General features: G+C 47.4%; 3 protein-coding genes across 7 annotated transcripts; all 3 read left to right on the top strand.

Moving 5' to 3' along the window:
• Positions 1-20973: 20973 nt before the first annotated feature.
• Positions 20974-65471, top strand: DDI2 (DNA damage inducible 1 homolog 2). Of its 2 annotated transcripts, XM_023193489.2 has the most exons (10): positions 20974-21314; positions 30178-30307; positions 34092-34328; positions 37198-37324; positions 42422-42549; positions 48150-48278; positions 54517-54620; positions 56182-56371; positions 60067-60129; positions 63282-65471. In XM_023193489.2, exons 1-9 carry the CDS (start codon positions 21177-21179, stop codon positions 60081-60083), a joined length of 1200 nt encoding a protein of 399 aa, XP_023049257.1. In that variant the 5' UTR covers positions 20974-21176; the 3' UTR covers positions 60084-60129; positions 63282-65471. The 2 variants fall into 2 exon arrangements, with proteins under 2 accessions (XP_023049257.1, XP_023049256.1); XM_023193488.2 differs by lacking the exons at positions 60067-60129; positions 63282-65471 and adding an exon at positions 58664-59145.
• On the top strand, positions 63282-72466 carry RSC1A1 (regulator of solute carriers 1). The gene has a single exon (XM_023193487.1). The coding sequence runs from the start codon at positions 63314-63316 to the stop codon at positions 65168-65170; it is 1857 nt and encodes a 618-aa protein (XP_023049255.1). The 5' UTR covers positions 63282-63313; the 3' UTR covers positions 65171-72466.
• A 17254-nt stretch (positions 72467-89720) lies between these two features.
• On the top strand, positions 89721-140221 carry PLEKHM2 (pleckstrin homology and RUN domain containing M2). Of its 4 annotated transcripts, none has more exons than XR_002726614.1 (20): positions 89721-90012; positions 121269-121375; positions 121739-121848; positions 122927-123026; positions 123560-123647; positions 125106-125292; positions 126696-126755; positions 130797-131025; positions 132472-133290; positions 133537-133606; positions 133725-133815; positions 134124-134188; positions 134550-134638; positions 135241-135373; positions 135993-136183; positions 136653-136718; positions 137411-137509; positions 137792-137971; positions 138053-138169; positions 139253-140221. XR_002726614.1 is itself a non-coding variant. In XM_023193490.1 (20 exons), exons 1-20 carry the CDS (start codon positions 89953-89955, stop codon positions 139388-139390), a joined length of 3060 nt encoding a protein of 1019 aa, XP_023049258.1. In that variant the 5' UTR covers positions 89721-89952; the 3' UTR covers positions 139391-140221. The 4 variants fall into 4 exon arrangements, 3 of the variants coding, with proteins under 3 accessions (XP_023049258.1, XP_023049259.1, XP_023049260.1); XM_023193490.1 differs by having other exon boundaries at positions 137350-137509; XM_023193491.1 differs by lacking the exon at positions 126696-126755 and having other exon boundaries at positions 137350-137509.
• Positions 140222-140535: the final 314 nt, after the last annotated feature.

Genomic DNA, 140535 nt, shown 5'->3' with positions numbered 1-140535 from the left:
GAGACTGGATCTTTCTAGGTCACCTAGACCGGAGGGCTAGAGTGCAATGGCTATTCACAGGCACAATCATGGCACACTGCAATCTGGAAATCCTGGACTCAAGTGAGCCTCCTGCCTCAGCCTCCCGAATAACTGGGACTACAGGCACACGCCAACTTGTCCTTTTTTTTTTTTTTTTTTTGAGACAGAGTTTCCCTCTTGTTGCCCAGGCTGGAGTGCAATGGCGCAATCTTGGCTCATGGCAACCTCTGCCTCCTGGGTTCAAGCGATTCTCCTGCCTCAGCCTCCCTGGTAGCTGGGATTACAGGCATGAGCCACCACGCCCAGCTAATTTTGTATTTTTAATAGAGATGGGGTTTCTCCATGTTGGTCACGCTGGTCTCGAACTCCCGACCTCAGGTGATCCACCCATCTTGGCCTCTCAATGTGCTGGGATTACAGGCATGAGCCACCGCGCCCAACCAACTTGTTCTCTTTTATTATGACTTGCGTTTGCATCCCAATTTCTTTATGAATTCAATACTTGACATGTTTTATCTCATTTGGCCTTCCAATTATCCTATAAAATAATATTTTTTTTTTAGCTACAAGGTCTCATTCTGTTATCCATGATGGGAGTGCAGTGGCCTGATCATAGCTACAGCCTCATACTCAGGCTCAAGCCATTCTCCTACCTCCCAAGTAGCTGGGACTACAGGTGAATGCCACCATGTCCTGTTAACTTTTTAAAAAAATTTTTGACTGGGCATGGTGGCTCACACCTGTAATCCCAGCACTTTGGGAGGCCAAGGCCAGCGGATCACGAGACCATCCTGGCCAACACGGTGAAACCCAGTCTCTACTAAACATACAAAAAATTAACCAGGCGTGATGGCGGCCACCTGTAGTCCCAGCTACCCGGGTGAATTGCTTGAACCCAGGAGGGCAGAGGTCGCAGTGAACTGAGATCACGCCACTGCACTCCAGCCTGGGCGACAGAGCGAGACTCCATCCCAAAAAAAAAAAAAAAAAAATTGTAGAGACAATGTCTCAAAACTTTGCCCTGGCCGGGCGCGGTGGCTCAAGCCTGTAATCCCAGCACTTTGGGAGGCCGAGACGGGCGGATCACGAGGTCAGGAGATCAAGACCATCCTGGCTAACCCGGTGAAACCCCGTCTCTACTAAAAACACACAAAAAAACTAGCCGGGCGAGGTGGCGGGCGCCTGTAGTCCCAGCTACTCCGGAGGCTGAGGCAGGAGAATGGCTGAACCCGGGAGGCGGAGCTTGCAGTGAGCTGAGATCCGGCCACTGCACTCCAGCCCGGGCGACAGAGCGAGACTCCGTCTCAAAAAAAAAAAAAAAAAAAAAAAAAAACTTTGCCCAGACTGCTCTCAAATTCCTGGGCTCAAATGATCCTTCCACCTTGGCAAAATTTTGCCCAGGCTGGTTTCAAACTCCTGGGCTCAAACAATCCTTCCACTTTGGCCACCCGAAGTACTGGGGTTTTTTTTTTTTTTTTTTTCCTGAGGCAGGATCTTGCTCTGTTGCCTAGGCTGGAATGCAGTGATACAATCACCACTCGCTGCAGCCTCAATCTCCTGGGGTGATTCTCCCACCTTAGCCTCCTCAGTAGCTAGGACTGGGTGCACCACTACACCCAGATAGTTTTTTATATTTTTAGTAGAGATGAGGGTCTCCCTATGTTGCTCAAGGTGGTCTTGAACTCCTGAATTCAAGCAATTCTCCTATCTTGGCCTCCCGAAGTGCTGGGATTACAGGTGTGAGCCATTGCGCCCAGCTCAGTGATCAATCATTTCATTAATCATGCTTATGTAATTAAACCTTCATCAAATCCTGATAGAAAGGGGTTCAACGAGCTTCCAGGTTGGTGAACATACGGAGGTGCGGGGAGGATGGCGTGCCTGAGGAGGGCATGGAAGCTCCAGATCCCTTCCCATATTCCTTGTCCTATGCAGGTCTTCCACTCGCTGTTCCTATGTTATATTCTTTCATAATAAATGGCAAGCTAGTTAGTAGACCGTTCTGAGTTCTGTGAGCTGTCCTAGCAGATGATCAAACCCGGGGAGGAGGGAGTGGTGGGAACTTCTAATTTATAGTGAGTCTGCAAGAAGTACAGATGACAACCTGGGACTGGCACCCAGTGTCTGAAGTGGGGGCAGTCTTAAGAGACTAAGCCTGTAACCTGTGGAACCTGACGCTATTTCCAGGTAGATAGTGTCAGAATTGAGACAAATTGTACAAGACACTGCTAAAGTTTGGATGTTTATTCCCTACAAATCTCATGTTGAATGTATATCCCCTAATGGCAGGTGTGTGGGTCATGGGGGTAGATCCCTCATGAATAACCAATGCCCTGTGGCAGGGAAGGGGTCAGTGAGTTCTCACTGTTTTCCTTCCCAAGAGCTGGTTGTTAAAAATAGCTTAGCACCTCCCGTCTCTCTCTCTTGCTGCGTGATCTCTGCACACACTGGCTCCATTTCACCTTTTGCCATGAGTGGAAGCAGCCTGAAGCTTTCACCACATTCTCAGTCTTCCAGCCAGCAGAATTGTCAGCCAAGTTAACTTCATTTTGTTGTTGTTTGTTTTTTGTTTGTTTGTTTTGAGACGGAGTCTAGCTCTGTCCCCAGGCTGGAGTGCAGTGGCACGATCTCGGCTCACTACAACCTCCGCCTCCCAGGTTCAGGCGATTCTCCTGCCTCAGCCTCCTGAGTAGCTGGGATTACAGGTGCATGTCACCACACCCAGCTAATTTTTTTGTATTTTTAGTAGAGATGGGTTTTCACCATGTTGGCCAGACTGGTCTCAAATTCCTGATGTCAGGTGATCCACGTGCCTCAGCCTCCCAAAGTGCTGGGACTACAGGCATGAGCCACTGCGCCCAGCCCTTAACTTCATTTTTTTTTTTTGAGACGGAGTCTCGCTCTGTCGCCCGGGCTGGAGTGCAGTGGCCGATTCTCAGCTCACTGCAACCTCCGCCTCCCGGGTTTATGCCATTCTCCTGCCTCAGCCTCCGGAGCAACTGGGACTACAGGCGCCCGCCACCTCGCCCGGCTAGTTTTTTGTATTTTTTTAGTAGAGACGGGGTTTCACAGTGTTAGCCAGGATGATCTCGATCTCCTGACCTCGTGATCCGCCCGTCTCGGCCTCCCAAAGTGCTGGGATTACAGGCTTGAGCCACCGCGCCCGGCCTAACTTCATTTTTTGATAAATTACCCAGTCTCAGGTATTCCATTATAGCAAGAGACTGACAGACACCCTCTTAAGGTCTGCAGAGAATTGTAGAATTGTTTGGTGTGAACCCCCACGCCCCACCACCACCACATTAGAAGCCAGTGGAGAAAGAAATGGAATCTTCCCTTTCCATCAAATAAGCCTTTTTTCTCTTGGCATTGCCCTTTGATTTTTCTCAATGTTAGTCTTTGTTTTAAAATCTTTAGTATTTTCCTGATTGCACCCAATACATATGTATTGTACAAAGTATAAGTTGACCATAGTCTGCTCCTACTCCTGCTCAAGGTTGTTGTTTTGTTTTGTTTGAGATGGAGTCTTGCTCTGTTTCCCTGCCTGGAGGGCAGTGGTGTAATCTTGGCTCACTGCAACCTTCACCTCCTGGATTCAAGCAATTCTCCTGCCTCAACCTTCTGAGTAATTGGGATTACAGGCACCCACCACCACACCCAACTAATTTTTGTATTTTTAGTAGAGAAGGAGTTTTGCCATGTTGGCCAGGCTGGTCTCGAACTCCTGGCCTCGAGTGATCCGCCCACCTCAGCATCCAAAAGCGCTGGGAAAAAAGTGCGGGGATTACAGGCACCTGGCCTCAAGGTTGTACTTTAATTCATATGAGACTTTGGAAAAAGTACAGAGTTTCTCCTATACAAATTGGTTGGCAATGTGTCCTTTTTTCACCTTAAAATGCCTGAAAATCTTTCAGATAAGCTTTTTAAAAAAGCTTTTTGTCGGTGTAATTTACATACCACAAAATTCACCCATTTTTAAGTGTAAAGTTAATGATTTTTAGTACCCTTGTGCAACCATCACAACTCAGTTTTAGAACATTTCTATCACCCCCAAAAGTTCCCTCATGCCTATCAAAGCTTTTCAAAGGGTGCATTTTTGTGGATAATTACAATCATAAGCAACAAGTCCCAGAAATGTCCATTTTGCCTGGCTCCCTTTTGCTACCGGCAGGCAAAAAGAAAATTGCAAAAGCCCATCAACAAATGTTGGAAGAAAACACCATAAGCTGATCAACAGCTGTTTGCTCAAAATAGTTTATTCATGCTCTCCAGCTTTTAGTGAATGTCAGCCAAGTGCCAGGCATTGGTTAAGTCTGTCAGGGATATCAAGACAGGATAATAGCTTTGCCCTGAAGTAACTGAATGTGAGTTCAATAGTATACAACCTCACTTAAAACAGTTTCCACATTCAATGGTCGGGGGGGGGGGTGGTGGTAAAAGTGTATCAGGTGGGTGTGATATTTGGACTTCCACTTCCAGAATTGAAGATAAACAGGCTGGATTTACTTTCCCATCTAAACAACCAAAATATGGACGCCCAAAATGTAAGAAATGGTTTTCGCCAGGTGCGGTGGCTCACACCTGTAAATCCCAGCACTTTGGGAGGCCGAGGCGGGTGGATCATGAGGTCAGGAGATTGAGACCATCCTGGCTAACACAGTGAAACCCCATCTCTACTAAAAATACAAAAAATTAGCCGGGCGTGGTGGCAGGTGCCTGTAGTCCCAGCTATTTGGGAGGCTGAGGCTGGAGAAAGGCATGAACCCAGAAGGCAGAGCCTGCAGTGAGCCAAGATCACACCACTGCACTCCAGCCTGGGCAACAGTGCCAAACTCCGTCTCAAAAAAAAAAAAAAAAAAGTACAACAAATGAGGTGAGCCCTATTATTGCTCCAGCTTACTGCCTTGAGAGTTTCCAGGCTCCACTGCAAGAAGAGCAAAGTGAGGGAGGGCCTGGTGGAATCCCTGAGCTGAGGAGACAGAGTTGAGTCCAGGGAGACCAAGGTAGCCAGATGGAAAGGACAGAGTACCAGAGAAAGGGAGCTGTTCAGACGGAACCCGAGATCTGTAAAAGGTCCCCCACCTCTAGCATTCAGCAGAGTACTGTCCAGGATACATATGTAAGAAAACTATACGTGGCTTGGGAAAGAACCATGTAAAAGGATTACAGCAGTGATTCCTAACCTTTTTGGAATTTCGGGATGAAACTCTTCCACTTCAGTTCATTAGACGTTCGTTAGATTCTCATAAGGAGTGGGCAGCCTAGATCCCTCACGTGCACAATTCACAGTAGGGTTTGTGCTCCTATGAGAACCGAATGCTGCCGCTGATCTGACCGGAGACAGAGCTCAGGCAGTAATGGTCGCTCGCCCGCCACTCACCTCCTGCTGTGCCGCCCAGCTCCTAATAGACCACCAACTGGTACTAGTCTGCGGCCTGGAGACTGGGACGCTGGGATTAGAGGGAATAGTGTCTACTCTTATGATCCAGATTGGAAAAACTCGTAATGTATGGGCATTGAAAAGAGTACTTACGAAGGTCTTGCCCCAGGGGAATAATTAGCCCTAGAGTAGCTCTGGTCCATTTTTTTTTTTTTTTTTTTTTTTTGAGACACAGTCTCACTCTGTTGCCCAGGCTGGAGTGCAGTGGCATGATCTCAGCTCACTGCAACCTCCACCTCCCAAGTAGCTAGGATTACAGGCGCCTACCACTGTGCCTAGCTAATTTTTGTAATTTTTAGTACAGATGGGGTTTCACCATCTTGGCCAGGCTGTTCTTGAACTCCTGACCTTGTGATCCACCTGCCTTGGCCTCCCAAATTGCTGGGATTACAGGTGTGAGCCACCGTGTCTGGCCAGATACCTTTTTTTTTTTTTGAGGTGGAGTTTTGCTCTTGTCACCCAGGCTGGAGTGCATTGGTGCCATCTTGGCTCACTGCAACCTCTGCCTCCTTGGTTCAAGCGATTCTCCTGCCTCAGCCTACAGGTACCCGCCACCATGCCCAGCTAATTTTTGTATTTTTAGTAGAGATTGGGTTTCACCGTGTTGGCCAGGCTGGTCTCAAACCTGACCTCAGGTGATCCATCCGCCTTGGCCTGGGATTACAAATGCTGGGATTACAGGCACGAGCTACCACATCTGGCCAGCTTGATACTTTTAAGCCCATTATTTCCAATATTGTGAATTTTCAGACTGTCAAGTAATAAAATAAGCAAAATGAATCCTTAATAAAAATTATATCTTGGCAACGCTATTTGTCATTTCCATCCTATGACTTTCTCTTCATATGGAACTGAAATTTCATAAATATTAAGAAATTGTTGCCGGGCGCGGTGGCTCAAGCCTGTAATCCCAGCACTTTGGGAGGCCGAGACGGGCGGATCACGAGGTCAGGAGATAGAGACCATCCTGGCTAACACGGTGACACCCCATCTCTACTAAAAATACAAAAACTAGCCGGGCAAGGTGGCGGGCGCCTGTAGTCCCAGCTACTCGGGAGGCTGAGGCAGGAGAATGGCGTAAACCCGGGAGGCGGAGCTTGCAGTGAGCTGAGATCCGGCCACTGCACTCCAGTCCGGGCGACAGAGCGAGACTCTGCCTCAAAAAAAAAAAAAAAAAAATTGTTGTTTGGGCATAAGAATCAGATATGGAAAGGAGGCAATTGTGCTATTAACTGTGTCACTTAGGGCTACTGCTATTTGGCGCGTGCATCACACCAGCAGAATCATCTACACCTGGGAGCTTGTCAGAACTGAAGAAATTCTCAGGACCTGCTCCAGACCTAATGAATCAGAATATGCAGTTTAAAAGATTCCTGGCCGGGTGCAGTGGCTCACACCTGTAATCCCAGTACTTTGGGAGGCCGAGGGTTGGATTATGAGGTCAGGAGTTCAAGACCAGCCTGGCCAAGATGGTGAACCCCCGTCTCTACTAAAAATACAAAAATTAGCCAGGTGTGGTGGTGTGCGGCTGAAATCCCAGCTACTCAGGAGGCTGAGGCGGAGAATTGCTCGAATCCGGGGGGCAGAGGTTGCAGTGAGCCAAGATTGCACCACTGCACTCCAGCCTGGGCGACAGAGTGAGACTCCGTCTTAAAAAAAAAAAAAATTCCTAAGTGATTATTACACAGGTTTGAGAAGCACTGGTCCTTTCCATGCAATACACTGAACAAATACAGTCACATGTCACATAATCTTTAGTCAACAACAGACTGCATATAAGACAGTGGTCCCATCAGATTACAGTATTGTATTTTTATTGTACCTTTTTTATGTTTAGATACAAAAATACCAACCATTGTGTTACAATTGCCTACAGTATACAGTACAGTAACATGCTGTAGAGATTTGTAGCTTAGAAGCAATAGGCTGTATCCTACAGCCTAGATGTGTAGTAGGCCATATTAATATAGGTTTGCATAAGTACACTCTATGGGCAGGGCTCAGTGGCTCATGCCTGTAATTCCAGCACTTTAGAAGGCCAAGGCAGGAAGATTGCTTGAGCCCAGGAGTTGGAGACCAGACTGGGCAGAGGGAGAAACCCTGTTTATACAAAAAAAATTTAAAAATTAGCCAGGTGTGGTCTAGATGTGGTAGCTCATGCCCGTAATTCCAGCACTTTGGGGGACTGAGGCAGGTGGATTGCTTGAGACCAGGAGTTTGAGAACAGCCTGAGCAACATAGCAAGATCCTTTCTCTATAAAAAGAAAATTAAAATATACAAAAATATATAATTTAATTTTAAAAAATTAGCCTGGCATGGTGATGCATACCTGCAGTCCCAGCTACTCAGGAGGCTGAGACAGAAGGATCACAGCAGATAAAGGCTGTAGCAAGCTGTGATGGCACTACTGCACTGCAGCCTGAGCGACACAGTAAGACCCTGTCTCAAAAAACAACAACAACAACTCTATGATATTCCAGTGATAGAATCACCTAAGATGCATTTCTCCTATCTCTGTTAAACAATGCATGACTGTAATTTCTCTGGTTATGTTTCCTTATGTCTGAAAATGAAGGGCACTGAAACCTGTTTGTTCACTTTAGTTTACAGGCTGATTAGAAAAGTAAGTAAAATCCAATCCAAATATAAATGAAGTACAAGTGAAATACCAAACCCTCTAATAAACAGTGAGCTACATACAAGTCCCAGACGCTCCACAACTGTTTCTAGATTGAAAATCCTAGGCCAGGCGCAGTGACTCATACCTGTAATTCCAGCACTTTGGGAAGCCGAGGCGGGTGGCTCACGAGGTCAGGAGTTCAAGACCAGCCTGGCCAAGATGGTGACACCCCCATCTCTACTAAAATATATATATACACACACACACACACACACACACAAATTAGCTAGGCATGATGGTGGGTGCCTGTAATCCCAGCTACTGGGGAGACTGAGGCAGAGAACCCCGGGGGCGGAGGTTGCAGTGAGCCGAGATCGCGGCACTACACTCCAACCTGGGCGACACAGCGAGACTCCGTTGCAAAAAAAAAAAAAATATTTAAGTTTTTTCACTTCTGGGAATACACACACACACATATATATACACACACACATATATATTTAATCGAAATACGTTACCTTTCACTCAACAACTATTCAAGACAGAAACCATTTCTGGGAAGCAGCCTGCTACAGAGTCCCTACTGCACATTTCTCCTCCGTGGCCAAAGCAACAAAACCTGAACTAAGCCACAAGGTAGCTGCAGGAAGCCCTATGCCTGGGACTAGTACCAGGCAGACACTAGTTTCCCTGCCCACCACTGCCCGAAAGGGAGTCGGGCCCGGTTCTCCTGAGCTGAGCAGGCCAAAGCAGGGAGCCCGTGAGGGGACAGGGCATAGCCAGAGAGACCCCGCAGCACCCCAGCCGCAGGGTCAGCCCCGGAAGCAGCAGGGCCCGCTTGACCGCGGATGCCAGGACGCCCTCGTGCAAGCCTCGAAGGGGGCTGCCACCCCGGAGAAGCCCTGGCAGGTACTGGAAGGATCGAAGCGCTTAAGCCGAGTCCGAAGCTCGCACAGCAACCTCGGGAGAATATACTCCAGCAACTAGAATTGGGTTGGGGTCGCCTAGCAACCAGGAGACAAACGCGCGGACGCCAGGCATTGGCCTGCCAGTGTCACGTGAGCAAGCACCGCTGTCCAGTGGGAGATTACGCAGCAGGCACGTGACGAAGCGCAAGCGCGCTTTGGCTGAGGTTTCCGCGAAGGCAGCTGCCGCGCTGGTCGCGGAGGAGAGGCCTTCGTGGGGTTTCCGCCCTATCATTTTACAAAGTCCTGGCTTTGGCTGATGCGACCAAAGAAAAGAAACCGGCGCTTGAGACCTGTCTGGACTGGCTATGGTGAAGCAGTGAAACGGTGCAAAATTGTGTCAGTGAGACTAGTTAAGTCGTGCAAGAGCATTTCCTCAGAGTAAGACAGCTTTTAGTTACGTCAACACCTGCAAATGTTAGGCTGGCCAGAAATTTCCTGACAAATAATGGGTGAAGGTCGGGCGCGTGGTCGCTCATGCCTGTAATCTCAGTGCTTTGGGATCACTTGAGGTCAGGAGTTCGAGACCAGCCTGGCCAACATGGCGAAACCCCGTCTCTACTGAAAGTACAAAAATTAGCCGGGTGTGGTGGCGCGCACCTGTAATCCCAGCTACTCTGGAGGCTGAGGCAGGACAATCGCTTGAACCCGGGAGGCGGAGGTTGCAGTGAGCCTAGATCACACCACTCAAAAAAAAAAAAGTAACTTTGCTGGTGTTGACCATGTGTTGATGAAAGCGTTTTGGAGCACGGCAAGGTGACTCCCCATGTAGTTAGTACAGGCAGAGAGTTTGTGCTCTAAAAGTTAGAAATAAATATTTTCGGAGTGTTGGCTCATACCTGTAATCCCAGCACTTTGAGAGGCCGAGCCAGGCGGATCACCTGAGGTCCGGAGCTTGAAACCAGCCTGGCCAACATGGTGAAACCCGTCCCTACTAAAGATACAAAAATTAGCCAGGTATGGTGGTGCACACCTGTAATCCCAGCTGCTAGGAGGCCGAGGCAGGAGAATCGCTTGAACCTGGGAGGCAGAGGTTGCAGTGAGCCAAGATCGCACCACTGCACTCCAGCCTGGGCAACAGAGTGACCCTCCGTCTCAAAAGTAAATAAATAAATAATAAATATTTTCATTCCACAACTGTCTTCCAATTTGGAGAGTCTGCCATTTACTAGCTATGTGAACTCAGGTACATTCATTAAAATCCCCATGCCTCAGTTTCTTTGTCCATGAAATGGGAATGATTACTAACAGTTCCTATCTCTGAAGACTTCTAAAGGATGAAATGAGGTCTTACATGTAGCAGTATAAACTGGTGAGGACTGAACTTGAGTCAGATTGCCTGCTTTGAATCCTTGTGCCCCCATGTACTACTTGTGTATCCTTAGGCAAGTAAGGATCTTCCTCTATTCTTCAATTTCATCTGTAAAATGGAGATAATACCTCCTAGGATTTCTGTGAAAATTAAATGACTCAATAACAAAGTGCTTAGAAGAGTGTCTGGCACAAAGTGAACATTCAGGAAATGTTAGCAATCATTTGGAAGGTGCTTATCACACAGCAGTGATCAATAAATGGGACCTATTCTTGGTAGCACTGCTGGTCTAGAGCAGGATTCTGGGTTCTGAGCTCTCCCTCCTCTCAACCTCCACTCCACCCCATCCTGATTTAAAATTAAGGACTGGAAATGTCTCTAGCCATTTATGGTCACAGGTAATGGAGGTTCAAATTGTAGAGTGATGAGAAAAGTAGGAGTCTACACTCTGAGCCAGATCCCAAGAGGCTATTGAGCAGAGTCCAAAAGGGGTGAGGCCCAAGAGGAAAGCAGCTGAGTGGCAAAGAGCTGTGGGAACTCTGCTACAGAAGTGGTTCTCTTAAGAGAGGCAGGGGGTGGTGGGGAGAGTTCAGTGAGCAGAACTGTGAGGAGGTGGGTCTGCCACATAAGCTTGTTGGATCTAGGTGGGAGGGTGTTGTAAAATATCCTAAATCCAACCCTAACCCATTCCAAGGAGTAGAATCTTGGATCTGAATCCTAGTACAACACAGAGTATGTTGTGGATACTGGGATTTATTGATTGTGTATCATTTCTTGGGTTTACTTTCCCTCAACTCAGAAGTCATTCCTCCCTCTCCCTCGTTCTCCAGGTTCAACCCATTGGCAAGTCCGGTTGACTTTTCTAAGTATCTCTCTAATCCACCTGCTTCTCCCTCTTTCGTCGCCGCCACCTCTCTAGCCCCATAAACATTTTTGTGTTTCTCCTTTTGTCCAGTACAACCGATTCTCCACTCAGCAGCCAGTGTGAACCTTTCAAAACTAATTTTTAACAACTTTATTGAGATTAAATCACACATCACAAAATCACCCATTTAAAATGTACAATTCAGCTGGGTGCGGTGGCTCATGCCTTTAATCCCAGCACTTTGGGAGGCCAAGGCGGGTGGATCACCTGAGGTCGGGAGTTTGAGACCAGCCGAACCAACACGGAGAAACCCTCTCTCTACTAAAACATACAAAATTCGCCAATTGTGGTGGCGTGTGCCTGTAATCCCAGCTACTAGGGAGGCTAAGGCAGGAGAATCGCTTGAACCTGGGAGGCGGAGGTTGCAGTGAGCCGAGATTGGGCCACTGCACTCTAGCCTGGACAACAGAGTGAGACTCCATCTCAAAAAATAAATAAAATATACAATTCAATGGTTTTAGGTATATTCACAGGGGTGTATAACGATCACCACAAATCAATTTTAGAACATTTTCATCACTCCAAAAAGATATTCTATACCCATTAGCAGTCACTTCCCATGTGCTGCCATCCCCCATTCTCCACAAACCCTAGGCAACCACTAATAAACTGTCTGCCAGGTGTGTTGGCTCACACCAGTAATCCCAGCACTTTGGGAGGCCAAAGTGGGTGGATCACCTGAGGTCAGGAGTTCAAGACTAACCTGGCCAACATGGTGAAACCCCTTCTCTACTAAAGGTACAAAAATTATCTGGGTGTGGTGGCGGGTGCCTGTAATCCCAGCTACTTGGGAGGCTGAGGCAGGAGAATCACTTGAACCTAGGAGGCAGAGGTTGCAGTGAGCCGAGATCACGCCATTGCACTCCAGCCTGGGCAACAAAGCAAGACTCTCAAAAAAAAATTTTTAAAAAATAAACTTTGTCTCTTATGGATTGCCTTTTCTGGATATTTCATATAATTAGACTCATACAGTATATATCATTTTTGACTGGTTCCTTTAATTTAGCATAACATTTTCATGGTTAATCTACTTTATAGTATATATCAATACTTATTTTAAAAAAATTTTTTTTTTTGACACGGAGTTTTGCTCTTGTTGCCCAGGCTGGAGTGTACAATGGCATGATCCCGGCTCACCACAACCTCCGCCTCCTGGGTTCTAGTGATTCTCCTGCCTCAGCCTCCAGAATAGCTGGAGTTATAGGCGTATGTCACCACAGCCAGCTCATTTTAATTTTAATTTTTTTTTTTTTGAGATGGAGACTCGCTCTGTCGCCCAGGCTGGAGTGCAACGGCGTGATCTCGGTTCACTGCAACATCCACCTTCCGGGTTCAAGCGATTCTCCTGCCTCAGCCTCCCAAATAGCTGGGATTACAGGCAAACACCACCATGCCCAACTAATTTTTATATTTTTAGTAGAGACAGGGTTTCACCATGTTAGACTGGTCTCGAACTCCTGACTTCAGGATCTGCCCGCCTCAGCCTCCCAAAGTGCTGGGATTATAAGCATGAGCCACCATGCCTAGCCTAATTTTTTTTATTTTTCGTAGAAACAGGGTTTCACCATGTTGGCCAGGCTGCTTTCAAAATCCTGGTTTCAAGTGATTTGCCCAGCTTGGCCTGCCAAAGTGCTGGGATTACAGGTATGAGTCACCACGCCCAACCCTGTTTTTTTTTATTATAGCCATCCTAGTGAGCATAAAGTGGTATCTCATTTTGGTTTTACTTTGTATTTTTATTTTATTATGCTTGTAGATTTCTGTAGGTCAGAAATTCAAAGGGAGTACAGTGGAGATGGCTCCGTGATGTCAAGCCTCGTCTGGATAGACTCATAAGTTGGAGATGATTCAACATCTGGGGGTTGAAGTCATCTGAAAGTTTGGTGGGTTTTCCCACTCATCAGCTTTCCCCTCAGCTGAGCAGCTTTCTGGAACAACCACACATATTTTCTCCATGTAGTCTCACCGTGTGGTGTAGTTTGGGCTTCCTCCCAGCATGGCTGCTGGGTTCCAAGAGCAAGCATTCCAGGAGAATCCCAGAGAAGCTGTATTGACTATTTTTCCAACCATTGATTTTATTTATTTATTTATTTATTTATTTTGAGACGGAGGTTCGCTCTTGTTGCCCAGGCTGGAGTGCAATGGCACGATCTCAGCTCACCACAACCTCCGCCTCCCGGTTCAAGCGATTCTCCTGCCTCAGCCTGCCAGGTAGCTGGGATTACAGGCACCTGCCACCACACCCAGCTAATTTTTGTATTTTTAGTAGAGATAGTGTCTCGCCATGTTGGCCAGGCTGGTCTTGAACTCCTGACCTCGGGTCATCCATCAAAGTGCTCGTGATTACAGGCATGAGCCACCGCGCCCAACCTGATTTATTTTTGTTTGCAGTTTGTATTCAATACAAATCAATTTCATAACAAGTTACTATGAATCAAAGCATAAACACACAAATATACAATCCAAAATAAATGTACAGCATTTTGGCATGAAGCAAAAAGGAGTGTTCATTCACACACACAGTGGCTTCAGGTCTGTTCCATCTGCTGTTCTGCTGTTCCCGTGTAGGTCTTTTGTTTGTTTGTTTTTGTTTTTGTTTTTGAGACAGAGTCTCACTCTGTCGCCCAGGCTGGAGTGCAGTGGCACAGTCTTGGCTTACTGCAAGCTCTGCCTCCCGGGTTCACACCATTCTCCTGCCTCAGCCCCCTGAGTAGCTGGGACTACAGGTGCCCACCACTAAGCCTGGCTAATTTTTTGTATTTTTAGTAGAGATGGGGTTTCACCGTGTTAGCCAGGATGGTCTCGATCTCCTGACCTCGTGATCCACCTGCCTCGGCCTCCCAAAGATGCTGGGATTACAGGCATGAGCCACTGCGCCTAGCTGTTCCCGTGTAGGTTTCTAAAGATGTTTCAAGACTACTGTGGCCATATTAGATACTGGAACGCCTAAGCATCAGTGTGTGACCTTGTGAACAAAGGACTTCAGGGAGTGTCTATTTTTAAAAAGGTTTCTGTGTGTCGAGACAGTTGTAAAAAATTTTATTACAGAATCAAGCCTACCTTACGGTTTAGGACTAGGTTCTACCTATCTAAAAATACTGACATAACAAAATGTGTTTCAAACAGGGCATGATGGCTCATGTCTGTAATCCCAGCACGTTAGGAGATGAGGTAAGAGGATTGCTTGAGCCTAGAAATTCAAGAACAGCTTGAGAACATAGAAAGACCCCTATTTCTACAAAAAGATAAAAATTTGCTGGGAATGGTGGCACACACATGTAGTGCCAGCTACTTGAGAGGCTGAGGCAGGAGGATTGCTTTAGTCCAGGAGGTCAAGGCTGTAGTGAACTCTAGCCTGGGTAACAGGGTGAGACCATGTCTCTTTTAAAAAAGGCCCTGGCCGGGCGCGGTGGCTCAAGCCTGTAATCCCAGCACTTTGGGAGGCCGAGACGGGCGGATCACAAGGTCAGGAAATCGAGACCATCCTGGCTAACACGATGAAACCCCGTCTCTACTAAAAAATACAAAAACAAAACTAGCCGGGCGACATGGCGGACGCCTGTAGTCCCAGCTACTCGGGAGGCTGAGGCAGGAGAATGGCGTAAACCCGGGAGGTGGAGCTTGCAGTGAGCTGAGATCCGGCCACTGCACTCCAGCCTGGGCGGCAGAGCGAGACTCCGTCTCAAAAAAAAAATAAAAATAAAAAAGGCCCAAGCCAGGTGCAGTGGCTCACGCCTGTAATCCCAGCACTTTGGGAGGCTGAAGTGGGCGAATCATGAGGTCAGAAGTTCAAGACCATCCTGGCCAACATGGTGAAACGCCGTCTCTACTAAAAATACAAAAATTAGCTGGGCGTGGTGTTGCGCACCTGTAATCCCAGCTACTCGGGAGGCTGAGGCAGGAGAATCACTTGAACCTGGGAGGCGGAGGTTGCAGTAAGCCGAGATTGCACCATTGTACTCCAGCTTGGGAATCAGAGTAAGACTCTGTCTAAAAAAAAAGCCCCAAAATGTGTTTTAAATGTGGCTACTCTGATCCATAGTTGTTGTTTGCAAAAAGCATTTACAGAAAACAGTATAGCTTGGGCACGGTGGCTCAGGCCTGTAATCCCAGCACTTTGAGAGGCTAAGGCGGGTGGATCACCTGAGATCGGGAGTTTAAGACCAGTCTGACCAACATGGAAGAACTCCATCTCTACTAAAACTACAAAATAAGCCGGGTGTGGTGGCGCATGCCTGTAATCCCAGCTACTTGGGAGGCTGAGGCAGGAGAATCGCTTGAACCTGGAAGGCGGAGGTTGTGGTGAGTCAAGATCACGCCATTCCACTGAAGCCTGGGCGACAAGAGTGAAACTCTGTCTCGAAATAGAAAAGAGTATGAAAGTTTTTGTGAGTTTAATGCAGGTTAACTTTCCAAATAATTGATATACAGTTTTGGCTCCTTTACATTTTTGCCCTTTTAATTTCAACGTTTATAATTTTACCTTCAAAACAGATCTTTTTTGTTTTTTGAGATGGAGTCTCACTCTGTCTCCCAGGCTGGACAGCAGTAGTGTGATCTCGGCTCACTGCAACCTCTGGCTCCCAGGTTCAAGCAATTCTCGTATCTCAGCCTCTGAGTAGCCGGGATTACAGACATGCGCCACCATGCCCAGTTAATTTTTGTATTTTTAGTAGGGACAGGGTTTCACCTTGTTGGTCAGGCTGGTCTCGAACTCCTAACCTCAAGTGATCCGCCCGCCTCAGCCTCCCAAAGTGCTGGGATTACAGGGGTGAGCCACCGCGCCCGGCCCCTTCATGAATCTGGTGTCCTTGTTGAACGGAAATAGGTGAAATGAAATGCCTACCATTTGACTCTCTAAGGATAAAGAAGAGTTACTGATGATGCTTGGACTTGGGGTAGATTGCAGTCTATCATTGCCCTGGCACATGTCAATTACTACATAAAAGGTCAAATGCAATGTCAAATCCAAATCCTCAGAGGAAAGAGTTCAGTTACCAAAAGAACAGTGATAGCCTAACAATGTAAAACTTCACATATTGGCATTAAATTAGTACTGCTGAAACAGTACATTGAGGATGTATGGTATGATGGAAGCTGTTTTTTTGTTTTTTGTTTTTTTTGAGATCTCAGCTCACTGCAACCTCGGCCCTCTGAGTTCAAGTGATTCTCCTGCCTCAGCCTCCCAAGTAGCTGGGATTACAGGCATGCGCCACCACACCCGGCATATTTTGTAGTTTTAGTAGAGATGGAGTTCTTCCATGTTGGTCAGACTGGTCTTAAACTCCTGATCTCAGGTGATCCACCCGCCTTAGCCTCTCAAAGAGCTGGGATTACAGGTGTGAGCCACTGCACCCGGCCGATGGAAGCTTTTTTAAACTTTAAGACAGGATCTTGCTCTGTCACCCAGGCTGGAGTGCTATGATAATGATTTACTGCAGCCTTAACCTCCAGGGCTCAAGTGATCATCCCACCTCAGCCTCTTGAGTAGCTGGGACCACAAGTGTGTGAAACGATGCCCGTCTCTTTTTTAAAAAATATTTTTGGGCCAGGTGCGGTGGCTCACACCTGTAATCCCAGCACTTTGGGAGGACGAGGCAGCTGGATCACTGGAGGTCAGGAGTTCGAGACCAGCCTGGCCAACATGGTGAAACCCCATCTCTACTAAAATACAAAAATTAGCTGGGCATGGTGGCATGCTCCTGTAGTCCCAGCTACTCAGGAGGCTGAGGCAAGAGAATGGCTTGAACCCGGGAGGTGGAAATTGCAGTGAGCTGAGATCGTGCCATTGCACTCCAGCCTGGGGGACAAGAGTGAAACTCTGTCTCAAAAAAAAAAAAAAGGAGATTATGGTCAGGCGCAGTGGCTCACGCCTGTAATCCCAGCACTTTGGGAGGCCCAGGTGGGTAGATCACCTGAAGTCAGGAGTTTGAGACCCGCCTGGTCAATATGGTGAAACCCCGTCTCCACCAAAAACACAAAAATGAGCCAGGTGTGGTGGTGGGTGCCTGTAATCCCAGCTACTCGGAAGGCTGAGGTATGAGAATCACTTGAACCTGGGAGGCAGAGGTTACAGTGAGCTGAGATCGTGCCACTGCACTCCCGCCTGGATGGCAGAGCGAGACTGCGTCTCAGAAAAGAAAATCAAAAAATGAAAATTAGCGGGGCATGGTGGTGCAGGCCTGTAATCCTGGCAACTTGGGAGGCTGAGGCAGGAGAATCACTTGAACCAGGGAAGTGGAGGTTGCAGCGAGCTGAGCACGTGCCGCTACACTCCAGCCTGGGTGACAGAACAAGACTCATCTCAAAAAATAAATAAATAAATAAAATAAAATTTTTTTGTAGAGATGAGGTCTCACCCTGTTGCCCAGGGTGGTCTCGAACTCCTGGGCTCAATCGATCCTCCTGCTGTGGCCTCCCAAAGTGCTAGGATTACAGGTATGAGCCACCCCCATCCCCTGCCAATTTTACTGGTTTTACTGCCTTATACATCCCTTTTATTTTACTGGTTTTACTGCCTTATAGACTTAATGAACCAAATGAAAACAATCTCCACTCCACATTACAGTCTTTATTTCTAGACAAGATAAAATCTATTCTTTTTTATTATTATTATCTTTTATTACCCAAGTTTTGTCTCAGGATCTACTATTCTTATTTTTTCAAGGTAGTTTTAAGTGTCCACATTTCTTAAGCCACATTCAAGGAAATAATGTCTTCAATTTTGGATGTTGCCTCTTTTCATCTTGTGCATGACATTTAAGCAGATTTAATATTGGCATCCATCATCTAGTCAAACCCTTCATGTGTTCTTCAAACCAATTAAATTTGAGGTTCTCAACTCTTTCTTTCTCTTTTCTCTTTCCCCTCCCCTCCCCCCATCCTCTCCCCTCCCCCACCTCCCCTCCCCTCCCTTCCTCTCTCTTTTCTTTCACAGAGTTTTGCTTGTTACCCAGGCTGGAGTGCAGTGGAGCAATCTCAGCTCACTGCAACCTCCGCCTCCCAGGTTCAAGTGATTCTCCTGCCTCAGCCTCCCAAGTAGCTGGGGGACTACAGGCACCCGCCACCATGCCCGGCTAAAGCTTTTTTTTTATTTTTAGTAGAGACGGTTTCACCATGTTAGCCAGGATGGTCTTGATCTCCGCCCTCCTTGGCCTCCCAAAGTGCTGGGATTACAGGTGTGAGCCACCGCGCCCAGCAGATGTTTCTTAACAGTAGAAATATAGAAGAGAAAGCAAGACCATGAGGAGACTGGCAGTTGACTGCAGGGCACTGCCAACTGCCTTGGTGGTGGCATTAGCTGGGTTTGGGGCAGACAAGGTACCCTGGGAGGAGTTACTTGAAAGCGTTACAATAGTTTGATTTGAATAAATCTGCATGAGTAGGAGCAGTGCCAGAAGCAGCAGCCCCACCCTGAGCCTATCCACCATTGCTCTGTCCCCTCCATTGGTGTCTGGCATGTATTTCTGGATGCTGGGTGAGAACCGCTGACTCCAGGTGGACACAGGCAAGACCTAGCCTTAGAAATCACACAAAGTGGCTGGGTGCGATGGCTCACATCTCTAATCCTAGCAGTTGGGAAGGCCAAGGTGGGATGATCACTTGAGGCTAGGATTTGAAGATTAGCCTGGTCAACATAGCAAGGCCTCATCTCTATTTTTTTTAATTAAAAATAATCTAAAATTATAATAAAAAGGAAATCAAGCCTGGGCAACATAGCAAGACCTCATCTCTACTAAAAAGAAATTAGCTGTGTGTGGTGGTGCACACCTGTAGTTCCAGCTGCTAGGGAGGTTGAGCTGGAGGGATCGCTTGAACCTCCAGCCCTGGAGGTTGAGGCTGCAGTGAGCCATGATCGTGCCACTGCACTCCAGCCTGGGTGACAGAGCAAGACTCTGCCTTGGAAAATAAAAGGAAATAACATGCCAGAGTTAGTCTGCGGAGCCATAATTCAAAGGGAGGGACATACACCCCACTTCTTAATGGGAGGGTTGTCACAATCACATTGTAGGAAGAGCACATAGGATGGGAGACACTGTCATGATCATCTTTGGAGAACAAAATCTGCCAGACCTGGGAACCTGAGCACCACTAGACCAAATATAACAATTAACCAATGAGTCCAGCCACATCTGATTCCTTGATACCCCCACTGGGCAATCATAGAACATTTCTTGGCTAAACTTGCTTCAATTTGCAATGGTTATTTCAAACATTCACTGTAGAAGGCACTGTGTATGTCTTTCCTAATACCCATTCCCAGCCTCCCTTTCCCCTATTTATGTCCTTTAGGCAAAGCTAAATACTTGCTTTCCTAGCCTCTACGCATCTATGTGACACAATTCTGTCCAGTGAGATGTAAGCAAAAATGTGCACAGCGACTTCTGGGCAACCTTTTTCCTTGAATAGGAAAATGATGCATGGCGTGGAGGCAGCCAGCCATATATTGCAACCCTCAGGAAAGGGTCAAAACAATTACAGAGGTATTGACCCTAATTTCAGTGAGCCACTCAACCAATGCTGTTGCTACCTCCAGGCCTTCTCTCCTGTGAGAAAATAAACCCTTGTTTGTTTAAGCCACTGATAGTCAAGCTTTCCGTTGCTCGTAGGGGATATAAGCATTCTCACTACCCTGTTCCTCTACTTTCTCTTTGTAAAAGCCTTCAGCTGCTAATTCTCCCTTTCCTGCACCAACAGCCTACTTACTACCTACTTACCTGCACCCACAGCCATCTTATTTGCTCCTTCTCTCCTGTTAAAATGGAAAAGGGCTCCCTACATGGACGGGGGAGTGGGAGTAAATGGAAAGATGCTAATCTGGCATCCATTACAAATTCATCTTTCAATTTTGGTTTTCTTACTCATCCGCACGTTAGTTCTGGGTCTCTATCACTCATCAGCTATGTGCCTTAAACAGGCCATTAAAGTAGCAAATATTTATTGAGTAGATTCTAAGCTGTGCCCAAAAAGGTACTGCGCTAGGTGGTAGGAGTTGCTAGGGCTAGGAAACAGACAGTCCAAGTAGAGAGAAAACTATTTACAAGACAGGGGAATGGAGCCTTGTAGGAACTGAGCTATGTGGCTGGAAGGGCAGAGAATGTGGGAAGAGCTCGGGAGATCAGGCTGGGGAGGTAGGCGTGGGCCACAGCCAACTGGCTTCTAGAGACTAGGGAGGGTAATGATTTTGGTTTTAATCCTAAATCACTGAGACAGGAAGTGAATTACTCTCTCGGAGCTTCAATTTCTACCACGAAAAATACGCTTTTATTACTAACTCCTGTACTAGATTGAGAGTTACGGAGAAGGATTTATCTTTTTATTCATTTCTGCATCGCCGGCGCCCGACACATGGTAGGCACTTAATGCCTGTTCGGTGAACAAATAAGACTGGGGACTCCTCCACAGACCTCAGTCATTAAGTCAACCAGTCAGCAGAGATTTCCTTCTCCGCGTTCCTTTCCTTCCCTCCCCTTTTCTCGCCCTTCCTCCCTCTCCCCTCCCACGTCCCCTTCCCACTCCTCCCGCTCCTATCTTCTCCAGGCTGCCTCATCCCCTTCCAGTCCCCGCCCCCCGCTGCGTCGCGAAGGCGGGGAAGGCGAGGCGGGCTTTACGGCAGCCGAGTTGCGGCGGGGCGGGGCGCCGGGCGGGCGGCGCGCTTGGCGGCAGCCGTGGGAGGCAGGCGGGCAGGCAGACGGACTCGCAGGCGGGTGGCGGCGGCCGTGCTTGCTAGTGAGGGCGGGCGGGAGTGACTCACTGAGCGTGTGTGAGGGAGGGAGCGAGCGAGCGAGCGAGCAGCCCGCGCCGTCCTTCCGCAGCACCAGCCAGGCCACGCCGCCGCCTCTTCCCCTGCGCCCCGCGCCCAGGCTGGGCCGAGCCGGGTCGGGCCCGGGCCATGCTGCTCACCGTGTACTGTGTGCGGAGGGACCTCTCCGAGGTGACCTTTTCCCTCCAGGTCGACGCCGACTTCGAGCTGCACAACTTCCGCGCGCTGTGCGAGCTCGAGTCTGGCATCCCCGCAGCCGAGAGCCAGGTACGCCGGGCAGCGAGCGGGGCCTGCCCCGGAGCTAAGCCCTCCCCGCCTCGGGGCCGCACTCCCTTTGCTACTGGTGAAGAATTGGGGGCTGGGGTGAGCAGGGATAGCCATTCTCAGGTCACCCCCGCATCCAGGAAGGAGCTGGGGAGCTGGCTTCGGTAGCTGCCCTCACCCACCCCGAGCATGGGGTGGGGTACGAGGAGAGGGAGCGGAGAACCTGACCGCAGACGTACTCACTGCAGCGTGAGGGGCGCGTGGACTGTAGAGCAGCGCTAACCCTCCTCACCTTTGGCTCTTTGGCCCTTTTTCTGATCCTGAGTGTAGGATATCGTTGTGGACCTCAGAAGCAGCCCTGGCTTTGCTAGGATTCATAGGTCCTGCAAACCAGAAATACCAGTTTGGATCACTGTGGTAGATAGATGTTCCTCTGCTTCTGTCTCTCTCTCTCTTTTTTTTTTGGAGAGGGTTTCTGCTTAAATATACGCAGTTTAAATGCACAGATTTACACTTCGGGTGAAAGAAAAAGTTTAAGATTTGCACTACCTCGTTTTGGGGTCTTTGGAAGTGCTCTTTACCCACCACATGCGTTTCTGGTTAAATTCTTTTGAAAAACAGTACCTGTTGGTTCAACTCAAGCTGTTTGTTTCTTTCGGTTCTACCCTGGTAGTAAGCCAGCGGGCCCTTTTTCTTTCAGGCCACAGTTCAGAGTTTGGGTCAGTTCAAAGCTCAATGCTTTAAAAGGATATTTGCTTGGAAACGGCCTAATATCTGCTGTTTGGTGATTTCATTTCCCTACTCAGCTTGCTGGAAAGAAGTTCAACCTCTCATATTTTAACTAAGAAAAATAATTCTCAAAATGCTTTGGGGCTGCCCCTAGTCTTTATCAAACAGAATCGGTGACAATAACCCTGTAAACTTTACACTAAAACACTTAGATCATGACTTAATAAATTTAGCCTGGAGGACGTAGTCTAAACATTAAGAAAATTACAGAAGTCTCCCAAGGCTCCATCATGTAAATCATGATTTTCTACTGCAGTTATGAAATAGTTTACAAAACGATTGCCCAACTACAGCTTGTTCTGCTGTCTTATGGTAAACACATGTGTCAATATTTTGTTCAGAAGTATGATTCCTTTACACAATGTGAACTTTAGAACCTTGGCATAAAGCTGTTCAGAAAGAATTTCAAAAGTTAACCCACAAAAGCTCAGGAACCAGTTCCTGTCAGTGAATGCCTCATGTGGAGAACTGGGAAAGGACTGCTTAAATAGAGAAAATCAACTCTTCAGGTTTTTTTTTTCCCTTCTTTTTCATTTTTGTTGAGACAGAGTCTCGCTCTGTCGTCCATGCTGGAGTGCAGTGGTGCGGTCTTAGCTCTCTGCAACCTCTGCCTCCCGAGTTCAAGCGATTCTCCTGCCTCAGCCTCCTGAGTAGCTGGGATTGCAGGTGCGCGCCACCACGCCCAGCTAATTTTTGTATTTTTTTTTTTTTTAGTAGAGACGGGGTTTCACCATGTTGGCCAAGCTGATCTCCAACTCCTGACCTCAAGTGATCTGCCCGCCTCGGCCTCTCAAAATTCTGGAATTATAGGCGTGAGCCATGGCGTCCGGACAACTCTTCAATTTTTGATAGTGGCTTTTTCAGTTGTTTTTTTCCTCGAGCTGTTATATTACCCTCGTTGTAATCACTGGCTGGTAGGGAAAATAAAAAATTAAAATGTAAATTGGTTTTGTTGTTAGGGCTTGAGAAAAGACAGAGGTTGAGGTTGTTTCCATTCCTGCACTTTTTGTGATGGCTGAACCAAGAAATTTAAATCAATTAAAGGGATATCTGACACCCCCTTTAATTGACTTAAATTTCTTGTTACAGCCATCACAAAAGATGATTTATTGTGTGGTCAGCCAGGCATTGCCCTCTGCCAGTCGGGAAAGTTAGGAATACCTTAGTAATTGAACGTAGGCTAACTCCAAATTATTTCTTGTTCATTACGTCAGTGTTTCGGCATTTACTTCCTTCCCAAGCCAAATTAGCATATAGAAACTTGGGCTCCAACTGGTGTTAAGCCTGTGTTAGATAGCCATAAACAGCTCCTGTTTTTCCAGTCTGTTCTGTTGGCTCCATTGTAACCTGACAACACAGTATCTATTTTAAGGTGTCTGGTGGTCGGTTGTCTTTCACTTGCTTGCCCATCAGGAACAGGATCCACCCTAGACACTTGAGTCATTTCCTTTCATCAAATCGTAAAAGTAAACATCATTATAGTTTTTACCCACAAATATACCATGTTTACTGACTTGAGTGCCCCCCCATGACCTCCCAGGGTTCTCTCATATTACTCATCTTCCCTTCCTTTCCTTGACTGTTTAACTCCTCCTCTTGTTTACTTTATCCATTCCCATTCCTTCACCTCTCATTTCTGACTCCATTTCTTCAAGGAAATACATATATTTTTATGTTCCTGGCTATTTTTTCCTGCCACTATGTGTCCAGACCACTGGTGTCCAAACTTTCATTCATGTATCCCTATCAGTAAAATGTTTCAGATTATGCTCCTGTTATGTATATATTATATACATGAACTGATACATTTTATGCATTATATATGACCATGTATAATATACACATAACGTGCATTATATGCATATATAATATATACAAAAAGTAACATTGTACACACACAAAATGGCATTTAAGGAAGGACGAACTAAAATAAATGGAGGCGGGCGCGGTGGCTCAAGCCTGTAATCCCAGCACTTTGGGAGGCCGAGACGGGCGGACCACGAGGTCAGGAGATCGAGACCATCCTGGTTAACATGGTGAAACCCCGTCTCTACTAAAAAATACAAAAAACTAGCCGGGCGAGGTGGCGGGCGCCTATAGTCCCAGCTACTCGGGAGGCTGAGGCAGGAGAATGGCGTAAACCCGGGAGGCGGAGCTTACAGTGAGCTGAGATCCGGCCACTGCACTCCAGCCCAGGCGACAGAGCGAGACTCCGTCTCAAAAAAATAAAAATAAATAAATAAATAAATAAATAAATAAATGGAAATGAAAATTCTAATATTTTCAGTTTCTTCCTCCACCCTTAAAGAATTGTCTTACATGGCTGCCCTGCATTGGTGATCACTGGTTTAGAATTCAGTCTTTCACCTGAATGTCAGTTGTGCATAAGCATACAGTTGGAAAAGGTGCTAATTTTTAACAGCTCTAGTCTGATTATAGTAGTTATAATTCAGTGGTAACAAATTTAGAACAGAAGCCATCTCTACTTGTACTTGTGATTAAAGCTGGGCATGTTCCGTCTCTTAATAGAAGTGTGGGCTTAGAAGCCAGTCATGGCTCTGTTTGATGCTTTGATGCAGACTTGCCTGGGTGAACTTCAAACAGTTGTCAGAACTTAGCTTCACTTTAAATTAATGTCCTCATATTTTTGAAGCATCCTGATAATTTACCTCTGTAGGTGGCACATGGAAAAAGTAGGCACAATGTATAAGAACCCTCAAATGAAAGGCAAATAATAGCAGTAATTGTATGATCTTGGAAATGCACACAGCATGATTTGTGGTTTGTAAACCACTGTTTTATCTTCTGTGTGTTTGTTTTTTTTGTTTGGAGACAGTCTTGCTCCGTCACCTAGGCAGTAGTGCGATCACAGGTCACTGTAGCCTTAACCTCCTGGGCTCAAGTGATCCTGCCACCTCAGCCTCCCAAGTAGCTGGGACTACAGGTGTGCTCCACCACATCTGACTAATTTTTAAATTTTCTTTAGAGATGGGGTTTCACTATGTTGGCCAGGCTGGTCTCAAACTCCTGACCTCAGATGATCCACCTGCCTTGGCCCCCCAAAGTGCTGGGATTACAGGCGTGAGCCCCCGCACCTGGCCCCAAACTGATCATTTTAAAGGCTACATAATATACCATCATATAGATGTATTGTAATTTATTTAATCCCCCTTTTGTTAAGCATAATATTGGGGAAAATTGGAAGCAGTTATAAGTAACATGGCATGAACATCCGTATACTTAAGGCTGTAGCCTCCATTTTTGTTATTTTCTCAGGATAAATTCTTAGATATGCAGTTGCCAGATCAAAGGCATAAAGTCTTTGAAAGGTTTTTAGTAGCTGTTGCCGAATTGCCTTCCAGAGAGGGTTATACAAGTCAAATTGGCTATTACATGGGGTAGAATATGTAGATCACTTGGTAGATAGTGGGCATTTGATTGATGGCAATACTATTATGAAGCCATTCAGATGTAATTCCAAGTGTTTTGTAGCCGGTTTGTGGTCCTTATTTTCTTTATTCTTTGTTTTTTAGAGATGGGATCTCGCTCTCACTTGGGCTGGAATGCAGTGTTGCAATCACAACTCACTGTATCCTCAGCATGTTGGGATCAAGGGATCCTCCCAAGTAGCTGAGACTTTTTTTTTTTTTTTTTTTTTTTGAGACGAGGTCTTGCCAGTGCTGGCCTTGAACTCCTAACCTCAAGCAGTCCTCCCGCCTCGGCCTCCCAAAGTGTTGGGATTACAGGTGTGAGCCACTGCACCTGGCCTACCAGTTTATGTTCTTTAATGCTAGAAATTTATTGTTAAGCTTTTTGTTAATAGAAGGCTCTCATTCAGAGACCAGAAAACACCTGACCTCATGCTTAAAAGTTCTGGAGTTTTATTAATTAGTCTGTTGTTAAATGTTGATTAAGCTTATAATTCAGTCTCTGGGGTGCCTCCTCTGGAGTAAGTACCAGCAGTTGCGCCAGTTTTGCTGATTAAGACTCATAGCTGTATACATTTCTTGTTGTATGTTCTTATAACTGGCAAAACTTGAATTTTGGGCTTTGTAGCTGTTGAGTTGGGTAACATGCGTGGTGGAAGGATCGAGAATGCTGCTGTGGAACGCCTTTTGTTTTGATTGGTAGAGATTTGAAGCCATGTCTAATAGATACTCATGTTCGTTGGAAGATCACATGGATTTATTTTGGGACTTTTGCTGCAAAATAATTGTCTGTCTTGGACTCTTAAGCCTGTTTAAACAAAATGAAATCAGTTCTTTGTGGCAATTACAATTTTAGCTGAGCTTTAGTTGATCTCATTTATGTCCTTAGACTAAAATGGAGCACAGCTGCTGCTTCGTCAATGTGAGGAACGTGTGCTCCTCTCCCAGGTTCTTCAGTCTAGTGTTTCCAGGAAATTGGCGCTGAAGCAACATTTCATATTTCGTAGACATGCTCAATGTGGTGATTATCTAGATTTTACATTTTTATTTGTTAGATCATGCTGCCTTCCTTTAAAAAATGATATTGTCTGCTGAGGAAATACTGTGGCAACTAAGCAGTGACGGAATGAAGTATGGCGTCTGTGAAGTGGGAGTCAGAGCGGGCAGTTGGCGGTGTTTCCTCATGTTCAGGGCATGGGGACGCGTTGAGCAGTGGACAGTATTTTAATCCTCCTGGTGGATAGAGTCTCTGTGGCAATGGATGGCTTAGTAGTGCTTGTTAAAGTCACCCACATAATTCACCAGGCCACTTCAGGGTTATGTTTGGGAAAGCTGTATATAATACTTGAGTATGGGCTTTGAAATCCGACAGTTGTTCCAATTGCAGTTTTCTTCTTCTTTTTTTTATTTTTTAAGAGACAAGATCTTATTCTGTTTCGCAGGCTGGAGTGCCGTGGTACAATTATAGCTCACTGCAACCGTGAACTCCTGGGCTCAGGTGATCCTCCTGCTTCGGTCTCCCAAATAGTTGAGACTACAGGCATATGCTACCATGCCGGCTAATTATTATTATTATTATTTTAGAGGTGGAGTCTTGCTGTGTTGCCCAGTCTGGCTTTGCATTCCTGGCCTCAAACGATCTTCCTACCTCATCCTCCCAAAGTGTTGGTATTATAGGCGTGAGCCACGGCACCCAGCCTGCATAGGATCATTTTGATTCTCCTGAGTTTGATTCCTCCTTGTAAATAAATAAATTTTCACTTATAAATACAGTTAATGACTGGGCACATTGGCTCACTCCTGTAATCCCAGCACTCTGGGGGACAGAGATGGGCGGATCACAAAGTCAGGAGATTGAAACCATCCTGGATAACACGGTGAAACCCCGTCTCTACTAAAAATACAAAAAAAAAAAAAAAAAATTAGCAGGGCATGGTGGCAGGAGCTTGTAGTCCCAGCTACTCAGGAGGCCGAGGCAGGAGAATGGCGTGAACCCGAGAGGCGGAGCTTGCAGTGAGCCGAGATCCCGCCACTGCACTCCAGCTGGGGCGACAGAGCGAGACTCCGTCTCAATAAATAAATAAATTAATACAGTTAGAATGTGCCTCTGCTCCCAGGAGACTGTTCATGTATCTCTAGATATACTGATAGTCACATTTCTGAAACTGGAAAATTAAAGAGTAAGTTGTTGACAGTGGCTTCACAGTGTTGATGCTATGCTGTAAGAGCCTGTCTACCTGCCATTTCTCTTGGCATACCTCTTGTTTCTTGTTGCACACCTCAACCTGTGATGCTTGTCACTTCTGGTTTATGTGTTTTTCCAAGCAGTCTCACAAGTTATAATATGACTCTCAGTTGTTTTGCAGAAAATCTGTGTTGATGCTGATGTATTTTTACTGTGAAATATGTGCTTAAATAAGGGTGTGTGAATGGGATGATGGGAGTGACAGTTGCAGTCTGCTGAAATGTGGTTCTTTTTGTTTGTTTGTTTTTGTTTTTTAAGAGACAGGGTCTTACTCTGTCCCCAGGCTGGAGTGCAGTGATACAACCGCAGCTCACGACAGCCTGGACCTCCTGGGCTTAAGCAATCCTCCTGCCTCAGACTCCTAAGTAGCTGGGACTACAGTCACATGCTACTATGGCTGGCCATTTAAAAATTTTTTTTAGATATGGATTCTCACTATGTTGCCCAGGCTGATTTCAAACTCCAGGGCTTAACCCAGCTTGTGGGAGTTATATCTTACCGCTCAAGGTCATTGCCAAGGTATGATTTTTTCACACACACACAAAAATCTGCAACCTCTCGCCTAAATGGGTTAAGCGATGCTCCCGCCTCAGCCTCCCCAAGTGCTAGGATTACAGGTGTGAGCCATCATAACAGATCTGACATGTTTTTTAACTCAGCGGATTGAGCATTAAGAACTTAATAGTATTTTTTTCAAGTCATGCATAAAACTTGTATAATTGGGCCTACAAATTTGCTCATATTCAGGATGCGATTTTGGTAGGAACTCATTTTCCTGTTCTGTTCCTCATGTCTATAAATTCTGAGAGCAGATATGACAGAATCACTTTTTTTCCAGTTTAAATGCTGTGTTTTCAGTTCTTATTTCAGGTAACCTTACTATGAAAGCTGTAAGGAAACATAGAATGATAGTGTTAGCAGAGAGAACTGGAAAGGACAGCTGTAATGATGATCTAGCCCACCTGCTTGCTTGACACATGGGAAGGGTGAGGCCTGTGTCATGCCCCTTGCATGGAGTTACTGGCAGAGCCAGGGTAGAACTCAAGTTCCTCAGTTTGCATGTGGCCTGGTGAAAAGTGAATCATTAGGAGGAAAACCTTCAAAGCCTGAGTTTATTCTGAATGCCTTTCTTGAGTATGTAATAATGCAGGGCAGATTTTATGTTTTTTCGTGATAAAATTATAGGGTACCTTTGTTCTTTCTATCTATAGCACGTTATTTCATCTGTTTGTGCTCTCAGGTTTTCTTCAGTATGATTACACATCATAAAATATTTTTATTAGTAGTACATTCCTAATTCTTTTTTTCCAGTTGTATTTAGTTGTTATTTTCTTAGTTTCACTTTATTTTCCAGTCTTGCCCCCCGCCCTGCCACCAAGACGGAGTCTTGCTTGCTCAGACTAGAGTGCAGTGGTGCAATCTCAGCCCTGCAACCTTTGCCTCCTGGGTTTAAGCAATTCTCTTGCCTCAGCCTCTGGAGTAGCTGGGATTACAGGTACATGCCACCACACCCGGCTAGTTTTTGTATTTTTAGTAGAGACAGAGTTTCACCATGTTGGCCAGGCTGGTCTTGAATCCCTGACCTCGTGATCCACCTGCCTTGGCCTCCCAAAGTGCTGGGATTACAGACGTGAGCCACCGTGCCCAGCCCAGAGTGATAAAACTCTGGGAATGGTAGAAGAGAAGGAAGAATGCAGTGCAGGAAGGATGATGTTTGGGAACCTTTTGCCAATGTACAAGATTATTTCAAAGTGCACACTTTATTTAGTAGTACTGTAGTTAGTTAGCATACCCAGAATAAATCATTCCCTTTTCCTCCCTGCTAAAAATTAAATCTAAAATTATATCCATTTTCATAAATTCATTCTTTAGTTCATCAAATATTTGAGCATCAGTTATGTAACAGGCCCTGTTCTAAGCATTTATGATCTGGTGAATGAAACAAAGTCCTTGTCCTCAAGTAGTTTACATTTAATGGGGCAGAAGGAGAATAAATAAGTAAGTATATATTGTGTTAGTCGAGAGTATATTTTAAATAACATATTAGGGAAGAACTCTAAAGAGTAATGTTTGATCAGAGATGTAAAAGGAAAAAAAAGAGTTGAAAAGAACATTCCTCAGGTAGAGAAAACAAGAGAAACAGCCCTGAAGGGGAAGTTGATCCCTGTTATTTGAGGAACAGCAGTCATAGTGAAAGGTGAAGTCAGAAGGAGAGCCAGGGGCCAAATTGTTTAGTCCTGGTCGGTGACGGGAAGGACTGTGGGTTTTGTTCTGGATGTGGTGGGAATCCACTGGAGGGTTTGAACAGAGTGTGACATCTGATTCAGAGGAAAACTGGTCCTTCTGCTTTGTGCTCTGTTACTTCTCAGTGCATTATACTGTTGTGTATCTTTTCTTGTTGTAGATCGTCTATGCTGAAAGACCTCTCACAGACAACCACAGATCCTTGGCTTCTTATGGCTTGAAAGATGGGGATGTTGTGATTTTACGACAGAAGGAGAATGCAGACCCTCGACCTCCAGTGCAGTTCCCAAGTAAGACATCTGGTGGTTGAGCATCCCCCAGCACAACCATCAGCAGGTAGCAGAGCGTAGCGCCTCAGAGTTTTGGATTTGCTTTGGATTCAGACTGCAGAATACAAATCCTGACTCTGCCTTTTCCCTGCTGTGTAACCTTGAACAAGTATTTTAATGTCTCTAAATTGGTTTCCTCTTCTATAAGATAGGTGCCATAATTAACCCCAACTCCTAAAGCTGACGTGAGGCTAATGCATGTAAAATCTTCAGCACATAGCAAGCCCTCAATAAATACTAGCTTCTGTTATCAGTGATAATTATACAATAATCTTTATCCTTGGGAAGGACTTGAAAGAAGGCGTAAGCCTATGATTTTGCTACTTTGTGTCTGTCCTTCAGTGGCCAAGCCTTTCTGGAGCATTTTATAGCCAGCCAGGCACTTGGAGCTGCATTTCACGTGATCTCGTAACTTGATTGTGTGAGGATTTACATAATAATTTGCATAATAATTTATAATTATGAAGCCAGATTTTAAATGATGTCTTTAAAGTTACATAACTATTAAGTGAGGGCACAGGAGTTAAAATTTGATGCTTTTTCCATTATGCTGAACTTGATAAACATTAAGCAGCTTGACCACCAAGTTGTGGTTCTTTCCTACCAACTGTGTTAATCACATACAAAGAAACGTTTATCTATCTTTGATGCTCTTTTTATAATAGATGTTTATGGTCTGAAATCTGTGCATTGGGATTTAGTAGGTTCTATGTCACTAAAATAATATGCAGAATTGTATGGATGTGAACGTGTGTGTGTACTGGAGAGAGGGTCATACCTTTGTTCAGATACTTGAAGTGGCTCATGGATCCACAAAGTGTTTTATAAGGTCTTAATGTGAAACAGCTTGGTGAAATGTGTGGTTTTTTTACATTCCCTGCCATATTCAGATAGATTTTCTTAAATAGTGTTTAGCCTGTAGGTCACCAGTTTTAAAGTTTATGGTGACAGATGCTGGCAGAGTCTGGGTGATGACAGACTGACTGCAGCTTTAACCACAGTGTTTCCATTCAGCCTGAAACTGGAGCTTACTGAGACCATCAGGGACTGACTCCACCAGACCTGGAAGACATTAGTGCCTTGGGCCACAGTTAAACTTTAGAAAGAAGTTAAAACTTCTTTCTAAAGAAGTTAAACGTATTTAAACAACTGTGACAATCAGTAAAAACCACATCTTCCTTTGGTTAATTTGATGAGATTGTTAATTCCGGAATTTACTTCTCCCCCCCACCCCGTATTGTTGCATGTGGACAAGAGAGCCAATGGGTTGGGGCGGGAGTGATCTGGTCTATTAAGTAAACATGTTTTTGAGAATTACTCTGAAGTAAATAGACTCTCAAGATAATGTATAACAGGGGTGGAGATAAAATGTCTTGACCTGCAAAAAGAGGACCCACCCATATATGTTTTTTCCTGGCTGGTATAGATTAGCTACCTCACAGAGATCATCCTGTTAACTTCACCTTTTCCTTGGTTGGGAGTTGAAGAAAGTGGCTAGTTGATCCCCTGCTAAAGGGTAGAAATGTTACGTCATGAGTTTAAGCATTCTCTTTTTCTATCTGAGGTCCAAAAAGGCTTCAGGATAGTCCCAGACTTGAGACAAGTTAGTTTGTTTTTTTGTTTTTTTAGTTTATATAAAATCCTTAATAGTGCAAGGATTGTGCTATATAATTCTGATCACTGTGGAATTGCTTAGCGTACTGTCATTTATAACGTTAAACACAATTATCTCTAAGAACAGTACTCATTGTTCAGACAAGTTTGACCATCAAATATGTTTTTTGGAGTTGAAGGAATGTTCATTGACTCAGGCCTAGCCCCTCATTCTGGCTCTCCTTGTTTACTTTTCTTTTTCATTTTTCTTTTTTAAATAACAGTTTTATTGAGATACAATTCATGCATTTAATTTTTGTTTACTATATTCATGAACTGTGTAACCATCACCACAATCCATTTTAGCATATTTCCATTACCTTAAAAATAAATCCTATACCCATTTATAGTCATCTCCCATTTCCCCCTAGGCTCCGCAGCCTAGACAACTACAGGTCTACTTTCTGTCTCTACGTATTTACCTATTTCAGACATTTCATATAAATGGGGTCATACAATGTGTGAATCCTTTGTGTAAGAATTAAAATTCCCTTTTATCTTGCTTTCAGTTTAGTAAGGTCAGCTGAGCCTGGCATATAGAACCTGGGAGTTCTGGCTTCTAAACTATAGTAGCTTTTGGTGTAATCAGCACTGAGAACCTATGCAAGTCCCTTTTCTTCTTTTCTATAAAATGATGACACTGTTTAGCCCCACAGGGGCATGAAAAGAGCAGAGATGCACAGGTGAAAGTATAAATTCAGAGAACTATTAAGAACTTCCCTGAGCCAGTATGTTTAGCACTGACTTGCAGAATTTAGCATCTAATATTTATGCTGCTCACTTGATATATATAATATCCTTTGATCCGGCTGGGCAGGGTGGGTCACTCTTATAATCCCAGTGCTTTGGGAGCCTGAGGTGGGTAGATCACCTGAGGTCAGGAGTTCGAGACCAGCCCGGCCAACGTGGTGAAATCCCATCTCTACTAAAAATACAAAAAATTAGGTGGGCTTAGTGGCAGATGCCTGTAATCCCAGTTACTCAGGAGGCTGAGGCAGAAGAATCACTTGAACCCAGGAGGCAGAGGTTGCAGTGAGGCAAGATTGCCATTGCACTCCAGCCTGAGCAACAAGGCAAGACTCTGTCTCAAAAAAAAAACAAAAAATTCTTTAATCCAAGCACCAAGGCTGTTTGAACCATATGTCAGACCAGGGTAGGATTTTTCTCAAGAACAACCAGACTTATGCAATTATATTTATTGAAACTAGCTTTAATTTTTTTTTTTTGATACAAAGTTTCATTCTTTTTTTTTTTTTGAGACGGAGTCTTGCTCTGTCGCCCAGGCTGGAGTGCAGTGGCCAGATCTCAACTCACTGCAAGCTCCACCTCCTGGGTTCACGCCATTCTCCTGCCTCAGCCTCCTGAGTAGCTGGGACTACAGGCGCCTGTCACCTCGCCCGGCTAGTTTTTTGTATTTTTTAGTAGAGATGGGGTTTCACCATGTTAGCCAGGATGGTCTCGATCTCCTGACCTCGTGATCCGCCCATCTTGGCCTCCCAAAGTGCTGGGATTATGGGCTTGCCACTGTGCCCAGCAAAGTTTCATTCTTGTTGCCTGGGCTGGAGTGCAATGACGCGATCTTGGCTCACTGTAACCTCCGCCTCCCAGGTTCAAACGATTCTCCTGCTTCAGCCTCCTGAGTAGATGGGATTACAGGCGATTGCCACCACACCCAGCTAATTTTTGTATAATTAGTAGAGATGGGGTTTCCCAGGCTGGTCTGGAACTTCTGACCTCAGGTGATCCAGCCGCCTTGGCCTCCCAAAGTGCTGGGATTACAGGTGTGAGCTACCGCGCCCGGCGGCTTTAATTATTTAAAAACATAAATTAAAAACCTGATGTCTATTGTGAGATATTTTATAAGCTAAAAATTTGGGGTTACTACTGTCACCTTCCCCCTATTTTTCTTCTTTCCTATTGATTCACTCTCAGCCTGCAGTCTTTGTATTCAGAGTCAGATGAGAAAGAACAAGGGTAAAGTCTACAGTTACCTTTGCTGTTGTCATGTACCATGTATGAGCAAGTGTTCTGCTGTTTCCTTCAAGTGCTTGTTTTTGTAATTTGAGTAAACTGAATTGATTTTCCCCAACAGACTTACCCCGAATAGATTTCAGTAGTATAGCTGTGCCTGGCACATCAAGTCCCCGGCAGCGCCAGCCACCGGGAACACAGCAGTCCCACTCATCTCCTGGAGAAATAACTTCATCTCCTCAGGGCTTGGACAATCCAGCCTTGCTCCGAGGTATGTTGCTGGCCAACCCGCATGAGCTGTCCTTGCTGAAGGAACGCAATCCACCCCTGGCAGAAGCTCTGCTCAGTGGAGACCTTGGTAAGCTTATAAATTTGGAAGGCAGTTAGGCTGGCCTGAGGTGAAGAAGCTGTGTCATAGCAAATGTGAAGAGACTCAAGCAACACTGTGTGAAATGATTTATTGAACATACCAGGTTTTTCTCTGTGAGAGGTGGATTCGTGCTAAAGTTAAAGGCTGAGTTAATTGGAATCAGCAATAGAGTTTTTGGAGTGAAATCCATCTAGGCCACCCCCCTCGGTTTACTTTTTGTTTTCCTCATTGTTTTGGCAGCACATAACCTAGGTGCTGATTTTTTTTTTTTTTTTTTTTTTTTGAGATGGAGTCTCGCTCTGTTACCCGGGCTGGAGTGCAGTGGCGCAATCTTGGCTCACTGCCACATCTGCCTCCCAGGTTCACACCATTCTCCCGCCTCAGCCTCCTGAGTAGCTGGAACTACAGGTGCCAGCCGCCACTCCTGGGCCAATTTTTTGTTTTTAGTAGAGACGGGGTTTCACCGTGTTAGCCAGGATGGTCTCGATCTCTTGACCACGTGATCTGCCCGCCTCAGCCTCTCAAAGTGCTGAGATTACAGGCGTGAGCCACTGTGCCTGGCTGGTACTAATATTTTAACCTGTTAGATCTTCAATTAAAGAGAGCACCAACAAGCCAGCTGATGCCAGCTGGCATTTTTTTTTCAGTTACAGGAAACAGGTTCAGTGCCCTGTATGGCAAAATGAAATCACTTTAACCTCAGTGTACTGCAAGTTATTTTTTGTACTTTTTGTAGAGATGGAGTTTTGCCATGTTGTCCAGGCTGGTTTCAAAATCTTGGGCTCAAGCAGCCTGCCTGCCTTGGCCTCACAGAGTGCTGGGATTACAGGCATGAGCTGTCGCACCCAGCCAACTTTTAGCCATCTTTATGAATCGAGTTTTCTCTGTAAATTACTCTCATTTTACTCTTGGATTTATGAGTTAAATTGGGTTAAGTCTAAAAACATAACAGACACTTAATGACTCGTTCCTCAATTGACTGTCTTTAAATTGGCAATCTTTACCTTATAGCGAAATACACAGATTTTAAATATACAATTCCTTGAGTTTTGACAAACTCCTGTAAGCCCAATCAAGACACAGGACATTTCTCTCACTCTGGAAAGTTTCGCTATGTTCCTTGCTAGTCAGTTTCCTCTCCTTATAGGTTACTACTGTTTTGATAATCTTACAGTTTAGTTTCGCCTGTCTTCATGTATATGGAATAATAGAGTGTCTGCTCTTTCGCGTTAGGCTTTTTTTTTTTTTTTTTTTTTTTTGAGAGAGAAAGTCTCACTCTCTCCCAGGCTGGAGTGCAGTGGTGCGATCTCTGCTCACTGCAACCTTCGCCTCCTGGGTTCAAGCAATTCTCCCACCTCAGTCTCCCAAGTACCTGGGACTACAGGCGTCCACCACCACACCCGGCTAATTGTTGTATTATTAGTAGATAGTACATGTTGACCAGACTGGTCCCAAACTCCTGGCCACCATGTTGGCCAGACTGGTCCCAAACTCCTGACCTCGTGATCCACCTGTCTCGGCCTCCCAAAGTACTTTCATTCAACTGAATGCTTTTTAGATCCATCTGTATTATGTGCATTAGTAGTTCAGATAAACCTTGTCATAATATCTTTTAATTTCTTATGTCAGCATGTCTAATCACCAAAGACCGTGATGATGGGGCATTTAAGTTTGCACACTTAAACGTACCACCATTTAAGAAATTGCGAAATAGGCCAGGCGTGGTGGATCACCTGAGGTCAGGAGTTCAACACCAGCCTGGCCAACATTGTGAAACCCCATCTCTACTAAAAATACAAAAAATTAGCTGGACGTGGTGGCAGGCGCCTGTAATCCCAGCTACTTGGGAGGCTGAGGCAGGAGAATCACTTGAACTCGGGAGGTGGAGGTTGTAGTGAGCCGAGATCGCGCCATTGCACTCCAGCCTGGGCAACAAGAGTGAAACTCCATCTCAAAAAAAAAGACAGAAATTGCAAAATAGATTCTTATTGTAATGTACATCTTGTAGCAAGCAGTGTTTTCTCTAATTTTCCTGCCTATTATTTCATCAGAACACACACAAAATATAGGTAGACTAACAATAGTTTATACTTAATTTATCTGGCTTAAGGCAGGGCATGTTATAAAGGAAATGAAACTAGAAGAGGAAAAGGAGATTATATAATGCTGTATTTTGTTTCTAGGTAATAGGACAATGAGCACAATGGGGAGGAGTGAGGACAATGGGGAGGAGTGGGGACATTCATCTGCCACATGGTCACTCCCCACCGTTTTAAATTGGAAAGTTGTTACCTCTGAGTAGAAACAATATGATAGATAACTTCTTATAAAAGATTTTTGCAGATACTTTTTTTTTTTTAAGACAGAGTCTCACCATGTCACCCAGGCTGGAGTGTGTGGTGCCATCACAGCTCACTGCAGCCTCGACCTCATGGGCTCAAGCCATCCCCCCACACTTGAACCCCCACCCGACAGTAGCTGGGACTACAGGCATGCACCACCATGCTTGGCTAATGTTTATATTTTTTGTAGAGACAAGGTCTTGCTATGTTGCCTAGGCTGGTCTCGAACTCCTAGGCTCAAATGCTCCTCCCACCTCAGCCTCCCAAAGTGTCGAGATTATAGGTGTGAGCTACCACACCCAGCCACAAATACTTTCTTTATGCTGAATTTAAATGACGAAATAGCCTTGACTCAGAGAATAGAAAGTAAATGTAATTGCTCATTTCAAATAAGCTTTAGGCATCCTCTCTGCATCTCTTACAGATGTAGTTTGAGAAATTGTTTGGTGTGGGAAAGTATTGATAAAGGTTGAAAATACAGCGGTATTTAAGATTTTTCTCCCTTATTTTTGTAGAGAAATTCTCTAGAGTCCTGGTGGAGCAGCAGCAGGACCGAGCCCGGAGAGAGCAAGAAAGGATTCGTCTGTTTTCTGCTGATCCTTTTGACCTTGAAGCTCAGGCAAAGATAGAAGAAGATATAAGGTAATGGCCTGTTCATCTAAAGAACAAGACTCAGAGACCCCAGATTTCCCAAACTGCAGGTTATCTGACATTAGTTGGGCAACTGCTTGGAGGCAGCTTCTCTGTTTTGCAGTTGAGATAGTAACCTCAGGCCGGGCACAGTGGCTCAAGCCTGTAATCCCAGCACTTTGGGAGGCCGAGATGGGCGGATCACGAGGTCAGGAGATCGAGACCATCCTGGCTAACGTGGCGAAACCCCGTCTCTACTAAAAAATACAAAAAACAAAAAAACTAGCCGGGCGAGGTGGCGGGTGCCTGTAGTCCCAGCTACTCCGGAGGCTGAGGTACGAGAATGGCGTAAACCCGGGAGGCGGAGCTTGCAGTGAGCCGAGATCCGGCCACTGCACTCCAGCCTGGGTGACAGAGCGAGACTCCATCTCAAAAAAAAAAAGAGATAGTAACCTCAGTCTTTTAGTTTAGTCTCTCCTCTTTTCTACGCATTTCGATTCGACGTGACAAAGATATAGGTGCTGAGTTTAATGACTGTTCTAAAATTTTAAGGAAGACTCCCTGACTAGCAGACGGAGCATCATAACACAGTTCTAGATAAATGACCCCAGACTGAGCAGAAGCCACCCTCTGGTGAGACCACAAGGCTGGTTGCATATTACATGGGCTGATTTGACTTTCTTTCTTTAGACATATTGTGTGAGTCCTGACTAAATCCAGGGCTTAAACATGATTGGATTAGAGAGGGCTCTGGGCTGATGGAACATTGGTAGTCCTAAATCTGTTTTCCTGCTGCATTTCTCGTACTGGCCTCAGTGGATAAACTGAATGTTGGACATGTTTCCAGCCCTCAGTTTCTGTAATGCGGTGGTTCTCACCTGGGGCTATAGTAAAATCATATGAGAAGCTTTTAAAAATGGAGATGCTTGGGCTCTTCTCCCAAATCTGATGAATCAGAATTGTTGGGCATGGAGCTAAGGCAAGGACAGTGACGCCGTTCCGGCCTCAGTCACACTGATAGTCACAAGCAAGATTCTGTTCAGTCATTCTCTGAAAAAAAGGACAGCTGCTTTTCCCGCCTCAAGTCAGTTTTTGTTGCTAATTGTGAAAAAGTATAACTAAGAAGAAGATAACAGCAATGATACTTACACTTAGACTACTCAGCCTTTTAGGGACTGTGTCGTCATTTTGGTTACTTAAATGAAGCCTAACTTGGTCATTGTATTACACTATCAACTTAGAAATCAAATCATGCTTTTTTAAACTTCTCATTCTTTTTATCTTTTTTTCTTTTTTATTTTTTTTTAGACAAGGTCTCACTCTGTCACCCAGGCTGGAGTGTATTGGCACAATCACAGCTCATTGCAGCCTGGACCTTCCCTAGACTGAGGTGTTCCTCTCACCTTAGCCTCCCAAATAGCTGAGAATACAGGCATCCGCCACCATGCCCAGCTAATTGTTTCATTTTTTGAAGGGACAGGATTTCAGCATGTTGCTCAGGCTGGTCTTGAACTCCTGAGCTCACGCAATCCACGCTCCTCAGCCTCCCAAAGTGCTGGGATTATAGACATGAGCCACAGCACTTAGCCCTTCCTCCTTCTTCTTTTTCATTTTTCTTTTTGAGACAGGGTTTTGCCATGTTGGCCAGGCTAGTCTCAAACTCCTGACCTCAATTGATCTCCCGTCTCAGCCTCTCAGAGTGCTGGGATTACAAGTGTGAGCACCATGCCCTGCCTCATACTCTTCTTAGTACGTTTGAAATCAGAAATACAGGCTAGTCATGGTGGCTCATGCCTATAATCCCAACAGTTTGCTCGAAGCGAGGAGTTTGAGACCAGCTTGGGCAGCAAAGTGAGACTCTGTCTTTACAAAAAGTAAAATAAATTAGCCAGGTGTGGTGGCATGCACCTTCCATCCTAGCTACTCAGGAGGCTGAGGCAGGAAGATCTTTCAAGCCCAGGAGTTGGAGGCTGCGGTAAGCTATGATTGCATTCCAACCTGGGCAAGAGAGTGAGACCCCCATCTTAGGGGAAAAAAAAAGAAATATAATTGTACACTAGAATTAATTGACAGCCCTAAGTCATTATGAAACTTCGTCTCAAAAAAATAAATAAGAAGAGAAGTGAAATAGATAGTGTCCATATGGCTCATGTTTCTTTCTAGGGCTTGAGTGAAGGAAATATAACACATCTGTTCTCTTCCCCACCCCCTGCTCAAGACGGAGTCTTGTTCTGTCGCCCAGGCCTGAGTACAGTGGCACGATTTCAGCTCATTGCAACCTCCTCCTCCCAGGTTCAAGAGATTCTCCTGCCTCAGCCTTCTGAGTAGGTGGGATTACAGGCATGCACCACCACGCCAGGCTATTTTGGTATTTTTAGTAAAGACGGGGTTTCACCATCTTGGCCAGGCTGGTCTCGAACTCCTGACCTCAGGTGATTCGCCCTCCTCATCCTGCCAATGTGCTGGGATTACAGGTGTGAGCCACTGCACCTGACCACATTTACTCTTTGAAAGGTGAAAACCTTGTACCTCTGAAGAGACTCTCTACATATGGACCCCAGAAAAGCCGAAGTAGCTGGTGTTATTGCAGAGGATTTTTTGTTGAAACTCATTTGGGTTGGAGTCCATGCAAGATGAAGTATACAATTAATTTTAGATTATTTCTATGTTTAATAATGGGCAATAGCATAAAACCTGTGTAATTATATCAAATGTCTATTAAAGTTTCATTTGGCTTGCTACACTAGTGATTCCACAGGGTATGTGAACACCGAGGTTCGATAGCTTTCATATTTGCCTAAAGGAAGGTGCCTTTGACTTTCTGAGTTTAAATTTTGTTGCAAAATGGCTGATAAAGCCATCAGTTCACTTGAGCTACATTATTATTATGAAAAGGGCAGAAACTATAGTTAGAGCCAGAGTCAGCAGAATTTTTGTTTGTTTGAGACAGGGCCTCTGACATCTAGACTGGAGTGCAGTGGCACGATCATGGCTCATAGCCTCAACTTCTCAGGCTCAGGTGATCTTCCCCCATCAGCCTCCCAAGTAGCTGGGTCTATAGGCACACCACCACATCTGGCTAATTTTCTTGTATTTTGTAGAGACGAGGTTTCACCATGTTGCCCAGTCGTGTCTTAAAGTCCTGGGCTCGAGTGATCTGTCCAACTCCCAGAGTGCTTGGATTATAGGTGTGAGCCATTTATAATGCTTGGCCTGAGGTTTATTTTTTGTTTGTTTGTTTGTTTAAGAGACAGGGTCAGCACCATAAAACAGGGCAAAAAAAAAAAAGGCCGTGTCTCACTCTGTCGTCCAGGCTGGAGTGCAGTGGTACCATCATAGCTCACTGCAGCCTCAGCCTCCCAGGCCCAAGCAATCTCTTGCCTCAGTCTCCTGAATAGCTGGGACTACAGGCTTCTGCTACCACGCTCAGCTAATTTTAGTGATAGGGTCTCACTGTGTTGCCCAGGCTGGTGTCAAACTCCTGGCCTCAAGTGATCCTCCTGCCTTGGCCTCCCAAAGTGCTGGGATTATAGGCGTAAGCTGCTGTGTCTGGCCTTAGTGGACTTTCTACAAATGGGCAGATAGTAAGTATTTTAGTCTTTGCAGACCGGACCATACAATCTGTGTTGCTCATGTTCAGCTCCACCACTGCCATGTGAAAGCAGCCATAGATAATACGACAGTATGTAAATGCATGATACCACTGTGTTTCCATGAAACTGTTTTTGCCTAAACAGCAGACTATGATTTACCAACCCTGAATTTACAGTGTAGTTTATCCCGAATCTGAGAACCTGTTCTGTTAGTGTCTCAGTCTTCAGGTAAGTTGCCCAGTCTCTAACCTAGTTTCCATTAATGTTGGTAGTATTTGATAATGTTAAAGGAGATTGATTTATGCTGTTTTAAGGGAGTAGAAAAAAATTGGGAATAAACATGAGATGTTAGAGTAAGCAATAACTCCCTTTTGTTGCTTTTCTCATGTAAGAATTAGAGTTGTGTTGATTTTTTTTGTTTTTTTTTTTTCCTTTTGGTGGGGAAAGATGGGGTTTCACCGTGTTGCCCAGGCTGGTCTGAAACTCGAGCTCAAACTCCTGAGCTCAAGGGATCCACCTACTTTGGCCTTCCAAAATGCTGAAACTACAGGTGTGAGCCACTGCACCTGGCATGTTGATTTTTTTTTTTTTTTTTTTTTTTTTTGAGGTGGTGTCTCGCTCTGTCACCCAGGCTGGAGTGTTGTGGCGCGATCTCAGCTCACTGCAACCTCCGCCTCCCGGGTTCAAGTGGTTCTACTGCCTCAGCTTCCTGAGTTGCTGGGATTACAGGCGTCTGCTACCACGCCCAGCTAATTTTTGTATATTGAGTAGAGATGGGGTTTCACCATGTAAGCCAGGCTGGTATTGAACTCCTGACCTCAGGTGATCCACCCGTCTTGGCCTCCCAAAGTGTTGGGATTCCAGGCGTGAGCCACTGTGCCTGGCCAGCATGTTGAATTTTTAAACAAATCGTTTCATGGATCAAATGAACTATGAAACACATGTAGTTTTAAGCGATGGATGCAGTTTTTTTGTAGCACAAGCTGTTATATGAGCACTGTATACTAGATGCTTTGTACCTCTCAGCAACGTAGGTAACAATTATCCTCAGTGTACAGATTAGAAAACCCAGTCCTGCAGATAAAGCAGCACAAGAAGTTGAAATATTTGTGTTTTCTGTTTGCAAACTTTTTGTAATGTTCTGGGCTTAGGAAATGTATTCAGATACCCAATAAATCCTCAGTTAAAATTGGAACATTCCCAGAGTTCTAACATTCTGCCAGAAAAATGGGGTTGTGACCCTTGCTCTCCAGTTTCTTATTTCTGAACATATAAAGGCAGCTCAGTGTTTTACATAGGGTAATTTTTATGCCTTTAGATTTTCTGCCAGCTGTTTATCTTACTGCCTCCTAGGAAATGATCTCTTGCCCCATATAGCACCAATTTTTCTATGACTCGGCTGCTGTGCTTGGGGCAAAAGATATGTACAAATCTGTTTTTTAATATTGTGACTTTGAAACTGATTTCTCTCCATGGAATTAATGCTTTCAGTGTCCCTGGTCTTGTTCTGTTACAGGCAACAGAACATTGAGGAAAACATGACAATAGCTATGGAAGAGGCTCCGGAAAGTTTTGGCCAAGTAGTGATGCTTTATATTAACTGCAAAGTGAATGGACATCCTGTGAAAGCCTTTGTTGACTCAGGTGACGTCTCTGTCTTTTATTTCTTGGTCTCCCCTCCAACATCCTTATCTGACATGGGAGAAAGGGAGGCTCAAGCATCTGTTCAGATGGCTGTAGTTTTTTTTTTTTTTTTTTTTTGAGATGGAGTCTTGCTCTGTCACCCAGGCTGAAGTGTAGTGGCGCGATCTTAGCTCACTGCAACCTCTGTCTCCTGGGTTCAAGCGAATTATCCAGCCTCAGCCTGCCAAGTAGCTGGGATTACAGGCGCCTACCACAATGCCCGGCTAATTTTTATATTTTTGGTAGAGATGAGGTTTCACCATGTTGGTCAGCCTGGTCTTGAACTCCTGACCTCAGGTGATCCACCACGCCCTGCCCAGATGGTTGTAGTTCTTTAGGCTGCTAACTCACCAGCCTGAGACTTACTGTTTCACTTGCCAGGCATTCTGTTGGTATTAGATTTCTTTCTTTAATCATTTCTTAACCAGTTCTGTATTTTGTGATGTCTCCTTTATCTTCCTAGCTCCCCTTGTCTAGCATCCTGAATTTCTTGGATATTTCTGTAAAAAACTAGGAATACATAGGTTTAGAAGAAGGAGCTATAAAAGGAGCTGTGTGGGGTATAGATCAAACACATTTCAGCCTGGCCTGTGCACCAACACTTTGCCAAGATTTGGGAGGAGTGTAAGGGTATCTGGGTGTGGTTCTTACCCTTAAAGAACTTAACAACCAGGTAAGGAGACAGGGATTCTTCTGCTTGAGGGTCCAGGTAATTCACATACTAGTTGGCACCTTTTCTATCAGTAACAACTGTTTGCTTTTTAGTAAGACTACACCATGCAGCATTTTGTGGGTGTATGACTAAGTGGTCTCATACATCTTAATTCTGGGTGTCTCACTCAAGGCTATAAGAAAAGTGAGTTCCTAGAGTAGAAAAATTCCCTGCTCAAATAGTATTTTCCTCCTTGGCTATGTAGTTCTATATAAAAAGAAAAAAAGTATTTTCTTTCATTTGTTCATCTACTCATTCCTGAGCACATGCTGGGTTTCAGCTCTCTCTCTCTCATTTTTTAAAGAGGGGGTCTCTGTCACCCAGGCTAGAGTGCAGTGGTGTGATCAGCTCACTTCAGCCTCCACCTCCTGGGCTCAAGTGATCCTCCAGCCTCAGCCTCCCAAGTAGCTGGAACTACAGGCACGTGCAACCATACCTGGCTGATTTTTTTTTTAACTTTTTGTAGAGAGAGTTCCCCTGAATTGTGCAGGCTGATCGGGAGTTCCTGACCTCAACTCTAATTAAGAGTTTGTACCTTGAGACTGGGTGTAGTGGCTCATACCTGTAATTCCTGCATTTTGGGAGGGTGAGATGGGCGAATTGCTTGAGCCCAGGAATTTTGAGACCAGCCTGGGCAACATGGGGAAACCTCGCCTTTACAAAAAGTACAAAAATTAGCCGGGTGTGTTGGTGCGTACCTGTAGTCCCAGCTACTTCAGGTGAATGTTGGAGCCTGTGGTGACTGCAGAGGTCAGGGCTGCAGTGAGCTGTGATCGTGCCACTGTGCCCCAGCCTGGGTAAGTGAGAGCCTGCCTTCGGGGGGCGGGGCGGGGAAAGAAGTTTGTATCTTGAGATACAGACATTCCTGGGAGAAGTAAATTTACTGATTATTCCGTTTTAAAAATGTCTGTTGTGTGTAAGGCCTTGTGCTGAGTGCTTGGTGATAAGACTTAGTGGCTGGAGCCTCAGAGGGCCCCTCTGTGAGTGAGAGACAAATACATAGGAGATGCTAATAGAATACTCAGTGTGTATTGATTCCTTATTGTGTGCCAAGCACCATGCTAGGTGCTTAATGTAATCATCTTACTCAATTTTATTTCATCCTCAGAACAGCTCTATGTACTTTGTTCTACTATAGTTCCTATCTTATCCATAAGGAAGCTTAGATAGAGAGAAGATCAAGTCACGCTTCCAGGTATACAGAGTTCGTGAGTGGTGGGCTTTGGATTCAGCCCCAGGTTCCCTTGATGCCAGAAATCGCAACCACTGTGCAAAAGTCAGGTGAATGTTGGATGGCTATAGAGACCACATTCTCACTCTGACCAAGGTGCTCAGGAGAGTCTTTCCAAAAGACAGCATTTGAGCTGAGGCTTTGGAAAATGCAGGAGAGCAGTGAAAGGGGCCCTTCTCATCCTGGGTTGCTTACTTTAAATAACTTGCTTTTGTAGATTAAAGTTAAGAAGGAGGAAGAAAAAGAGAGTATTGCCTTTCCAAATTCCCTTTTCCTTCATTATTTCTGGGCCTTTTAAAATCTAACCTTTCTCAAATGCCAAGAACTTTTATTTCTTATAAAGTATTGGGTACCTGTGAGTAATATGAGCAGAAGTGTTGGAATTGAGTGAGAGGCAAAGTCATTGCAAAAGGGCAGTCAGTTGAGGAGGAAGTGGGTCTTGAGCTGGATCTTGAAGCATCGGTGGAATTCAGAAAAACAGGAGAGGGAGTATTTTACAGGAGGGTCAAAGTGAGTGAATGGCAAAGGCGACATTCATATTCCTCCTGCTGAAGCAGAGGGTTTAGAGTAGTTAGAATGTAAGGCCAGAAAGAAACAGTGGAGCCAGGATGGGGTGGGATCTGAAGCTGTGGTGATGGTGGTTTGAAACTAATCTCATAAGGAGTGGAAACCATTGAGGACTTCTAAGCAGATGAAGAAGTAAGTGATTTGAAAATGGTACTGTTGGCCCAGTGCGGTGGCTCAAACCTGTAATCCCAGCATTTTGGGAGGCAGGTAGATCACTTGAGGTCAGGAGTTCAAGACCAGCCTGGCCAACATGGTGAAACCCCATCTCTACTAAAAATATAAGATCAGCCAGGCATGATGGTGGCACGCCTGTAATTCTACTGCTTAGGAGGCTGAGGCAGGAGAATCGCTTGAACCCAGGAGGCAGAGGTTGCATTGTGCTGAGATCACACCACTGTACTGCACTCCAGCCTGGGTAACAGAGCAAGACTGTGTTTCCAAAAAAAAAAAAAGTGATATTTTAGGAAAACTAAAGGTAGATACAGATCTGAAGAATTCTGTACACCTATGAGTCACAACAATTTCCTTGCTTTAAATTACACATCCACGGAATGGTTTGGAAGCCAGAACAATTGTCCTCTTGCAAGAGAATGGCAGCGTGAGCCAGGCTGATCACTATGGTCAGGAGAAAGAGCATCAGGACAGGCGCAGTGGCTCATGCCTGTAATCCCAGAACTTTGGGAGGCCAAAGCGGGCGGATCACCTGAGGTCAGGAGTTCGAGACCAGTCTGGCCAACACGGTGAAGCCCCGTCTCTACTAAAAATACAAAAAATAGCCGGGCATGGTGGCACTTGCCTATAATCCCAGCTACTTGGGAGGCTGAGGCAGGAGAATCGCTTGAACCTCGGAGGTGGAGCGTGCAGTGAACCAAGATTGTGCCGTTGCACTCCAGCCTGGGCAACAAGAGTGAAACTCGGCTGGGCGCGGTGGCTAACGCCTGTAATCCCAGCACTTTGGAAGGCTGAGGCAGGCAGATCACGAGGTCAGGAGATCGAGACCATCTTGGCTAACACGGTGAAACCTCGTCTCTACTAAAAATACAAAAAATTAGCCGGGTGTGGTGGCGGGCACCTGTAGTCTCAGCTACTCGGGAGGCTGAGGCAGGAGAATGGCGCGAACCCAGGAGGCAGAGCTTGCAGTGAGCCGAGATCGAGATCGTGCCACTGCACTCCAGCCTGGGTGTCAGAGCGAGACTCTGTCTCGAAAAAAAAGACGAAAAAAGGGCATCAGAAATTGCATAGACGTTATTTACAGGTTTGAGAGAATAAAGAAGACTAGGAGAAGAGTCAAAAGTGAGCAATGCACAGGTTTTATGGCTGTGAGAAAATAATCCCATTGGCAAAGTCAGAGAAATCCAAAGTGGGAATTATTTGGGGAGAAGGAGTTTTATGCCTGTTGGCTTTGACAGAAATGTCCAGCGCACAAGAATGTAGAACTAGAGTTTCAGGGAGAAATTAGGACAGTAAAGATTACAGAAGCGACTGTCTTCTACATAGGCCAACCTGCCGAGTATGTGTTTCTGGGAGAGAAGATAGCCTAAGTGCCCTCATATTTAAAGGGAAGAGAGTCTAATTGTTGGAGCAGAGTATGGAAGTCCACTTCTAAATTTTGGGAGACTGCATGATTTATTAGTAGTAGACTATAGTGTCCCAGTGTGAGGTTTTTGTTTTTAATTTTATTTTCTGAGCAGATAAAGTAGTAAATAATGTACTTACTTGCTTACATAGTGAGATGGGATATTACTATGTTGCCCAAGCTGGTTTCCCACTCCTTGGAGGTGATCCTCCTGTCTTGGCCTCCTAAAGTACAGTTGCAGGCGTGAGCCACTACACCCAGCCCAAAGTTTGATATCAAAACAACTTGATAGGGCCGGACACCGTGGCTCACACCTGTAATCCCAACACTTTGGGAGGCGGAGGTGGGCAGATCACTTGTGGTGAGGAGTTCCAGACCAGCCTGGCCAAAGTGGTGAAACCCCGTCTCTACTAAAAATACAAAAATTAGCTGGACGTGTCGGACGTGGTGGCTCATACCTGTAATCCCAGCCCTTTGGGAGGCCGAGGCGGGTGGATCATGAGGTCAGGAGATTGAGACCATCCTGCTAACACTGTGAAACCCCATCTCTACTAAAAATACAAAAAAAAATTAGCCGGGCGTGGTAGCAGACAGTACTTGGGAGGCTGAGGCAAGAGAATGGCATGAACCCAGGAGGCGGAGCTTGCAGTGAGCCGAGACTGCGCCACTCCACTCCAGCCTGGGTGACAGAGTGAGACTCCATCTCAAAAAAAAACAAAAAAAAAGGCCGGGCGCGGTGGCTCAAGCCTGTAATCCCAGCACTTTGGGAGGCCGAGACGGGCAGATCATGAGGTCAGGAGATCGAGACCATCCTGGTAACACGGTGAAACTCCGTCTCTACTAAAAATACAAAAACTAGCTGGGCGAGGTGGCGGGCGCCTGTAGTCTCAGCTACTCGGGAGGCTGAGGCAGGAGAATGGCGTAAACCCGGGAGGCGGAGCTTGCAGTGAGCTGAGATCCGGCCACTGCACTCCAATCCGGGGGACAGAGCAAGACTCCGCCTCAAAAAAAAAAAACAAAAAAACAAACAAAAAAAATTAGCTGAACGTGATGGTGCAAGCCTGTTAATCCCAGGTACTCAGGAGGCTGAGGCAGGAGAATCGTTTGAAGCCAGGAGGCGATGGCTTAAAGATACTTGGTAAAAAGTGCAAAGTACTGCTAATTTAGCATTGCCATCTGTAGACACAGGACATCATTGCTTTCTCCTGGTAAAGTTTTAAAATGTCATTTAATTATTACATTGCTGCAGAATATTCTTTGCTCAATGTCAAATTTTATATAGTGTTTCTGATTACAGAGTAGAACTGAAAGTTGATGAGGCAGGGCAGGACACTTGCTAGGTAGAAATGATTTTGTAGAGAGAAAAGCCTTGGGGTGTACTTGGTTTTTGTTTTATTATTAATTAGTGCTGTATTTTGAGTCTTCTCACAAAGTGGATTTTGTTTTTATTGTCTGATGTTTCTCTACTCCTCCAGGTGCCCAGATGACTATTATGAGCCAAGCTTGTGCAGAAAGGTGTAATATAATGAGACTGGTGGACCGTCGGTGGGCCGGGATTGCCAAAGGAGTGGGCACCCAGAAGATTATTGGAAGGGTACATCTAGGTGAGCAAAAGGCACTGGGGCTTGCTGTCCTTCTGTAGGCTATTTGTAGGTAGGGTAATAGATTTTCAAGTTTTTAGAGGGTTTTTTGTTCTTATTTTGTTGTTGTTTTAAATTTCTTTTGTGTGGGTATGTCTGAGCCAGTGAGCCTAATTTCTAGAAGTTTTAAATCCTGTGTTCTGTCAAAGTTATGTGTTTCTGCTGGTTACAAAAAAACTAGTCTCTTCTACCTTTCTATTTCCTGAAAAGCTAATCCCTTTCCATTATTTTAGCTGATTTATTTTGATACTTACCTCCGTATTTCTAAATAACATGTTTATTTTGCTGTTTACTTACATGACTGTGTTTGAGAGCTGAGCCATCTAATTGAATGTGATTGCTTTTCTTTCATGGCTAGTATTATTTTCTCTTAGAATTAATAATTGTTCTGTTTTTCTCACTTGGTTTCTTGCGTAGTATTCATCCTAGGCATTTCCTAATTATGTAAATCTCCTTTAAATCGATTCAAGCACACCCAATAGCCTTTACATTTCATCCTGTCAAAGACACTTCTTGAGCCTGGACCGGCAGTTTTAGGCCTGCTTCAGAGCTGTTGTTTTGGAATTTGACTTGACTGAGTCCTGCAGATTCCTTTCTCCTCTGTCGTGTGTTAGATTACATGAATCCCTTGTCTTCCTCTTTTTTATCTGCTCCTCAGTTTATTGGAGTGCATCATCCAATAACTTTCTTAGAAGAAGTGTGTGGGAGTAAATTGAGACTAAGTATCAGACATGTCTTTTTTTTTTTTTGAGGCGGAGTCTGGCTCTGTCGCCCAGGCTGGAGTGCAGTGGCCGAATCTCAGCTCACTGCAAGCTCCGCCTCCCAGGTTTATGCCATTCTCCTGCCTCAGCCTCCGGAGTAGCTGGGACTACAGGCGCCCGCCACCCGCCACCGCGCCCAGCTAGTTTTTTGTATTTTTTTTTTTAGTAGAGACAGGGTTTCACCGTGTTAGCCAGGATGGTCTCCATCTCCTGACCTCGTGATCCGCCCATCTCGGCCTCCCAAAGTGCTGGGATTACAGGCGTGAGCCACCGCGCCCAGCCCAGACATGTCTTTTTTCCCTACCTTCTACTAGTCTGCCTAGGTTGGAAATCATTTTCCTTCACAATTTTGAGGCATTGCCCCTTAACCTTTTCACTGTCAGTGTTGCTGCAGTGAGGATGGATTCTTTTCCGATTCTTGATCCTTTATGTGAAAGCTTTCTTTTTCTTTTCTGTTTGTTTTTGAAACAGTCTTTGTTCTGTTGCCCAGGCTAGAGTGCAGTGGCGCAGTCTCGGCTCACTGCAACGTCCACCTCCTGAGTTCAAGCGATTCTCCTGACTCAGCCTCCCCGAGTAGCTGGGATCACAGGCGTGCACCACCACACCTAGCTAATTTTTGTATTCTCGCCATATTGGCCAGCATGATCTCTCTCAAATTCCTGGCCTCAAGTGATCGATCCACCCACCAGGCCTCCCGAAGGGCTGGGATTATGGCGTGAGCCACGGTGCCCAGCCTTGTTTTTCTCCTTTGAAGCTTATAAATCTTCCCTTTGACCTCAGCGTTTTGAGTTTTCACAATGGATGCTTGGGTGTGGATCTCTTCTCATATAATGTACTAGGTACTTGGTAACCTGTATAGTCTAGATGCTCACATCCCTCCGTTCTGGGGACTTTCTCTGAATGATTTTGACGATGATTTTCTCCCCTCTGGAATGTCTGTTATTCACATAGGATAATCTATCCTGGTCTTGTCCTCTAGTTTTCTTCTCTTTTGTTTTTCTGTGGGATTTCTTCAACTTTGTCTTCCAACCTTTGTGTTGCATTTTGTATTTGTTTGTATTTTACTTTATATGGTTTTCATAAATGTCTTGTGATCCTTGGCATCAGCTCACATTGAAGAGTGGGCCACTGGCTGGCTGCGATGGCTCACACCTACAATCCCAGTGCTTTAGGAGGCTTATGTGGGGTGATGACTTGAGGCCAGGAATTTGAGACCAGCCTGGGCAACAAAGGGATAACTCATCTCTACAAAAATTTTTGTTGAATAGCTGGGTGTGGTGGCAAGTGCCAGTAGTCCCAGCTGCTCGAGAGGCTAAGGCAGGAGTATTGCTTGAGCCAGGGAGATAGAGGCTGCAGTGAGCTGTGTTCATACTACTGTACTCCAGCTTGGGTGACAACGAGACCTTGTCTCAAAAAAAAAAGGAGTAGGCCACCAAAATGCTTGTTTGGAAAATGACCTGGGTAGGCAGCCATGGCCCTTGTGGCCTTCACGGTAGGATGGGTCTGGAAGTTGGGAGGAAGAACAAGGCTGGCATGTCAGTTGGATTTTATTTATTTCCCCTGGTTTTCAGTTAGATACTTGTTCTATCCCTGTCTCCCTCCATGCTCACCTCTGTTAAGAGTGCCTCTGTTTCACCCTCTCCAGAAAATAAGGCTCTAGTCTGCTACCGGGGTGAAGGGTCTCCTGGCCTAGCAGAGTGCAGGAGGGATACCCCAAGGGCTAACTGTGCCTCTGCAGCCTTCCTGCCAGCCTTGCTGCTTTGGGCCCATCTCTCCTCCTATCTGCAGAGGTATTTGTGACCAGTTCCTATGCCCCATAGGAGTTCTGTAATGTCAGTTGGGTTGCTGCTCAGTTTTCCTCACTGTCATCTGCTTTTTAGCTCTAAAATTTTGTTCTTATGTTCTCTACTATTATATTTGGCCTTAAAAAGTTATGCCTTAGTGCTGAGCGCAGTGGCTCACGCCTGTAATCCCAGCACTTCGGGACGCTGAGGCGGGTGGATCACCTGAGGTCAGGAGTTCGAGACAGCCTGACCAACATGGTGAAACCCTGTCTCTACTAAAAGTACAAAAATTAGCCCAGCGTGGTGGCGGGTGCCTGTAATCCCAGCTACTCAGGAGGCTGAGGCAGGAGAATCACTTGAACCCAGGAGGCAGAGGTTGCAGTAAGCCAAGATCGTGCCATTTCACTACAGCCTGGGCAACAAGAGTGAAACTCCATCTCAAAAAAAGAAAAATGTGTGCCTTAGACACAACCCAGAAACCCTTTTTGTAATGTTTTAGAAGTAAATGTAGATAAATGCGTGTGTTCAGTCCTTCATCTCTAATCAGAATTCTTTTTATTTTCTTGTTTCATTATCTGTTTAGTAGATGTTTGCTATAGAGAACTTCAAAAGTATAGAAATGTGAGATGAAGGTAAAAAACATTCCTTAAATTCCTGTAGTGAGAATCAACCACCGATATCATTTGGGCATATCTCCTTCTGGTCTTTTTTCTGTGCATTTTTTTATCTTATAAAAGGTGATTATTTCGGACGGGCATGGTGGCTCATGCCTGTAATCCCACCACTTTGGGAGGCCAAGGTGGGCAGATCACGAGGTCAGGAGATCAAGACCATCCTGGCTAACACGGTGAAACCCCGTCTCTACTAAAAATACAAAAAATTAGCCGGGTGAGGTGGCGGGCGCCTGTAGTCCCAGCTATTCGGGAGGCTGAGGCAGGAGAATGGCGTGAACCCGGGAGGCGGAGCTTGCAGTGAGCCGAGATCACGCCACCTGCACTCCAGCCTGGGAGACAGCGAGACTCCGTCGCAAAAAAAAAAAAAAGTGATTATTTCATGTTTAAAATTTTATGTTCTGCTCTAAGAAAAAGTGAAACTTTTTCCCAATGTCACTATAAATTTCAAAATAATTATTTAAATAAGTGAATAAATGTATAGCCTTTTGTTGCAGGTTTAAGGATCAGCTTTTGGGTTGTTTTCTTTTTTCTTTTTTCTTTTTTTTTTTTTTTGAGACAGAGTCTTGCTCTGTTGCCCACACTGGAGTGCAGTGGCGCAATCTTGGCTTACTGCAGCCTGTGCCTCCCAGGTTCAAGCGATTCTCCTGCCTCAGCCTCCCAAATCGCTGGGATTACAGGCCTGAGCTGCTGCGCTTGGCCAGTTATGTTTCCTATTATACCATGGCAGCATAGCTTTCTGCATATTTTGATTTTTTTTCCTCTAGTCAAGATTCCTGTAAGTAAAACTACTGAATCAAAGTTCCGGATGCTTTAGGACTCTTGATATGTTGCTAACCTGTACCAATCCGGTTTATCTGCCACTGAATGAATATGCATCTTAATGTCCTGTACTGTTAAGCAATATTAGTTTTCCCTCTTAAATTTACAAATAAGGCTGGGTGTGGTGGCTCATGCCTAAAATCCCAGCACTTTGAGAGGCCAAGGTGGGCGGATTGCCTGAGCTCAGGAGTTCGAGACCAGCCTGGGCGACATAGCGAAACCACATCTCTACTAAAAATACAAAAAATTAGCCAGTTGTCGTGACGTACGCCTATACTCCCAGCTACTCCAGAAGCTGCGGTGAGAGGATCACTTGAACCCAGGAGGCAGAGGTTGCAGTGAGCCGAGATCATGCCAGTATATATCAGCCTGGGCAATAGAGCAATATTCTTTTCTCAAAAAAAAATTTTTTTTTTACAAATAAAAGAATGGTTTCTTATTGTAAGTTACTTTTCTTTCATTGCAAATCATAGTTTTTTTACACATTTGCTTTTCCTTTCTTTTGAAATATGTGTGTCTGTTTATCAGGGTCTTTGTGTTTCTCTTATTGATTTGTGTAGGATAAAGATAGTTCAACTATCTTATTCTCATACTTTGCTAAACACAGTAGGACTGAGTTTTGCAGGAATGCCATAAACTGGTTCCTTCAGGGGCTGAGTTCTCAGATTTTTGATGGCTTTAAGTGAGAAGATAATAGGAGGAGACAAAAGAAGTACCAAGCTCTCTGGCCATCCTTGTGGATTTTACATCCGTGGCTATGATCAGCATGAAAAAACCCTTATAGCTATAGGAGAAACCTAAATAAAAGGAAAACTTTACCATGGATTAGAAGATTCAGTATGTTGGGGATGGCAGTTCTCCCACATTCATCCACAGAACCATTGAGATGCCATCAAAATCCTGGTTGTTTGTGAGACTGGATGTGCTCATTTTAAATTCGGCATGGGCTCTATATTGTGAGAATGGGCAAAATACTCTAGAACAACATTGCCTTCTAGATGTCAAAGGACTATCTGGAAGATATGAGTAGAAATAAACCCATGATTATATGAACCTTGATCAATGAGAGGAAGTCTTACAGAGCAATGGGGAAGTTTTAGGAAACGTTGCTGGGACAAGAGGTATCCATGGGGAGAAATGAATTAGAAATTGGATCCTACCCACACCACACAAAAGCAAATTCAGGGTAAAGACTTAGATGCGGGGGAGGGAGGATTGCTTGAGCCTAGGAGTTCGAGACCAGCCTGGGCAACATAGCAGACCCTATCTCAAAAAAAAACCAAAAACAAAAACAAAAGAACCTGAAACCTAGATGTGGAAAGGAAAGTTACAGATTTTAGAAGAAAATACGCAATATCTTATGTAAGAAGGAATTCTTTAAAAATAGATCATCTGCTGGGTGTGGTGGCTCACTCCTGTAATCCCAGCACTTTGGGAGGCCAAGGCAGGATGACTGCCGGGGGCCAGAAATTCAGGACCAGCCTGGTCAGTACAGGGAGACTCAATCTCCACAAAAAGGTTTTGGTGCGGTGACTCACGCCTGTAATCCCAACACGTTGGGAGGCCAAGGTGGGCGGATCACGTGAGGTCAGGAGTTTGAGACCAGCCTGGCTGACACAGTGAACCCTGTCTCTACTAAAAATACAAAAATTAGCCAGGTGTGATGGCACGCATTTGTAATCCCGTCTATTTGGGAGGTTTAGGTAGAGAATCAGAGAATCACTTGAACACAGGAGGCGGAGATTGCAGTGAGCCGAGATCACGCCACTGCACTGCAGCCTGGGCAGCAGAGCAAGACTCTGTCTCAAAAAATAATAACGAAAAGAACTTTTTGGCTGGACCCGGTGGGTCATGCCTGTAATCCCAGCACTTTGGGAGGCCGAGGTGGTCAGGTAACCTGAGGTCGGGAGTTTGAGACCAGCCTGACCAACATGACGAAACCCCGTCTCTACTAAAAATACAAATATTAGCCAGGCGCGGTGGTGCATGCCTGTAATCCCAGCTACTTGGGAGGCTGAGGCAAGAGAATCACTTGAACACGGGAGGCAGAGGTTACCATGAGCCAGGATCGTGCCATTGCACTCCAGCCTGGGCGACAAGAGCGAAACTCCATCTCTCTTTTGAAGTACATAACAATAACTTTTTCTCTTCATGTGCTTTTTAGCTCAGGTTCAGATTGAAGGAGATTTTTTGCCATGTTCCTTCTCTATACTTGAGGAACAGCCCATGGACATGCTTCTGGGACTGGACATGCTTAAACGGCATCAGGTAATTAAGAGCTTCACTTACCTTTTTTTTTGCATCTGCTTTTTGTAATATGGTTATTACATTGTTTTTATTGGTTATGTATACTGGAAAACTAAGAAATACGACTTTTCAAACCTGGAAATGTCCTTAAATTATGTTGTTACACAAAGACTGAAATGATGTGTCAGTACAGATAGAATCTGTTTTTGTGAAATCTCTCTGTGAATCTGTTAAATCTTGCCAAATGTTTTGAGATTGTAAAGGACAGTTTGGTTCCCTTATATAATTTTCAGATTCTGGTTAGATCCTGATTAGTAGTTTTTTGATAACCTGACTAAAAGTGTAAGTCGACTAAGTCTTTAGCATTCTCTGATGCTGATCAAACAGTACTTGGGAGGAAGACCTTCAAGGTTAAGGAATGTATATGTTATGAGTGAAAGTCTTTATTTAGTACAGGGTGCATAATTAATATATTAATTTGTGTTGATATTTATCTTTCTACTGTAAAGCACAGTATTTTAAGATATACTGCCGCCATTGAAGAAGCAGTTAGTCCACTGGGTAATTAGACGAGATCGGGCATGTTCAGGGTGGTAGGGCTATAGACCCCACTGGGTACTTCACATTTTTCACAGTAGGGTTTTGTATCCAGTCAACCTGTCAGGTACAGTGGTACATCCTGTAATTCCCATTTTTGGAGGCCAAGGAGGGAGGATTGCTTGAGATCAGAATGAGTTTGAGACCAGTCTGGGTGACTTAGTGAGACCCTGTCTCTACAAAAAATACAAAAATTAGCCAGGCGTGGTGGTACATTAGCTACTCGTGAGGCTGAGGCAAGAGGATCCCTTGAGACCAGGCTGTAGTGAGTCAAGATTGTGCCACTACACTTCAGCCTGGATAACAGAGCAAAACCACAACTCAAAAAACAAAATCGAGTTAAAAACAATTGAAAATATAGCTAATCAGTATTTTTATGTCACTGTTTTAATATATTTCTGTAAAAATAGATGCATCATAGTGATAATAACACACAGCATTCTAAATAGAACGAATGAATGAATGAATGTATGTATCAATAAAACCTTGTCACTGCCTTTCCTTATTTTTTTAGTCATGGTATGGACCTGCAGTCTCCACCTTTATAGATGTAAATCATATATGTGCACAACTGTCTATTAAGTAGTTATAAAATACACAAAAAAGGAAGTTAGCATTAGTATGGAGTAAAGAATACTGTGGAGACTGCCTTGCCTGGTGCCATCTTGGCTCACTGCAACCTCCACCTCGCAGGTTCAAGCGATTCTTCTGCCTCAGCCTCCCAAGTGGCTGGGATTACAGGCATGTGCCACCACACCTGGCTAATTTTTGTATTTTTAGTAGAGACGGGGTTTCACCGTGTTGGCCAGGCTGGTCTGGAACTCCTGGCTTCAGGTGATCCGCCCTCCTCAGCCTCCCAAAGTGCTGGGATTACAGGCATTAGCCACCGTGCCTGGCCATTTGTGATTGGAGTTTTAAATTAAGGATCATAATGTTTCTGCATGATGTTTTATCTGCTATTATTCTTTGGTTTCTTTCTTCTAAGTGTTCCATTGACCTGAAGAAAAATGTACTCGTGATCGGCACCACAGGCTCCCAGACCACCTTTCTTCCTGAGGGAGAGCTACCAGAATGCGCCCGGTTGGCATATGGGGCCGGAAGAGAGGATGTACGGCCAGAGGAGATTGCAGACCAAGAATTAGCAGAAGCCCTTCAAAAATCAGCAGAGGATGCAGGTATTTGGAATGGCTGAACTCTTCAATACTTGTTATTGATGGGTAAGCCAGGGAAATGTGGGCCTCAGAAGGGGTAGGAACCTTTCCAGTTTTTTTTTTTTTTTTTTTTTTGAGGCGGAGTCTCGCTCAGTCGCCCGGACTGGAGTGCAGTGGCCGGATCTCAGCTCACTGCAAGCTCCGCCTCCCGGGTTTACGCCATTCTCCTGCCTCAGCCTCCGGAGTAGCTGGGACTACAGGCGCCCGCCACCTCGCCCGGCTAGTTTTTGTATTTTTAGTAGAGACGGGGTTTCACTGTGTTAGCCAGGATGGTCTCGATCTCCTGACCTCATGATCCGCCCGTCTCGGCCTCCCAAAGTGCTGGGATTACAGGCTTGAGCCACCGCGCCCGGCCCCTTTCCAGTTTTTAATCAGTCTCATGGTCCAGTAGTAGATGTGTTCATTATTTGTCAGTCTCATGGTCCAGTAGTAGATTGTTCATCTTTGTCAAGATCTTAACCTCCTCCTTTGATCTTCCTTTTTTTAATTTTTTTATTTTTGGGAGACGCTGTCTCACTCTGTCACCCAGGTTGGAGTTCAGTGTGCAATGTGACATGATTGTAGTTCACTGTACGCTTGACTTCCTGGCCTCAAGCAATCCTCTCATCTCAGCCTCCTGAGTAGCTGGGACTAGACCTGGCTAATTTTTTTTATTTTTAGCAGAGATAGGGAGATGGGGTCTTGCTGTGTTGTCCAGGCCTATCCAACTCCTGGGCTCAAGCGATCCTCCTGCCTTGGCCTCCCGAAGTGCTGGGATTACAAGTGTGAGCTACCATATCCAAACCCATCTCTTAATACAATAATAAAAAAATCTGTATTCTGGCCCAGCGTGGTGGCTCACGCCTGTTACCCAGTGCTTTGGGAGGCTCAGGTGGGCGGATCACCTGAGGTCGGGAGTTTGAGACCAGCCTGGCCATGGTGAAACCCCATCTCTACTAAGAATATAAAAATTAGCAGGGTGCAATGGCACACCCCTGTAATGCCAGCTACTTGGGAGGCTGAGGCAGGAGAATTGCTTGAACTTGGGAGGCGGAGGTTGCAGTGAGCCAAGATGGCACCACTGCACTCCAGCCTGGGCAACAGAGTGAGACGCTATCATAAAAAGGAGAAACATTCTGTATTTTAGTATTTCAACAGATTAAGAACAGCTCAGTCCATTGCTATGTTTAAGATAGATTGGGGTTATTTTGCTTAGATACATTTTAGAAGCTTCCTAAATTTTTTTTGTCTTTTTTTTTTTTTTTTTTTTTTTTTCCTTTTTGTGGAGAATGGGGTATCGCTGTATTACCCAGGCAGGTCTCGAACTCCTGGGCTCAAGCTATCCTCCCGCCTCTGCCTCCCTGAGAGCTGGGATTACAGGCGTGAGCCACCGCGCCCGGCTTCCTAAATTTTTTTAGGAAGTTTTTTTTGGTATATTTTTGTTTTGTGATTTTCCTAAAGAAAATTATGACAGTAAAAAGTTCAGGGAATAGCTTTATCCTAAAGACGAAAGTGGTAAGAGTTGTAAAAACAACCAGGCAGCTTTTGCCACTGTTTTACTGGAGAACATTCAGATGTCTGTCATTGAGCTTTAGAATGGGTGTGGGTAGCAGATGGAGTTTTCCAATTTGACTTTGTTCAGAATCAGCCCCATCACTTTTTAACTTAGTTTTACATATAAAGTATAGTTTGAGTCAGGGCGTGGTGGCTCATTCCTGTGATCCCAGCACTTTGGTAGGCCGAGGCAAGAGGAACACTTGAGCCTGGGAGTTTGAAACCGGCCTGGGCAACATAGTGAGTCTCTGTCTCTACAAGGAAAAAAAAAAAAAAGAAAAAAAAAGCCAGCCATGGTGGCTCACCTATAGTCTCAGCTGCTTGAGAAGCTGAGATGGGAGGATCACCTAACCCCAGGAGGTCAAGGCTGCTGTGAGCCATCATTGCGCCACTGCACTCCAGCCTGGGTGACAGAGTGAGATCCTGTGTCAAAAAAAAAAAAGAATTGACTCCCATCACCTTTTGGCTCAAGTTTTTATATTAAGTACGGTTTTGGTTGTAAATTAAGTATTTTGTAGGAAGGGGGGAATTTTGAACAACCAGACAGACTAACTTAGTTTTAATCTTACCAGCAAGGTAAGCTTGAATGACTTTGACATAGCTCCTTACAAGGTTTTGCATTTGGGGTGTAATTTATCATCTTAGTTGTGATGCTGTGTGTTAATATGAGGATATATTATCATTTTATGAAATGTCTTTTTTTTTTCCTTTTAACCTCCACAGTCTTGGTGCCATTATTTAAGAAACATCAGCTGATGATAGCAGTGTTTTCTAACCTACTAATAACAGTTATCCTTTTTTGGTAATTACCTTATTTTAATAAAAGTTTGGGAGATTAAAACAGATACACTTATGTTTCCAGGCTTAGCGAAGGGGGTGTACCAACTTTAAAGAATTAAAAGAAAATGACTTTTTACTTAAATAACCTTTTGTTGCTCATAGTATGGCTTGTGCTAATTTTTGTAATATTTAAGTAATGAAATAAATCTACATATCAGGTCCTTTTTATTTAGAACATTGATTTCCTAATATCATCTGAATAAATACTCTGGACATAGTAGGTGAAAGCATTTTACTAGATATGAAACCTCATCTCTACAAAAAATACAAAAATTAGCCAGGCATGGTTGTGGGCACCTGTAATCCCATCTACTCTGGAGGCTGAGGCAGGAGAATTGCTTGAACCCGGGATGCAGAGGTTGCAGTGGGCCAAGATCGCACCACTCTACTCCAGCCTGGGTGACAGAATGAGACTCCTTCTCAAAAAAAAAAAAAAAGCCAGGCATGGTGGCATGCACCTGTGGTCCAGCTACTCGGGAGGGTGAGGTGGGAAGATCTCCTGATCCTGGGGAGGTCAAGGCTACAGTGAGTTGTGGTTGCACCACTACACTCCAGCATAGGCAAGAGTGAGACTCTGTCTCAAAAACAAAAAACAGACAAAAACTTATTTTTTAAATACTTTATATAAACTCTGTATTAAAATGTTAAAAAAAAAAAAAAAAAAAAAACATGTTTTTAATAGTAGAGATGAGGTCTCACTATGTTGCCCCAGCTGGTTTCGAACTCCTGACCTCAAGTGATCCTCCTGGACCTCTCAAAGTGTTGGGATTGCAGGCCAGAGTCACTGTGCTCAGCCTGATGTATTTAAATACCGATGAAAAAATAAAGAAGATAAGCTAGGATAGAATTTAATTAGGTGGTTTGTTTTCCTCTAAAATTGAATCTCAACTGAGAAAGAAATTTGGAAAGGGACTGTTAGATATATGTTCACTCAACTTTACTCCATAAGAAGTTTTTTTTTAATCACCTAATTCCATCAGATGTATCTGCTTTCTTCACCTGTCTCACATTTGCCCATGAATTCTCTATGTGTAGAAATGTAAAATTAATTTCTTTACAAGATCTATTAAAAATCTGTTGAAATTAACAAATTGCTGTGTGTATTGTGAGAGAATGAAAGCAACCAGCAAATATTTTGGATGTCCAAACTACAGAAACATCCCCCAACTTTGAATCTACCAGTTCCTGATTTTAAAGATGACAAAAGAACGGAGACTATAACCCTGCATGCTGTGTGGTTTGCATTGTTAACCCAAGTTTGCTTGTCTGTTTCCTAATTCACACAGAACGTCAGAAGCCATGATGCATGTAGTGTGTGTGTACTGCAGCTGGAGTGGGCCCCAGACCAGGTATTTATAGACACTATGTTAAGCCTTCCATCCAGTTGTCATCTGTGATCTGAAAGTCTGTATCTGCAGCAGTTTGGGAAGTTAGCATTTGTCATTCACCATTTCACCTTGTTCAGTCTGGTTACAACTAGCCTGTATGCATTTGTATTTTGGTATGCATATGTGCATATGTAACATAAATTCCTGTTGAAAAATGTATTCGTTATTAGAACCATGCAAGAGGGAGAAAATCCCAGTAAAAACAGTGTCTATTATACCTACCCCATCTTGGCTGCTATAAATACCACATCAAGAATATTGGCATCAAAACACTTTGTTGTTGGAGATAACTATGCTTTTATGGGTTTCGTAAGTTCCTTTCCTCTGAAAAACTGAAAGTTATTTTTTTACATTACTGCACACAACTACCTGGAGTTATAGAGGGTTAGAAATTTTAATTTTGTTAAAGAAGAAATGGAAACTTAGGCCAGGGGACTTGTCAAGGGTGACTCTGTGAACAACAACAGGAGCTAAGGCTTTGCTTTTCCTTCTGTCCCTGGCCTGACAGATTTTCAGGAAGCACTCTGCTTTCATTTCTTCTCATGTAAATGTGGTAAACATCAGCTCGAGTACATTGACTTACTAAGAGGAGGAAAGATGGTCTTTTAAGCCATCATCATAAGACTTTGTAGGAGGTTGCAGGCTGGTTGGAATTAGATACATAGCATTTAGTTTCTCTTCTTTCTTTCCTTTTTCTTTTTCTTATAAGGATAGGTTAAAAGCAGGCATCGTTTAATTATTCTTAATATCCACTGTCTTCATCCTCTTTTCCTATCATTCTGTAAACTGACCTGGTCCTCCGCTTCATTTAGGACTTAGGCTAGTGAAACTGACCTTCTCAGCTACAGGAGGATTATATGCAACTCTTTTAGTACAGAATTAATTGAGGGTGTGTTCACCTTGACCTCACTTGTTTATAACTAACACACAAATACCAGAAGGCCCTTACCATACCTCTTTATGTTGCTTACATGGATATTTCACTACAATGCATTGTTTTTGTTAACATTAGTTCAAAATTCAGCCTCTTCCATAGTCAGCCTTAGGAATTTATAAATAAAACTAATAACTGTTAGACATCTGGTGGGATGAAAATAAAAAAACTAATAACTGTGTTTCTAGACTCTAATGGGTATGGCCTAAACTGAGATAAGCGCAGTTTTCCTTTTTACCCTGAAAGTATAAGTAAGGTAAGGTTGTTTCATGGGAAGTCAATAGCTTTCTGAAACAGTGCTTTGTCTTCTCATGCTGTTAACCAGTAGTTTATTAGAATGATTTAAAGCCATTTGAATATAACTGCTTTGCTTCTTTTTAAGATCAAGCCCCCTTGTTGGATGTTAACATTTAGTACTGAGCATTTGAGTTGCATCTGCCCTAATAATTGTATTTTGAAGTCATTTTTGTTACTGGCCTTTTGATTTTTTTTTTTTTTTATTATTATTTTTTATGTTGACCGAGTTTCATTCTTTCATCCAGGCTGGAGTGCAATGGCGCAATCTTGGCTCGCTGCAACCTCTCCCTCCTAGGTTCAAGCGATTCTTCTGCCTCAGCCTCCCGAGTAGCTGGGATTACAGGCACCTGCCACCAAGCCAGGCTAATTTTTGTGTTTTTAGTAGAGATGAGGTTTCACCATGTTGGCCAGGCTGGTCTCGAACTCCTGACTTCAGGTGATCCACCTGCCTCGGCCTCCCAAAGTGCTGGGATTACAGGCATGAGCCCAGCCCTTTTTGATTTTTAATTAAAGATCTTAACAATGGTGGGGCGCAGTGGGTCTCGCCTGTAATCCCAGCACTTTGGGACCCCGAGGTAAGCGGATCACCTGAGGTCAGGAGTTCGAGACCACGCTGACCAACGTGGAGAAACTCTGTCTCTACTAAAAATACAAAATTAGTCAGGCGTGCGGTGCATGTGTGTAAGGGAGGCTGAGGCAGGAGAATCACTTGAACCCGGGAGGCGGAGGTTGCAGTGAGCTGAGATGGCGCCATTGCACTCCTGCCTGGGCAACAAGAGCGAAACTCCGTCTCAAAAAAGAAAAAAACTCTTACGTGCATAGAGGTCAATTTTTAACTGAATCAGTGGCAAAAGAAGAGCTGGAACTGATGTTTAATGACATCCTTATGATGCTTACACTGAGCTAGTGTTTTAGACTGCCATCTTGTTTTGGTGGCCATTAAGTAGCAATGAATTTAAGTAGTCATTGCTAGTTGAAAAACTATTAATGAACCATCTCCCTCCACATTCCCCTTTCTTTGAAATGCTTAAGTATTCTTAACTTAGTTGCACACTCTTAATGTGATAAAAATTTACAAGCCTTTTAAGTTTAAAGTTGTATTATGTGGTAGGATGATGACTGTGATTTAATCTGCTGATCATTCGTTTACTTTTGTACTCTGCGTCAGGATGCTCACCCAGTTTTACCATGATTTTTGGAAAGCTTGGCTAGAAATAAAAGAGAACATTTGCTTCTGTGTCCCCAATCATTATGTTATTTCTTATTTCTCTTTATAATTCCCTCTCTGTCCAGGTATACCTGGTTTTAGACTTCTCATTTGTAACCTCAGTGTTTACATTTGAAACAAAAAAGTGCATTAGCATGAGAATCATTCTGGTGCAAAGATTCTCACGATTTGTAATATCCTTAAGAATCACCCAAGGGGCTTATTGAAAATGCACATTCCTGGATTTACTCTCAAGTATGGTACCCCAGTGTCTGCATACATCACAAGCATCCCTGGTGGTTTTAGGGCAAGTGGTGAAAAAAATACACTTGGAGAAACTATTCTAGAGTTGTAGACTAGGGAATAAAGAAACATAAATGTCCTTCAGTCCTGAGCACTAACCCCGCCATTTTGTGAATGCATGTTAATGGTACTTAATCACATTGAATTACAGTATGCATATTTTATTAAGAACGCGTCTACCTCTTATTCTGATGTTGTGATTGTCTACCACAATGAGAAAATAATTTTAAAATCATTTCTATTTGTATAAGAGAAACCCGAGTTTGAGGACCTTATTTTATTCTGCCCTATTTAGATTTGTATCCTCTGGTAATTTAGTGGCGTTAGTTACCTGCTAATTAATATTTTTCCTTTCCCCTGTGTTCCATATAGAGAAAAGCGGTAAAGAATCTACCTCACTGGGAATGTCATCATTACCAACTTCAGATGGGTTTAACCATCCAGCCCATTCTTTAGGACAGAGTCCTGATACTGGTAAACCTTTGAGTCTTGCTCGCTCTGTCTCTGCTTCAGTCTGCCCTATCAAGCCCAGTGACCCAGATAGCATTGAACCTAAAGCTGTGAAGGCTTTGAAGGCTTCAGCTGAATTCCAGATAAACTCTAAAAAGAAAGAACATCTTTCTTTACAAGATCTTTCCGATCATGCTTCCTCAGCAGACCATGCTCCAACAGACCAGAGTCCAGCTATACCTATGCAGAATTCATCCGAAGAAACAACTGTTGCAGGTAATCTGGAGAAATCTGCTGAAAGAAGCACCCAGGGCCTCAAATTTCATCTCCACACAAGACAGGAAGCTAGTTTATCTGTCACATCTACTAGGATGCATGAACCACAGATGTTTCTAGGTGAAAAGGATTGGCATCCAGAAAATCATAACCTGAGTCAAGTGAGTGACCCCCAGCAGCACGAACAACCAGGGAATGAACTTTATGAGGTTACACAACAAAAAGCTTCACATGACCGAGAATATCTTTGTAACATAGGGGACCTTGAGCTTCCTGAAGAAAGGCAACAGAATCAACACAAAATTGTTGATTTGGAAGCTACGATGAAAGGAAATGGGCTCCCACAGAATGTGGATCTTCCAAGTACAAAGAAAAGTATTCCACCTTCAGGATGCAGTGGCTGCTCAAATTCAGAAACACTTATGGAAATAGATATAGCTGAACAGTCCCTAGTTACTGTGCTTAATTCAACAGGCAGGCAGAATGCCAATGTCAAGAACATTGGTGCATTGGATCTCACTTTAGATAATCCCTTGATGGAAGTAGAAACATCAAAATGTAACCCTTCATCTGAAATTTTGAATGATTCCATTTCCACTCAGGATTTACAGCCCCCAGAAACTAATGTTGAAATATCTGGAACAAATAAAGAATATAGCCATTGCTCCTCCTCTTCAAGTTTCTGTGGCAGTTGTCAGCCCTCTGTGGAGTCAGCAGAAGAATCTTGTTCATCTATAACGGCCGCCTTGAAAGAACTTCATGAACTTTTGGTTGTTAGCAGTAAACCAGCTTCAGAAAATAGATCTGAAGAAGTAATCTGTCAATCAGAAACCATAGCTGAGGGCCAAACCAGTATTAAAGACCTTTCTGAAAGATGGACCCAAAACGAGCATCTTACCAGGAATGAACAGTGTCCACAAGTCTCCTTTCATCAGGCCGTATCTGTATCAATGAAGACAGAAAAATTAACAGTTACTTCATCTGACACTGGAATAGAAGCTGTACAAAGTGGAAACTTCAGGAGTCTAGGTGATGGTCTGTCAACTGATGAGGAAGGTGTCCCCAAATCGAGGGAATCCATAAACAAGAACAGTTCTGTCACTGTAACCTCAGCTAAAACATCAAATCAGTTACACTGCACCTTAGGTGTAGAAATTTCACCCAAACTTTTAGCAGGTGAGGAGGATGCACTCAATCAGACTTCTGAGCAAACTAAGTCTTTGTCATCCAATTTCATATTGGTTAAAGACTTAGGTCAGGGCATACAGAATTCAGTAACAGACAGGCCTGAAACCACAGAAAATGTCTGTCCTGAAGCTTCGAGGCTGTTACTTGAATATGAACCACCTACCAGCCATCCATCATCAAGTCCTGCCATTCTTCCACCATTGATTTTTCCTGCCGCAGATATTGACCGGATTCTCCGTGCTGGCTTTACTTTGCAGGAAGCTCTTGGAGCTTTGCATCGAGTTGGTGGGAATGCAGACCTTGCACTTCTTGTTTTGCTCGCAAAAAACATCGTAGTTCCTACATGACTATGGGAAAGTGGGCTAGACTGTTCTCCATTCCCTTTAAACAAAAGAAAGCTCTCTCTCTATACACACATACACACTCACCACATATACAGTATATGTAGAAACCTGCAAGCAGAATGTTGAGCCAGATTTTTTTTAAAGATTTTTTTCGGCCAAAGTAATTTATGATCTCTTGTCTGATGAATTTGTCTATCCTACTTGTTAAAATTTAGGCCTTTTTAAATGTATTGGCAGTATGTGCATACAAAAGCTTTTTATTCTCATTAAGATGTATCCTGGAATAAAATGGATGGTTTTGTGTATAGCATACTGTTTTAGAACGAGAGTAAATGCTTTGAAAAGCAAAAGCCATGAGAAATCCCACTACCCATCCAGCTAAAAACAGATTAACTCTCCATACTGTGTGTGTCTGTGCTGATGGCAAGGTGTGGCTTGCTGGCTTAGTTGTCAGTTTAGAAACTTTTGACCACATAGTTTGGTGTTTGGAATTCTACCCAGTGCTCTGTGTATCATGAATCATTAATTATAACAGGAAATTGGAGAATAATTGAATATCTTATCGTAGAGTGGTATGTTTTTATTTGTGTGCTTAGGATTTGACATTTTAATAGGGTGAACAGGAGGGTTTAAATCTTGGGCTCCTTTGTGCATTGCAGGCTGCTGCATGGATTGCCATGAATCGTTATTACATTGGATGGCATATTGTGGGGCAGTTAAAACGAGAGTGAAACATGGTGCTATCCAGATTTTTAAAAGAACAGAACAACTGTAATTCCATTTGCAGATGTCAAGAACTGTGAGGGAAAAATAATGACCTCAACACTGGAATTTGCTAGAGTTTGGGTTTGCTAGCATCTCACTGATAACACCTCAACCCTTAATGACTAATGATGAACTTAAGTTCAGGAATGGATTGATTGCCAGCAGCTTATTTCCTTTCTAGACTCATCTTCTGCCAGGAAGTTATTTAAACGCTCAGTGCGAGCTGTGATCTGAGTGAAATACTGAAGTGTGATAACCTTGTCACTGGTTAATCTTGGTGCTTGGAATGGTCAGTCTATTTGGAGAGTGTCCTTTGTGGCAGTGGTAATAGTAATTACAGTTTCTGACTTAAGTGGCCTTGGTAGAGTTTTCCATCTTTTTCTTTCCTCAGGAGTTTCTTTTTAAAGCAAAATTCATCATATTTGTGTTTACTATGTCAAGTTAGAGTGGGGCATAGTATATAGATGTATTTATTGTGGCCTTTTTTAATATGAGGACTAGCCCTTGGAAACCATCGTCCTGTGGGCCCCACTGTGCAATAACCCTACTGGATAGGTTTTAGATCATTCTTTCCTGGCAGACTGTTCTCTTGGGTACCTAAGCAGGAATCTGAAATCTTGGTTTTATTGAAAAGAATTTTGAGATTCATAATTTCTGATTCTAGATTATAGTTTGTAACATGTTTGAAACAGACGCTTCGAAAGAGTGATTTCTCAACTTAGTGTTAGATGATTTTGTCTGAAGTCTGACTCTTTGTAAGCTTGTTCGTTTCATCAAATTTTAAGTCATTGAGCACAATCAAAATGGAGGCTCATATCTCAGGAGTTTTTGAAATTTTAATTTAGGGGCACTTAGAGACATTTTTTTCTACCCCATCCAACTTCTTTCTTTCCTTTTGCTATGATGTTTGTATGTATGTTATAAGACCTTAGTGACGGGATGGCAAGTCACATAGATTCATCATGATCCTTTATATAGTTAGGCAATGGTTGACAGAAGGAGTTGTAGTTTACTGCTTTTCAGAGGGCGCTAAGAACAACAGGTCAGCCAGGTTGTCTTTAAGATGTTCTTTTAGACAGCTGCACATTGTAGACCCTTTCGCCTGCCCTACACCAAAGATGTACGATGCACTAGGAAACTGCTCATAGGATTTCTGTCAACTGACTTAAAGCTGTGATTGTAATTAAATAGTTGGTGCTATGATTGATGCAAAATATAGTAGCAATGCAATGGGACCCTGTATTTCCTTTATGGGTGGTGGTTTGGGAATGTATTCTAAGCTTATAAATCTTTGGAACCACGGGGTGGGAAGAGTGGGGGAACTTAATGATGACAATAGACTCTCTCCTAAAGGACCTTCCATATAAGCAGGACGAACCTTGGAGATTCGGGAAACAGTTCCAGGTGGAATATATAATATCAGTCGGGGAAAGATTTCATTAGGATAGCTTTTTTGTGTATGTATATATATATTTATTTTTAGGAATAGATCTATAGTTGTACATGAATTCCCGTTAGGAATAGTTTGAATGAGCTTAACCCACTTGCCAAATATCCTTGTCCCTTCCATCATTTTATTTTTGATATGGGGTCTTGCAGTGTTGCCCAGGCTGGACTCAAACTCAGGGGCTCAAGCAATTCTTCCATCTCATCCTTCTAAGTAGCTGGGACTACATAAAGCCCAATGTATAATTGCTTTTGATTTTTAAAATCATCTTGCCCATCATTTTTATAAAAATTAAGCTATTTGGCCAACACAGTGAAACCTCGTCTTCTACTAAAAATACAAAAAATTAGCTGGGCATGGTGGCACACGCCTGTAATCCCAGCTACTTGGGAGACTGAGGCAGGAGAATTGCTTGAACCTGGGAGATGGAGGTTGCAGTGAGCTGAGATCGCGCCACTGCACTCCGGCGTGGGTGGCAGAGTGAGACTGTGTCTCACCAAAAAAAAAAAAAAAAAAACTGTTGACACTATTAATATTTTGGATGACTTAAATGTAGCAGCCCTAGAATGCAAAGGGTATATTAAGGAGCATTACGATAGCGGACCTTCATTGTCACCTTTTATTCAATTAAGAGCTCCAGAAATGCAGAAATTATGGGTTAACTTCTAAGAATACAATCAAATCCTTGTGAATTCTGGTTGCCAACAGTAATAACCAGTAATGGGCACCTTTACTGGACAGCTCCTTTACCGTAACAAGTAGTGGGCAGGTTTGCGGTCAGCACTTACTGCAAGGGTGGTCTCTGTTTCTTCACCAAAGAGAGAAGATTTTCCTGTGTAATTTGTGCCATTTCCCTGAAGTTGGTTCCTGAGCGGAAAGATGTGCTTAGTAACCAGACAGCAGCTTTACATAGGTTCTAGATTTTGGTCATTGATGCTGTTAAGAATTATTTCCATACCTGTTCAGGGCTCCAGACAGCCAATAGCCTTCATCCCACAGTTTGGGCTTCAGCTATTAACACATAAAGATAACCAGTTGCAGCTGGGTGCAGCGGCTCACGCCTGTAATCCCAGCACTTTGGGAGGCCAAGGCAGGTGGATCACCTGAGGTCAGGAGTCTGAGACGGGCCTGGCCAACATGGTGAAACTCCGTCTCTACTGAAAATTAAAAAAGTGGCTGGGCGTGGTGGTGCACGCCTGTAATTCCAGCTACTCAGGAGGCTGAGGCAGGAGAATCGCTTGAACCTGGGAAGCGGAGATTGCAGTGAGATCATGCCATTGCTTGCCCTCCAGCCTGGGCAACAAGAGTCAAACTCCATCTCAAAAAAAAAAAAAGATAACCAGTTGCTTGGCAAAGGAAGCTGGAGAGATGGTGAGTGCATGTGTTAAAACTCTTCTGCCTTGCAACCCACATCTTCTAGAGCTCCCTGTCTCCATATGCACTAAAGTGAGACACAACCCTGTGTGTTTTTCCCAAAGCATGTCTCCAGCAAGAGGGTACATAGAAATGGAATACGAGGCTTTGTGCCACTGATTTTATGATAACCAGTTAATGTGGAATTTGCTGGTTGTCTTACTACAGCTTTCTATCTCCAGTGAAAGCCATAAAAATTTAGGTTAACTGTCAAGCTCATGTCTATATATATATATATATATATATATATATATGTAAGCTAGCATATACATATGGTGATTGACAAATATAGTTAATTTTATATAGACTTAAAAGCAAGGGATTTTTATATCTACAGACGTACTCTTCACTTACGGTGGCTTTTATCCTGTCACATATATAAACATATATATATAGCAAACAGCCTTGCAAATCATCGGCCAGAAAAGCTGCAGGGCGTTGCAATGGCCTTTTCCTACCTGTTTGCCACCTGTGGTGAGGGTGAGCAGGATGATTGAACTGCTGCATATTTCAAATCTGTTATCACTGGCAGTGTGTCCCAAGAGAAGCTGACCAGATTATGCATTCTTCTGTTCTCTAGCACAAATACCAAAAAGCCAAATTTCCCCTTTGGATTTGGTGACTTAGTGTAGTCTGTGGCTGACCTAGAAAGACACAGAGTAATCAAGAGTTCCCCTTCCTAGAAGATGAATGTTACCTTTTGTGTTAGGAGGTACAGAAAATAAAAGTAGCTTTTTTTTTTTTTTCATGAATTGCTCATTCCTCTTAACAAAGTAAATTCAAAGCCTGTCCTTGAGAACTGGAAATGTAAAATCATGGTTCAAGTTTTATACCTTAGTGATTCCTCGGTAGGTGTTACTGGGAGTTCATTGAATGAACTTAGGAGTGAACCTTCGATGTGCTTGATTTTCTTTTGTGCCTTAGTTTCTCTGAATAGCAGAGGCATCAAATTTTGGTGGGGAATGAGAAGAATATTAGGGGAAAGTTTGAAAATAGCTCTCCTGGAGATGGAGGGCACACAGAGTGGTCCTCAGGCTCACCTTGACTGAGTTGATTTCACAATTATCCTGCATCAGATCATTAGATTTCCGCAGTGCTAGGATTATAATAGGGATTTTTGCATCACCAAAAACAGTTTTTAGATGTTTATGTTCTTTGTTGTACTATCAGTGTTGTGCTGGTTAAGGGAGAGAAAAGTTCAAGAAAATCTTACGTATTTGAAAGGAAATTGGTTCCTTTTGAAGGCTATGCAACATGAGTCTTTGAACAAGAATTCGTTGCTACTTTGATTCATTCATCAAATATTGAGTGCCTATGTGTCAGGCATCGGTGAACTCTGGGGATTCAGGGGTAAGTAAAACAGATTGGAACCCTGCCCTTGTGAAGCTTTCAGTCTAGAAGGGAGACGTGAAACAAATTTTAGCTTCAAAAGCAACATCTATTTTTGCTGTTAGCATGCATTTATTTTAAAAGAGTTATTTGGTTCTGCTTCAGAGCAGACTGGGAAAATCAGGCTTAGAATGGAATCAGATGCTGTGGGCCTAAAACAGCTCTTTAAAAATATATATTTTTTAGGCCAGGCACAGTGGCTCACACCTGTAATCCCGGCACTTTGGGAGGCCAAGGTGGGTGGATCATGAGGTCAGGAGTTCAAGACCAGCCTGGCCAATATGGTGAAATCTTATCTCTACTAAAATAAAAAATCAGTTGGGCATGGTGGCACATGCCTGTAGTCCCAGCTACTCAGGAAACTGAGGCAGAAGAATCGCTTGAACCCAGGAGGTGGAGGTTGCAGTGAGCCGAGATCACGCCACTGGACTCTAGCCTGGGCAAGAGTGAGATTCCGTCTCAAAAAAAAAAAAAACTTTAAAAAAAAATGGAATCAGAGAAACCAACAAAAAAATGTTACATGTATAAATGCCTGAGGAGATCAGTTATTGAGAAATCTGTTTACAACGCTGGAGGAGAGGGGGGTGGCCAAGAAAGAAGTGCATCAAATGAATGGAAGATGACCCTAAAAATGCGCCAGTGACAGTCAGTCAATCCATCAGACCGCCTCACATGCAGGGTAGAAACATGGGAGTGTGCTGCAGCAGCATCCTCGCATCCCTTTGTGAGCACGGCTGCTCCGGAATACTGACCATCTGGGCTAGCACGACTTAGCAGAGGGTTCTGCAGGATGTGCTATTTTAAAGCAGCTGGGTGCAACTTGTGAAAACGGGAATCTAGAGCAGAACATGTAACCAGCAATGGCTGGGATTGGTGGACAGGATTGACGGGAGCATTTGAGGCTCTACAAGACAGCTTCGTCAAAGGCACATTTTTTAACCTGTTAAATAAATGCCACATATATGTTGTAATCCTGAAGCATACAGGTAGAATTTCTGGATCATAACTAGTGACTTCTGAGGTTTACAGTTAGAAAATGTTCTCAAAAGTTTATCCGTTATGTATTGATTGGTAATCTAGACCCTCTGGAGGCTGCAGAACGTGAAAGGATCCAGCTGACAAGTTTCAGGGCACTGTCTTCTGGAATGAAATCTGCCAAGAAAATGGTTCAAGGGCATGGTGGTTAGAGAGTGTTTCTTTTACCTAAAAACGTTAAGCCAGCTATGGAAGATAGGGGCCGTGGGGGCATGAAATACAAAATTATGATAATTTATACAGAACTGGGTTTCTTTATGTTCTGTAGGAAGGTTTTCATTAGCTAATTTGGGAAGGGGGGCATGCTGCAGTATTTTTTTTCCTAGGAACATGCATTTCTGATGGAAGTTATTTTGTTTACAAGAGTTAGTTTTACACACAACCCTGAATGAATGTGTCTGTGGCCTAAAAATGGTAGACCTGTATTTCCTGCCAGAGGCAGGCAGATTTGTTTCCTGATTCCTTCTGTCTGAGATTATCTGATGCTGACCAGACTTATTTTTCCTTTCCTAAATCACAGCTTTCTGAGTTTATGCCACCCATCCAAGACCTTCCCATTTGAAGGACTAGATTTCCATTCTATCCCCTGATCATCCTTTTGAAATAGTTCTAGTGATAAATTCAAAGAAATTCAGTATACTGATTGAATTTTATTTTTTCGCTTTGTATCTACAACAAAAATTGATTTGTTCATTTTTATTCCAAATCTCTTCTTCATGGCAAGTTGGGCTAATGGACTTTGCACTCAAGAAAGGTTTGTTTACCAGTTTTGTAGCCATGTTTGGCAAATCTTAGCAAATAGAAACCCCGTCTTTTCCTTCTCCCTCTTTATATGTTCTTGCAGTTACTCTTATATTGCAAGATTTTCTGACTTCTTTAAGCTTTGAGACTACTGCATCTTAAAAGAAGAACTAGGCTGACTGGCAAAAAGTCTTGCTGGTGGCCCTGTCACTCCCATGATGCTTTGGTTTTGAGAGTTGGGAAAACTCTTGAGAACTTTAAGGGAACCAAACTCAGGAATCCCAAAATTGGTGGCATTGTGCCATTCGTTTAGGGGCTGAACATAGGACCTGTCTGAAACTGAGTGAACTAGATGCATTTGGGTTTGAATTTTTGTCACATACTGAAATGTAAGTCAGCCCTAAATAAAACACTTTATTTTATTTTTCTTTTTTTAATAGGAACTTTCTGAAGAAAAAGTGGTGTGTAAAACATTTGATATTTAAGACAATAAAGTTTTTATCATAAGACTTCTGTTTGATTAATTTCTTTTAAATTGAGGTGGTCACTTCAATTAGACAAGGTGGTGTCCTTGTCTCTATCTCCCTACCTCTTTAAATAGTGTGTACCCAGACGTAATTTATGGCGTGTACCCAAACCCAGAAGTGGGCCTCAGAGCCATTAACATAACTTCCAGATTAGTACTGCAGGAGGACAGCTCCCTGCTGATGTAAAAGGTATGCATTTTGGGCCAGGCATGATGGCTCCCACCTGTATTCCTAGCACTTTGGGAGTCTGAGATGGGCAGATCACTTCAAGACCAGCCTGGCCACCGTGGCAAAACTCCATCTCTATTAAAAATAAAAAAGCTGGACGTGGTGGCATGCACCTGTGGTCCCCACTACTCAGGAGGCTGAAGTGAGAGGATTGCTTGAGTCTGGAAAGTGGAGGTTGCAGTGAGCTGAGATCATGCTACTGCACTCCAGCCTGGGCAACAGCAAGACCCTGTCTCAGTTATAACAATAGCAATAGCGTATGGTGGCCAAGAATAGACTAGAGCAAGGCTGCTTGGGTTTGAGCGTTGCCACTTACTGGTTTATATGACTGGGTAAGTTACCTAACCTTTCTGTGCTTGAGTTTCCTCACTTGTTAAATGGGGACCATCAGAGATTATGGGGTTTAAGTGAGTTAATCATATGAAGTGCTTAGAATACCTGGCACAAAGTACGTGCTAATGAGATGTGAGCTGGTATTCACTATATCACTTAAGGGATTTGCGGATGCTACATGGAATTTACAGAAGTCAAGTGCTTTGTCTAATAGACTGATGTAGGAAAACGGCTTTGCCCCATGTAGGTTCCAGGCTACCAGGATTCTGCCTTTTTCAACATGTGGTTTCCAAGATTGCCTTGGGCATCAGCATCCAGCTGGTACACCAGAGAAAGGGGTTTCATATACCTGGCCTGGAAGTGGTGTGCATGACCTCTCTGCCCACACTCACTGGCTGGAACTCAGTCACATGACCACACCAGAGGCAAGGGGGCCTGTGAAATACATGTCCAGGCAGATGAGGGGTACAGCTAGTTGGCTGGCTAAGCAGTCCTCCAATGTCGACTTACACAGAGACCACACATACTTTTTCAGCAAAGGAGATGGCCCCAAATCCCACCCAGGCAATCCATTGACCTCAACATCCAGAGTCCCCTGATGCCGCGTCTTCTTCCAGGTCTTCATTGTGGCCCCTTAAGGTCTGGCAAACTCTGAACTTGGAGATAAGTTACCTGTTTCTACCCCATACCCAGTGATAGAGCTGGGATAGAACAACTGTAGTAGCAAATCTCAATTGGAAAAGGAAATGGGAAATTGGGGAGCTGTCATTGGCCCCAACAGTTAGAAAATCATGCTGAACAGGCTGGGCGCGGTGGCTCACACCTGTAATCCCAGCACTTTGGGAGGCTGAGATGGATGGATCACGAGGTCAGGAGATCAAGACCATCCTGGCCAACATGGCAAAACCCCGTCTCTTCTAAAAATAGAAAAATTAGCTGAGGGTGGTGGAGCATGCCTGTAATCCCAGCTACTCGGGAGGCTGAAGCAGGAGAATTGCTTGAACCTGAGAGTCGGAAGTTGCAGTGAGCTGAGATCGTGCCACTGCACTCCAGCCTGGTGACAGAGCGAGACTCCGTCTCAAAAACAAAAATCGTGCTGAACAAACATTATGAAGGAGTTTATTAAAAATTCTAGGCCAGGCACAGTGGTTCATGCCTGTAATCCCAGCACTTTGGGAGGCTGAGGTGGGCGGATCACAAGGTCAGGAGTTCAAGACCAGCCTGGCCAACATGGTGAAACCCCATTTCTACTAAAAATACAAAAATTGGGCCAGGTGCGGTGGCTCAAGCCTGTAATCCTAGCACTTTGGGAGGCTGAGGCAGGCGGATCATGAGGTCAGGAGATCAAGACCATCCTGGCTAACGTGGTGAAACCCCGTCTCTACTAAAAAAATACAAAAAATTAGCCAGGCATGGTGGCAGGTGCCTGTAGTCCCAGTTACTCGGGAGGCTGAGGCAGGAGAATGGTGTAGACCCAAGAGGCGGAGCTTGCAGTGAGCTGAGGTCACACCACTGCACTCCAGCCTGGGCGACAGAGCAAGACTCCGTCTCAAAAAAAAAAAAAAAAAAAAAAAAATTAGCCAGGCATGGTGGCACGTGCCTGTAATCCCAGCTACTTGGGAGGCTGAGGCAGCAGACTCACTTGAACCCAGGAGGCGGAGGTTGCAGTGAGCCGAGACTGCGCCATTGCGCTCCAGCCTGGCAACAGAGCGAGACCCCGCCTCAAAAAAAAAAAAAAAAAAATTCTGATGGCCTAGTTTGGAAGGAACTCTCTTGTCCATTGTCCATAGCCCCATCTGAGTAGGCACTGAGGCTGCTCTTGGGAGGTGGCACGGCCTTCCTAGCTAGCTTACTGCTTGGTGCAAGTCTGGGGACCCGAGGGTTGTCTAAAACCTTGGAAAAGAGTCGGTGGCTTTTAAAACCTGAGTGTGTGGTTAATTTGGGAAAACAATTTACTTGGTAGACTTCTGATTATTCACTTGCAGCCATTTCTGCATGCCAGTAACCACACTAGCAATTCATGCCTCTACACAGTTCTCAAGGCTGATTAATTTTGCTTCTCACTTCTAGTTCATTCTCAGAGACACCTGCCTTGACTTCATCTGAAGTGTATTTGAATGGGAAAACCCCAACAGATGATTTTTGCTGCAGGGCTGAGTCTTACTGGGCCTTGGTATTCAAAGCCTGTTTCAAACTTAGCTCTTATCTGGGATCTCGAAGGAAATTCATTTTTTACAACCCTCGAGGTCCCAGGTATTTTGACTCACTCTTTTCATTTCTGCTTATAACCAGCCAATTATTTCCTACGTTTAGGGTTGTTTCATCTAGTAGAGACGGGGGTTTCACCATGTTGGCCAGGCTGGTCTCAAACTCCTGACCTCAAGTGACCCTCCCCCTCTGCCTCCCAAGGTGCTAGGATTATAGGCGTGAGCCACCACACCCAGCCAGGACTTTCTTGTAATGCTTGTAACAGCACACTGACTTGAGTTTTCAACTCTTCTCTTAGGCCAGAGATTCAGGCTATGTAGTTAATATAGCCAACCATCCAAGTTGCCACAGGAGGCAGTTTTTCCAGATGTTTTGCCCTCCGAATAACATAGGTCTCCACTTTTCCAGCCTCCCAGATCAGTTTCCTTCTTGACCACCAAACCAGTGTTATAACAGATTTTTGTGATAAGCATCCCATTTCAGTACCGGTATCTGTACTGGTTAAGGTTGTCTAACTACTGCAACAAACCAACCCCAAATGTCTGTAGCTTAACACCATAAAACTTTCTTTCTCCTTCACTAACATTCCAATGCGGGTTCAAGTCAGTCAGGTGGGAATGGGGTAGGAGGGCTCTTCTCCAAGTTCATTGAGGAACCGGGTTTCCAGCAGCTCTGCCATGTTCATGCAGCTCTCAGGGTTGCCCTGGCCTTCAGCATTCCATTGGAACAGGATGGAAATGAGGAGAGTGAAGCGTGAGGGGTTTTCGTGGGCCACACCTGCAAATGGTATATATCACTTCTCACACAAAATCAGCAAAAAGTCTCCTGGCCACACCTAGTTGAAGGAGAAGCAGAGAAATGTAGACTAACTGATGTCTGAGAAGAAGAGATCAGCTGACGCCGTTTTTACCTAAGAGAGGAAGAATATCAACTTTCTAACGCTGGGCGAGAGAGTAGAGTCTTCTCGACTCTCAGTTACATACTCACTAATTGAAACCCATAATTCTTTTTTTTTTTTTTTAGATGGAGTCTCTCTGTCACCCAGGCTGGAGTGCAGTGGCGTGATCTTGGCTCACTGCAACTTCTGCCTCCCCTCCCAGGTTCAAGCAAATCTCCTGTCTCACCCTCCCAAGTAGCTGGGATTACATGTGCACACCACCACGCCTGGCTAATTTTTGTACTTTTAGTAGAGACAAAGGGTTTCACCATGTTGGTCTGGCTGATCTCGAACTCCTGACCTTGTGATCCATCCAGCTTGGCCTCTCAAAGTGCTGGGATTACAGGCGTTAGCCACCGCGCCCATCCAGAGACCCATAATTCTGAACTGTTTTGAGTTGATTTCCTTATTGTTGAGTTTCAAGACAACTTTCCTATCCTAAAGCTTTCTTTTCTTTTCTTTTCTTTTCTTTTTTTCTTTTTTTTTTTGAGACGGAGTCTTGCTCTGTCACCCAGGCTGGAGATGACGCCATCTTGGCTCATTGCAACCTTGGTCTCCTGGGTTCAAGTGATTCTCCTGCCTCAGCCTCCCGAGCCGCTTGGGACTACAGGCACATACCACCACACCCAGCTAATTTTTGTAGTTTTAGTAGAGATGAGGTTTCACCATATTGGCCAGGCTGGTCTCAAACTCATTACCTTGTGATCCACCTGCCTTAGCCTCCCAAAGTGCTGCTATTACAGCCGTGAGCCACCACACCCGGCCTATCTTAAAGCTTTCTAAATGACGTGTCTGTGCTTAAAGTGATAAAAAAATTAACCATTTTCAGGCTCTTAGAGATACCCTGGGGTGTTAACCAGTGTAGAGTCATTACTTTATGTATAGATTTGTACCACGGGGCCTTTATTTGAGAGGATTTCTATGTACACAGACAAGGCAGTTTAAATGGGGTAGCTTAAACAAATCTCACCTTGTTCTACTACCCTTCTTACCTGTCTAAAGAGAATTATGCGGACAAAGGCTATTACTAGTTGAAGGTAAGAAATAATTATTCTGTCGTTCAGGTCTCAATCTTTTGATATTCAGTTCTATTTGAAATGAGATTTCTAGTACATGATAGAGCTCTTATTTATAGTCCAATTATAGTAGGAATTATGAGACATTAGTTATTAGTGGAAAGAATTACTGGTCCTTGGCACAGAGAAAGGGGAATTCCCTGCATCTTTATTTTTTAAAAGACTAAAAGTATCAAGGGAGTAAATGTGTTCGGGGTTTTATGGCAGAAGTGTGTATCTACAGCTTGGGGGAGGAAAAATCTAAGAAAAGAGAAGTGGGGCCGGGCACAGTTGCTCACACTTGTAATCTCAGCACTTTGGGAGGCTGAGGCAGGAGAATCTGATCACTTGAGCCCAGGGGTTCAAGGCTGCAGTGAGCTACGATGGTGCCACTGCTCTCCAGCCTGGGTGACAGAAAGATACCCTCTCTCACAAAAACAGAAAAGAAGGCCGGGCACGGTGGCTCACGCCTCTGATCCCAGAACTTTGGGAGGCCGAGGCGAGCAGATCAACTGAGGTCAGGAGTTCGAGAACAGCCTGGCCAACATGGTGAAACCTTGTCTCTACCAAAAGTACAAAACTTGGCTGGGCGTGGTGGCTTATGTCTGTAATCCTAGCACTTTGAAAGGCTGAGGTGGGCAGATCACGAGGTCAGGAGTTTGAGACCTACCTGGCCAACATTGTGAAACCCTGTCTCTACTAAAAATACAAAAATTAGCCAGGCGGTGTGGCAGGCACCTGTAATCCCAGCTACTGGGGAGGCTGAGGCAGGAGAATCACTTGAACCCGGGAGGTGGAGGTTGCAGTGAGCCAAGACTGCGCCATTGCACTCCAGCCTGGGTGACAGAGTGAGACTCTGTCTCAAAAAAAAAAAAAATTCTCCAAATAAATGCTTCAGGATTTTTTTTTCTTTTTTCTTTTTTGAGACAGAGCCTCACCCTGTCACTGCAGTGCAGTAGTGCAATCTTGGCTCACTGCAACCTGCGCATCCCGGGTTCAAGTGATTCTCATGCTTCAGCCTCCCGAGTAGCTGGAACTACAGGTGCACACCATGCCTGGCTAATTTTTTTTTTTTTTTTTCAAGACTGAGTTTCACTCTTGTTGCCCAGGCTGAAGTGCAATGGCATCATCTTGACTCACTGCCATGTCCGCCTCCCAGGTTCAGGCAATTCTCCTGCCTCAGCCTCCTGAGTAGCTGGGATTACAGGCACCCACCCCACCCAACTAATTTTTTGTATTTTTAGTAGAGACCAGGTTTTACCATGTTGGTCAGGCTGGTCTCGAACTCCTGACGTCAGTTGATCCATCTGCCCCAGCCTCCGAAAGTGCTGGGATTACAGGTGTGAGCCACCACGCCTGGCCTAATTTTTTGTACTTTTAGTAGAGATAGCATTTTGCCATGTTGCCCAGGCTGGTCTCAAACTCCTGCTTCAGGATCTTAATCCCACTTGTTTAAAATTTCCCTTGAAAGCTCTGCTCTTGTCTGCAGCTGACCTGGGCTCAACTGTTTTGCCACCAGCAAGTGGAAAGTTTGCTCAGCTTTAATTTTTTAATCAGAATTCTGTAAGCTGAACCAATTGGGATATCTGTGGTGTTGGCTGTTGTTTCTGCTGCTAATCTCAGTCCTCTTCAGTTAGGGCACAAACAAGATGAATTTTTTCTTACAGATTGATGTGAATGGTCTGCTGCTGCAGGCTTCTCCTTCCACATTGTGTTGTCCGTTATTTTGGTTGGTTGTTTTGAGACAGCCTTGCTCTGTCAACCAGGCTGGAGTGCAGCAGTGCAATCACGGCTCACTGAAGCCTCGACCTCCTAAGCTCAAGTAATCCTCCCACTTCAGCCGCCCCGTAGCTACAGCTACAGGTATACACCACCACACCCGGATAATTTTTTTTTTTTTTTTTTGAGACAGAGTCTCGCTCTGTCACCCAGGCTGGAGTGCAATGGCATGATCTCGGCTCACCGCAACCTCCACCTCCTGGGTTCAAGCAATTCTCCTGCCTCAGCCTCCCGAGCAGCTGGGACTACAGGCGCCCGCCACCTCGCCCAGCTAGTTTTTTGTATTTTTTAGTAGAGACGGGGTTTCACCGTGTTAGCCAGGATGGTCTCCATCTCCTGACCTCGTGATCCACCCGTCTCGGCCTCCCAAAGTGAGCCACAGCACCCAGCCATTTTTTTTTTTTTTTTTTTTAAGATGGAGTTTCGCTCTTGTTGCCCAGGCTGGAGTGCAATGGCATGATCTCGGCTCACCGCAACCTCCGCCTCCTGGGTTCAAGCGATTCTCCTGCCTCAGCCTCCTGAGTAGCTGGAATTATAGGCATGTGCCACCACGCCTGGCTAATTTTGTATTTTAGTAGAGATGGGGTTTCTCCATGTTGATCAGGCTGGTTTCGAACTCCTGACCTCAGATGATCCACCTGCCCTAGCCTCCCCAGCGGATCACGAGGTCAGGAGGTTGAGAACAGCCTGGTTAACATGGTGAAACCCTGTTTCTACTGAAAATACAAAAAATAGCCAGGTATGGTGGTGGGCACCTGTAATCCCAGGTACTCGGGAGGCTGAGGCAGGAGAATCGCTTGAACCCGGGAGGCGGAGGTTGCAGTGAGCTGAGATTGTGCCACTGCACTCCAGCTTGGGCAAAAAGAGCGAAACTCCATCTCAAAATAAATAAATAAATACATAAAACTTTGACCCCTCTTTTCACACCCTACCTATATCTAACCATTCCAGAATCCTATCGACTGTACTTCAAAACATATTCAATATCTGATCATTTTTAGAACCCTGGTCCCAGGCACCATTTCTTCTTGCCTGGATTATTGCAACAGGTCTCCCTGCTCCTGCCCTTGTCTACCTGGCTACCTACCTGCCTGTCTGCCTCCCTACCTGCCTGCCTGCCTACCTACCTACCTACCTACGTGCCTGCCTGCCTACCTATGTGCCTACCTACATACCGACCTACCTGCCTACATACCTATCTGCCTGCCTGCCTGCCTACCTTCCTGCCTGCCTGCCTACTACATACCTACCTATCTGCCTTCCTGCCTACCTACCTGTCTTGTCCACTCTTAGCACAACAGCCAGCATAATTGTGTTGAATCAGATCAGGCCTCTCCTCCAAACCCTTCAGTGGGTTCCTATCTCACTCAAAGTAAAAGCTGAAGTCCTTATAATGCCTCCAAGGCCCCTGTGGCTCTCTCTGCTTCACTTCCTGTTTGCCTGCCTACCTGCCTGTCTACCTGCCTACCTACCTACCTGTCTACCTACTTACCTTCCTCCATACCTACATGCATATCTACATACCTACCTATCTACATACCTGTCTGCTTGCCTGCCTACCTGTCTCTCTGCCTGCCTGCCTACTTACCTACCTACCTAGCTGCCAGCCTACCTACACGCCTATCTACATACCTGCCTGCCTGCCTACCTGCCTACCTGCATGCCTATCTACATACCTACCTATCTGCATACCTGCTGCTTGTCTGCCTACCTGTCTCTCTGCCTGCCTACCTACCTACCCACTTGCCTTCCTGCCTACCTAACTGCCTTGTCTGCTCTTAGCACAACAGCCAGGTATTGAATCAGATCGGGCCTCTCCTCCAAACCCTTCAGCAGGTTCCTATCTTACTCAGAGTAAAAGCTGAAGTCCTTATAATGCCTCCAAGGCCCCGGTGGCTCTCTCTCCTTCACTTCCTGCTTTCCCACCCTTCAGCTCTGAGCCACCCTGGCCTGATTGGCCTTGACACTTGCTATTACATGCCTGCTCCCACGTCAGGGCCTTGGCACTTGCTATTTCCTTAGGCTGGAATTCTGTTTCCTCAGAGACCTTCCTGGGTTTCTCTCTCACTTCTTTCAAGTCTTTACTCAGATAAAATATTTGGTAAATATAAATCAGGTAAATATAAATTTGGTAAATATACATATAAATAAATTTGGTCAATATAAATATAAATCAGACCTTTATACAAGGTCTCGCTCTGTCACCCAGGCTGAGGTACTGTGCAATTACGACTCCCTGCAGCCTCAAACTCCTGGGCTCAAGAGATCCTCCCACCTCAGCCTCCTTAGGAGCTGGAACTACAGGTTCACACCTCCCAAAGTGTGGGGATTACAGGTGTAATTGATAAATATTTGATAACTTACTTAGGTAAAGTAGCCAGAGAAGACCTCACCAAAGTGATACTAGGTGACAGTATAACACCTTAGTGATATCACCTTAGTGAGGCCTTCTCTTACTACTTCATCTAAAATTGTAGCTGCCCCTCCCCACATCACTTCCCTTCTACATTTTTCTCCTTTGCATTGACCACTACCTAACATACTCTGTGTCTCACTTATGTATCTTATTTATTTTCTTTCTCTGCTATTAGACTGTAAGCTCCATGAGGGTAGGGATTGATGTCTGTCCTTCTCAATGCCATACCCTCAGTGTCTAGAACTGTGCCTTGTGCAGAGGAGCCACTTGACAGAGCAGGAACACCGTCGTCTTGGACAAACACCACCATTTTAAGTTCCAGCTCCCTTTCAAACCTCATGCATCTTAAGGAAATCACTTCTCTTCTAACAACAAGCAGCCAGAAAGAGCAGACAGTAAACACAGATAGGACAGCTCAGGCACAGAATCCCTCCTTCTGTGAGAAAGTTAACTTCACACTCATACAATGGGCCTCAGTAAAGCAGTGGGCCCTAATAAGCACATTCCTTTCCCTCTAGGTGCACTAAGATAGGGAAGCTAAAAAGCAGACTCAGGGGGTTGAGGGATGCCTGTAGCTGCAGGAAGATGTATGGGAACAGACACACAACTCTCCCTCCCAGGTAAGCAAGACAAAGAGACACAGAAACATTCCGAGCCTGTGATAAGCTCTCCCACCCTGAACTCTTAAATACTCATAGTCTGTAAGAGAAAAGGCTCCCAACTTAACTTGGCCAGAAGCCCCTCTCAGGTTTATTCTCCAAAATATGCCCATCTTTGACTGTTAAGCCACTTTTCATGTTTCTTTCATCTTTCTTCAACTCTTACACCACTCAGGTATGTTTTGAATGAACAAATCCAGAAACACCATTTTTCTGCCTCAGTTTCCTGACTTCGAAGTCCCTGAGAGGCTGCCATAAGTGGGGTGACATAGCTAGTGGCAGAAATGTGCCTGAAACCCAGACAGGTCAGTGAGGCCCATTGAGCGATTCTAGCCCCGATGACCACTGATGCTGAGTTTAATGTAGATTTAAGGCAGATGACATTCAGGGTTAGTATGCTTACAGACTTCTATGTGAGGTAGTTTTTTTTTTTTTTTAGACAGGTTCTCACTCTATCGCCCAGGCTGGAGTGCTAGAGTACAGTGGCACAATCATAGCTCACTATAACCTTTAAACTCCTTGGCTCAAGTCATCCTCTCACAGCAGCCTCCTGAGTAGCTAGGACTAGAGGTGCATGCAGGCACACCCAGCTAATTTTTAAAAATTTCTTAGAGACAGGATCTTACTATGTTGCCCAGGGTGGACTTGAACTCCTGACCTCAAGCAATGCTCCTGCCTCAGCCTCCCAAAGTACTGGGATTATAAGTGTGAGCCACTGCACCTGGCCCCAGTGAAGTACTACTTCTTATTATACCCACATACAAGACTAATTTGGGACATTGGCAAACAGTGTCTCTCTGCTACAGTCTTTGATCATAGTACCTCACCCATTATCTTCCTAGAATGGAAAGGCTCAAATCAGGTATATTAGGCCAGTCTTTCATTTTCATAAATACCTGAGATTGGGTAATTTATTTTATTTTATTTTTTTTGAGATGGAGTCTTGCTCTGTTGCCCAGGCTGGAGTGCAGTGGCATGATCTTGGCTCACTGCAACCTCCACCTCCCAGGTTCAAGCGATTCTCCTGCGTCAGCCTCCCAAGTAGCTGGGACTACAGGCATGCACAACCATGCCTGGCTAATTTTTGTATTTTTAGTAGATATGGGGTTTTACCACGTTGACCATGCTGGTCTTGAATGCCCGACCTCAAGTGATCCACCCGCCTTGGCCTCCCAAAGTGCTAGGATTACAGGCGTGAGCCACAGTGCTCGGTGAGACTGTGTAATTTATAAAGAAAAGAGGTTTAATTGGCTCATGGTTCTGCAAGCTGCAGAAGCATGGGCCAACATTGCTCAGCTTCTGGGGAGGCCCCCGGGAGCTTTTACTCATGGCAGAAGGTGAAGCAGGTACAGGCACATCACATGACAAAAGCAAGAGCAAGAGAGAGAGAGTGGTGGGGAGATGCCACATACTTTCACCTGACTACATCTTGCGAGAATTCACTGTCTTGAGGACAGCACCAAGAGGATGGTGCTCAACCATTCATGAGAATTCCACCCCCATGATCCAATCACCTCCCATCAGGCCCCACCTCCAACACTAAGGATTACTTTTTTTTTCTTTTTTTTTTTGAGACAGGGTCTTGCTTTGCGCCCAGGCTGGAATGCAGTGGCGCGATCTCAGCTCACTGCAACCTCTGCATCCCAGGTTCAAGCGATTCTCCTGCCTCAGCCTCTAGTGTAGCTGGGATTAAGGCACGTGTGCCACCATGCCTGGCTAATTTTTGTATTGTTAGCAGAGATGGGGTTTCACCATGTTGGCCAGGCTGGTCTCGAACTCCTGACCTCAAGTGATCTGCTTATCTTGGCCTCCCAAAATGCTGGGATTATAGGAATGAGCCACCACGCCTGGCCTGAGGATTACATTTTGACATGAGATTTGAAACAAATATCCAAACTATATCATCAGGTGTAAAGAGAAGCAACCTACATAATTTGTCCTTAGTTTTGTTTTGTTTTGTTTTTGTCACCTAGGCTGGGGTCTTGAATTCCTGACCTCAGGCAATCCACCCACCTCGGTATCCCAAAGTGCTGGGATTATAAGTGTGAGCCACTGCACACAGTCTCCTTTGTCCTTTAACTTCCATGGCCAGCTAAAAACTTTATCTGCATTTTAATTAAGTTAAAACCATTAATTAGCAAAAAGAAATTAATCAGAAAATTAATCAGAAAAAAGAAACTGTAGCATAGCCCTTTGTATGCTAAAGCTCAAGGCAGCTGTTCTAGGTTGATGGACAGCTCTCTTCCATACAGTGATTCAAGGAACTAGAGTGTCTACATTTTATAAGTCTGACATCACCTTAGCTTCATCCCACTGATAGAAGAAGAAATAGCATGGAAGAGGAAATTTGTGTAGAATCCCAGCATAGGAATGGATCACATTTCTGTTCATGTTCTATTTGAGAGGATTTGATCATATAGCGATGCCTGTTGCAAAGGAGGCTGGGAAATGTAGTGTAGCACTGTGCCTGGTTACAACCGTATTACTGTGTAAAGAGAGAGAAGATTTTGTTTTTTTGTTGTTTGGCTTTTGTTTTGAGACAGGGTCTTGTTCTGTTGCCTAGGTTGGAGTGCAGTGGTGCAAACATGGCTCACTGCAGCCTCAACCTCCCATGTAGCTGGGATCACAGGAACACATCACCATGCCTGGCTAATTTTTGGATTTTTTGTAGAGATGGGGGTCTTACTTTGTTGCCCAGGCTGGTCTTGAACTCCTGAGCTCAAGTGATTGTCCCACCTTGGCCTCCCAAAGCACTGGGATTACAGGCGTTAGCCATCGCACCCAGTCAGAAAGAGCAGATTTGGGTGAATAGCTAGAGGCCCTCGGATGCGAACAGACCAGCATGCTTGAGAAACTAAGGTTGGTGGGGCTGGCACACATCAGCTGAGAGATTAGGAGATGAGTCAGGGAGGGAGGCTGGATCAGATCAGCGTTGGAAGCCAGAGAAAAGAGTATGGACTGTATTCTAAATGCTATTACAGTAGGTGGAGGCTGCAGTCAGCTGAGATCACGCCACTGCACTCCAGCCTGGGTGACAGAGCAAGACTCTGTCTCAAAAAACAACAGGCTGGGCGCGGTGGCTCACGCCTGTAATCCTAGCACTTTGGGAGGCTGAGGTGGGTGGATCACGAGGTCAGGAGTTCAAGACCAGCCTGGCCAACGTGATGAAACCCCCATCTCTACTAAAAATACAAAAATTAGCCAGGTGCAGTGACAGGCACCTGTAATCCCAGCTACTTGGGAGACTGAGGCAGGATAATTGCTTGAACCCAGGAGGCAGAGGTTGCAGTGAGCCGAGATCGAGCCACTGCACTCCAGCCTGGGTGACAGAATAAGACTCCATCTCAAAGAACAACGACAAATAAATAAATAAATAAATAAATAAATAAGAATAGAAAAATAGAATCATTCTTCCTGGGTCACTGATTTGGAAATTAAGGCAAAGTGACTTGCCTGAGGCCCTAGCATGAATCAGCTGAGGCTTTTGATTCTTGTTGCCTTTTGACTCAGAATCCCGTGCACTTCTCATGTGATCAGAAAAGTCTTGTGCAATAAATGAATGAGCTTCAATTTCCAGCTTAAGTGACTCCCAATAACAAAATAGTTATCTTGTGTTTTTCAGAGTCACCCTGTTTTTGTTGTTGTTGTTGTTTGTTTGTGTGCTTTTTGGGGTTTTTTTAGAGATGAGTCTCACTCTGTCACCCAGGCTGGAGTGCAGCCACGTGAGCTCAAGAGACCCTCCCTCTTCAGCCTCTGAAGCAGCTGAGGCTATAGACGGGCACCACCACACCCGGCTCGCCCAGTGTTTGACACGCAGAATGGATTCCATATTTGAATGCTGGACAAGGAGCAATTAGCTGCACATGAATGCACATTTGACCTCTCCCTCTTTCCTGCAAGAAGTCTTGTTAGATAACAATGTCTGTTCTACCAGCTCACCTATGCAAACCTTAGGAATTTGGTAGACAGTGAGACTTGACGTTCCTCTGAATGTTGTAAAATGCTGAATGTGACCATCTCCCAATGCATGAAGATGAAAACAATAGGGTAGAAATGCCACCACCTTCTTACGTCACAGACTAAGTGGATGACCCCGGGTATACAGCCAAGGAATAAAAATATCCATTGAGTGTACCATGTGTCCAAGCCATGAACAGCCATTCCTAGGGAGGAGGTGCCCAACAGAAGACAGTGCTCAGCAGAAGATGGCCTGCTATTCAACAGCAGAGAAGAATATCAAACTTGTTGGGTCAACTACGGGGGACTGCATTTTCATGAACCACAGCTGCATCCAACAGGTTGGGGCCTGTATGCACCATAGCCAGGATGGAGTGGGAAGGAAGTGTACGATTAGACTAGTCATTCACTCCAGCTGCCTCTGACTCCACAAACACCTTTGGTGAGTAGGAGGCTATTTCTAGTCACAGATACCTGGCTATTTATTTCCTCATTCAAAATAATGTGTCCTCTGTCCTCAACTTTTTCTCTACCTATCCAGTGACTGGAGTCTCGACCCTCATCTGTTCTTCTTCTGCTTTCTGAGTAAGAGAGGTAGATGACAACTCCAAAGAGGCTGTTATCTCTTATTTTCCTGAACTTGGTACAAATAAGAAAACACCCTGGGCTGGGCATGATGGCTCATGCCTGTAATCCCAGCCCTTTGGGAGGCTGGGGTAAGAAGATGGCCTGAGCTCAGGAGTTCAAGACCAGCCTGGGTAACAGAGCGAGGCCATGTCTCTACAAAAAATAAAATTCGCTGGGCGTGGTGGCACAGCTACTTGGGAGGCTGACATGGGAGGGTGCCCCAGGGAGTTCAAGCTGCAGTACGCTATGATCACACCACTGCACTCCAGCCTGGGTGACAGAGTGAGACCCTGTCTTTAAAAAATAATTTAAGGCCGAGGCAGGCAGATCACCTGAGGTCAGGAGTTCAAGACCAGCCTGGGCAACATGGTGAAATCCCGTCTCTACTAAAAATACAAAAATTAGCCAGGCGTGGTGGCTGGTGCCTGTAATCCCAGCTACTCGGGAGGCCGAGGCAGAGAATTGCTTGAACCCGGGAGGCAAAGTTGCAGTGAGCTGAGATCATGCCACTGCACTCCAGCCTGGGCGACAGAACAAACAAACAAACAAACAAATATAATTAAAAAAAAAAAAAGAAAATGTCCTGGGTTTAGTTAGTATAAACTTCACTTTTTTCCCTAAAGGGTTAGACCCAGCCCCCGTGGGGTTGTCTCCTAGAATAGCATTCAAAACTGTAAAGGGCTCCTTGGCCCAGAAAAGGATACAAATGGCTTCTGGAGTCAGATTCCTGGGTTGGCATTTGGGCTCCACCACTTGCTGTATGATTTTCAGCAAAGTACCTAAATCTTATCCCTTAATTTCTTTATCTGTACAAGAATCATTCTATAAGGATACATGAGACCAGTGTACAGAAAGCACTGAGTTCAGTGCGTGACACATAGTTAACACTAAACACTTAACACTCACTGTTGTCAACACTCGTATTTACTGTTAGGAACTCTTGTCCTAGGTCCTGGGGTGGTAATGATATGCAGCAACCCCAGCTTCTCAGGTAATTGTTTTCTTTTCCTTTTCCTGAGTTCATTTTGTCCCCTGATCTAGTCATATAAAAACAAAGTACCAGCAGGGCGTGGTGGCTCCCACCTATAATTCCAGCATTTTGGGAGGCCAAGGCGGGTGGATCAACTGAGGTCAGGAGTTCCAGACAAGCCCGGCCAACATGGCAAAACCCCGTCTCTACTAAAATACAAAAAATTAGCCGGGCATGGTGGTGGGCGCCTGTAATCTCAGCACTCAGGAAGCTGAGACAGGAGAATCACTTGAACCTGGGAGGCGGAGGTTGCAGTGAGCTGAGATTGAGCCACTGCACTCCAGCCTGGGCAACAGAGCAAGACTGCCTTGGAAAAAGAAAAAAAAAAAAAAAAAATGAGCTGGGTGTGGTGGCACCCGCGCCTGTAGTCCCAGCTACTCAGGAGGCTGAAGCAGGAGAATCGCTTAAACCTGGGAAGCAGAGGTTGCAGTGAGCCGATATCGCATCACTGCACTCCAGCCTGGGGAACAGAGCAAGGCTCTGTCTCAGGAAAAAAAAAAAAAAAGGTAACACTATCTTGGGTCTCTCCTTAGGAAACCGAAGGGTGGGGAGCAACCTTTGGAGGCTTGTGGGGTTCCTCTGAGATAAGCAATGAATCAGTATTTCAGATGCTAAGGGGACTTCAGGGATGGGGTGGCCTGAGCAGAGAAGAGGGAAGAGGAGGGAACCAGAGTTGAGAACTGGGGTGTCTGAGAACAAAAAGGAGGGACTAATCGATGTGTCAGGATATATTTATTTGGGAACCTAGAGTGGGATGAGAGCCAGGTAGGAGACTGAGACCTCTCCGTGCAGGGGCTTTATGAGATGGTGGATTTGAGGAGGGTGTGTGGGAACACAGAGCTGTTATGGTGGGCTTCAGGGGCTGAGGGAGTTGAGGCCCTCGCGATATGTGGGGCTGAAGAAGAGGGATAAGGATAAGGAGTGGGAACGGCATTGGGGCTGAAGGTGAAGAGGGTGTGTTATGGGGGTGGGGAGGAGCACCAGGGACCTCAAATGCAAGACTGGGCCTTTAGGGTGAGGCACTGAGGAGGGGAGAGGCTGGGGAGGGCCAGGGGGCCAGGGAGGGTCTAGGCTGGGGGCTGGAGTCTAAGATGACCCGGTGGGGGTGCTGGGTCCTTCAGGCTGCCAAAGCCAGGGGGCCGGGTCTGCGCATTGAGGGGATGGCTGGGCTAAGGAAGCGGAGGAAGATAAGTGGGGCTTGTGGGCTGAGAGGGTCTCGGGGTCCCTAGCCAGAGTTAGTGGGGTGCACTGGGGTCTCCGAGGAGGGGTGGGGCCCCCCGCGACGGCGGAGGGGTCTGTGGACTAAAGAGGGCTGGCAGGAGGGGGCCCAGGGTCTGTGGGTGTCTCTGCAGTCTCTGAGGGGGGCCAGGGTCTCGGGGTCTGTGGAGGTCTCTGGCCTGTGGAGTCGGAGTCTCCAGAGTCCTTGGGGCTGTGGAAGTCTCTGGGGTTTTCAGGGGGGAGCCTGTGGGCTGAGGAGGGCTGAGGGGAGGGTCTCGGGGTCTCTGAGAAGGGTCAGCGCCTCGGGGTCTGTGGGGGTCTCTGAGGAGGGCTGGGGGCCCAGGGTCTGTGGGGGTCCCCAGCAGGTGGGACTGGGGTCTCCGGAGTCCCTGGAATCTGAGAGTGTCTCTGAGGTCCCGGGGGGTAGTCTATGGCCTGAGGAGGGCTGGTGGGGAGGGTCTCCAGGGTCTCTGAGGAGGGCCGGTGTCCTGGGCAGGTGGGGTCGGGGTCTCCTGAGTCCCTGGGGTCTGAGGGTGTCTCTGGGGTCCCTGAGGGAATCTGTGGGCTGAGGAGGGCCGGGGTCCCCTGCACGAGATCTCCGGAGTCCCTGGGGTCTGAGAGTGTCTCTGGGGACCCGGGGAGAGTCTGTGGCCTGAGGAGGGCTGGGGGCGGGTCTCGGGGTCTCTGGGGAGGGCCGCGCCCAGGGTCTGTGCGGGTCTCCAGGTCCCCGGAGTCCCCAGGCGCAGGCGGGCCCTGGCGCCGCCCCGCCTGACATCAGTTCCTGCCGCCGCCGCCGCGCACAGCCCGCGGCCTCCTTCCCCGCCGGCCGCGCTCCGGAGCCGCCGGGCCGCGGTGGAGCGAGGGCCCGGGCAAGGCGAGGGCCGGGCGGCGGGCGCCGGGCCCCGCGGCCGGCACGACGGAGCCCCCGCACGGCCGGCGGCAGCGGTTGGCGGTGGCCCCCGGACCCCGGCGCGGGAAGAGGCGGCGGGGCGGCGGCAGCGGCAGCGACGGTGGCAGCGCCATGGAGCCGCGGGAGGTGAAGGACCGGATCCTGGAGAACATCTCGCTGTCGGTGAAGAAGGTGAGCGCGGCTGGCCTCCCTCCCGGCCGGGGCCCCTTCCCCGCCGCTCCCCCAACGCCCTCCGGCGGCGCTTGCCCGGGCTGGGGTCCCTCCTGCCGCCGGGACTCGGGCCCCCCGCCCTTCCCCTCCGCGACCCGGGGGGCGACGAGCGGCCGGGAGCCCTGGGCCGGTGGAGGGGAAGCGGGGACGCTCACGTGAGCGCCGCGGCCTCGGAGCTATTTTTAAAGAACAAAGTTAGGTCAGCATCCTCGGAGCTTCCCCAAACCTGGCCCAGGGCCCTGCCCTCCTGGAGAGGGGTCAGCGACCCTCCGGTCCCCCACTGGGGCAGCGGCGCCCCCGGCAGATCCTGAAGGAGCCCCATGCAGCTTCCTGCGGAATCCGCTGCATCCCCGGGGCCCACTGCGAGGCTGGCGTCGCCCAGGGTCTGGCAGTCAGGGTGGAGACCAGTGACAAGCAACTTAACTTTCCCCGGGCTTGGGTCCCGGCGACATTGCCTCTGCTCCTGGGAAACCCCCTGAATAATCTTGCTCAAGGATGGTAGCTTTGAAGAGGCTCACTGGGGGCTTTGATTATAAGAACCTGAAGTACCTGGGGATTGCAGTTTGGATGCGGAACCGAGGAACCGGGTGACACCACAGACACCTTGCTGTGGGGCTTGCCGCAGTAAACATCACTGTCCCAATTCCAGGTAGAAATGAGTACATACCTGTCAAGGGCATGTATTTGTGATGAAGTTGGCATATCCGCAAAAGGGTCCCGTGCTAGAAGGTAGAATCCATATTCTGACTTTGTTGGGCTGGATGTAAAAATAAAATAATAATAATTTTAAAAGAATCCATATTCACTGAAAACCTAAATGGCCAAATCAGAATGGATTTCTCTCTCTCTCTCTCTTTCTCTCTCTCTCTCTCATTTGAATTCCTGGCTCACCAGATAGTCTCAGAAACTAAAAAAAAAAAAAAAAAAAGAAAAGAAAAATAAAATGGCCTGGGTGAGGGACTCAGCAGCTTATTTTACTTGAAGAAGCAAAATGAAGATAATTAGATCAACCATCATATTGAAATAATGGTCTGTTTTCCCACTTACATTCCTCAAAAGCAACACAGGCAAGCTATTTTACCTTTCATAAAGATAAATGTGACTTAAAAATAAAACAGATCCTCGAATTGCCCTTACTAAAAACGTTCCTCTAAAAGCACAACTAAAGTAACATTGCTGCGATCCAACAAGAGTTTTACGTAGTTTTACTGAGCTTTGCTAATGTAATGGGGTATGGTTTTTGCTTACTCAAGGAGGGCAGGATGAGCAAATACTTTGTTGAGAAGCAATACATCTTTCCTAATGGAAGAGAAAGGAACACAGGTGACCTTTCTCATCTAATCTGGGCTGATTTGTGGCTTCAGGTAGGCCCGGCATGTGTCTTTTTATTTCAAACAAATGAATGGAGAAAGTCCGTGATGCAGACGTGGTAGACATGGAGCACCGGGTCACATGTATAAGCATGAGTCTTTTGAAGGCAGAGATTCACTCTGTAAATCAGGCTGTCACTTATGAGAGTTAGGTGTGTTTGCTAAGATGCATATAATTGTAGGTGTTTGGACAAGGACACTTTATTGAGCTGGAATGCACCCCAGAAAATGTCACAGACTAGAAACTGCAAAACCATCCCTGGGTGTATCATAACCAAAGCCATGGTCAGCATTATCGTTAGGAGCGTGGATTCTGGAGTCTAGCTGCCCGATTGAATCCCCACCCTGCCATATTAATAACCCCATAACCTTGGTCAGGCTTGTTGACCTCTCCATGCCCCAGTTTCTTCATCTATAAAGCAGGGATAAAATTAGGGTTGTTGTGAAGTGTTTTTTGTTGTTGTTGTTTTGTTTTGTTTTGAGACACAGTCTTGCTCTCTTTCCTAGGCTGGAGGGCAGTGGTGTGATCTCAGCTCACTGCAACCTCCACCTCCCAGGTTCAACCGATTCTCCTGCCTCGGCCTCCCGGGTAGCTTGGGATTACAGGCATGTGCCACCACGCCCGGCTAATTTTTGTATTTTTAGTGGAGATGGAGTTTCACCATGTTGGCCAGGCTGGTCTTGGAACTCCTGAACTCAAGTGATCTGCCTGCCTTGGCCTCCCAAAGTGCTGGGATTACAGGTGTGAGCCACCGCGCCCGACTAATTTTTGTGTTTTTTGTAGAGACGAGATTTCACCATATTGGTCGGGCTGTGTTGTGTTTTTTTTTTTTTTTTTTTTTGAGACGGAAGTCTCACTTTGTTGCCTAGGCTGGAGTGCAGTAGTACAATCTCAGCTCACTACAACCTCCACCTCCCAGGTTCAAGCAATTCTCCTGCCTCAGCCTCCTGAGTAGCTGGGATTACAGGTGTGTGCCACCATGCCCGGCTAATTTTTTTTGTATTTTTAGTAGAGACAGGGTTTCACCATATTGGCCAGGCTGGTCTCGAACTCCTGACTTTGTGATCCGCCTGCCTCGGCCTCCAAGAGTGTTGGGATTACACGCGTGAGCCACTGCGCCTGGCCTTTTTTTTTTTTTTTTGAGACAGGAGTCTTGCTCTGTCGCCCAGGCTGGAGTGCAGTGGTGCGATCTCAGCTTACTGCAGGCTCCGCATTCCGGGTTCACGCCAACTCTCCTGACTCAGCCTCTCGAGTAGCTGGGACTACAGGCGCCTGCCACCACACCCGGCTAATGTTTTTGTATTTTTAGTAGAGACGGGGTTTCACCGCATCAGCCAGGATGGTCTCGATCTCCCGACCTTGTGATCCGCCTGCCTCAACCTCCCAAAGTGCTGGGATTACAGGTGTGGTGAAATTTTAATAAACATATGTAGAGTGTTTAGCATGGATCCTGGCCGAGTCTCAACTGGTAGATTTTTTCTTTGTGGAAGAGCCCATTCCTCAATTTTACAAGGCTTAAATATGGCTCAAGTGCCTCACCACCTAAAGGTTGTTCTACAACACCATTTGTTCTTGGTAGCCACTTCCTCTGTGTCTTTGTTTGAGACAACTGCGATATGATTCTTGCATCATAAATTACATTTGGTTTTCTGAACCAGAGTGTCTGCTTTACTAGGAACCTGTTAGTTTGGCTACAGCAGTAAACACTGAGGACAGCAGTCTTGGGGTCAGATCAGTCCTTGAATGCCAGTCTCACCTAAATGTGTTATATAACACCTTGAGAGTTGCTTTGCCTTTTTTCTTCCATCCTACCACCAGTAAATGGTCTTACTGGTCCTTTTATAAGGATTTTACATGAAGAAAATGAGATGCATATTTCTGCAAGGAAAGATCCGTTGTGTATTTCTGTGTTTGCAAAGAGTATTTTAGAACTTTTTATGAAAATGAAGCATGCCTGCAGAAAAGTGCACAGGTTCTGAGCGGACAGCTTAATGAGTTCTCACAAAGTGAAAACACCTGCATATCCAGCACCCTGACCAAGAAACAGAACATGACCATTATCCCAGAAAGCCCCCTCGTTCCCCCTCCCAGAAACTACACCCTCAAAGCAACCGCTATCCCCAAGGAGTATTGTTGAATTCAGCTATTTTCACACTTAGATTTTGTGATGGTGAATACCCATTATAACATTAGACAGGTGAAATAGCTGTTAATCCATCTGAATCCAAGGCAACCTGTGTTCTGATATGGACACAGAATTTCTGGGGGTTAGAGAGAACTAGAGAGTTTAATAATTAACATGATTAAATGAAAGTGATAACATAGGCCGGGCATGGTGGCTCATGCCTGTAATCCCAGCACTTTGGGAGGCCAAAGTGGATGGATAATTTGAGGCCAGACATTCGAGACGAGCCTGGCCAACGTGGTGAAACCCCATCTCTACCAAAAATACAGAAATTAGCCAGGTGTGGTGGCGCATGCGTGTAGTCCCAGCTACTTGGGAGGCTGAGGCAGAGAAGCACTTGAACCCTGGAGGTGGAGGTTGCAGTGAACTGAGATCGTGCCACTACACTCCAGCGTGGGTGACAGAGGGAGACTCCTCAAAAAAAAAAAAAAAAAAAGGAAATGATAACAATAGAAAGCAAATTCAATTCCATATTCAGTTCTCGAAAGGGAGCTAGTAGCAGAAACATCCGAGATGCTGCCAATAAATGGTTGCTGATTTGTTAATAGTTAAAGAGAAATGTCCAAGTCAACGACAGCTTTGGCATTTTTGAATCAGCATGTGATTCTACTAAATAACATCTTCTCCAGAGGAGGGAAGGCAGGCAGTGATTTTCCCAAGTTCTGCTTTTGAGGAGCAGGTGTGTCTGCTGCGTATGCCTGCAGAATGAGCAAAGACTATATGCCATAAGAAGCAGCCTCCTGCTCAGGCGCGGTGGTTCACGCCTGTAATCCCAGCACTTTGGGAGGCCAAGGTGGGCGGATCACCTGAGGTCAGGAGATCGAGACCAGCCTGACCAACATGGAGAAACCCCATCTTTATTAAAAATACGAAAGTAGCTAGGCGTGGTGGTGCATACCTGTAACCCCAGCTACTCGGGAGGCTGAGGCAGGAGAATCACTTAAACCTGGGAGGCAGAGGTTGCGGTGAGCTGAGATCACACCATTGCACTCCAGCCTGGGCAACAAGAGCGAAACTCCGTCTAAAAAAAAAAAACAGAAATACTGGTAGAGTTCAGAGAAAGAGAACAAGCAGGCATTCCAGATAGAAGAAACAGCCTAGGCATTCCCAAGGAGGTGGGGCCCTCTAGATGGTCTTCCGAGGACAGACGTGACCTGTCTTAAGACGGGCCTGTCTTAAGGATTGCCAAGGGTTCTGCAAGATGCGGCTGGAAAGTGCTTTCTGTGGAAGCCATGTAGCCTAGCGGACACAAATGCAGGCTTAAGAGGTATGCAAACTTGGGCCTGGGTTTGACTTCTGGGTTTGTCACTGACCATCTCAATCCTGGCAGATGACTGGACCACTGTTCGCATCAGCAGTGAGAACCTACTACTAATGTTATAATGATAATTCAATTATATGAGAGAACACCCTTATAGCACTTAGCACAATACCTTGTTTACAGTGAGGCCTAAGTAAAAGCCACCATTACTACTTGCAAGTGTCTCTGTGGACTCTGCAGTTCCCCCTTGTGCAGTCTTCAGTGAGTGTTGTTTTGTTTTTGTTTTTTTTTTTTGGAGACGGAATTTTGCTCTTGTTGCCCAGGCTGGAGTGCAGTGGCACGATCTCAGCTCACTGCAACCTCCGCCTCCCAAGTTCAAGTGATTCTTGAGCCTCAGCCTCTCCAGTATCTGGGATTACAGGCATGCACCACTATGCCTGGCTAATTTTGTATTTTTAGTAGAGATGGGGTTTTGCCATGTTGGCCAGGCTGGCCTCAAACTCCCTACCTCAGGTGATCCGCCTGCCTCGGCCTCCCAAAGTGCTGGGATTACAGGCGTGAGCCACCGCGCCCAGCCGAGTGTTTTTTGTTTGTTTGTTTGTTTTTGGTTTTTTTTGATAGTCTTGCTCTGTCACCCAGACTGGAGTACAGTGGCATGATCTTGACTCACTGCAACCCCCTCCTCCCGGGTTCAAGAAATTCTCATGCCTCAACCTTCTGAGTAGCTGGGATTACAGGCACAGACCACCACACCCTGCTAATTTTTGTATTTGGAGTAGAGACAGGGTTTTACCATGTTGGCCAGGCTGGTCTCGAACTCCCGGTGTCAAGTGATACACCCGCTTTAGCCTCCCAAAGTACAGATGTGAGCCACTGCCTCCGGTTTCAGTGAGAGTCTTATACTACACTGCTCTGTTTCTTCAAGCTCAAACTTTTTCTTAAAACGCCACATGGTAAATATTTTCAGGCCGTATAGTCTTTGTTGAAACTGCTCAGTTCTGCTCAAAAGCAACCAAATGTATATGAGTGTGGCTTTGTTCCAATAAAACTTTATTTAGAAAAATAGGTAGCAGGCTGGATTTAGCCCACAGGCAGTATTTCACATATGAAGCATGTGTTTATATGAAAAAGTCCTTGCCATGGTAGGCCAGGGATTACTTCCAGAGAAGTTGGTGCAACCAGTCCTATAGTTAACCAAATCTCTATTGTAGCTGTGTTTTTGCACGTTATATTAGGCTTGCGGAGTGAATGTGGACACTTGTAAATCCCATCATGTGTCTTTGTATTCAATTATTCAAAACTATTTTGTGAGCACCTTTCTTAGGACCTCACCATCATAGGCCCTAGGAAGGTTCTTATGAACAGGCAGATGAGTGTCTGCCCTCATGGAGCTGACATTCTAGAAGAAGAAGAAGGGTGATAAATTCGTAGACAAATGCAGAGATGATTTCAGATCATGGTAAGCGTTATGAAGGCATTCAAGCAATATGATAAAGAACTGGCAGGGAAGTTTGCCTTGGAGATGATCAGGGAAGATTCCCTAAGGCAATGACATTGCAACCTGCAAGGTAGGATAAGAGAATGCAAAATGATTCTTTTTGTGTGTGTGTTTGTTTGAGATAGGGTTTCACTCTGTGGCCCATGCTGGAGTACAGTGGCACCATCATGGCTCACTGCAGCCTTCAACTCCTGGGATCAAGCGATTCTCCCACCTCAGCCACCTGAGTAGCTGGGACTACAGACGTATGCCACCACGTCCAGCTAATTTTTATTTTATTTTTTTGTGGAGGCAAGGTCTCACTACGTTGCCCAGGCTGGTCTCGAACTCCTGAGCTCATGTGATCCTCCCACCTCGGCCTGCGTACTAGGATTACAGGCATGAGCCACTGCACTTGGCTGTAAAATTATTCTAAGAAAATAAGTAGTTGTTTTTAAAAACACACAAATAGCTCAGAATTATATAAAATGAAAAGTAATTGCCCCTGTTCTCCCACCCTTTAAAGGGGTAAGTGACTTGTAATAGGGTAACCATCGCTCAGTTCCTGGGTCCTGACAACCTTCTCTGGCCTCAGTCTCCCACCCACTTCGGTTTGGACAGACAGTGCCCCACCGCGTCGGCTCTGAGTGAAGTTCTATTTCCGGCCAGGCACACTGCCTTGAGCAGGAGTCTCCCAGTCCCCAGCCGGGATCGGGATTTACTGGCTCTGGTGAATGAGCCACAGCTGTTGTTCAGCCCACCCTGTCTGTGCAGTTGAAAAGGCTGCCTTGGATGGTGAACTTTTTCTCATTTTTCTACTCCTGAGATAGGTTAGATCTGCAAGTACATAAAAATTAGCTGGGGGAGGGGAGGAGAGGCAGTGGGCATAGTCGCTCACGACTATAATCCCAGCACTTTGCGGGGCTGAGGTGGGAGAATCTCTTGAGTCCAGGAATTCAAGACCAGCCTGTGCAACATAATGAGACCCCGTCTCTACAAAAATAAAAATAAAAAATTAGGTGGGCATGATGGCACATGCCTATAGTCCCAGCTCCTCAGGAGGCTGAGGCAGGAGGGTCACGTGAGCCCATAAGGTTGAGGCTGCAGTGAGCCAGGATCATGCCATTACACTCCACTTGGGTGACAGTGAGACCCTGTCTTGGAAGAAAAAAAAAAAAATTAGCTGGGCTAGCTCATTCCTGGAGAGGGACTGGTAGGTAGATAGATGTAAAAATTGTATTGACTATTTGGTTTAGACCAATAGTTTTGTTTCTCTCTGGCTTTACAGAAAAACTCGTAAGACTTTTAGAGTTTTAAATGTTTTCAAAATCCCTAAGGACCTGAGTCACCAGGATAAAGATTTACATAAAATAGTATCTACACACACACTTTACAAACTGAAGTGTTAAGGGTCAATGTGCCTTCTCCCTGCTCCTTTTCCTCTTCTTCCTCCAGGTCCTAAATTCTCAGTGGCTATTTCTCTGCTCCTTTCCTCTCTCCCAGAGTAGAGGCTGTCTGGTGAGGCCTGGGAGGGACCTGAAGGTCCCTAACCCGGAAACCATGGTGTGCACAGAGGGATCCTAACCCCGTGAGTAACTCCACCCAGGCTCAGGAGTAGATACTAGTGGAGAAGTGATAACTGCTTTTTCTGAGCCCTGCCTATTTACTTTTTTCATTTTTTTTTTTTTTTTCTGTGGAGACTGAGTTTCCCTGTGTTGCTCAGGCTGGTGTTGAGCTCCTGGCCTCAAGCCTTCCTCTCACCCCAGCCTCGCAGTGTGGGGTTACAGGTGCAAGCCACTGTACCCATGCCCATTCACTTTTTCTTTTTTTAATGGAGTTTTGCTCTTGTTGCTCAGGCTGGAGCATGGTGGCGCGATCTCAGCTCACTGCAACCTCCTCCTCCCCAGTTCAAGCGTTTCTCCTGCCTCAGCCTCCCAAGTAGCTGGGATTATAGGCGTGTACCACCATGCCCAGCTAATTTTGTATTTTTAGTAGAGATGGGGGTTTCACCATGTTAGTCAGGCTGGTCTCGAACTCCTGACCTCAAGTGATCCACCTGCCTTGGCCTCCCAAAGTGCTGGGATTACAGGTGTGAGCCACTGTGCCTAGCCACACTTTTCTTTTTTTTTTTTTTTTCTCCTTTTTGAGACAGAGTCTCTCTCCCTTGCCCAGGCTGGAGGGCAGTGGCGCGATCTCGGCTCACTGCAGCCTCCACCTCCTGGGTTCAAGCAGTTCTCCTGCCTCAACCTCCTGAGTAGCTGGGATTACAGGTGCCTGCCACCACACCTGGCTAATTTTTGTATTTTTAGTAGAGATGGGGTTTCACTATGTTGGTCAGGCTGGTCTCGAACTCCTGGCCTCAAGTGATCCACCCGCCTCAGCCTCCTGAAGTGTTGGGATTACAGGCATGAGCCACCTCACCCGGACCCATGCCTGTTTGCTTTTAAGTTATGGTTCTCCTTTTACAAAATGCTTCTCTGACGTCAGGTTTCTGTTGGAAACCTTGTGACACTGTGGTCCTTTCCATCCCATCACAGAACACCCTGGGCTCGCTCTCTCCATGGTTTGGCTATGGCTTAGGCCCATCCAGATTGAAAAGCCCTGTGTGATGATTTGAGGCCAGGCAGAAACTCACCTGGGGTTTAGCAGGAACAGGTCGCCATCTGGTAGTAACAGGCTGTCTGTTCAGATGGGGCTGACTGTCTGTGGTCACTCTGCCATCATGGCTAGCACTCCAGAGCTTCAGATGGAGCAGTGGTGATTCCTGTGGTTCTCCCTCAGAATTCATCCAGCTGGAGCCTAGTGTGAAAAGAAATTCCCAGCAAAACTAAAAATCTGCTGCCAGCTGACACAAATGTTAGGTCTGGAAACGTTGAGTAAGAGGCAGAGTGGTCCACACAAACCTTAATGTGGAAAGACAAGAGCTGGTGTTCAGTTCATGACTATTGTAGGGAGAAGGCTGGCATTTGCGGGGACTGTGGGGCTCCTGGCTGGGTCATGCGTACCTCGGGATTCTTCAGTGCCCATCTCAGGCATCAGGACTCACCACCACGGCAGGAGTGTGTTGCTGCTGGAGCTGGCAGTGCCGTTCTGTCCCAGGGAAGCAATAGAGCTTTTCTCACGACAAAAAGCTCTCTGGGCTGCCACCTCTGCTGATAAAACAGGTTTCTTGGCCGGGCGTGGTGGCTCACGCCTGTAATCCCAGCACTTTGGGAGACCCAGGTGGGTGGATCACGAGGTCAGGAGTTCGAGACCAGCTTGACCAACATGGTGAAACCCCGTCTCTACTAAAAATAGAAAAATTAGCCAGGCATGGTGGCGCAAGCATGTAATCCCAGCTACTCGGGAGGCTGAGGCAGGATAATCACTTGAACCTAGGAGGCAGAGGTTGCAGTGAGCCAAGATCATGCCACTGCACTCTAGCCTGAGCAACAGAGCGAAACTCCATCTCAGAAAAAAAAAAAAAAAAAAAAACAGGTTTCTCGGCCTGTGATCTGGGAACTGCTGTGCAATAGAGAACGAGCAACTCTGGGCCCCGAGCTCTCCTCCCTGAGAGTCTAAACCAGGTAGCAGGGCCGGTTGGTTTGGTTGAAGTCTCCTTTCCAGCCCTATCCCCCTTGGTGTTGCTCATTCAAGGTGCAGACGTCCTAGCACTTCCATTTGAGGCAGGTGAATAAGGATGATTTCTGGGAGAGTCCTTTCCACTGGAGATTAAAGTTTAGGCCATTGATCTATCAGTTATTGAAACCATCCAGGGTCCTGAGAGCTTCTCCTGACCTCTTGCCAGTGAAGCAGGTGGCCCTCTGTACAGATATTCTCCTCCATGCTGTGTATTTTGTTTTGTTTTGTTTTTTTGAGACAGAGTCTCACTCTATTGCCCAAGCTGGAGTGTAGTGGCGTGATCTCGGCTCACTGCAACCTCCACCTCCCGGGTTCAAGTGATTCTCCTGCCTCAGCCTCCCAAGTAGCTGGGATTACAGGCAGGCACCACCACATTGGGCCAATTTTTGTATTTTTCGGTAGAGACGGGGGTTTCATCATATTGGCCAGGCTGGTCTTGAACTCCTGACTTCAAGTGATCCACCTGCTTTGGCCTCCTAAAGTCCTGGGCTTACAGGCATGAGCCACCGCACCTGGCCTTATGCTGTGTACTTGTAATTTATCTTTTCTTCCTTTGCCTATAAGTGTCTACAAACATTGCACAAATATATAAGGAAGAAGGTATTAGTTTCTTGTAATTCCCTTCCTCCCCAGATAACTGTATTTAACAGTTGGAACTAACAGATTCTGAGAAACCCAATATTATGCGAGAACAAGGAAGGAACTGATGAGTGCTTGAAATACACAGAAATCTCCAAACTTAATTTTTGAGGGTAATCAGCCTTCATTGTTCACACTTCTGCCCCAAGTTGTTTTTGGTGTTCACAGACTACTGAGGCATGAGAGTCCTGAACATGTTGAGAGGAAGGGGAGTAATAAAACCACAGGAATCTTTAACATTTAGTTTATTCGGCACCTGTTGCATGCCAGGCCCTACAGTTGGCATGTTTACATGCGTTTCCTGGGTCAGTGCCCATGATATTGGGGCGTTTTGGGTTTTTTGAGGTGTTTTGGACAGAGTTTCGCTGTGTCATCCAGGCTGGAGTGCAGTGACGCCATCTCAGCTCAGTGCAAACTTTGCCTCCCAGGTTCAAACGGTTCTCCTGCCTCAGCCTCCAGAGTAGCTGGGATTACAGATGCCCATCACCATGCCCAGCTAATTTTTGTATTTTTAGTAGCAATGGGGTTTCACCCTGTTGGCCAGGCTGGTCTCCAACTCAGGTGATCCGCCCGCCTCGGCCTCCCAAAGTGCTGGGATTATAGACGTGAGCCACCACACCCGGCTTTGGGGTTTGTTTTTTGGAGACAGGGTCTCGCTCTGTCACCCAGGGTGGAATGCAGTGGTGTGATCTCGGCTCACTGCAGCCTCGACCTCCCAGGATCAAGTAATCCCCCCACCTTAGCCCTCCTGAGTAGCTGGTACTACAGGTGTACCGTCACGTCCAACTAATTTTTTCTGCTTTTTTGTTTTTTTGTAGAGATGGAGTTTTGCCATGTTGCCTAGGCTGCTCTGAAACTCCTGGGCTCAAGCCATTCTCTGCCTTGGTTTCCCAAAGTGCTGGGATTACAGGCATGAGCCACTGTACCTGCCCAGTGCCTGTTTAACACATGAGGGAATGGAGTTTAGAGAAATAAACTGCCAGAGGTTATTAAGCTCACAAGGAGCAGGGCTGGAATTTGAACCATTTTCTGGCTCTTGCTGTTTCCATTTCTCTGACCCTTTTCCTTCTCCATGGTGTTGGTCTTGAAGTAACAGATAACACATCCCCATGGGTCAGTCTGGGGGCCAGTCCTCCATAAAACCATCTAACAAATATTGTTTTTTTAAATTTTGTTTGTTTTGTTTTGTTTGAGACTGAGTTTCGCTCTTGTTGCCCAGGCTTGGAGTGCAGTGGCGCAATCTCGGCTCACTGCAACCTCCACCTCCTGGGTTCAAGCAATTCTCCTAACTCAGCCTCCCGAGTAGCTGGGATTATAGGCGCCCGCCACCACGCCCGGCTAATTTTTGTATTTTAGTAGAGATTTCATCATATTGGTCAAGCTGGTCTCGAACTCCTGACCTCAGGTGATCCACCCACCTCGGCCTCCCAAAGTGTTGGGATTACAGGCGTGAGCTGCCGCGCCTGGCCACAAATATTTGTTGAGTGAGTATTATGTGCTGAGCACTCTTCTAGTCATAGGAATCAACAGTGAGCAAATCCTACCAAGCTCTTTCTGCCATGGGGCAGACATTCTGGAAGAGGAGACAGACATCAAACAAATTGCAGTGGGATAGGGTACGCCCCAAGTCCTCCCTAATGTCCTTTACTATCCATTATGGATTTGTAATCCATGAAAGTCTATCATGCTTCTTTCTAGCCTTGTATTTACATTTTCAGCCTGTAGAATATCTGACTGTATTGCACAGGCCTTGGAATGGCAGCAAGAGTCCCCCCAGGGTCCCCCAGCCTAACATTGTGATTTAGACAGTGACGGGGTGAGCATTTCCCTTGGTCATACTTGGGTTGTCTGGGTAATGGAGGCACTCATGAGGTGGTGGTGTAGGGTGGGGGAGGCACTCACGAGGTGGTGGTGTAGGCACAAGAGAGGAAAAGGGAAGTGAAAGATGAACACACCAGCTGAAGCTTCCGTGCTTTGAAAGCCTGGTTAAAATGAGGCTTTGAAAAACTCCCTTCTCCTCTGCCAGTGCCACACACAACACTGAGCATGAAGAGCTCAGAAAACAGAGCTCAGGGTCTCTGCCAGCTCCTGCTTCTGTCTCAGCAGGAGAAGAATGGAGTAGAATCGTGTGCACTCTGTTTTTCAGGCCATTGGCTGGCTTCTAGGTCTCTGGTGTTCACTGAGGGGCCCCTTGGCAGAACCTCTTAGCAGTTTTCTCCCCACCTCGGGAGCAGTCCTCGGTTCCTCTGTAAGAAGTCAATCCCTGGCCGGGTGCGGTGGCTCAAGCCTGTAATCCCAGCACTTTGGGAGGCCGAGACGGGCGGATCACGAGGTCAGGAGATGGAGACCATCCTGGCTAACACGGTGAAACCCCTTCTCTACTAAAAAATACAAAAAACTAGCCGGGCGTGGTGGTGGGCGCCTATAGTCCCAGCTACTCGGGAGGCTGAGGCAGGAGGATGGCGTGAACCCGGGAGGCGGAGCTTACAGTGAGCTGAGATCCAGCCACTGCACTCCAGCCTGGGCGACAGAGTGAGACTCCGTCTCAAAAAAAAAAAGCATTGATTTCACCAAACTTGCTTAAAGATCGACGCAGTCCCATGGTGGATAAACCCTTTATGACAGCTCCACACATTGGGGGACTTTACCAGACCCAGGATGCCACCCAGTCTGGACACACATCCTTCCTGGCTAGGGGCTTTGACTGCCCTTCTAAGACATCGCTGAAGGATGGCATTTTTTTCTTTCTTTCTATCTATCTATCTATCTATCTATCTATCTATCTATCTATCTATCTATCTATTTATATATAGAGACAGAGTCCTGCTCTGTCACCCAGGCTGCAGTGCACAACCATAACTCCCTGCAGCCTCAAGCTCCTGGGCTAAAGCAATCCTTCCGCCTCATCATCTCAAGTAGTTGGGACTATAGGTGCGTGCCACCAGGCCTGGCAAATTTTTTACTATTTTGTAGAGATGGTGGTCTTGCTATTTTGCCCTGGCTGGTCTTGAACTCCTGGGCTCAAGTGAACTTCCTGCCTTGGGCTCCCAAAGTGCTGGGATTATAGATATGAGCCACCACTCCCGGCCAACAGCATTTTTCTTTTTTTTCTTTTTTTCTTTTTTTTTTTTTTTTGAGATGTAGTCTCGCTCTCTCGCCCGGACTGGAGTGCAGTGGCGCGATGTCGGCTCACTGCAAGCCCCACCTCCCAGGTTTATGCCGTTCTCCTGCCTCAGCCTCCCGAGTAGCTGGGACTACAGGCGCCCGCCACCTCGCCCAGCTAGTTTTTTGTATTTTTTAGTAGAGACGGGGTTTCACCATGTTGGCCAGGATGGTCTCGAACTCCTGACCTCAGGTGATGTGCCCACCTCGGCCTCCCAGAGTGCTGGGATTATAAGTGTGAGCCACTGCACCTGACCAACATTTTTCATATAGAGCAACTAGCCTCATTTTTGAATTGCAAGATCTCTGATTGGTTCTTATGCAGGGGTGATTTCTGGGCTCTCTTGCTCTATAATTTTTTTTTTTTTTTTTTTTTGAGACGGAGTCTTGCTCTGTCGCCCAGGCTGGGGTGCAGTGGCCGGATCTCAGCTCACTGCAACCTCCGCCTCCCGGGTTCACACCATTCTCCTGCCTCAGCCTCCCGAGTAGCTGGGACCACAGGCGCCGGCCACCTCGCCCGGCTAATTTTTTGTATTTTTAGTAGAGACGGGGTTTCACCGTGTTAGCCAGGATGGTCTCGATCTCCTGACCTCGTGATCCGCCCGTCTCGGCCTCCCAAAGTGCTGAGATTACAGGCTTGAGCCACCGCGCCCGGCCTTGCTCTATAATTTGATTGCCATTGAGAATGAAATATTTTCCAGGCTATGGTGCAGTGGAACCTCAGGTGAAGGATTTTAAAATTAGGAGAGTAGGCTTGACGCAGTGGCTCCTGCCTGTAATCCCAGGGTTTTAGGAGGCCAAGGCAGGAGGATCACTTGAGCCCAGGAGTTCGAGACCAGCCTGGGCAATATAGTGAGACCCCCCCCATCTCTATTAATTTTTAATTATTATTATTTTATTATACTTTAAGTTCTAGGGTACATGTGCACGCATGTATAGGTATACATGTGCCATATTGGTTTGCTGCACCCATTAACTTGTCATTTACATTAGGTATTTCTCCTATGCTATCCCTCCCCCAGTCCTCCACCCCATGACAGGCGCTGGTGTGTGATGTTCCCTGCCCTGTGTCCAAGTGTTCTCATTGTTCAATTCCCACTGATGAGTGAGAACATGCGGTGTGTGGTTTTCTGTCCTTGTGATAGTTTGCTCAGAATGATGGTTTCCAGCTTCATCCATGTCCCTGCAAAGGACATGAACTCATCCTTTTTTATGGCTGCATAGTATTCCATGGTGTATATGTGCCACATTTTCTTAATCCAGTCTGTCATTGATGGACATTTGAGTTGGTTCCAAGTCTTTGCTATTGTGAATAGTGCCGCAATAAACATACGTGTGCATGTGTCTTTACCCCATCTCTATTATTATTATTTTTTTTTTGAGACGGAGTCTGGCTCTGTCTCCCAGGCTGGAGTGCAGTGGCTGGATCTCAGCTCACTGCAAGCTCCGCCTCCCGGGTTCACACCATTCTCCTGCCTCAGCCTCCGGAGTAGCTGGGACTACAGGCGCCCGCCACCTCGCCCGGCTAGTTTTTTGTATTTTTAGTAGAGAAGGGGTTTCACCGTGTTAGCCAGGATGGTGTCGATCTCCTGACCTCGTGATCCGCCCGTCTCGGCCTCCCAAAGTGCTGGGATTACAGGCTTGAGCCACCACGCCCGGCCTACCCCATCTCTATTATTAAAATAAATAAATAGGAGAGTGGGCCGGGTATGATGAGGTGGGAGGATCGCTTGAGCCCAGGAGTTCAAGACCGGCCTGGGCAATATAGTGAGACCCCATCTCTATTATTATATTACATAAATATATTATTCTAGGAGAGTAGGCTAGGCATGGTGGTGTGTACCTATCGTCCCAGCTACATGGAAGGCTGAGGTAGAAGGATTGCTTGAGCCCAGGAGTTCGAGACTGTAGTGTGCTATGTTTATGCCTGTGATTAGCCACTGCACTCCAGCTTGAGCGACATAGTGAGCCCCCATCTCAAAGAAAAACAACAAAAATAAAATTAGCAGTGTACATCGGAAGCATTGTGGTTCCCTGGGGCTGGTAAAGCGGCAGACACCCAGCAGCTGAAGCCTCTGTTGATATCTCATGTTGTCTAGGAGGGAAGCAACTGGGACATTCCTGACGTGGTCCCCTAAATCCTACAGAGCCCCATCACAGAAGCTCTGGGGATGGCCCATGGCCCCTGCTGCTCTGCCCCCCTCAGTTTTGTTTTGTTTTGTTTTGTTTTTTGAGACGGAGTCTCACTCTGTCCACCAGGCTGGAGTGCAGTGGCGCGATCTCGGCCCACTGCAAGCTCCGCCTCCTGGGTTCACGCCATTCTCCTGCCTCAGCCTCCCTAGTAGCTGGGACTACAGGCGCCCGCCACCGTGCCCGGATAATTTTTTGTATTTTTAGTAGAGACGGGGTTTCACCGTGGTCTCGATCTCCTGACCTTGTGATCCGCCCGTCTTGGCCTCCCAAAGTGCTGGGATTACAGGCGTGAGCCACTGCGCCCGGCCTGTTTTTTTTTTTTTAGAGACAAGGTCTCGCTTTGTCACCCAGGCTGGAATGAGCACTTCGGGGGTGGTGACAGCTGATGTCCCGACCACTTTATCTCCAGGTGGAATGAAGCAGAAGGAGCTCCAGAAGTAGCTACCCCTGTGTGTGAGCACACCTGGCCAAGACTGCAGTACAGTGGTGGGACATTGGCCAAAGCTAGGGCGTGCAGGAAGTACCCCTGTGTCCCTGGGCTCCGGTCTCCCTGCCTATAAAATGAGGGTTGTGGCTAAGTGATTATTTTTCTGATTTTCATTACATTCAGTAGTCAGTTTCATTCACTGATAACTTCTCCCTCTCCCTCTCCTTAACTCCAGCTCCCTTCACACACCCTTCTACACAGGGCAGGGCATTCTTACCGAACGGGAGTCCCCAGGAAACTCTGCTTCCTAACCAAATGGTTTCCAAGGGCTCTTCTGCTCTTTGATGCTGAAATTCCTCAGCCCTGGCCAGCACCCAGCCTTGTCTTAGATCACAGGGGAGAGTATCTACAGAAGTGCTGTTGGCAGTGGTGGTTTATTCCTTGGATCACATAAAAATGTGGTGTTATTAGCCCGGCGCAGTGGCTCACGCCTATAATCCCAGCACTTTGGGAGGCCGAGGCAGGTGGCTCATGAGGCCAGGAGTTCAAGACCATCCTGGCCAAGATGGTGAAACCCTGTCTCTACTAAAAATACAAAACAATTAGCTGTGTTAGTGGCAGGATTGGCTGTGTTCATTTGGCCATTTATCATCTTTCACAGCCACCTTTGAATTAATTATTAGAGACCAATCTGGAAGGATTTCTTCGTATCAACCATAGTATTAGAAATTGTTTTGTGGGTGTGTGAAGATCAGAGAGACACGGGACAGAGAAGGCCAGGCTGTGGCAGCTCAGAGCAGAGAGTGGGGCTCACCCTGATTAAAATTCTCTGAGTCAGGCATTTCTTGGCTTGTTGGAGTGTACCACCCACACTTCCCCGAAGCAGTCTTGTGATGTCCAGCCTTCCCAGAGCGCCTGGGAGCCCTGTGCTCCTGGCTTTGGGAGAGTCTAGGATGAGCTGAGCCAGCTCTTCCTGATCCTGGTGCCTGAGTACACCCGAAAAATCAGCAGCAGGGACAGGACAGAAGCTGAGCAGGTCTAGAGCATGGTCTGGGAACATGCCTTTGAGACAGAGGCCTCAGAGTTCATGGACCTTAGGGAACCTCCGTGTTAAAAAGAAAATTACCGGCCGGGCACGGTGGCTCAAGCCTGTAATCCCAGCACTTTGGGAGGCCAAGACGGGCGGATCACGAGGTCAGGAGATCGAGACCATCCTGGCTAATACGGTGAAACCCCGTCTCTAATAGAAAATACAAAAAACTAGCCGGGCGACGAGGCGGGCGCCTGTAGTCCCAGCTACTCGGGAGGCTGAGACAGGAGAATGGCGTGAACCCAGGAGGCGGAGCTTGCAGTGAGCTGAGATCCGGCCACTGCACTCCAGCCTGGGTGGCAGAGCAAGACTCCGTCTCAAAAGAAAAAAAAAAAAAAAAAGAAAATTACCTTAAATCTGTATCTCTCTCTTCATTCTCAGTCGATCTTGCTTGCTTTTGAATTTTCTTCTGATGACAACTTTTCATCCTCCCACCACAGAGCATACTGGCCCACCTGCTTCTGGACTCTTCTGTTGTGGCCAGAGGGGGACCATCCTGTCTTTCCTGGGCAAGGACTTTTATTTCTTTACTCTACCCCAGTTTTCCTGCCACTTGTTTGGCAAAACTGGTCAAAGGGGTTTTCTGTATTTACTGTCTCTTCCTCCCTTCCTCCTCCCTTCCCTTCCCTTCCCTCTTCCTTCTTCCTTTTCCTTCCTCTTTCCTCTTCTCCCACTTCCCTCACCCCCTCTTCTGACCCAAAATAGGCAGAATGGCCTACTGAAGCCCCGTGTTCAGCTCCTACCATCACTAGACAATCTATACCACCAGCCCTCTATTATTTTGAAGCAGATTTCCAGACATCCATAAATATTTCAGTACATATTGTTCAAAAATGAGGATTCTTTTCTCACATGACCCAATATTACAAAAAATTCACAATAACTTTTCCTCATTATCGTCAAATATTTGCTATGTTTTCGAGTCCCAGCTGCCTCTTCACTGTCATGTTTAAATGCCTCATTTGCTGATGCAGGATCCACGCAAGCTCCTGCCCTCCATGATGAGCGCCCATCAGGCTGATGCCCCTGCCCCTGCACCCATGTGCTTTCCTCACGGTCGCAGCACCTCCCTTTTAGGCCCCTGCTGCCACGACCCTGACGACTTACCACGCCTGCCCTTGGGAAACTTTCCTTACTCGGCTTCTGGAACACACACTGCCCAGGTTACTGCCCAGGTTTTCTGCCCACCTTGCTGGCTGTGCCTTTGTGCTCTGAGACAGTGATCCTCAGCCCGGGCCGGGCATCAGGATTACCTGGAGTGTTACAGTGCTGCTTCCTGTGCCCTGACTCCAGGGTTTCTGATGTCATTGGTCTGGAAAGGGGCCTGGGCATTGTTGTGCTGCGTGGGTGAGGACCCCTGTTCTAACGCAGCCCTGGTGGCTCAGTACTCAGACGTTCTTCTTGCTGCACACTCATGGCTTTCAGTGTCATGCAAAGGCTGGCGGCGCCCACCTCACCCTGAACTTCAGATCCATTTCCACAGCTGTCTCCTTGATGTCTCCAAGTAGATATCTTTTTTTTTTTTTTTTTTTGAGATAGGTCTTACTCTGTCACCCAGGATGAAGTGCAGTGGTGCGATCTTGGCTCACTGCAACTTCTACCTCCCAGACTCAAGCAATTCTCCCACTTCAGCCTCCCAGGTAGCTGGGACTACAGGTGTATCATGCCATCATGTCCAACTAATTTTTTGTATTTTTGCTGGAGATAAGGTTTTGCCGTGTTGCCCAGGCTGGTCTCGAACTCCTGACCTCAGGCAGTCTACCCACCTCGGCCTCCCAAAGTGCTGGGATTACAGGCATGAGCCACCATGTCCGGCCTCCACATAGATATCAGATAGGTGTTCTGAACTTACCATGCTAGAGCTGAACTCCACCTGATCCAGAAACAGCTGCTATTCTCCTGCTCAGACCACACCTCAGAACTGTTGCTGGCTCCTCCGTTTCCCTCATGCCCCACATTTAATCCATCACTAAATCCCTGGGGCTCTGCCTTCAGACCCTACATATGACAACTTCTCCAGTCCTCCACACTGTAGCCAGCTCCCAGCCCCCATTTTCCCATCAGTGGGGCTACTAGCCTCCTAACCAGCCTCTGCCTCCACCCTGGCCTGTCTGCTCACCATATAGAAGCTATGGCAAGGTCGAACATGGTGGTTCATGCCTGTAATCCCAGCACTTTGGGAGGCTGAGGTGGGTGGATTGCTTGACCCAGGAGTTCGAGACCAATCTGGGCAACATGATGAGACCCCCATCTCTACAAAAAATACAAAAACTAGCCTGCTGTGGTGTCGCACACCTGCAGTACCAGCTACTCAGGAGGCTGAAGTGGGAGGATCGATTGAGGCAGAGGCTGCAGTGAGCCAAGATCGTGCCATTGCACTCCAGCCTGGGCAACAGAGAGAGACCCTGTCTCAAAAACAAGCAAGAAGCCATAGCAGCTTCGTAACAGTGACGTCGGGTTATGTACTTCCCTGTTCTCAACCTTCCAACAGCTTCCCATCAAACTGGTAATGCAACACAAAGCCTCTTGCACGGCCTGTGTGGCTGTGCATGATCTGGCCCTCAGCTGCCTTCTTGGTGTCATCTCATGCTGCTCACCCCCTCTCTCCCTGAGCTCCAGCCACACCAGGCTCCTCACTGTTGCCCCTGCTGTTCCTCTAACTGGAATACTTTCCCCTGGATGCCACAGTAGTCATTTCCTCAGGGAGATCTTCTTGGTTCCTTATTTGTTTGTTTGTTTGTTTTTATTATTATTTTCTGAGACGGAGTTTTGCTCTTGTTGCCCAGGCTGGAGTGCAGTGGCAGGATCTCGGCTCACTGCAACCTCAGCCTCCCAGGTTCAAGCCATTCTCCTGCCTCCGCCTCCCGAGTAACTGGGATTACAGATGTGCGCCACCACGCCTGGCTAATTTTTTGTATTTTTAATAGAAATAGGGTTTCACCACGTTGGTCAGGCTGGTCTCGAACTCCTAACCTCAGGTGATCCACCTGCCTCAGCCTCCCAAAGTGCTGGCATAACAGGCGTGAACCACTGTGCCTGGTTTCCGTATTTATTTTTTTCCCTCCGGGGACTCTGTATTTATAACAGATTTCCACACCCTGCTTCATTTTTTTATAGCACTTACTACTCCCTGATGCCATGTTACATATTTGCACTAATTCATCTCCGCCACTGTGTCTGATATGTGCATAGCAGGCGCCCAGTAACTGTGTGTTGAAATATGTGACCCTTCACGACTTGAGCCTCCCCTTCTGGCCACTGCTGAACTGAGCTTTGAGCAAGAGGCAGCTCCTCAGCCAAGCCTATCACAAGTGTGCATTCCTTGCCACCTCTGCTCCAGGATTCAGACCGAGGGCCAGCAAGCTTCTTCTGTAAAGAGCCGGGTGCTAAATAGTTCAGGCTGTACAGGCCACACGGTCTCTGAGAGAGACTCTGTCTCAAAAAAAAAAAAAAAGAGTGCTTAAAGTGTAGGCGTTGGGCTGGACCCCATGGCTCAGGCCTGTAATCCCTAGAATTTGAGAGGCTGAGACAGGAGGATCACTTGAGCATAGGAGTTGAAGACCAGTCTAGACAACATAGCAAAACTCCATCTCTACAAAAAAATACAAAAAAAAAAAAATTAGCCAGGTGTGGTGGTACATACCTGTGGCCTCAGCTATTTGGGAGGCTGAGCTAGGAGGATCACCTGAGCCCGGTAGGTTGAGGCTGCAGTGAGCTGTGACTGTACTACTGCACTCCAGCCTGGGCAACAAAGTGAGACCTGTTTCTAAAAACACTGCTCCACTTGCTGTCATAGCCCAAAAGCAGCCACAGGTGACACATGAGCCGATGGGAGTGGCTGTGTTCCAATAAAACTTTACACACAAAACTTGGAGGTGGCCCCCTAGCCACCCTGCCCCAGAGTCCCACGAATTCTGAGATTTTCTGCCTTTCCCCAAAATCCACATGAACAGGAAGGAGACACTCAGAACCACTTGGCAGTCTGATCAGCAGGATGAACTTCTTCCCAGAAGTGGGGAAAGCCCCTCCTGGAGCAGCTGCAGCTTTTTTAAAACCAAACAAGACACAGCCTCACTCAGGAGATGCCAGTGTGAGGCCAAAGGACAGAGAGCGTACCAGCAAGGGTTCTTGGTAGAGAAGCCAGCCTGGCCACTCTCCTTGGTCTGTCTTCCAAGAAGCAGAACTGCAGAAGACACTGAGTTCAAGTCTACCATTGGCTTTGAGTTCTCATGGTTTATATTTATATCAGTATTTATATCTTTTTGAGAGGGAATCTCGCTCTCATCGCCCAGGCTGGAGCACAGTGATTCGATATCAGGTCACTGTGACCTCCACCTCCTGGGTTCCAGTGATTCTCCTGCCTCAGCCTCCCCAGTAGCTTGGACTACAGGTGCACACTATTCCCAGCTAATTTTTGTATTTTTAGTAGAGACAGAGTTTCACTGTGTTGGCCAGGCTGGTCTTGAACTCCTGACCTCAAGTGATCCGCCTGCCTCGGCCTTCCAAAGTGCTGGGATTACCAGCATAAGCCACTGCACCTGGCCAGTTCTCATGATTTAAAAGACAGGGAATTGCATTTTTTTTTCTTTTCTTTTTTTTGGGGGGATGGAGTCTCGCTCTGTCACCAAGCTGGAGTGCAATGGCACGATCTCGGCTCACTACAACCTCCACCTCCCGGGTTCAAGCAATTCTTCTGCCTCAGCCTCCCAAGTAGCCGAGACTACAGGTGCACACCACCACGCCTAGCTAATTTTTGTATTTTTAGTAGAGACGGGGTTTCACCATGTTGGCCAGGATGGTCTCGATCTCTTGACCTTGTGATCCACCTGCCTCAGCCTCCCAAAGTGCTGGGATTACAGGCATGAGCCACTGCGCCCGGCCCAGAACGGCATTTTTTTTTTTCTTGGGTTCCCCTAAAACATATTAGGATGGGATTCAAATACAGTCTAACTTTACAAAAAAGTTTTTTTATTTTTTTTTTTTTTTTTTTCCTTTTTGAGACGGAGTCTCGCTCTGTCGCCCAGACTGGAGTGCAGTGGCCGGACCTCAGCTCACTGCAAGCTCCGCCTCCCGGGTTTACGCCATTCTCCTGCCTCAGCCTCCCGAGTAGCTGGGACTACAGGCGCCTGCCACCTCACCCGGCTAGTTTTTTTTGTATTTTTTAGTAGAGACGGAGTTTCACAGTGTTAGACAGGATGGTCTCGATCTCCTGACCTTGTGATCCGCCCGTCTCAGCCTCCCAAAGTGCTGGGATTACAGGCTTGAGCCACTGCGCCCGGCCCTACAAAAAAGTTTTTTAAAATAGAGATGGGGTCTTGCTATATTGCCCATGCTGGTCTCAAACTCCTGGCCTCTAATGATCCTCCTTCATTGGCCTCCCAAAGAGCTGGAATTATACTCGTGAGCCACCATGCCTGGCTAGAGCCTAACACTTTACATACATTATTCATTCAGGGACCTCCAACCCAGGTTTGATGAAAAGACCTGGGTTTAAAATCTTTCTCTGCCCCTTTCTAGCTCTGTGACCTACTTACGGGGTTGCGGTGGTGATTAAATTACGTTTGAAAAGTGTGTCATCATCATCATAGCTGCTAACATTTGTTAAGTGTTTACGATGTATCATGTACTTTGATAAACACAGTGTAAGCATTATGAACCCTCATGGCAACCTATAGGGAGAGTCCTATTACTAAGCCCATTTTACAGACAAGGACAATGAGTTTCGAGAGGTTAAGTAACTTGCCCAAGGTCACACAGTGAATGAGTAGCAGAGTCAGCATTCAAACCAAGTTGTCTGACTCCAGAGTCCGCACTCTTAACAGCTCTGCCACCGTCCTGATGCACAGAATGTGCACTCAATAAATCATGGCCCTAATTGTAGCGGATATTAGCTCTACCAGCAGATATTGAGTGCAACCAAAGAGTAATTTGACATAAAAGATGGTGATTGTGCTCCCAGGCTGGGTTATATTTGTTATACTCACCCCATTAATTCTGTTCTGGGATCCTCATTTCTTCGATGTTTGCTTTCCTTCCACTCCTGTTCTTTCAGAGCCTTCTGATCGTACTGGAGCGGAAGATGGTTACCAGCTGCGGCCTCATTGCAGCTAAGAGAGTGCCACTGTTGTTTACCTTTATGTGCTTTGCTGCCCAGCTCCCAAAATCTGAGCTCAGGCTATTGCCATAGCTCTGCAGGTTCTTGCATTATTGAATCAGAGACCTTCTTCTTTCTACCCTTTCAAGAACTATGCTGGTTGGTAGCATTGATTCCAGATCTCCTTGTCCCCTGAGATCATGTGAAATCTTTATCAACCTGCCGTAAAAGAGTGCTTAGCTGGGCACGGTGGCCCACGCCTGTAACCCCAGCACTTTGGGAGGCTGAGGTGGTAGATCATGAGGAGTTTGAGACCAGCCTGGCCAACATAGTGAAACCCCGTCTCTACTAAAAATACAAAAATTAGCCGGGCATAGTGGTGCACACCTGTAGTCTCAGCTACTCGGGTGGCTGAGGCAGGAGAATCTCTTGAACCCGGGAGGTGGAGGTTGCAGTGAGCCAAGATCATGCCACTGCACTCCAGCCTGGGCAGCAGAGAGAGACTCCATCTCAAAAAAAAAAAAAAAGAGTGCTTAAAGTGTAGGCTTTGGGCTGGGCACCATGGCTCATGCCTATAATCCCTAGAATCTGAGAGGCTGAGGCAGGAGGATCACCTGAGTGCAGGAGTTGAAGACCAGCCTAGACAACATAGCAAAACTCCATCCCTACAAAAAAATACCAAAAAAAAAAAAAAAAAAAGCCAGGTGTGGTGGTACATACCTGTGGTCTCAGCTATTTGGGAGGCTGAGCTGGGAGGATCACCTGAGTCCGGTAGGTTGAGGCTGCAGTGAGCTGTGACTGTACTACTGCACTCCAGCCTGGGCAACAGAGTGAGACCTGTTTCCAAAAAAATAATAATAATAATAACTTTTTTTTTTGAACTTGTGACCCAGTAAACAGAATATTAGCTATTGATAGCAGATACATCCTCAGGTCTTCTTTGCACTTGAACTTAGGTTTAACTGTGTATGTCATTGGTTTGACCAAGAATATGGGTTTGTTATTGTTCATAATCTCAGCTAGTGTTTGTCAAACACTTGCTGCTTACCAAACCTATGCTAAGCCTTTTGCATGCATTTTATCATTTTATTCTCCAAATCAGTACTGTCCAATAGAACTTTCTACATCATGGAAATGTTCTGTATCTGCACTATCCCATACACTAGCCACTACCCACATGTGGCTATTGAGCATTTGAAATGTGGCTAGTGCAACTGAGGAAGTGAATTTTAAATTTTGTTTTATTTTAATTAATTAAAAATATTTTTAAGACAGAGTCCCACTCTGTCGCACAGGCTGGAGTGCAGTGGCACGATCTCAGCTCACTGCAGCCTCCACCTCTTGGGCTCAAGCAATTCTCATGCCTCAGCCTCCTGAGTAGCTGGGATTATAGGCACATGCCACCACGCCTGGCTAAGTTTTATATTTTTAGAAGAGATGGGGTTTCACCATGTTGGCCAGGCTGGTCTCGAACTCCCAACTTCAAATGATCCACCCACCTCTGCCTCCCAAAGTGCTGGGATCACAGGTATGAGCCACCGCACCCGGCCTATTTTAATTAATTTAAATTTAAATAGCCACATGTGGCTAGTGGCTACTTTATTGGACAGCTCAGGTCTAAATAGTCATTTTATAACCCATTTTGCAGATGAGAAAAAATGAGAGTTAAAGAGTTAAGTAATCTGCCAAAGGTGCCTACCTCTGCAGTCATAGAGCCACACTTTGGACCCGGGTTTCCTGCCTACTGAGCCTTCTCTCTCCACCACCATGGCAGCATATACACTCTTTGTACTGTACTTTTTGCAGAAATTGTTTCAAGGCACAGGTTACTTCCTAACTCATAATACCATGGGTAGATATGCAAGCCTCTTGGAAATAAATGTTCGGGACATATCTAAAGAAAGCTATAAAAATTACCAAAGGATATAAAAGAAGACCTGAATAAATGGGGAAAAGATTCCATGTTCCTGGATAGGAAGACTCAATATTGCAGTATCATTTTCTCCCCCAAATGATCTCTGGATTCAGTATAATTCTAGTACAAATCCAGAAGAGAATTGTAGTGAAATTTGATTAAAATAATGTACTAGAACAGCCAAAACAGGGCTGCTGCAGCTGCTGCTGCTGCTGTTGTTGTTGTTGTTGTTGTTGTTGTTTTTGTTTTGAGACAGATTCTCACTTCGCCACCCAGGCTGGAGTGCAGTGGCATGATCTTGGCTCACTGCAACCTCCACCTTCCGAGTTCAAACAATTCTCCTGCCTCAGCCTCTCGAGTAGCTGGGATTACAGGCCTGGGCCACCACACCCGAATAATTTTTGTATTTTTTTTTTTAGTAGAGATGGAGTTTTACCATGTTGGCCAGGCTGGTCTCGAACTCCTGACCTCAGGTGATCTGCCTGCTTTGGCCTCCCAAAGTGCTGGGATTACAGGTGTGAGCCACTGCACCCGGCCACCAAAACAGTTTTGAAAAAGAATGTTGAAGGGTTTGGGGTGGACTTGTTCTGCCCATACCAAAATGCTGAATAAACTAAAAAATTTAAATGGAGGACCAGCACAGGAATATATAATAGGCCAACAACACAAAGTAGTTTTGAAAGGGGCATATTACATCACAAATCAGCCAAGCATAGTGGCATGCACTTGTAGTTTCAGCTACCCAGCAGGCTGAGGTGGGAGGATTAGGGAGAGCTGGACCATTAATTAACATTAATAAATACGAGGTCTGGGCGCTGTGGCGCTGTGACGCCCAAAGTGTTGTAATCCCAACACTTTGGGAGGCCAAGGCAAGCAGATCACCTAAGGTCAGGAGTTCGAGACTAGCCTGGCCAACGTGGTGAAACTGAATCCTTACCTCATGCCATATATAAAGATCTAAACATAAGGGAACCTGGCCAGGTGTGATGGCTCATCCCTGTAATCCTAGCATTTTGAGAGGCCAAGGCAGAAGGATTCCTTGAGCCTAGGAGTTCAAGACCAGCCTGGGCAACATAGGGAGACCCTGTCTCTATCAAAAATAAAAATAAAGTAAAATAAATAAAAACATAAGAGGACGAAAAACCAGCAGTGAAACAAACAAACAAACAAACAACATCTAAACATAAAAACCAAAACCAAATTGTCCTAAAACCATAAAAGAAAAAAGGCACTTTTGACCGGGCGCGGTGGCTCAATCCTGTAATCCCAGCACTTTGGGAGGCCGAGACGGGCGGATCACGAGGTCAGGAGATCGAGACCATCCTGGCTAACACTGTGAAACCCCGTCTCTACTAAAAAATACAAAAAACTAGCCGGGCGAGGTGGCGGGCGCCTGTAGTCCCAGCTACTCTGGAGGCTGAGGCAGGAGAATGGCGTAAACCCGGGAGGCGGAGCTTACAGTGAGCTGAGATCCGGCCACTGCACTCCAGCCCGGGAGACAGAGAGAGACTCCATCTCAAAAAAAAAAAAAAAAAAAGAAAAAAAGAAAAAAGGCACTTTTGTGGCCAAGCGTGGTGGCTCATGCTTGTATCCCCACACTTTGGGAGGCTGAGGTGAGCGGATCTCTTGAGCCTAGGAGTTCGAGACCAGCCTGGCCAAATGGCAAAGCCCCATCTCTGCTAACAAATACAAAACTTAGCCAGGGGTGGTCGTGGGTGCCTGTAATCCCAGCTACTTGGGAGGCTGAGGCAGGAGAATTGCCTGAACCCGGGAGGCGCAGGTTGCGGTGAGCCGAGATTGTGCCAGTGCACTCCAGCCTGGGCAACAGAGTGAGGCTCCATCTCAAAAAAAAGAAAAAGAAAGAAAGAAAGAAAGAAAAAAGACACTTTTGTAATCTTATACTGGGAAAAATGGGAAACTGTAAAGGAAAAGACTGGCAGATTTGACTGCATCAGAATTAAAAATTTCTCAATAGGGGAAAAAATGACATAAGCAAAGTTTAAAGGTCAGTTGATAATGGGGGGGGAAATAATACATAACAACACATTAGGTTAAATCCTTAAAGAGCTGTAACAAATAATAACAAAAACAAAAACACAAGCAGCCAGTGGAAGATTTGCAAAGGCTGTGAATACTGAGTTCCTAGAAGAGAAACACGTTCCTAGAAGAAGAGAAAACAGGTACTATTTGTCACCAAATGGACTGGAAAAAATGAGACTAATTATATCGAGTGTTGACCAGCATGGTGGGAGTGTAAATCAGTCATACATTCTAGACGGGCAGGTGGCAGGTCCCAGGCAGACTGTAAATGTGTTTGTCCCTTGGCTTAGCAGTTCCCCTTGCAAACACTCACCATACAGAAGCATCTACACAGGACCGCACGATGGTCACTGCAATATTATGTGCAATGTCCAGGAACTGGATATGATATCCATATTTAACAATGGTTGAAGTATGGTGCCTCATAATGATATGGAAATATACATGGATATTCCTTAAAGGCAAAGCAAGTTTCAGAATGAATATAGCATGATCTTATTTTCCTTATTTATTTATTTATTTATTTATTTATTTGAGACAAGTTCTTGCTCCAGGCTGGAGTGCAGTGGTGCTGTTACAGCTTACTGCAGCCTCAAACTCCTGGGCTCAAGTGATACCTCCCCCTGACCCCTGCCCCAGCCTCCCAAGTAGCTGAGACTATAGGTGCATGCTACCATGCCCAACTAATTTATTTTTATTTTTTGCCCCAGCTGGAGTGCAGTGGTGCAATCTTGGCTCACTGAAACCTCCACCTCCTGGGGTCAAGCGATTCTCCTGCCTCAGCCTCCCAAGTAGCTGGGATTACAGGCATGCACCACCACACCCAGCTAATTTTTGTATTTTTAGTAGAGATGGGGTTTTACCATGTTAGCCAGGCCGGTCTCAAACTCCTGTCCTCAACTGGTTTGCCTGCCTTGGCCTCCCAAAGTGCTGGGATTATAGGCGTGAGCCACCACGCCCAGCTAATTTTTAATTTTTTTTCTTTTTTTTTTCTTAGATACAGCGTTTCGCTATGTTGCTGAGGCTGGTCTCAAACTCCTGGCCTCAAGGATCCTCCTGGCTTGGGTCTCCCAAAGTGTTAAGATTACAGGCATGAGCCACCACTCCTGGCATTCCTTTTTTTCTTTTTTTCTTAGGTCTGTGTATACAGGAAAAGAGTTGGGGAGATACGTGCACACCAAGCTGCTGGCAATAGTAAATGGGAGCAGGGGGCCTTTACTCTTTATACACACCTCTGTATTGTTTGCATTTTTACAATGAGCAAATGTTTTCAGAATAATTTTTCTTTAAAGGTATCTTAGCCTGAGAAAGGAGTCTGAGTTCCAGCCTTGGGTCTGTCACTCAACTAAAAACCATATTGAGGGACTTAACCTCTTCTCTGTAAATACACACACATACACATTCTTTTCCATGTGGGTATTATAATTCAAGAGAATGAATAATATTCTGTTTTTGTTTGTTTGTTTGTTTGTTTGAGACGGAGTCTCGCTCTGTCGCCCCGGCTGGAGTGCAGTGGCGCAATCTCGGCTCACTGCAAGCTCCGCCTCCTGGGTTCACGCCATTCTCCTGCCTCAGCCTCCTGAGTAGCTGGGATTACAGGCACCACGCCTGGCTAATTTTTTGTATTTTGTTTAGTAGAGATGGGGTTTCACCGTGTTAGCCAGGATGGTCTCGATCTCCTGACCTCATGATCCGCCTGCCTCGGCCTCCCTAAGTGCTGGAATTATAGGCGTGAGCCACCGCACCTGGCCCTGTTTTGTTTTTTTAATGAGAACGTTGCACTAGATCTCTAAGGATCCTTCTAGCTCTAACATCTGTCTGTAGGCTCTCTGATCTCAGATTTACTCAGATTTTGAAATTCAAAAAAAAAAGAAAAGAAAAAGCTCTACCCCAGTGTGGTCGTACTTAATACTGAAGTGTGCAATAATGTTTCCAGCTGTTGCTGAGAGGGATTGTGCAGTTTTTGCAGGCTTATTGCTCTTTCTTTCAGCTCTAGAAATCTTTCCCTGTGGTACTCTGATTTGCCTGCCTCTGGGAGGAAGGGAAGGAAAGACCCTGCAAGACTGAGGTTTGTCCTGGCTGACAGGCCTGCCAGGCTTGTTCCGGGCTGCAGAGAAGAGAGGCTATTTTTGTTGTGGGAGCTGAATTGTTGGCCTCTCTCCAGGAGCACATGCTTGTTGATGTGGTGATGTATCTTGCCTGCTGTGGCCGTCTCTACCACTGCTTCCAGAAAACACTTGAGAATATGTTTGTCCCAAGAGCTTAAACCTGAGATCAGGATCAGGCATCTGTGCTCTTTTCTTGTGTTCCACTCCCTTCTGGCCATTGGAAGGGCAGTAGCAGAACAGGATATGGCTAACATGAGCTTGGAGAGACTTTTCTCCTAGAGCTGTGCTTGAAAAGGGCCCTCTCTCTGTAACTGCGGTTGCAGTGAACTCAGTCCAGTGTCTGGGCTTTCTTGTCCTTAACTAGGCTGATGGAGCTGCCCTTGCCCTCACCAGCCTGGTGGGGTTTGCACATTGCTGCAATTCATCTCACCTACTGTCCAAATCTCCTTTTATCATCCCAGCCCAGGAACACTGGTGTCCTTCTTGGTGTAGGGCTTAACATGAGCCTTGCATGCACCTAGATCCATATCCAGCCTTGTCAGGTTCTGCAGGCAATTCTAGTCATGTCAAGAAGGCTGGCAAGAAGGCTGGTGGGGCAGGTGTCCCAGTCCACCGGCCCTTAGTGTATGCAGAGGGTAGCTACAAGTGGGGCCACTGTGATATGAAGGAGGATTGTGTGAACTCAGGAGGTTGAGGCTGCAGCAAGCTGTGATCACACCACTGCACTCCAGCCTGGGTGACAGAGCAAGACCCTGTCTCAAAACAAACAGGCCGGGCACAGTGGCTCACGTCTATAATCCCAGCACTTTGGGAGGCCAAAGTGAGTGAATCACCTGAGGTCAGGAGCTTGAGACCAGCCTGGCCAACATGGCAAAACCCTGTCTCTACTAAAGATAAAAAATTAGCTGGGCGTGGTGGTGGGCACCTGTAATCCCAGCTACTTGGGAGGCTGAGGCAGGAGAATCACTTGAACCTGGGAGGCGAAGGCTTCAGTGAGCCGAGATCATGCTACTGCACTCCAGCCTGGGCAACAGAACAAGACTTTGTCTCAATAAAACAACAACCAAAACGAAAAGAAAACAAGGTACTTTTCTAATATATAACTGGGAAAAACGGGAAACTATAAAGGAAAAGACTGACAGATTTGACTGCATCAAAATTAAAAATTTTTCAACAGAGCAAAAAAAAATAACATAAAGTTTAAAGGTCTGTTGACAATGGGAGGAAAATGCGTCTAGTGCTCTCTGTATCAATGCCCCAGCTCTGGGTTTGTGTGGCATCGATCTCGACAGCACTATACGTAGTGCTCCTGGAGTTATGCTGTGCTGTGGCCCTGACCTGAAGCTTGCCACCACTTGAGACCTATGCATGGATTGTGGATCCCTCCAGCTTCAAGTTGTCACTGTGTGGACTGCTGACTGGGTGCCTCTTGGGGACTGGGCTGTAAAGATACAGCCACTGCCTGCTGGAACCTCCAGTGCCAGAGCTGCCCCTGAGGTAGACATCTCTGTTGGTCATTGTAGATACACCATTTAACTATTTTTTTTTTTTTAGCTACCTTCTTGATTCCAGAACTTCTGTAGTCCTCCTGTTAATCTATTTCTGATTTGGAGGGGATTTTCTTTTTCTTTCAGTTGCAGAGCTATTTTGCTGCATGTGAGGATGAGACCCCTGCCATCCGGAACCATGACAAGGTCCTGCAGCGTCTGTGTGAGCACCTGGACCACGCCCTGCTGTACGGGTAAGGTGGAGGAAGTTTCCAAAGACCACGGAGCACAACCCAGGCCATAAGTAGCCTCCACAGAGAAACCCTTAGCTTGTTTGCCTTTTCTTCCTTCTCTCCCTTTGGCAGAAAGGGATTTGTCCCATTCAAGTGGGCCACAGTCTCTCTGTAGTTACCCCAGTAAATCATCTCTGGGTAGACATAAGTGATGGGGGGAGGATTCACCACAAATGACATGATGGTGTGAAGGTGTGCTGGGTGCCTGGGAGACCTGCTGGGGATCCATCACTTCCTGCCTTGCGCTCACTGCTGGACCAGCCGACTGCAGCTTCCCAGGGTGGCCCCATGCAGGTCACAGCAGCTCCTGTCCTGTTTCCTCAGACTGCAAGACCTCTCCTCTGGCTACTGGGTGCTTGTGGTGCATTTCACTCGGAGAGAGGCCATCAAGCAGATCGAGGTGCTGCAGCACGTGGCCACCAACCTGGGGCGCAGTGAGTAGTCACAAGGAGATGCTGGGGAAGGGACCAGCTCCACCTTCTCTGTGGGTAGCTTGGGGCTCTGTCCCAGGTTTAGCCTCAGGGTCAGCCCTGGGAGGCTCATTACCTGGTGGTGTCCAGTAGCAGTGGAGTGTTAAAATGCCAGCACCAGGCCAGGCATGGTGGCTCACACCTGTAATTCCAGCATTTTGGGAGACTGAGGAGGGAGGATGGCTTGAGGCCAGGAGTTTGGACCAGCCTGGGCAACACAATGAGACCCCATCTCTACAAAAATTTAAAAATTAGGTGGATGTCTTGGTACACACCTGTAGTCCCAGCTACTCAGGGGCTGAGATGGGAGGATGACTTGAGCCCAGCAGTTTGAGGCTGCAGTGAGGCATGACCACAGCATTGCACTCCAGCCTGGAAGAAAGAGTGAGACCCTATCTCTAAAGATTTAGGAAAATGGCTGGGCACAGTGGCTCATGCCCGTAATCCCAACACTTTGGAAGGGTAAGGCAGGAGGATCCCTTGAGCCCAGGAATTTAAGGCTGTAGTGAGCTATGATCACACCACTGTACTCCAGCCTGGGTGACAGAGTCTCTGTCTCAAAAAATAAAATAATAGTAATAGATAAAAAATAAATGTATAAAATGCCAGCCCCCTCCATGAGGCCTCTTTTCTCCCTGCATATGACGGTTTTTTGGCGCAGCAGTGATGGGAAGGAGGGCGAGCTGCCAGCGAGAGCTGGACTCCTATGGAATCCCAGCCTGAGCACGTGCTGTGGAGTCCTTTTTCTCTCCCTGAGCCGGGATCACTGTTACCTACAGGATCAGTGCAGGATCCTGTTGTTTCTTGACCTATCTGAAGTGTGCAGTCTGCCCTCTTTATCAGAATTTCCTGGCCAGCTACATGCTAAGGTCTGACTAGGAAAATAAAGCACTCAGGGGTTATGGTACCCCACCAAGCGTGAAGGCTGCTGAAGTGCCTGGTCCCCTGACCTGCTCTTTCTTTCCTTTCTGCCCTTGCTTGGCAAATAAAAGCCAGCACTCTGACAGGCCTTCCTGCTGGTTACTCCTGCCTTTGTTTGCAGGCCGTGCCTGGCTGTACCTGGCCCTCAACGAGAACTCCTTGGAGAGCTACCTGCGGTTGTTCCAGGAGAACCTGGGTCTGCTGCATAAGTACTACGTCAAGTGAGTGTCTGGGATGGTCTGTCTCCCCTAGCCTCAGAGCTCCCCTTCAGCCACCTCCCAAAGGCTCTTGTCATGCAGACAGCACAGTGTGCCACATCAGTGATGCTAGAAAGCCACTAGAACCTTGCCGGTAGCTAGGTGGCCTTCACTGGGAGCACCAGTGTCCCATCTGGGCTCCTGGGTCCAGTTTGGGTCTCTGCTGCTCCCTGGTCCTCCTCCCAGGCTTTAGACCTGACCAGTGCCCAAGCTTTGGCTCAGGCTTTGCTGGGGTTGCTGCAGGAACAGAGTGTGTACAGCAGCTGCTGAGAGCCTGACAAGCCTTGTGCTTGTCCATCTCTGAAGACACTGGCAGGACAGTGCAGTGTGGCTGCTAACCCAGTAGGAGATCGCTGAGAGGGTGGTGGGCGATCTGGGTGCCTTCCAAGGTGGGGGACATCACGTGTCAAATTTCAACACAGCTGGCATGTTGGTAAGCTCAGGCCAGGCTGGTCAACAGACCCAGAGGCACCATCGTGGCTTCTCGTGTCTTACAGGAATGCCCTGGTCTGCAGCCATGATCACCTGACGCTCTTCCTGACCTTGGTGTCCGGGCTAGAGTTCATTCGTTTTGAGCTGGACCTGGTGAGACACCAGGGCTCGCGCTGCTTGTGGGAAGCAGAGGAGGGACCAGGGGAGGGGCAGGGTGGGCGGTGGTTTCATTTCTCAGGTCTTGGTGGGGGAGCTTGTTGAGTGTGACTCGGCTTGAGCAAAGCTTGTTTTTTCGGGTGAGGGAAAGGTTTCAGGGTCCGTTGAATTGAGTGAGAAGAGAAGTGATTCTTTTGCCTTACTGATGGCAAGAATTCCTGGTTCAGGTTACTTCCTCCTATCTCCGCATCCAACTTGGAGAAAAGCCACATTGCCTGGAGTAACTTTTTTTTTTTTTTTTTTTGAGACAGAGTCTCGCTCTGTCGCCCAGGCTGGAGTGCAGTGGCACGATCTCGACTCACTGCAAGCTCTGCCTCCCGGGTTCACACCATTCTCCTACCTCAGCCTCCCGAGTAGACTAGCTGGGACTACAGGTGCCCGCCAGCACGCCCGGCTAATTTTTTTGTATTTTTAGTAGAGACGGGGTTTCACCGTGTTAGCCAGGATGGACACGATCTCCTGACCTCATGATTCACCCGCCTCAGCCTCCCAAAGTGCTGGGATTACAGGCGTGAGCCACCGCGCCCGGTGTCTGGAGTATCTTAACCCAGAAGAACTGGCCTTCATGTTTAGGACAGTTAGAAGGACAAGGCAAATTCAGCCTGGTGCTTCTGGGGTTCTGAAAGGTGTCATCAGCTCCATGACGAGCCTTCAGCCACCCTCTTCAAGTTCTCAAGCTTCTCTCCCCATCACATCCTGTACAAATGTGATGCTGGCCCACATGGAGCCAAAGAGGCTCCCAGGCACCTCTTGGAATGGGCTCAGAATGGAATGCAGCTGCCCCGTCCTAATCAAATGACCTTCCTTGGGCCAGGTACAGTGGCTCACACCTGTTATCCCAGCACTTGGGGAAGCTGAGGTGGGTGGATCACCTGAGGTCAGAAATTCGAGACCAGCCTGGCCAACATGGCGAAACCCCGTCTCTACCAAAAAAAAAAAATACAAAAATTAGCGGGGTGTGATGGTGGGTGCCTATAATCCCAGCTACTTGGGAGGCTGAGGCAGGAGAATCGCTTGAAGCCGGGAGGTGGAGGCTGCAGTGAGCCGAGATCACATCACTGCACTCCAGCCGGGGCAATAGTGAGACTGTCTCAAAAAAAAAAAAAAGAGAGAGAGAGAGACAGCGGGGGCATCAAAGGGTGTAGCTGAGTTCTGACAGCTCTGTCTTCCATCAGCCTGAAGTCCACAGCTTTAAAAGCCAACACTATTCACACTGCTCTTCTTAGCAGCTTTTCTTTGAATTTACTACTTTCAGCCCTTGATTTCCCAAAGAATAACTAGCATAGAGGGTGTGACAGAGGCACATCTGCGTCTCCCAGGCCTGGATTCTGCTGTCCGCGGAAGGCTGCTACATGGAGTCTCCCACCAAACGGGCCTCCTCTACTCTCTCCCCAGGATGCCCCTTACCTAGACCTGGCCCCCTACATGCCCGACTACTACAAACCTCAGTATCTGCTGGACTTCGAAGACCGCCTTCCCAGCTCGGTCCATGGCTCAGACAGTCTGTCCCTCAACTCCTTCAACTCCGTCACCTCCACCAACCTGGAGTGGGATGACAGTGCGATTGCCCCATCTAGTGAGGGTGAGTGGCCCCAGGGCAGAACGGCTAAGGCTAAGCCCCTGCTGTGAAACAGACTTGAGCTGCTTAAGCCTGGCTAAGTGACGTCTTTCTTGGCTAGTTTTGGTCTGGTGGCTGAAATTTGCAATTAAACAGGGCTGGCCATTCCCCAGATCTTCATCTCCTCAGAGTCTCTGTGGTGGCTAAAAAGCGGATTCTGGGCACAAATAGCCAAAATTTTATGTGTATATATATATTTTAAGGTTAGACCCTTTTCCAGAAGGTTCTAGTCACATGCCTGGGGCAGTTTTCTAAGCAAGGAAGGTTTAGCAGTGGGACCTGGAAACCCTTGTCACAGGGTTGACTGTTACCTGCTCTGGGGAGCTTGTCTGAACCCACATTCCAGTTAGAAAGAGGTTAAGCAACCCCTAGAAGAAGAGAGAACCAGGCAGGTCTGAAGCACAGGGAAACCTTGCCACTGTGTCCTGTGTGTCCGTCCGATTTCTCCGAGTTCCTTCTGCGATCGCTGATGTGTGGGATGGTCGCACCCTTTGCATCAGAGACCGAGGAAGAAACTGCAGGTCATTTTGTTGTCTTGACCCAATGACTTACTGGAACAGCCTGGTTTCTCTCAAACCTTAGGCCCTGGTGTTCATGGATAAAACTGGCCGTTTTCCCCCCCTCTATCCCCTGTGGGAGACCAGAGCCCTTCACGGACTTCACCCCACCACCTCACCTCCAGGGAAGGGGATCCCAGCCCCAGTTCAGCCCTGGGGCACCCTGGAATTGCCTCAGCATTGAGACCTTGGCCTTCCCCTTTCTTTATTTCTGCTGTACCACGGGTTATATGTCCCAGGAAGGGAGGTAGGTCCCTTTCACACTTGCTGTTAGCAAGACCTGCATTGCTGACTGTGCAAGCTGAAGACGGCGGTTCAGTCTCCTTAGGTTGGGCCCATGGGCCGCCTTAGAGGAGTCGGAGGGGCGGGCCTTGCTGGAAGAGCCAGGGCAAGGATGGATCCATGGATGGAGGTGTCCCCTCAGCAATTTGGAGATTGTGTAACTGCAGCTGCCAGGGCAGTGTCTCCATGCCCTGCTAGGGTACGGAGGGAAGGAACGCAAGGGGTAGAAAACAAAGCTAGGCACAGGCAGCAAGGCTTCTCTCTGCCAGAACCAGCTTCTGGTTATGGAAAGGGGTGGCCCTGAAAGGTCTTTCTGGCTGGTTGGAAGCTCCTGGACCAGTGCCCGAGCTGAGAGGCAGCCAGGGCCCTAGTCAGTTTCCCCAAGGTTGTTGGATACAATGTAGAAAGTTGAAGTTTTCCTCTCCTATTTCCTCCCCATGTCTCCCATCCCATCTCCCCTCCCCTCCCTCCAGTCATCCTTCCACTGCCTGTGTTTCTAATCTTCAGTTTTGTCCCTCGTTTTTGTAGATTATGATTTTGGAGATGTGTTTCCAGCAGTGCCGTCTGTACCCAGCACAGACTGGGAAGGTGGGCCAGAGTCCGCTGTTACCCTCTTTTCCTGTTTTGCAATGTTTCCATGCCAAGCTTGCTGCATGTATCAAATCAGCTCCTTATTATTTATAATAATGTCCATAATCATAATAAAGCCAAGTTTGGTGTTCTAATAGATGGAATTCTGCAGTGGGAAAACGGGACCTCTAGCTGTAGGCAAATCCCTTCTCCCAGTGCAGGGCTCCTGCCTTTGCGCAGTGGCCTTTCAGAGTCACTAAGTGGCTGCATTTCGGGGGATACAGGATCACCCTTCCTGATTCCAGTGCCAGCTGATGCTCTCGGGGTGTGTAGGGCCTGACCCAGTGAACAGAGACTTGTTCTGGAAAACCATGCCTTTAAACATGCGGGTTGTAAGCTCCTTTGGGTCAGATGAGCATCAGGGAGAAAGAGCTTGATTCTTTCAGTCTGTTCCTAATGGCTTCCTCTTGGGTGTTTTGGTCGAGGTCCAAGTAAGGGAACTGCCCAGGTACAGCTGAAACTTCCTACAGACAGAATCTCTTTGAAGCTTTAAAGCAGATTAAAAGGAAATCTGCCAGCCCTCCCACCCTGTCTGCTGGGCAGTAGCAGTGCCTGGGCATTTTTCTGCCTGAAATTCCACTTCTGGGCTTACATGAATTCACAAAGCTATTTCCAGGTTACCACGATTACTCAAAGCAAAGGCTATGTTGCCAATAAGGTGAATGTTTCCCCCTAAAATCTGAGACCATAGCAGATCCCTGTTATTTTATTTTATTTTACTTTTTGAGACAGAGTCTTGCCCTGTTGCTCAGGCTGGAGTGCAGTGGTATGATCTTGGCTCACTGCAACCTCCACCTCCGGGGTTCAAGCGATTCTCCTGCCTCAGCCTCCCAAGTAGCTGGGATTACAGGTGTGTGCCACCACGCCTGGCTAATTTTTGTATTTTTGGTGGAGACGGGGTTTTCCCATGTTGGCCAGGCTGGTCTTGAACTCCTGACTTCAGGTGATCCACTTGCCTCAGCCTCTCAAAGTGTTGGGATTACAGGCGTGAGCCACTGCACCTGGTCCAAATCCCTGTTATTAAAGAGCCTCCTACCTTCTGGGCCACTTCCAGCCTGGAACAGGGGAGGTGAGGGAACCTGGCCTCTGAACAGGGGAGGTGAGAACTGCCGCAACCTGAGGATGAGGGGCAGGTGGCTCTCCCCGCATTATTAGAGACAGGGTCGCTGAGTAATGGGTGACAGGTGATCCCTTCCCAAATAATGTGAGTATGAAATACCTTAACTCTGGGGGAAATAAGATGTGGCATTGGGAAAAATAAACTATTGTGTCCGGAATTGATGAGTGCTAGCAGCCCTCACTCTCAGCGCCTCCTCGGCCTCCGGCCTCGGCATCTACTTTGGCAGCGCTGAGAGTGAGGGCTGCTAGCACACTATGACACTTGGCCAAGAGTAGTGTTGAGGGGTCCCCTGTTTGAGTTAAATTAGCTTGGATTCCAGAATTCCATCATAACGTCATGTACCCTCTCGGCCTCTCTTCTTGCAGCACACATGCTGGATATTGTTTTTTTCCCCTCCGATTCTAACAACTAACCCTCCTCCTGACACGCCTGTTGCAGTCACTTGACAAGCAGGGCCTGACCTTCCTCTGCAGCCTTTCAGAGCTCCCTGCAGCCTGAGAACTAACAGCCCAGTTGCACTGCTTGCCTCAGGGCAGGGTGAGATTTCCTGAGTTCCTGGAGCAGGATTCCTGAGCTCACTCTGGCACCTCACCCAGGGAGGCTCTGTCTTCTCCTTGGACCTGGAGGAAGGCAGGACTTGGGGCAGCTCCAAACTCTGAGCATGGGGTGGCCTTCCCCTGGTCTCTGGCTTAGTTACAGAACTGGTGGGCATCCAGGTCTTGACACCCACCACATCTCATGATCTGCCCACTCACCTGTCAGGGCTCCTCTTGGGTGCAACCGCATGTGCTGAGGAGAATCACAGGGGCTGGAGCAAGAACACATGGGCTTAGCAGGAGCCTGCTTTGGGACTGAGACACATGGTTTTCTGTATCATAGAACTCAGGCTCCGGGATCCCAGGAAATCTGGAAAAAGCCCCCAATGTTGCTGGTGTTTTCTGGCAGAGCTGCTCATTGCCTTTAGCCTCCTCTTTTGTCCTTATATTAAAAGACAGCAGACTTAAAAAAAAAAAAAAAAAAAAAAAAAAAGGGCGATGAGGAGGCCAGGCTCACACCTGTAATCCCAGCACTTTGGGAGGCTGAGGCTGGAGGATTGCCTGAGCCCAGGAGTTTGAGACCAGCCTGGGCAACACAGGGGGACCCCGTCTCTACTAAAACTACAAAAATCAGCCAGGCATGGTGGAGCTCGCCTATAGTCCCAGCTACTCTGTAGGCTGAGGCAGGGCAGGAGGATCACTTGAACCCAGGAGGTCAAGGCTACAGTGAGCTGTGATTGTGCCACTGCGCTCCAGGCTGAGTGACAGAGTGAGACCCTGTCTCAAAAAAAAAAAAGGACGGTGTGCTGCATCAGTATACAGCTGCCCTGAGGCTTCCAAGAGGCACTAAGTTGACAGCTGGTTGAGCCCCCAGTGGGGCTGTGGGGCGCATATTTGCCTCTTTTCTTCCGGGCAGACAGCAGCCAACAAGATAGGTGTTGACCGGCAAATGGAGCATGACCAGCCGTGGCCCTTGCCGTTGACCCTCACCCACGCGGTTTCACCAGCTGGGCCTCAGCTCTCTGCTTGGGTGGCTCCCATCTGCCACTGGCTAAATGGTCTGTGTGCTTCACCTGCCCATGCTCCCTCTCCTGCCCTGTTGCAGTAACCAGGGGCAGATGGCTGGGTGGGGCAGGATGTCTAAGCCAGCTCCCCTCTCGGGGGCCGTGTCAAGGTATGACTCAGAAAGGACCAGTCAGTGAGCTGACGCTTGAATGAAATGGGGTTCTTGGCCGGGCGCGGTGGCTCACGCCTGTAATCCCAGCACTTTGGGAAGCTGAGGCGGGCGGATCACGAGGTCAGGAGATCGAGACCATCCTGGCCAACATGGTGAAACCCCGGCTCTACTAAAAATACAAAAATTAGCTGGGCGTGGTGGCGCATGCCTGTAATCCTAGCTACTCAGGAGGCTGAGGCAGGAGAATCACTTGAACCGGGGAGTTGGAGGTTGCAGTGAACTGGGATCGTGCCACTGCCCTCCAGCCTGGCGACAGAGAGACTCCGTCTCAAAAAAAAAAAAAAGAAATGGAGTTTCAGCACCACTGCACCACCTTTGCAGGGGCGCCTGGTGCTGCCCCCGAGGAGTGTGTAGGTTGGGGCTGCTGGGGAGAAGCAGCCTGGGGGGCAGCCTCTCAGACCCCTGTTTTGCCCCTTCGCACCTCTTCTCATTGCCCTGCTCTGTCATCTTGTCTCTACTCTGCGCTCTGGGCGTTTCCCTCTGCCCCATGGTTCCCACCCCTTGGGCTCTCATCCTGTCCTCCCAGCCTCTGCCCCCACTCTGCACCCCTCAATTTCTCTGCTGTCTTCCTCCATTCTTCTCACTTTGTGTCCTTTGACCTCTGTAAGGGACCCTTCAGAGGACTTTGGGCGCCTCTCAGCCCTACAAGTAGGGTATGGGGCTAACGGGGCTGCTGGATACCCCTGTAGTGGCCTGGCAGGAAAGGCTCTGAGGGTAACCTAAGAGGCATGCAGCCTGGCTCCTCTCTGGGGCTCCCAGCCACCCATGGAGGCCTCGAAGTCACCATCCCTATGGGACTTAGAGCCTGGAGCTTGAGCGTGGAGGCTGCTTCCCCGCGGGGCCCTTAACACAAACTCAGCCAAATTGTCGTGAGCTCTGGAGGACCCCCAGGGGTGGTGGAGATGGTGGTCCCTCCAAGTTGCTCCTAAAGTACAAATCCCATGTCCTGTGAGGTTGGGGCTTCTACTCGAAATAGGGTCACCCCGGTCAGGTTTCCCTGGGAGGAACTGGCCAGTCTGCCTCCCTCTTGGGCTAACGCATGCTCTGGGGGTTGGGGACCCCAGGGGGTGCCTGATAGGGTGTCTCCTGCTTCCTTGTCCTCCCAGATGGAGACCTCACAGACACGGTCAGCGGCCCCCGCTCCACAGCCTCTGACCTGACCAGCAGCAAGGCCTCCACCAGGAGCCCCACCCAGCGCCAGAACCCCTTCAATGAGGAGCCGGCAGAGACCGTGTCCTCCTCTGACACCACCCCCGTGCACACCACCTCTCAGGAGAAGGAGGAGGCCCAGGCCCTGGACCTGCCAGATGCCTGCACGGAGCTCGAGGTCATCAGGTCAGCGGGGAGGGGCCCAGAGAGGGGTCCTGGGGGTCCAACCTGTCCACTCCCAGCATCAGCTGTTCGTCCAGGGCAGACTGGGACACCCCCCGAGGGCAGTTGCATGCCTTCCTGGAAACCCTTCCTACCTCTAGGAGGTTCTTTGAGCAAGAGGAAGTGGAGGCCTGTCCTAGTCATCTCGGCTGCTGGAATAAAGCACTGCAGACGGGCGGCTTCCACAACAGACATTCTCACAGCTCTGGAGCCTGCAGTCCGCAGTCAGGGTGCCAGCATGGCCAGGCTCTGATGAGGGATTCACAGATCTCCCTCTTCTCGCTGTGTCGTGGTGGGGAACAGAGAGAAAGCTCTCTAGGGTCCCTTTTATGAGGGCGCTGATCCCATTCCTGAGGATCCCACCCTCAGGACCTCATCACCTCCCGACGGCCCCGCCTCCTGATACCATCATATCAGGAGTTAGGATTCCAACATAGCAGTTTGGAGGGGACACACACATTCACTCCACTGTAGGGCTCAAGCCCTTGGAAGCCGGCGGCACAGGCAGCGACTGCGGCTGGCGGCTGGGGCCATGTCCAGGCTGCCGGGGCATTTGCTGGGTCTGCCCAAGATCAGAAAGCACCTTCAGGCTGGACTCTTCCCAAGGGAGTTCTTGGACGTTAAGATACAATTTCTGAGATTCATTGAAAGAAAAGTATCTTTGTCATATGGGCAGGACATGGAAAGGAGGGACGTGGTGGGTGGCCAGCAGGGACTGTCGACCAGAGCCTCCCCAGCTCTCTGACCTCCCTGACCCCTTCTTGAAACTTCATACTGACTAAGAGAAGCCCTGTGTGCTTGCTGGCCTGAGGTGGGGGATTGCTCCCCGGTGACTGGAGCCAGGAGGCCACCCCATGGGCTGGTTCCAGTCCACAGCAGCATCATGCTCAGACCTGGGGTCCCTTAGCTAAGCCCGCTCCAGCCAACCTGGAACCAGAGTGGGACCCGGAGCGTGAGTCCAGAAAGTGCTGAGTACTTTCTGGGTGATTCCTCCCTGATGATGCCTAAGGGAAGTGAGGTCAGCTCAGGATCCACATCCTAAGCGGGGCTGAGTGGAGGGGGCATTGCCTGACCAGCCATGGCCTGGTTTCCTTTCCTAGAGTGCAACTAGCTCAGCTGTTCCATTAAGAGGAATTTGGAGGACCCACTCTGGGGTTCTTCTGGCCGCAGCCATCTGTGCCCAGCCCATGCTACCCCCACCCCGCCTCTACCAGCAAAGGGGGTACCTCAGGGCCTGAGCCGCTGTTGTCCCCTGAGCCAGTGCCTCCACCCAGCACTGCCTAGGACCACTGACACGCTAGCTGTGCCCTCAGAGGTTACATGGCCTACACCACCACCGTGACCCAGCCTGGTTTTCCTCAGCACTGGACTCCTCAGGTGTTAACTCTCTCCCCGTCATTACTGTCCCAGAGTCACCAAGAAGAAGAAAATTGGCAAGAAGAAAAAGAGCAGATCAGATGAGGAGGCGAGTCCACTCCACCCCGCCTGCAGCCAGAAGAAATGTGCCAAGCAGGGGGACGGTGACAGCCGCAACGGCAGCCCAAGCCTTGGGCGGGACTCGCCAGAAACTACGCTTGCCTCCCCGCAGGAGGAGGGAGAGGGGCCGAGCAGCACCACGGAGAGCAGCGAGCGCTCCGAGCCTGGCCTGCTGATCCCCGAGATGAAGGACACCTCCATGGAGCGCCTGGGGCAGCCTCTGAGCAAGGTTATCGACCAGCTCAACGGGCAGCTGGACCCCAGCACCTGGTGCTCCCGTGCTGAGCCCCCAGACCAGTCCTTTCGGACCGGCTCTCCCGGGGATGCCCCGGAGAGGCCGCCGCTTTGCGACTTTAGTGAGGGGCTTTCAGCCCCAATGGACTTCTACCGCTTTACCGTCGAGAGTCCAAGCACTGTTACATCAGGTGGCGGCCACCATGACCCTGCAGGGCTTGGCCAACCGCTGCATGTTCCTAGTAGCCCTGAGGCTGCTGGCCAAGAAGAAGAGGGAGGAGGAGGAGCGGGACAGACGCCTCGGCCCCTAGAGGATACCACGAGGGAGGCTCAGGAGCTGGAGGCCCAGCTGTCTCTGGTCAGGGAGGGGCCTGTGTCTGAGCCAGAGTCTGGGACCCAGGAGGTTCTCTGCCAGCTCAAGCGAGATCAGCCCAGCCCGTGTCTGAGTAGCGCTGAGGATTCTGGGGTGGATGAGGGACAGGGGAGCCCTTCGGAGATGGTCCATTCCTCGGAGTTCAGGTAACAAGACTGTGCGGCTGGCATGGGACTGTCCCAGCCCTTGAAGCTGGGGACACTGCGCCTCTGACCTTCAGATAAATTAAGCACTAGGAAGACCTAGCCTGAGTGAAAAGGGGTGTGAGCCTCCCTCCCTAACTTTGGCTCCTGGTGGGAGGTGGAGGCACTACCCCCTGGCTCTGGGGTGGGGTGTGGCCTCTCCCACCTGTGCCCGCCTGACACCTCGCCCTCCTGACTTGGCCCTCACAGAGTAGACAACAATCACCTGCTCCTGCTAATGATCCACGTGTTCAGAGAAAACGAAGAGCAGCTGTTCAAAGTAAGTCCTAGGAACTCAGGAGCGAGCAAGAGACCACAAGGGCGAGGCGGGATGGGCCACCGCCCCCGCTGGAGCGGCAGGAGCCGCCTGCCTGACCCCTGTCTGCTTCGGCCCCCAGATGATCCGGATGAGCACCGGGCACATGGAGGGCAACCTGCAGCTGCTGTACGTGCTGCTCACAGACTGCTATGTCTACCTGCTCCGGAAAGGTGCCCGCCGCCCCCGGGCAGACAGTGGGTTGTGGATGAGGCTGACTCTCAGCCCATTTTCCCCAGTCCCCTTGCCCTCTTGACTGCCTTCTGGCTGCCTGGCATGCAGTGATGGAAAGGCACCCCAAGGAAGGTGTTGCCAGCAGCCCTGAGACGTGAGCCTGGGGCTCCCTCTGTGAGAACACACCATACTCCTATTGCAGGGCAAGGAGAGCCCCCTAAGAGAGGGGGCTTTGTCTAAGAAAATGGGGTAGGGGGAGGGAAAAGAGGCCTGTGGGGATAATAGGCCTTGGGGTCTCCTCTCTCAGGGGCCACAGAGAAGCCATACCTGGTGGAAGAGGCCGTTTCTTACAATGAACTTGACTATGTGTCGGTGAGTCCAGGCCCCGCAGTTGCGCGCCTGCTGTAGGTACAGGGCTTCTCAGGCCACTTACCCATAGAGCTGCAGGGTGAGGCACAGCCCCTTACTCATTTCCCGGGGTTGGGCACCAACTTAACTCTCAGAAACGCTTCTGTACACGATGCTGGAGGTAAGAACCTAGCTTGAGGTCGCCTCTTCCCGTGCTAGATTTCTGACCACCCCTCCCTCACTTGTGCCAGCCCCTGGCCTCTGGGGCTTTACTTGGTGGCGGCCCGCGGTGTGCTTCTGCCTTCCCAGCAAGCCTGGCCACACTGCCTCCTCCACCAGGCAGCAGCCAAGCCTCAAGTGCATGTCAGGGTGTGGTTTCTGGCAGGTTGGCCTTGACCAGCAGACGGTGAAGCTGGTGTGCACCAACCGCAGGAAGCAGTTTCTGCTGGACACGGCTGATGTGGCGCTGGCTGAGTGAGTGGCGACCCCGCCCCTCTGGAAGTACTGGAGAGTCTGAAGCTGCCCATACATAGGTGTGGGTGCCCTGGGGGTGGGGGATGGGAAGTGGGAGATCCAGGATGGGAAACCAGATGCATTCCCTCTGGAACCTGCATCTGCTCAGAGAGGCAGGCAAGTAGACGAAAATCTCGGGACTCGTGGTCAGCCCAGGTGACCTCAGCCCCTGGTGACTCTTGGGGGTGCTGGCATGAGTTGTCCGACAGGAAGGAAGGCAGAGAGCCATGCTGCTGGGCCAGGTGTGCCCTTGAACACTTGCATCCTTGTCCTGGCTCAAGGTCCCACCCGTTCAAGTCCTGCCAACCCTCCTTGTCAGTCTCCCCTCACTGTCAAAATCCAAGCCCCCTTGGCCACTGAGAACGATCAGGCCTGTTCCAGTTGTCATTTGATGACCTTGGACCTCGTCATTGCCGCACCTGCCACCCTGGTCACTGGTTCTAGCCAGGCCCCTCCCCCAAGTTTCTGTGACCCCCTCCAGGCCAGGAGGGCTCAAGACTAAGCCCTGTCCAGTTGTGGCCCTGTTCTCAGGCCTCTAACCACAAACCCTACTCCCTGTGTAGGTTCTTTTTGGCTTCTTTGAAGTCAGCCATGATCAAAGGCTGTCGAGAACCACCCTACCCCAGCATCCTGACGGATGCCACCATGGAGAAGCTGGCACTGGCCAAATTTGTGGCCCAAGAATCGAAGTGTGAGGTAAGAACCTGGAGAGGAAGCTGGGTGCAGCCCCTGAGAGAACAGAGCAGCAGCCATGAAGATTGGCATGAAGGTTAAGGGATGCACATAGATGTCTTTGCCATTTCACAGTCGCCTACCTGGGTGGGACGGGATGGGGCTTTCCCATCCTGGACGGGAGGAAGGTCATGTCCACCTTCCTACTTGGGTTGTGTCCTAAGGTTAAAACACCCTTGCTCGGCAGGGCGTGATGGCTCATGCCTATAATCCCAGCACTTTGGGAGGCTGAGGCAGGCAGATCACCTGAGGTCAGGAGTTCGAGACCAGCCTCACCAAAATGGTGAAATACACTAAAAATACAAAACTTAGCCAGAGGTGGTGGCGGGCGCCTGTAATCCCAGCTACTTGGGAGGCTCAGGCAGGAGAATTGCTTGAACCTGGGAGGTGGAGGTTGCAGTGAGTAGAGATTGTACCACTGCACTCCAGCCTAGGCGACAGAGCGAGACTCAGTCAAAAAAAAAAACAAAAAACCCTTGCTCTTGGCTACCCCAGGTGCTGGGCCGTCAATGAGCCCAATCCGGGCTCAGCCACCTGCCTGGCCCAGGCCTTACTTGCTTTGTTCCCTGTCTCCCCCACCCAGGCATCTGCCGTCACTGTGCGCTTCTACGGCCTTGTGCACTGGGAGGACCCCACAGATGAGTCCCTGGGCCCTGCCCCCTGCCACTGCTCACCCCCCGAGGGTACCATCGCCAAAGAAGGCATGCTGCACTACAAGGCAGGCACCTCCTACCTGGGCAAGGAACACTGGAAGACGTGCTTTGTGGTTCTCAGGTGAGAGCCCTGGCAGCTCCAGGCCTGGGGCTTGGGCCCTGGGGTGGCTGGGCGGTCAGGTCCCCAGCGGGGATCTCTCCGCAGCAGGTCACTTAGGGAGCAGCCTGAGAAGAGGACGCTTCTCTTCCCTACAAGAGCTTGGAGTCGACCTAGCTCAGGCTGTTAGAGCTTCTCTGTACAGCCAGTCATCTTCGGGGCCCAGGAATCCCTGAGTGCCTCAGGGGAGGATGCAGGCTTGGTCCCTCTGATGAACCTTGAGCTGTGTCCCAGGTCTGCTGAGGTGGCCACGTTCCCTGCTGGGCCCCCAGGGCTTTCTTCACCCTCCCTTCCGTAGATGACAGCTCCTGGCCTCCTTTGCCTCAGATTCATGGCCACAGCATGTGCGTGGGAGGGGAACCCTGGGACTTGGGCTCTGCTTGGCCCCAGTTCCTGGGACAGGCCTCACTCACCCTGTTTTGTGTCCCTGCAGCAACGGGATCCTCTACCAGTACCCGGACCGCACCGATGTCATCCCTCTGCTCTCAGTGAACATGGGGTAAGTGTCCCGGGAGAAGGGAGTGTATCCTGGGGCCCAGAGCTGCCGTCTCCCTGGTTCGAGATGTTCTCCCTGCTTGGCAGTTCAGCCTCGCCCTCAGCCCCACCCAATCCAGCGGCCCTGACAGGTGGCCTGGGGCTTCCACGATCTGAATGCTGCAAGGAGCCCACAGGAGGGGATGAGGGAGGCAGCAAGGAGCTCCTGACTTAGAACAGGTCCAGTCTGATGAGGGAGGCAGGCCCTTCCCCAGAAGCTCCTGGCCTGATGGGAGATGGACATTTGGGTAATCGGAAGGAACAGCGGGCCCTCAAGAGGAAGCATGCATGAATGAATGAGGCCAATTCTCAGAGGGCCAGAGGGACAGCTGATTCCCAGCCCCACCTGGCCATGCTTGGGGATTTAGAAGATCTTGGGCATTCTGGAGATGAAAGGTGTTACACAGAAAGATGGTGGCTGGGGCTCCCAGACTGCTCCTGGGAGCTGGAAGGGCCTGGAGAGCCCTGTGGTATCCTCCAGCCCCCAGGACGGTGGGGCAGACCCTGTGCCGCACACCCTGCACCAACCCTGGGGGCTGCCACTCGGTGCTGCCCTTGCCTTCTCGCTCCCGTTTCACCCTCCTCCTCTGGCCCAGGGGGGAGCAGTGCGGTGGCTGCCGGAGAGCCAACACCACGGATCGGCCCCACGCCTTCCAGGTCATTCTCTCCGACCGGCCCTGCCTGGAGCTGAGTGCCGAGAGTGAGGCCGAGATGGCCGAGTGGATGCAGCACCTCTGCCAGGCTGTGTCCAAAGGGGTGAGCTTTGCCTGCGCCCACCGCTCACCTGACCTGCCTAACCCACCCAGACCCCCAGGGTCCCATCTCTAAACCCATAGTCACAGAGCAACCTGAGGGCCAAGACCTCCAGGGGGCAGCCCAGGAATGGACCCTGGAGCTTGGGCATCACTCCCATCCCCACCTCTACTCCTGATCCCTGGAGGGAGAGCAGAAGGGCTGGCTGGGTCCCCTGGAGTGGGGAGTTCTGGTGCAGACCAGCCCTGGAGGCCCCAGCCTGCCTCTCCCCTGCCCCGCTGCCAGGTCATCCCTCAGGGCGTAGCTCCCAGCCCCTGCATCCCCTGCTGCCTGGTCCTCACCGATGACCGCCTTTTCACGTGCCATGAGGATTGCCAGACCAGCTTCTTCCGCTCTCTGGGCACAGCCAAGCTGGGCGACATCAGTGCTGTCTCCACGGAGCCGGGCAAGGAGTACTGTGTCTTGGTGAGCTGGGGGTGGGGGCGGGGATGCCGGTCCTGCAGCAGGAAAGCTCTGACTGCTCACCGGGGGCCTGGCTCTCCCTAGGAGTTCTCCCAGGACAGCCAGCAGCTCCTTCCGCCCTGGGTCATCTACCTGAGCTGCACTTCTGAACTGGACCGATTGCTGTCTGCACTGAGCTCTGGGTGGAAAACCATTTATCAGGTACCCAGCTGCCCAGGAACCCCATTAGCCAGGGACCCTGTGGAGTGGGAGCCACTCCCTGGGGAGACAAACCCTAGTTGCTCCCAGGACCTGGCCCTGCCTCTAGGGTCCTGGGCACAGCCATGTACCAGGGTGCTCCTGCCTCAGGCCTGGGGGTGAGTGCCTGCTGCTCTTGAAACAAACCCAGGAGAGTCCTCGCTGTCCTTACTGCCTCTTGCTGCACCGTCCCCTCCTCGGCTGGCCAGAGGGTGACAAGCCTGCCAGGCTGGGGAGCCCGAGGCCCTCAAGCCACTCAGCACTGCTGCCTCAAGGGCCTGGGAGGGAAGGGGTGGGCCCCGGGAGGTGGGTGTGGGACTCCAGCCTGGGTGGCTTTGCCTCTGGTTTGGACTGGGCCTTGGGTGATTGAGGGTGGCCTGGCAGGAAAGAGCTGTCTGGGGGCAGAGGCCAAGGTGGGCATGTTGGTGCCGGCCCCAGCCTGAGCAGACACACCTGACAGGCACAAAAACTTAGAACCAAAGGGGCAAAACCCTGACTCCTAGTGAGTCTGAGGCCGAAGCTGAAAACAGAACCCAAGAAACTTAATTCCTGACCTCAGTTCTAATCAAACAGCATGAATGGTGGTGGACCTCCAGCTGTGCTCAGATGGTGAGGGCACAAGATTGGCAGGACCCTCTTCCTTGCCCTCCAGGCTTAGCGCCAGTGTAGGAGGGCGCTCATGAGAGCCCTGCACAAGTGGGTTTTGAGCACATGCTGTGCTCTAGCCCCGTGGAAGCCTGGACTAGCCGGAGGCAGAGAACAGCTCAGGACAGACCACCTCCCTGCAGAGCCAGAGTGCAGCGCCTGCCTCGCTGGGCCTACTAAGGGCTGGGGCCTTCCCAGGAAAGTGGGGGCTCAGCGGGTACCACCCCATCCTCAGCTCAAGCCCCTGGCAAGAGCAGGAGAAACTGGCAGCGTGGAAGCTGTTCCCAGGGAGGTATGGGAGGGCCTGACAGGCACCATGGCCAAGGCATAGCCAGGCATGGTGCCCACAAGCCCTGAAGACTGCTGCAGCCCTCATCTGTTCTCTGCACGCCCTCAACACAGGTGGACCTCCCCCACACTGCGATCCAGGAAGCCTCCAACAGGAAGAAATTCGAGGATGCCTTGAGCCTCATCCACAGCGCCTGGCAGCGGAGCGACAGTCTCTGCCGTGGCCGAGCCTCCCGAGACCCCTGGTGCTGAGGCAGAGCTGGTTGGCGTCCCTGGTGGGCAGGAAAGGAAGGCACGCCAACCAACAGGCACACTGTCACGGCTGTCGTCATACTGTCGGGAGCCTACAGCCCGCCCCTGCCCCGGGCGGCAGAAAAAACCGAGTGTGGCTTAAGACAGGGTCCCTCCACTCCAGGGATCCAGATCAGGTGCCCGGCACCCCTGGGCATCCTGCCCAACAGGTAGCAAACGGAGGTCGCTGGGGGCAGAGCGTCTGAGCCCTGTGGGCTCTGCAGATGCACGCCCTCCTCCCGGGCCTCCGCCTCAGTCTGCAGAACCTCTGCCGAGTGGCACTGAGAACCGCATCCATCTAAGGAAGAACAAAAGAACCGGGAGGGCGGGAGCCCTCTCTTCCTCTCCTGGGTTGGGGGCTGGGGCCCTGAGTGCCCAGTCATCCTTGTTCGTGTTTGAACACTCTCCTGGCCGCGTGGGGAAGCAGGAACATGGGGTGTCTGCGCATGCTTCCTCCTCCTAGCTCCATCACCGCACACACAGCTGCCTGCCTTGCCAGATGCAAGGGGTGGGCAGCCCTCCCTGGCTGCCAGGAGGCTCTGCATGCCCACGGTCCTGCCCTGCCTCTCCCTTCAACCTGGCAGTGCCTGTAGCACCAAGGAGCAAAAGGGGTGGATGGAGTGCTTGGAGAAGGGCAGAGCCCACCAGCCTGGCATCCATGTTGACATCTTCTGACTGTCCCTTGCTTGGCTGGAGCTGGGCCCTTCCCTAGTTTCGTCCAGAGCCTCCTGGGGAAGGGGTCAGGTGGTTTGGGTTTTGTTTTTTAAAATAAAATAGACATGTTATATTGCCGAGGCTTGTGACTGGCCCTTTTTGAGCAGGGTAGGGGAAGGGAGGTCTCCAAATCCCTTGGGCCCTTTTCTGCAAACCTTCCTCCATCCTGCCCTGTGCCTGACACGAGGGACACACAGGATATGCAGAACCAGATCAGCCACAGTTGCCGGGTGGACTCACTGCAGGCCCTCAGGCCCTGGGAGTTTCTCAGCCTGACCTTTGCCCTCCCTCCTGTTCCCGTTTGCTACAGCGGCCAGGGGAGGAGCAGCCACCAGCTCAAGCCCCAGGGCACATCTGCACTACCGCCCACCATCTGCAGCCCTTCCTGGGGC

This window comes from Piliocolobus tephrosceles, chromosome 1 (assembly GCF_002776525.5).
Source record: "Piliocolobus tephrosceles isolate RC106 chromosome 1, ASM277652v3, whole genome shotgun sequence".
Taxonomy (NCBI): Eukaryota; Metazoa; Chordata; class Mammalia; order Primates; family Cercopithecidae; genus Piliocolobus; species Piliocolobus tephrosceles.
Note: the sequence above shows the minus strand (reverse complement) of the source record. Positions and strands in the feature narration are given on the sequence as shown.

What these genes read in the sequence shown, in the direction of transcription:
- PLEKHM2 (XM_023193490.1), top strand. Translation starts at nt 89,953, where the DNA reads ATGGAGCCGCGGGAGGTGAAGGACCGGATCCTGGAGAACATCTCGCTG. An exon ending in GCCAGGCTGTGTCCAAAGGG is followed by an intron (nt 137,510 to 137,791) that starts GTGAGCTTTGCC and finishes CCCCGCTGCCAG; the next exon opens with GTCATCCCTCAGGGCGTAGC. An exon ending in GCAAGGAGTACTGTGTCTTG is followed by an intron (nt 137,972 to 138,052) that starts GTGAGCTGGGGG and finishes GGCTCTCCCTAG; the next exon opens with GAGTTCTCCCAGGACAGCCA.
- DDI2 (XM_023193488.2), top strand. Translation starts at nt 21,177, where the DNA reads ATGCTGCTCACCGTGTACTGTGTGCGGAGGGACCTCTCCGAGGTGACC. An exon ending in ACCTCCAGTGCAGTTCCCAA is followed by an intron (nt 30,308 to 34,091) that starts GTAAGACATCTG and finishes TTTCCCCAACAG; the next exon opens with ACTTACCCCGAATAGATTTC. An exon ending in AAGATAGAAGAAGATATAAG is followed by an intron (nt 37,325 to 42,421) that starts GTAATGGCCTGT and finishes GTTCTGTTACAG; the next exon opens with GCAACAGAACATTGAGGAAA.
- RSC1A1 (XM_023193487.1), top strand. Translation starts at nt 63,314, where the DNA reads ATGTCATCATTACCAACTTCAGATGGGTTTAACCATCCAGCCCATTCT.